We start from the raw sequence: 144179 nt of genomic DNA, 5'->3' as shown, positions 1-144179 counted from the left end.
TGGTATGTTGATTCATTTGGATCTAATCCATATCCAGATGAGTTTTATCCATTTGCCATAATAAGCTCGATGATGATACAATCACTTAAAAAGAACAAAAATTATTATCACCTTTGTATCCTCTTTCTCATCATTCTTCTTTCTTTTCTCCTTTCATCATCCCTTTCTTCTCTCTCTTTTTCATCATTTCTTTCATCATCTTCTTCATTCTTCTCATTGCAGCGAGATCAATCAAACGCTTTATGCAACTGATGCATGTCTTTGAATCTTCGATTGTTTTATCAAATCAATCAACTTGCTTCTTGCAATCTCCACGCCCTTGGATCAATCAATATTTGGATCACCTTATCTTGTGCTAACATCAATCCCTATTGGCTCAATCAGCTTAATCAACTTATCAACCTAAGTATATTGTTCATTTTGATTAATTGTTTAATTACACCTCATCAATTGTGCATTTCCATCAAATATACATCTCAACTTAATCATTGACACAATATTAATAATCCAATCTCCTTTTCACAATCTATTGAGAGATCAATCTTCTCATAGGTTCGATCAATCTCTTGAGGGGGCATATCATATCAATTATCATATTTTTCATGATATCTTTGGGGCATATATCAGTCGATCATTTTCTTTGAAACAATACGCTAGGTTACATTGTCTTAAAGAGTGGAAAAATGTAGACACATAATTTTTTTTTAAATGTTCCTTGCATTCAATCTTAAAGTTTTTAATCATTAGGTGGATCCATTCTTTAATAATCCTATTTTTCATTATAATATCCATATTATCCATTATTTTATAATATTCATAATATTATTATATTTCATCATTATTCATTAAATCCATATATTTGGTTATCCTCCATTAATTCATTTAATCCATTAATATATTCTATTACTAATTCATTTTCCAAATCTCCTACACATCAACTTCATCCTCTATTTATCATTTCCCACTCTTATCCATTTCATCAACCTACAAAATGTGGGATGAACACTTACACCTCCAAACTAATCTTTTATCCCACATTCATCTTGAAACCTTGATTCCACCCTGAGAACATCTATAAATACCTTGCTCCTCCTCATTTCTAAGCTTGGCAAAATCAATCTATCTCTTGCATCTTTGTTTTCTTTTGCATTCTCGTTAGTTTACTTTTGCATCCATCTCTCATATCTTTCAATCGTCTTGCACTCATCCTCAATCTTCGTTCTTTATGGCATCTTGTGTAATTCTGTTGACGTCATCCATTTTAAACACAAGATCTTGATAGATAGGAGTACAATGGAGGCAAATTCTTGTTAATGCATGTGTCTGTGTGTTTTGTTTATTTTAGCTTTGCATGTGTGTTTTCTTGAAGGTACTTCATTTTTTGATATTAAATCAATTTCAATCTTCTCTCATAAGATCTCAGATCAGATTTTCGCATCTATAGTGAGAGTTATAATTAATATTACAAAAATATAATTAAAAAAATATAATTTTAAATTAACAATAATTCAAAATTATAATAATTAAGAATTACAACAAATATTTTTATTACAATACTATAAAGGCAAGTACATGCCACTATGTGGCACTTGTTAATATTTAGATTTTGTTATATTTGAATTTTGCATTTAGTTTTTTATTCTAATTTTTAATTTAGATTTAAATTTGACACTTATCTTAATTATTTGTCTTTTTTATAACATTACAAATAATATTTTTTAAAGTTATTAGAATTGATTTAATTTATAATTATTTGAATTTATATTTAACTTATATAATATTATTAATATTTCTTCTAATAAATTAAAAAAATTACTTTTAACTTTTTTTAATATTTATTATTTTTTTTAGTATTTGAATTTTGATATATTTTAACTTTGCATTTAATTTAATTTAATTTATTTTAATTTTTAATTTATATTTACGTTTAATATTTTTAATTATTTAATATGTGTGTGTGTGTGAAGACCCACACATCAATCTCTCCCTCTCGCTCCAACTTTCTATATCTCTCTACTTCTCTACTATTATCTCTCTATTTCTCTTCCTCTCTCTCTCCCTCTATATATATTTATATATCTTCGTCCTCTCTCTCTCTCTCTCTCGCTCTCTCTCTCTCTCGCTCTCTCTCTCTCTCTCTCTCTCTCTCTCTCTCTCTCTCTCTCTCTCTCTCTCTCTCTCTCTCTCTCTCTCTTCTCTCTCTCTCTCTCTCTCTCTCCAAATCTCTTACTCTATATTCCTCTCTCTTTCTCTTCCTCTATTTATCATTTCCTATATCTTTACCTTTCTATCTCCCCATCTCCCTTCCAATTATCCCCCACTTTTAAATCTAATTATTAAAAAAATAATATTAAAAAATATAATAATTAATACAAAAAATGTTAAATTAATAAGTAATTCAAAAATAGATATATTTAAAACATATTATCTATATATGTATTTAAAAATAAATAATTTTAAATCGATAAATCAATTATGCACTCTCATCAAATGAATACAACATCAGAGACTAACCCTACCTAATCCCTACTCTAAACACATATCCTAACACTATTGGCAAGGACTTTACAGATTGTGTCTTTTGTTTGAATTTAGATCTTATTTCATTTTTTTCCTAGGAGGAAACATAAGAATACAAATATATGTCTACATAGACAATTTTTAAATCATTTAAAATTTCTATTAACATAAATAAAAAATTTAACAATTAACATAAGAGGAATCATAAGAAGAGAAATATATTTCTAAATCTATAATTTGTAGATCATTCTAAACAATAAAAATAGTTAAAAAATTATATTATCCATTTTTAAATTTATTAATAAAAAAATTATTTCTTTTAAATAAATATGTTTTTGATTAATAAAGTAGTGAGAACAAGGGCACTGACCCTTTACATAGAAAAACTATTAAACATCGTAGCATAGAAACAACAACTATCAGCAAAAAAGAACCAAGTCTTTAGAAATAAGAAACAATAACAGAAAACAAAAACAAACTACAGGGGTGCCTTGCGCACCCTAGTGGCATCCATAGCATTGTTCCATTTGTTTGACAGGAACTTGTAGAGGTCCCTAGTGTTGGCATTATGTGAACTAGTATGTGGACATAATGACATTGTATGTTGTCATTGATGTCAATATGTTGAAGAGGTATGAACCGACATATGTGAGAACCGGTATAACACTGTGAACCGGCATTTGTGCCAAAGTGAAGTGGTGTGCTTGTTCAAGATGAACTAGCATATGGTTATGGGAACCGGCACATGGAAGCGTTGTATGACTACCAATTGGTAGTCTCAACTTCAGGGTTTTCAGTTGAAGTGCTTCAAGCCTATATGGCTTAACCGGTGATCTTTGTGTAATGAGTAAGCAGTATAACAAAGAACAGATCATGTTGCCACGTCAGCCTTATGTGCGTGAAGGATCTTGCATGAAGAAGACTATCCCTATCTACCTTGGGAATGTGCGAAGTTTGTAAACAGTGAAAACGCGTGATGGATTATCAGCCGCCATGAAATCGGTGGATAATGAACGATGGAGAATGTATTGAGATTTATTCAAGATCTACTGCATTTAATATAGTATGATCAACAATCAGGATTGAACTGTTTGAATTCCTTAACCTAACAGGTCTAGGGTTTAGGGTTTATGCTATCGACCTATCTATTGTCCTATAAGGTTGATGTTGTGATTCTTTCAGAGGTTGTTGGCAAAAGCTATGTGTGAGTATCCAAGAGAAGGGATACGAGATCCTTGCTAGACCAGAGGAGAGAAGTGATACCTGTAGAGTGTAAGTGCAGAAGGTGAAGAGGAGATTAAGTGGATTTGCATTGGCATTGAGTGCTGTTACTAGATCATTGTAATATTTGTTGATCTCTAACCACCTCAACAGTTGGAAAATCCCCTAATAGGGTAGCCTTAACTAGCTTGTTGTAAATCCCTTAATAGGGTAACTCAAAGTTATTGAGATCTGGAAAGCTAGAGAGCTTTCGAAATCCTTTAGCTATTGAGTTCTTGAAATCCTCTAACAAGGTACCCTTAATAGGGTTTAACCCTTAACCGGGTGATCTCTAATAGGATCGGTTCCTAGCAGAACCTTTTGTAATGTCTTTAACCGGACAAGGCTTCTAACAGAGTGGACTTCCAAAGAGTTCAACAACAAGCTTATGGGTATTCATCCCCACCGTGGTTTTTCCCAGTTGGGTTTCCATGTGAAAAATATGTGTGTCATGTGTGATTCTTTTATCTTGTGATGCTTTGTTATTACCTATTAAGCATATGATGGTTCTGTATTTTATGCCTGTCAATAAAACATGTTAAACTAGCTGTTGTGAAGATATGATGATAGATTACCTGTTCATACATAAGGGTGAAATAGTAGTGTAGTTCTGAGTTGAGTGGAAAGCTCAGTGAGTAATTGGTTTATGATTGTTTTAGTTGCTCTGAGTTTTACCGGTTGCACTCTGTTTCAAACCAGTGTCACTGTTTGCTAGTCATTTGGAGTGATTGTTGTTGAACCAGTTTAGGTCTATATTTTGTCTATACTGATTCACCCCCCCCCTCTTAGTACTGGTTTGGTACTATTCATTCATCATTGAGTTATCACCTAGCCTCCTGCTTGTCCTCCTCAGTGTCCGCATAGCATTCCCTCAATAGAGAGAGGGTGAGCACAAAACTATATAAAACCTACACATGGAATTTGTTCAGGCCACCATTTGGGCTTCCCAAGCCTCCATCTTGTTCTTGAGTTGGTTGACATTCTCCTTGATAGTCTATAGATCAAGTGTAGGGCTGAGGTTTTTAATTCTTTGCATGAGTTCCAACACATCCATGCTCAACTTTTCCATTTGTTGGAGAGTAGGGACCTCCTGGGGATTCTCAGCAGCCAAGTCATCTGTAGTTTCTTTAGTCTCGTTGGGCACACCACCAGCAAGGGATTTATCACTATCATTAACTAGACCCATTAGAGGGATAGAATGCATCACCTATTCAGTCATTTTTAAATCTGAATCCGAATTACCAGATTCCAATGCTTTGCTACCAGAGATTTCCACTCCCATAAGACCCTCAGTGTCCGTGTTCATAGGGGTCGTATCCTTATCATCAATGAGATCCTGGGTTTTCATTTCAGAGATACTCATGTCAGTGGCACCAATAGTGGTCAGGACCATGGGGTCCGTAGTCACATTTACATCCACAACATCCCCATCAGGGCCCCCATAGTGGTATTAGGGCCCTCCTCCTTCTTGTCCCCAGTGGGGTCCTCCTCAGAGTCCAGATTCTCGATCACCGGGGTCTTCTTTCTGTGGCCTTTAGAATTTAAATAAATATGTTATTTAAATTGTACTTCATTTTATTATATTTCATTTTTTATTTTTCAATGAGTAGAGTAATATTAAATTTATTAATATTTTCATTATTTTGTTATTCTCATAAATTAACTAATTCATATTTTCAACAATTATTTTGAACATTATATAAGGTTCTAATATTTTCAAAAGAAAGGGGTCATGACATAAAATGACAAGGTTGCAAATTTATACCACCACCACTACCCACCTATTAATTCACTCTCCAATTAAATTTTACTAATTTAAATCCATTATTAAATTATTAATGTTAATCCATGCTAGTTTTATATCATTTACCATCATACATATTAATCATGATTATCAAGTTCAATTTAAAATTCGATTTATTAAATTCATTCACATCATATATATAGCCATATCGGTTCTTCATAATTTAATTATTATATTAAAAACTATAATTTCAATAGACTATATCAATAATTATCAAAACTCCACCTATCCTTTAAATTGTCACTTCATCGCCTACTTACTTTATTAACAATATAATCTATCATTAAAAGAAAAATCAAACAACTCTATAAGAGTTAAGATTAACTAGCATACATATATTTTATAAATAAAATTCATGTAGAGGATGCAGAGAGATACCAATTATAAAAAATATTTAACATTTATAAATATAAACAAATGACAAGATATGCTATTTAAAAAAATTAAAATAGATATAAGGACAATATTGCATTAATCAATTGATGAGACATTAGAATCTTATTTACAAGATAGATACACATGCAAGAAATTGAATTTAATAAAACTTATAGCTTAGTAATAGAATCTAATAAAAAATTGCTTTCAAATGAATAATTAATCAATCTTAAATAAATAAATCATTATACTTTATGCTCTTTCCTTATCACTATTCTAATTGTATTATATATTTGATCATGATATCAATCTTGATCCATGATTCAATCATATCAAATAGAAAGCTAAATATTCTATCATTTCATTTATAACATGATTATATTTTTTTGTACGTGGAGGGGGTAAGAACTTATATATGGATATGAGCGAGAAGTGGAGCGCAAGTGTGCAGTTGAGGATAAGGACAATCCTAAAGCTAATGGTCTCAATGATGGCATAATGTTTTGTGTTGTTTTTTCCTTTTTTCTTGGTTTGGGGTTTCTATGGTGTTGGGTTCCCTTTGCCGATTCTGGTTGTTTGATTCATCTTTTGGTTGCAGACGAGCTTGTTTTCTCTCTTGCTAGGCTTGGCATTGTTGGTGAAGTGGTGGGTCGGGGGGCCTTTCTTGTTGATTTGTGCACTATTTTTGCTTATGGTTTTGGTGGAGGTTTTATTTTGTTCATTGTCCTGGTATTGGGTATGTTCTCTCCTTCCTATTTGATTGTGTTTTTTTTTTATCATTGCTTCTATGGGGCTTGTGTTTTCTAAGGAGGGTTAGCTTTTGGTAGGGGTTTTTTCTACTCTTTCTATTCATGTTGTGCCTCTTTTTCTCTCTGTTAAGGTTTTGGTTGGTGGGGGAGCTAGAATAGATGCTGAGGGGAAGTTTTTTGGCTTCAAATTAGAGGATGTTCTACTTTCATTTTGTTGGGGGATGTTGTTGAGTTTGGCTATGCCTGCATTCTTGTTGGTGGTTTTTCTATGTTTTGTGTGTGGAAGGATTTCCTATCCTTGGTTCTCACTAGCCGATTTTCTCCTTAGGGTGGCTTGGGTGTTGGAGGGTTTTTGCGATGGTGGGTTTGTCCCTCTTTTCTTCAGTGATGCCCTCATCATGGTTTTTGGTCCTTTGTTGTTGTTGGGTGGATGCTTTGCTTTGCTACTGTAGAGCTGGTGTTTGGGAGATATTTGAGTTTCTCCTTCTATTTTTCTCGATTGTCCCAAAGTTTGTAGGGCTGTTTCTGTTGTTCTTTGGAGTTTTTCCCTAAGGGCTTCCTCCTTTGTCTGGGGGATGAAGTTTTTTCTTGCATGTTTTGAGCAGGCCTTGTTTATGAATGCTCTTTTGGTGAGGCCCTTTGTTTCTTTCCTCTTGGATTCCTATCATGTGTCTCTTATCAAGGAGTGATCTCCTATAATTTTATAATGGGGAGGCTCTTTCTTAGTTCTTCTTTGTACTTTTTTCTTCCCTTGTTGACCCTATAAAGGTAGGTTCATCTTCTTTTGGGGTGGAGAATGGCAATTTGGAAGCTATTGTTGTGGATGCAGGTGTGGCTCATTTTTAGCCCTTTGTTTTGTTCATTTCTTCTATTACTGACCCTATTGAGGTGGGGACATCTTCTATTGAGGTGGAGATGGGATTTTTTGGTGTGGTGGGGATTGGATTTTTGGGGGCTATTGTTGATCCTTCTCTGTTGGCTAAGGGAGCCACTCTAAAATCCATTTTATTGGTTGGGGGAGCCTATCAAAACCTTCATATGATGTTATTCAAAAGGTTTTGGGAGCCTTTTTAAAAGCCAGTTACCCAAGTTTCTCTTTCATATTTTGTCTCTTATTTCTGGGTCTTTGGCTATGGGAGCTTTGTCATAGGTTATGGGAGCCTTGCAAAACCCATGTTTTAGGTTGTGAGAGCCTATATAAAACCTTTGTCTTTGTACCTCTAAGGTCTCTTGTTTGATGGCTTTGGCCTTGTGGGTGTTTGAACTAGAACTTTGATGCTTAACTTTTTATGTTTGGTAGGTGGTTAGCTGTTGTTAGTCTTTGTTGTATTTTTTGCAGCATTCTATTTTTGGGGTTCTGGATTCTTGCTAATTCCAAAGGGTTTCAGATCCCTTCAAAACCCAATATAAGGGTTTTTGGGTCCCCTTAAAACCTTTTTTACCCTTAATAAAAAATATGATGATATTTTTTATTTAATATTTTATTACTTGAACCTAACAATCTCTAAAAAATTATCAAACATGGGAATAGATTTTGGAAAGCCAAATACTCTAAACCTCAGAGTAGATAAGCTTGATGATGATGGCTTTCAAATTTAGCGTTATAGTTTAATTTAATGTTCAATTAGGTTCAAGGTCAATGTTTAATTTTTTTTAAGGTTTTATAAGTGTAAGAGTACAATTTAGATTTGGGTTAATAGTTAGGCTTCAATTTGGTTTAGTATTAGGGTTCAATTTTGTTTGGTGTTAGGGTTAAGGTTTAATTTAGTTTAACATTTCTGATAGATTAGATTCTATTAGTTTAAAAATATTTAATGAAGACATATTAATAAAAAATGAGACCACTTGATAAGACACTAATAGGGATGTCATTTAATTAAAAAATCATTAAATAGGGTTAGTATAAGGCTCAATTCAAGGTTTAGGTTTAAGGTTTAATTTGGTTGAGTGTTAAGGTTAGGATTTAATTTTGTTTAATATGTAATTTGGTTTAGGGTTAAGGTTAGGGTTCAATCTAGTTTGATGTTAAATTTGGTTTTCAAGGTTGATCATTTCTATATCTTCCATATTATTCTCTATGACCTAAAGATTTGGATTCAAATCAAGATTTAGGATTTAGGCTCAATTTGGTATCAATTAAGTTTGAATTTGATTTTAGATAGAATCTAGCTTAAGGTTCCATTTGGTTTAGTGCTAGGGTTCAATTTGGTATAGGATTAAGGTTCAAAGTGCTTTTGTGTTAGGGTTCAATTTGGTTTAGTGTTTTTGATTAAGGTAAAAACAGGTTTTGAAGGGACCCGAAACCCTTTAACAATAAAGAAGAGAGTAGTCCAGACTTAACAAGGCATTAAGCCAAAAAGAGACCACAAAAGACCATGCTACCCCATAATATATATAATAGGCCTCAAAACAAAGAGGGGGAAAACAAAAAGATAGATGAAAACAACAGAAACTAGAACATAGCAGAGAAAACTAGACAACAAAAACACCAGCATCAACAAACCCAACGAAGAGGCAATAAAGAACCAACACTAGTCCAACAGATTCATTGATTGTGCCATCTCCTTTTAAATCTCAATCATTGTATTGGTGTAGTGCCCCTCCCTGATTCATTTTGTTTTTTTATACATCAAATGAATATATTGATCTAGTTTAGTCTACTTTATGATGATTTGATGGATCTATATTTGATCATTATTCATGATGGATCATATTGCTTATGGGATTTTGATGATGTTATGATTATTCTAACCCTACTCTATGATTATGATGAATGAGTTGATGCTATGATGTTTGTGATTGTCTTCGTGATTAGAGATGATGTCATACTACTCAATGCAAGCACAATATGATGTTGTGATTCTCTATCACTTTCCTCATCATTTATGATGTATATGTGTTGTATATATGTTGTATCATGTTTAGTGGTGGATGCAGGATTGCAGGTACTAGACATCAACTCCACCCGGTCTTACAGGTATGAGCATGTCTTTATCCCAATGGCAAGTTGTTGGAGATGGCATGTGTTTCCCTCTCATACTCTAGGCTTAAGTTGATACCCTTGTCAATTAGTGTCTTAGCTTGAGTCATTGGTCTGTGTCATGTGGTATGTTGTTCAACCTTATGTCGGGTTGCCTTGTGAGCTTGCAATTATTTATTAATTAATAATTAATTGGTTTATATAGTTTATAAATATTAAATTAAATCAATAGATGACATTAATATTTAATATTAATATGCGATTATTATTATTGGAGAATTATTATGCATTAATGTTTATTTTATGGAATTATATTTTATTGGTTATTTGGAATTGTGGAAATTAATTAATCAATTACTACATATAGCCCATTGGCGTAAATTATTAAATAATGGTTAGTACGAATACAATATATGTATACATATTTATTTACTGGGAGTTTATAATTAATTAATCATTAATTGGTGGAATTATATTAGTTGAGTATTTATGCTTATCAGTACATCCATTTATTTATTTATTATTTATTTGATTATTTTATATGTATGTGGGGGATATATAGTATTGAGTTTAAATTATATTGGCTAGAGCATTTATGTATCTATACATTTAATTATTTGTTTATTTATGTTTGGCTCATCTATTTATTGGTTATTTATTATTTATTTATATTGGTTTTGATTTATAAATTGAGCTTTTGATTTATTGGATTATTATTTATTTATTTATTGTTTAATTACTGGATGGGTATTTGTGTTTGTCCATACATTTATTTATTTATCTTCTTTATTGATTATTTATTTATTGTTGGATTATCTATTGCTAATCTAATTATTTATTTATTTAATTGCATTGTTGTTTTATGTAATGCCCCGCCCGGAACCCCAAAGAAATAACCACAACTAAGCATGAAACACTTTTTTTTTAAAGTATAAACATATAAAGTGCATTAATTACAACTTCAACACAATAATAACACAACCGGAAGACTTACACCATAATTCCTTAAGGGTTACCAATGAAGAATAAAACCAAAAGTTAAATTTCACAATTAAGATTAATCCAATAATCCATCAAAACTCATAGAACATATTAAGCCATATGCAATAACAAATTATACCATTGAAAGATTGAAAGGATACAATATAATTTCTTCTTCAATAAGTTGTTGGCATTCTACACTCTTATGAGAAGAGTTGATGTTGTCATTGATGGCAACTAACTAGCAATCATCTGGAAACCAACCAGCAGATACTGGCACCGGCAATAGACTTCTACATACACCGACAGACACTTCACCGACATCGGCAATAATGCATATCGACACTCAGGCCGACATGGAATAAAATTTTATTTATTATTTTGAATTGTAATTATCTTTTGTACAAGCCGACATGGTACATTGTAATAAACTCATATATGTATGAGATCTTTTAGGTCATTTTTATGAGGTGACAGATGTGAAGTATAAGGCAATTTTGTATAAGGTGATATAGTTAACAACGAAGGTTTTGGTTATTGACTAAGCTTAAATCGGTACTGAACTTGGCATGAGAGATGTTGTTTTGAAGCACTACATTGTATTGGATTTTGATAATCCATTTTGTAGTCAGTGTGACTCTTTATTGACAAGTGTGCTCTATGCTGTTGGCCTCCCTGCATGTGTAGGCCCCTCATTGTAAGTAGTATTTATTCATTGGCCAGTGAGTAAATATTGTGGGTCACAAATCCCACCGAGGTTTTTCCCACACTAGGTTTCCTTGTTAAATATCTTGTGTTATGGTGTGCTCCCTATGTTGTCTCTATTGTTCTTATTTGTTGCATTAATTCTTATTTACCAGTACACTATTTTAGGATGCAAAGTTTTAAATAAGTATAAATATTCTGTTAATCGGTTAGACATTGATTCACCCCCCCTCTTAGTGTCTTTGGGACTGTCATTGATTCTAACAACTGGTATTAGAGCATGGTCCTCTATTTTCACTTAACCGGCAAGCATTTAATGATGTTTTGAAGAACTTTTTTGGCTATAAAGCACCAGGAAAACCCTCATTTCAAACTCACCGAGAATTCAAACTTTCTGTGAGTGCAAAATTGAGCAAAGGCATTCAAGGCGAATCTGGTAAGTGTTTTTCAAGCATTCAACAATCATCTGGATAAGAGGTATTTTTCATAATGGTTGCTTCATCTTCTGTTCCTAAATTTATTCTGAACCCTACCATTGTGGAGAATGTGAAATGCCCTAGGCCAATTTTTAAGATAATTCTCGAGATTACGAAGCAAGACGACTCTATAGGAGCTTTTTCAAAAATACCTAAGGGAGTAGCATTTGCAAAAGACCCTAGGATTTATATACATTGCAATATAGAAGATCTAGGATTTGAGGAGTTAATGAAAATGTTTAATAAGGTCATTTGTGATGAACATGGAATTGTTAAACCTGAACACAAGATTGTGGAGACTTTAGGTTTTGTGGAGATACTGAATATCCCTCAATTTATAGAGGAAGTGGTAAGGATTGTATTAAGTAGAGCACATGGAGAATTCTTATGGTTAGATTTTGTTTGTAAGATAACCTGACAAGTAATTAGGGCAGTTACTAGTTTACCCTCAACTGGTAGTAGACCTAATAAGACAAAGAAGATTCCCAACAAAATGGTGACAAGCCTAACCAGAGAAACATCTAACAATAGATCACTTAGAGTAAATGACATTAAGGACATCAATGTGAAATATGTAAGTATGGTTCTTGGATACAAAGCCACACATGCTAACATACTCAATTCTGTTTCCAGTCTTTGTATTTACAGTGCACATGAAATGATAAACAACAATGCTAAGATAGATGTGTGTGAATGGTTAAAAGATGAGCTTATCGACAACCTGAAAAATAGTAAGGGAGACAAGAAGGGTAATTTCCTCTTTGGAAACCTTCTGGTATGTTTAATGCTATATTTCACCAAAGAGATCCTCAGTATAGGACCAAAAGACTTTGGTTATGATATACTAGTAGGAAAAAAACTACAGGAAGATTTTACCATAATGGGAATTGCTAGAGACAACAACATAACTGATTACTTTAAATCTTTCCAATCTAAGATGAGAGCTAGGGTAAGGAGTCCTCAAAGCATAGTTGAGAAATATGACAAGGAAATTTGCTTTGTCATTAAAAGAGATGAAACCTAGATGGAAGCAGTAAGCCCTAGAACTATTTGGGTTACTAAAATGGGTTATGAGGTTGATCTACATGTTCTGGAAACATATACAAAAGCATTGCTTGATGCACCAAGAGAGTCATCTGAAGAATTCTTTGGAAATGCAGAAACCATAGAGAATAAAGTATCTATGCAAAAAAGGACTAAGAGAAGAGAAAAATACATTAGGGATGCATCCAAGAAAGTAAAGGAAATCAAAGAAAATGTCATGAACCTTAGTGGCATATCAGCTAGTGAGCTTGAAGGACTTCAATCGAAGGCAAATATTTCACTGGTTGACACATCTTCTGACAGTGATAGTAGTAAGGTAGTTGAGTTCAAAAGAGTGGAAAGGAAGAGAAAACCTCACCGGTTGCCTCTCCTTCTCTGAAGAAAACAAGAACATTAAGGAAGAAACCACAGACGGTTAGGGAACCCAAGAAGAAGCTTACTCCAAAGAGAAAACAGACACCAGCAAACCCCACATTGAATGACTTACTGAATGAAATAACAGAGGAAGGCAATTTGTCTAATGTGAACAAATGGTATACTTCTTCAAATGATACTAATAGAAACACTATTGAAGAAATCATTATTCTTCATTTAGACATTTATAAGAAAGTTTTGATTGAAGTTGTTGAGGAGCTACCAAATGATCTCTACATGAGATTAGAAGCTAAAAGGCTATCAATGATGGAATTAGACAAGAAATTGAAGGTTGAAGAACTCTTGGTAGTTCACCCGGTTAACTCCAAAGAAGAAATTGATGAACTTATTTCTAAGGCTAACCGATTAGTATTTGCTAGTGGACACTAGTAGGTAAGCCTAATTGCTGGAAGAGTGAAGGAAATTACAGATGAGACTATAAATAAATGGGACATATTCTTTGTGGAGAAAGAAAAACAAGAGGAAATGAATAGAACTAAAAAGACATTCAAAGTGTATCAGAAAGACAAGGACAAGGGAAAAGGAAAAATTGGTGGAGTTCCAAACATTAATATTAGTGACAATCTTCCATCACCACCTTTGGATACTACACTGGTACACTCAGAAGATCCACCAGTTATTAACACTGAAAGTATTACACATGATACTAATCCTGAATCAGAGATACTTCTTACAATGAATGTGGATACTCAAGAGGTAAACATTGTTGTGGATAAAGATAATTCAGAGGTTAAAGTAGACATTGTTGATAATGAAAAGATTTCAAAGGAACCGACACAAACAGTTGACTCTCAAGAAGCTGAGATCCCAACCCAAATAGAGCAACTGTCAGAGACTGAAAAACCTGCTGAAGATAAAGGTACTTGCATAGGGCCACCGGAGATAGAGATACTGACAGTTGAACTTTCAGAGAAACAAACTGAGGCAGAGGTACACACAGAAATAGAGAAACTGGTAATCACCATAACATTGAAACAATCTGAGAAACCTTTGTAGGTTGAGATGCAAACCTAGACTGATCCACTAGAGGAAAATTCAAGCAAAATGGATACACCTGATGGAAGCAAAGAGGTAATAAAGATAATTGGTTAGACATCTAACACATCTACAAGTGAATTCAGACCTACCAATGTTACAGAGGTACTTTTGGATTTAATCAAGAAGATAACAGATTGCAATGCATTGGCCTACAAGGGAATTGACAACACTTTACCTATTCTTAAGTTGATTGCACCAAATTGTAACATAGATCATATTAAGGTTTATTTAGGTAAATTGGACACATTGTCCAAATTTATTGTTGATAATGTAATAACTATTGACAAGGTGAATGAGGACACAATTAAGGAGAGAGTTGAAAAAGAGAAAAACAAATTCTTTGAAGACACTATAAATAAGTGTATAGAACACTTGAATACATTATTACCAGTACTTAACTCTACAATTTTGGAATACAAGGAGCTATATAGGGAAACATGCAAACCTCACCTTTTGACAAAGGACATAGATAAGGAGATCAGTAAAACACATAAAGAAATTGATGACATAGCTGATAATATAATTGGTTCATCTAGACATATATCAGTTATTGAGCAGGAAATGGTAGGTTTTGAGGAGAAATTAGAGAAAACTAAGAAAGAGAAGGCAAGGATAAGGTCAAATGCCTGGGAACTTAAAGATAAACTTGGTCCTAAGTTGGACAATCTTATCTCTCAGAGAAATGAAATCTCTATGGCATTAGTTCTGGAGAGCGATCACCAGAAAAACACATGCATTATCTCACCGATACGATCCAACAGACTGAGGCAACTTTGAATGATAGCAAAAGGTTTATGCATAGTCTAAATTTAGTTTTGGCAAATATATTTCAAATTGTAACCAACCGGTTACAGACTTTGAGGTGAAATTTTTGCACTCGTTTGATTATTTTTGACAAACCTTTGTCATTGATGTTAAAGGGGGAGTAGTGGAGGAGAAAAATGCTTATACAGAGGAGATCACTTGCTCAGGGGGAGCACATCTTTTTGGAATCTTTTTCAACTTCAATTTTTGGAAACAATTTTTGGATTTTTCTCATGAGTGTTGCCATCAATGCCAAAGGGGGAGATTGTTGGCATTCTACACTCTTATGAGAATATTTGATATTGTCATTGATGGCAACTAATTGGCAATCATCTAGAAACCAACCGACAGATACTGACATCAGCAATAGACTTCTACATACACCAACAGACACTTCACCGGCATCGGCAATAATGCATACCGACACTCAGGCCAACATGGAATAAACTTTTATTTATTGTTTTGAATTGTAATTATCTTTTGTACAAGCTGACATGGTACATTCTAATAGACTCATATACAACAAAACACAAGTTAATCGACATCACAAAACACAAGTGAGTCGACATTCACAAAACACAAGTGAATCGACATCACAAAACATAAGTGACCCTAAAGAGAGAGTGTCATCACATAGCTTATGATGGTTACCATGGTTAGCCTCCATAGGTCCTGGCACCCATCTTGGGTTTATCCTGGTAACCTTTCCCAAACCTCTGGCTCCAACTAAGTCTCATGTGGACACTTCCAACCTTTCGCGAAGACAAGGTGGTTGGTTTGCCATTCCAAGCCTTCTCACTACATTATGAGCCCTGTACAAGCACTCACCTATGTGCAAGGTAAAATATCTTATTTAATGTTATGACCTACCCACCTAATCAATTAATTAGATTATCACTTATTATCTAACTTTTGATGGGTTATCCTACCATCCACTTTGGGCACGGCCCCCACTCGAAAGCCACTCTCTCAAAGGACACTAAACAAACATGGTCTCTCCATGAGGACCCTATGGCGAAGCAGACAACCATAACACCACTATCCAAAAACAAGTGGTTAAAACAAGGACATACTAACTCTTGGTTAACCATAAGGCAAAGACACTACATGGTTAAGTCAACGAGGTCATCATATATCACTTGGTCAAAGGTACCAAATACGCCACAACAGGACGACTGAACCAAATATGAGAAATAACACAATTATAACTCTTTGCAAGGAAAGCTAATTTCACCAAGTCCGCACTCATACAATCTTTAAGAAAATCAACATCATAACACTTACAATTTCATGGATTGAAAATTAAATAAAACACCCTTTCATTCATAAACTTCATTCATCTCTATACAATTTTCAATTTAATATTCCCAACAGGAATAAAATCCACATTAAATATTCAACCAAATAAAATATGAATTACTAAAAGACATTTAATCCATTCCCAGAATTCATCCCAATTTACCAATTTGAATTCATAATTCATGCCTTGATTTCAATAATTAAATTTATTAAATCTACATAATAAAAATCGATTTACAAGTTACCATTGATTTTTAACATTAAAAAACAACTTTAAAATATTTCATTTTATAAAAATTAAATTAACGACACATAAAAAAGTTGTACTGCGAAGGGTACAAGGTCACGCGGGACCAAAGCCTACTGCGATAGTGCTGCTGACAAAACAACATGCACTACCTGTTGGTAGACCTGCTACCACCAGTAGCAGGTCTACCGACCAGTAGTGTTGGTAGCAGCCGCTACCAACCGGTAGCAGTCCTACCAACCGGTAGTGCTGCTACTACGTAGCAATATTGCTAACCGGTAGTGATGCTATGTGTAGCAGTACTACCAACCGGTAGTACTGCTACCTACAGGTAGCAGACACTATTGACCTACATGGTGGGGCTAGCCCACCACGGGGTAAGGTAAGGTCAAATCTAATAAAAAAAAATCATACTTTCATAGCATTTAAAATCAATATGATACAAAATCGATTCATCCCCTGTTCATTTCACGGGCACACACACACACAATGCCACACTCCAGAATACAAAGGGATATTTACCAATAAGGTAAATGATAAATTAAAATCACACAAGAGCCCAATAAATAAAGATTTAGGTAACCAAAGAAGAATTAATCAAATAGGAGAAGGATTAAGATCAATTTCCTCACTTCCACAACACAGGAAGAATTCCTTACATCTATCAAGAGGTAAACCACCAATTTTTGCCAACATAAACCCCAAATCTTGGGCAATTAGATACTAGAAAGCACACAATAAGCTAAAGCTAATTATTTCTATTCCAAATAGAAGAGGTAATTCAAGAATTTGATTTTTCATGAACAAATAACAAACAGAAAATAGAGAAATGAACCATTTCTTTCCATTATGCAAACATTTGATATGAGTTCCACAAAATCAACAATAAGAGGCACTCTTTCTTTCATTCCAACCATTCAACAAGGATTTACAAGAGATTTGCATTTTTCCAACACATAGGAAGAAACTAAAATATTCAAAATTAAATTTCAAACAAGAAGAGATTATCCAACCTTCAAGCAAACTAGCAAGCAAAATGATGGAAGAATCCCAGTCCTTGCAACCCAAATCCAATTCCAGCTCCTCTTTCAGAATGGTTTTCCAAATTTTTCTTTCAAAAATTATGCCTCCTCATTCCCGTGAATTTCCAGGAAAATATGGGAAAAATAATTTCAACCTAAACTTCTAGGTTAAATTTTTTTCCATCCAATCAGATTAAATTATTTAAATAGTAAAAAGCAATCAGATTTACCCTTTTTCCAAAAACAATTATGTTCCAAAAAACAAAATATAAAAGTCAATGGAAAGGTAAAAAGGAAAAGCTTTTATTTTTATTTCATTTCCTTTTTCACAATACTTTCCTTCAACATAATCATTTAACACTTAAATGGCTGGGCAATTATTTGTTTCTTTCCACAATATATATTAATGCAAATTTACACAATAAAATAAGTCATTTAACCATTTAATCTAGCAAATCATTAATTTAATTAAATCAATAATCTCAAGAGCATAATAATTAACTAATTATGCTAACCTTAAGATAGCATCATCCACTCAATTAAATAACCATTAAAATACGTGAAAGCACACAAAATGAAGAATGATCAAATGATGACTCACAAATGACCAAGCCAAAGCACCATGACTCGCATACCGGCTAGACGGGAAAGACAACCGTTTGACAACACTGACATGAGTGTAACTGCGGGTCAAGTTAGGGTCCAACCACTATCTCCTCCACTCCCATTGGACATATAAGGCATGCTCAGACCTGTGAAACTAGGTGGAGTCAATACCCCGTACCTACCCGGTAGTAGTACATGCAATGTCCTACACCAAAGAACCACATGTGCATATATACAATAATATATATAAACAGACATGACACGCACACCGATGAAGGAGAATCATGACATTCCTTGTCTCACCAAAGTGAGTGAAGGAAAATCATCCCCTTGCATCTCATACACATACAAACACACAACATATGAATAACGCATCGCACATATAAGGTAAAAGTGTCAGGTCATGATAATGATCCATAAAATAACATTAATCATAAGCACTGAAATACAGCATAAAAGCAGACACCATAAATCCAGATAAATAATGAAATAACATCACATAGAATCTAAATCAAAATACAATAATGTTCCACTGAACAGTCAACTGAAGTGAAACATAGATACAAAAAAAAAGAGATTGATCAAGGAGGGGTACTACATTGTCCCCCCCAAGCCTAGGCTTACTCTTGGAAGCTTAAAACAGATAAGAATAAAGCTCTCTCATCTTCGTTGCATCTTCCCATGTCACTGAGGTCTCATCACTTGGGTCCCATAGGACCCTTACCTAGTCGATGGTACAACCCCTGAGGGTCCAATCCCGATATTGAAGAATGTGCATGGGCTCCATGGAAAGCTGCCCATCCTTGACTTGCAGAGTGTTCCAATCAAGAACATGAGTCACATCAAGATGATAAGGTCAAAGAACTGAAACATGAAAGACATTGTGGATGCAGGATAGACTCAGTGGCAAGGCAAGACGGTAGGCAACAGGTCCTCTCCTCTCAAGGATCTCAAAAGGGCCTGCAAAATGAGGCACCAACTTAGAACCCTTTCCATAATAGATCAGAATCTTTCGCGGATGCACTCTCAAGAACACACGGTCGCCAATAGAAAATGACGATCTACTCTATGGGCATCGACATACTTTTTTGCCTATCCTGAGCAGCAACCAAAAGGCCATGAATCTGCTCAACCTACTACTCCATCTCATGAAGCAAATCTGGTCCTAAATGTACCCTATCCTCCAACCGATCCCAACTCAAAGGAGTATGGAAAGGATGACCATACAAATCCTGGAAGGGAGACATGCCTATAGATCTATGATATCCATTGTTATAAGCAAACTCCACAAGGAAAATATATTCCTCCTAGCACGACTGCTGGTCCATAACATACATGCGAAGCATGCCTCCAAATCCTGATTCACATGCTCAGTCTGACCATTGGTCTCTAGGTGATAAGCTGAACTGAAGTTCAACTAGGTTCCGAAAGCATGCTGAAGTGAGGTCCATAAGGCTGAAGTAAAGATAGGGTCTCTATCAAAAATGATCCCCCTTGGGATCCGATGCAACCTCACCACATCTTCCAAGAAGACTTGTGCCACCACTGTTGCTGTATAAGAAGATAGAATAGGAACAAAATGAGAAACTTTGGTCAATCTATCAACAATTACCATGATGGCATCATGGTGATGCGAAGAAACTGGCAACCCTACAATGAAATCCATGGAAATGATACCCCATTTCCAATCTGGTATCAAATTAGGCTGTAAAAGCTTTGCAGGGTGTTGATGCTCCACCTTCACCCGCTGACATTCTAAGCACTTTGACACAAAATCAGAAATGTCATGTTTCATACCAGCCTAATGATATATCTGTCTAAGATCTGTGTGCATCTTCTTGACACCAAGGTGTGCCGAATAAGGTGCACGATGGGACTCAGTCATGATCAAAACGCGAAGACCCTCCCAAGGAGGTACATAGATCCAACCAAGATGTCAAAGAAGAACATTTGACTCAAGAGTATACCTAGAATATCTACCCTCCAATGGTCTTCTGGACTCCACCATGGCTCTAACATCCTGATACCAGGTGTCCTGAGGAAGAACTCCAAGAATTCTCTCACTCAAGTCCATACCAAGGGACAATGCTACAACTTCATGACGCCTACGACTCAAAGCATCTGCCACTATGTTCTCTTTCCCCTGAATATAACAAACCTCAAAATCATACTCGGAGAGTAATTCCATCCATCTTCGTTGTCGAGCATTCAAGTTCAGCTGTGTGAAAATATACTGCAAACTATGGTGATCACTATGCAACTCAAACGGACTCCCAAATAGGAAATGTCGCCATCTAACCAATGCATGCACTACAACTGACAACTCCAAGTCATGAACCAAATATTTCAACTCATGGTCCTTGAGTTTGCAAGACTCATAGGCAACCACATGTCCATCCTGCATAAGCACCACACCTATACCATCTAGAAAGGCATTTGTGCATACCATGAAATCTCTGGATGGATTAGGAACTGCCAAAATTGGAGCACTAACAAGGAGTTCCTTCAAGGTACGAAAAGATAACTCACACTACTCTAACCAAACAAACTTATTCCCTTTCCTCTGAAGAGAAGTAATCGGGTGGCCTATCCAAGAAAAACTCTGAACAAAGCGACGGTAATATCTGACCAAACCCATGAAACTTTAAACATCATAAACATTGGTCGGTGCTAGCCAATCAATGATGGCTTGGATCTTAGAAGGATCCATGGATACACCTTCTCCCAAAACTATATGACCAAGATAGCTCACCTCAAACTGGAAAAAATCACACTTTGCCAAATTTACAAAAATTTGATTCTCCCTCAAGCACTACAATACCTATCGCAAGTGACCCTAATGCTCTTCCATTGATCTAGAATAAATCAATATGTCATCCAAGAACACAAGGACAAAATGGTCAAGGTTGGTGAGAAAAACCCTGTTCATGGGACTCATGAACATTGAAGGTGCATTCGTCAACCCAAACGGCACCATTGTGAACTCATAGTGACCATAACGAGTATGAAACGCCATCCTATGAATGTCTGCATCATGAATGTGCAACTGATGATACCCAGACTTCAGATCAATCTTAGAGAACACATTGGCTCCCTTTACTTGATAAAAAAGATCATCTATCTGAGGCAATGGATATCAATTCCGGATGGTTACCTTATTCAACTGTCAGTAATCAATGCATAACCGAAGAGAACCATCCTTCTTCTTAACAAAGATAACCGACGCACCCCAAGGAGAAACACTAGGATGAATGAACCCCTTGGCCAACAATTCCTCTACCTACAACTTCAACTCACTCAACTCCTCAGTAGTCATCCGATATGGTTCTCTCAAAATAGGTTCCGCACCAGGAACCAAGTCAATACGAAAATCTATGTCTCGCTTTGAAGGCATATAGGGAATATCCAAAGGAAACACATTAGCATACTCTCGAAGAATAGGGTGACCATCAAGAGAAATTTATCGACTCTCTTCCTCATCCACATCCTCAAGAGAAACTGCAAAAAGCTGACACCCTTGACACATGTACCGCCTAAGTTGCATAGCAGAAATCATATGTAAGGATATCGATCGCTAAAATCCAACGATCCCCACTTTCCTGCCATGGTCATCTAAACACTTTACTGTCTTCAGATGACAGTCTACACGAGCATTGTGAGATGATAACCAATCCATCCCCAACACAACTCCATAGGATCTTAAAGGAATGACTCGAAGGTCAAAAAAAGTGACAAAGGGTCCTAGGTCCAACTCACAACTAGGGATGAAGGCATCTACAAACACATGCACACCGGTAGCCAACTCTACTTGCCACCTATCTACCTACTTAGTAGATGTGATCCTGCACTACTCCATAATGGATGATGAAATAAAAGAATATGAAGCACCGGAATCAAAAAGTAAAGAGATAGGGATACCACACAACATACCTGAAGTCTCAATCACTATACTTTGATGCTCAGCCTGGTGGTCATCAACTACTGCAAATACTCTGTGGGATCTACCTGCATCCCCCACTATCGGCTCTAAAGCAGCTGGCCTCTAACTACCTATCTGGTGAGGATGTTGAGGGCACTAAGTGGATTTGTGGCCATACTAATCACAGGAGAAGCAAACTCCTCTACTAGGTCCTCTACTCCCAGACGGACCACTGGACTGCTGAAAGCTTCCCCCGATAGGGGCCTGAGAAGCATCCTAAGAGGACTGCCCTGGAAAAGTCTGCCTACCCCTCTACCAATTCCTGCTCTTCCAAAACTGAGAGTTGCCACCCTGCTGGCCCTGATACTGCTTTGGTCTCGGTGGCTGCTATTGCTGACCACCCTTAGTGGGTGCCTGAGGACCCCTAAAAGGTGTAGCAGTCTGGGACTAATTCCCTCTCCCTCTAGACCCATTGAAAGGACCACTCCCAATTTCAACTCCAAACTAGACACCATGAGCACGGCTAAGGTTTTGCTCCACTAGTCTGGCTTTCGCCACAACTACCTCTACTAAAGAAGGCTCAAAAACTCTCACTCCTCCACTGATGTGGTTGTTAAGACCCATCAAGAAGTGCTGAACAAGCATATCCTCATCATTGCTGATCCCAACATACTATTTGAGCTCATAGAACCTATGCTCAAACTGGCGCAAAGCATAGAACTCGTCTGCTCGCGACTGCCTCCATTGGGGTGAGAGAAATAGTGCCCTAAATCTCTCTAGAAAGATTTCCCATGACATAGTGTTAATGCTCACACCGATCCTCTCCTCCTCCAACCGCCACTGGATAGATGCGAAACTCTTGAGATGCATGATAGCACATCTCGCCTTGGTGTTTCTACCATATGGATACTGTTAGGTCCCAAAGATAACTAAGAGGGGGGTTGAATCAGTTGTCTAATAAATTCAAACCAAAAACAACTTAACCAACCTTTGTGCTTAATATTAGAAAAACCAAACTTTATGTCGATAGACAGTTTATCAATTAATTACAGTACCGATAAAGATTAATGCATGAAATAGAAAGACAATAACATCCACAACACATAACACCAATAGTTGTACGTGGAAATCCTGTAAGGGGAAAAACCACGGTGGGAAACCTTACCCACAATCAAATGATAGTACTACAGATAGTATGTGTATACAAATGGGGTCTGCACATGCAGAAAGACCAAGCACCTAGAGCTCACTGCTCAAACACAAATAGGAGTCACACTGACTACAATTGGATGGTTAAATCCAATAAGAATGTACTGCTCAAAATAGCATCTTTCTATGCTGGATTTAGTACCGGTGTAGTTTTGATTGTCTTTACGAATACCTTGCTTCACCTTCAAATGATGTCTACGTGTATAGCTCTACTTATTCTTGTATATGCCTTCTTATAATTCCTTATCCTTATCACATGTCGATCTTACAAATAAGATCTTACATATATACCATAACCTAAGACCAACTTTAGTAGGTCAACTCTAAAAGATATTACAATAAAATAATTACAAGTAAATCAATAGCCAATGCAATATCAGATTCAACATGTCGGCTTAATGCATTTACAATAACAACAAAATCATTTCCAAAGCATGTCATGCTGATCTGGAGTAGATAAGCCTACTGGTGCATAACGTGGACCTATTTGCCGGTAACAACAAATATGCAAACACGAATATACCAATGAACAAATCTCCAAAATAAAGTGTCCAAACAATGTCTTCAACATAACCAAGTGTTTTCCATATCATTCCAAGTGTCGGTGAATATTATATCCTGCCGGTGTACAAGATATCGGTGACTGTGCATAAGTCACTTGCTTACCGGTGAACATTGCCGATTCTTCAAAGTGCTAGAGTTGATAAGTGTTAGTAGGTGTTGACATCAATGACAAAACCATACCAAAATACAAACAATCTCCCCATTTGACATTGATGGCAACACAAGATGGAAAAACCATCAAAGTGCCAAAACAGAAATGCCAAATACCAAAAACCAACATCTCCAAAAAGAGATCATGACCAGAAATCAAAATTCAGATACAGAGAGTAATCAATCATCTCAAATTAACAATTTCTCCCCCAATGAATAATCTCTCCCCAAAAGATAATGTGTTTTTCCATAGATATCTCTCCCCCTTTGACATCAAATGCCAAAGTCAATACAAAACCAGATGTACATAAAAAATACCAACCGATTCAGTATGCCAATTACTCCCCCTAAGAAGTAGCTCTCCTCATCAAAGCCGGAGTAAAAGATCTCTGTTAATTTCACCAGTTGATGACAAACATCAACTGTCTAAGTCTCTACCGGTGGGGGTATGAACCCAAGCTGATCTCTAAGATATTCAAAGGTCTCTTTAGGTAGAGGTTTAGTGAAAATATCTACAATCTTCTCTTTAGTATTCACATAAACCAGTTTTACTTCTTTTGCTTCAACATTCTCTTTCATAAAATTTAGTTTGATAGAAACATGTTTGGTTTTAGAATGTAATACTGGATTCTTAGATATATCAATTACTACAGTGCTATCACAATAGATAGTTATAGGTTCCTTGCATTTTACCTTTATGTCCTTCAACATTTGCTTAAGCTGTAATACCTGTGTACAGTTAGTTGTTGCTGCAACATATTCTGATTCTGTTATTGATAAAGATGTGCAACTTTGTTTCTTACTCAACCAAGAAATTAATCTGCTTCCAAGAAAAAATGCTCTATCGGTGGTGTTTTTTTTTCATCCACATCTCCTACCCAATTTGCATATGTGTATGCACATAATTCAAAGTTTTCATCTCTAGGATACCATAAGCCAAGATTTGTATTACCTTGTAAGTACTGGAAAATCCTTTTTACTGCTGATTGATGATTTTCTCTAGGATTACTCTGAAATCTTGAAACAATACATACTGCATTCATAATATCAGGTCTTGTTTGTGTCAAATATAGTAGGCCTCCTATCATATATTTGTACCTAGTCGGATTAACAGGTGTAGATTCACCCCTTAGTGATAATTTGTCATTTGTAGTCATAGGTGTGATTACTGGTTTAGAGTTATCAATCCCAAATTTCTTTAGTAACTCTTTCAAGTATTTGGATTGACTCAAGAATATACCTTTATTAGTTAGCGAAATCTGCAATCCTAAAAAGAATTTTATCTCTCCAATCGTAGACATTTCAAATTCATGTTGCATTTCAATAAAAAAGACTTTACATAATTCATCTTCTCCTCCAAATATTATATCATCAACAAAAACTTCTATAACCAAGATGTCATCATTAGTCACTTTGTAGTATAAGTTGTTGTCAGCATTACCTTTAGAAAATCCAATCTTCAAAAGATACTTATCCAATCTAGCATACCAAGCTCTTGGAGCTTGCTTCAACCCATACAAAGCTTTTCTTAACCTACAAACCCTATCTTTATTATCTGTCAAAGAAAATCCATCAGGTTGCTCAATGTAAACTTCTTCTTCAAGATCTCCATTCAAAAATGCACATTTAATATCCATTTGATATACTTTGTAGTTCTTGTGTGCTGCAAAAGCCAAGAATAATCTGACTACCTCAATTCTAGCTACTAGTGCAAAGGTTTCATTATAATCAATTCCTTCTTTCTAAGAGTATCTCTTACACACTAGTCTTTCTTTATTTCTGATTACCTTACCATCTTCATTGAGTTTGTTTCTGAATACCCATTTTGTTTCAATCACATTTTTGTGTTTAGGTTGGGGAACTAATGTCCATGTGTTATTCTTCTCAATTTGTTCTAGTTCTTCTTCCATAGCTTTAATCCAGTGTTCATCTTCACATGCATCATTAATTGATGATGGTTCAATTTGAGAAATAAGACATACCTCTTCATTTGTCAGTCTTCCTCTTGTCACAACTCCTTGATATTTGTTTCCAATTATCTGATTTTTAGAGTGATTTAGTCTTACATACCGGGGTGTCTTTGTTTGTTGCTATTCCTCAGTCACCGTGGAATTTTTAGATGATACCGGTGTAACTGGATCTTCATTCTTTACCGGTGGATTCAGTGTAGGTTCATTTGTCAGTATCTCTGTTGCCGGTTCAGAGTCTATATACCTTGAAGTTCCTCTAAATTGTTCATCAATCTTCACATTTGTACTCTCAACAATTTTCTGCAATAGCTTGTTAGAACATCTATATGCATTGTTTTTAGATGAATAACCAAGAAATATTCCTTCATCACTTCTAGGATCAAATTTGCCAATATACTCATCTCTTCTAATATAGCATTTACTTCCAAATATTTTGAAATATTTAAGAGTGGGAGTAATACCAAACCATAGTTCATGAGGGGTCTTACCGGTTTCTCCTTTGATGTGAACTTTGTTGAATGTGTAGACCATTGTGCTTACTTCCTCTCTCCAATATACATGTGTTAGATTTGATTCAGATAACATACTTCTGGTTGCATCCAAGATTGTTATGTTTTTCCTTTCTACAACTCCATTTTGCTGTGGTGTCCGGGGTGCTGATAACTGTCTTTTGATTCCATTCACTTCACTGAATGCATTAAATTCCTTAGATGTAAATTCTCCTCCTTGATTTGATCTCAAACATTTGATTTTCTTACTGGTTTCATTCTCTACCATTTCTTTGAATAGTTTGAACTTTCCAAGTGCTTCTGATTTTTCTTTGAGAAAAGTAACCCAACACATTCTAGAATAGTCATCAATGATTAGCATGAAATATCTATCACCTTGTAAGCTTTTAGTTCTAGTTGGACCACATAAATCAGTGTGAAATAAGTCAAGAGCATTATTTGATTTTTCTGGGATACTTTTAAAAGATGCTCTAACTTGTTTTCCAAATTGACATTCTTTACATGCTAGATTGTGAGGTTTGACAATCTTAGGTAAATCTCCAACTACCTTAGTAGTACTGATTTTTACCATGCAATCAAAATTTACATGATAGAGTCTCTTATGCCATAGCCATCTTTCATCAATATGTGCAATCAAGCATGTCTTTTCACTGTTATTCAAATGAAAGGTGTTCCCTCTAGTTTGATTACCGGTTGCAATTTCCAAACCAGTTATGTTCATAATTTTGCATCTACCATTCTTGAATTGTAATTGGAACCCTTTTTCAACTAATTGACCAACACTCAAAAGATTATGCTTTAAACCTTCTACATAGTAAACATTTTTAGTATTATGCTTTCCATCAAGAGATATTGTACCTTTTTCTTTGATTAAACAAGCTTTGTCATCTCCAAATCTTACCATACCTCCATTATATTCCTAAAAGTTCAAGAATTTAACTTTATTACCAGTCATGTGATGTGAACATCCTGAATCAATGATCCATTCATCCTTAACTTCAACTTTAGCTGCCAGGGCCTGCTCTACCGGTTGAATAGTAGGTCAGTTGATCTTCTGTTATAGAAACAAAAACCCATCCATTGTCTGTTGGATCTTCATCAGAATCATCAGTGACTCCTTCATCAATGAGATAACAAGATTTATCTTTATTCTTCTTAAATCTATATCTTTGATATTCAAGGTTAGGCTTGTATGTTATTCTAGTTTCTTCTCTTAGTCTAACATGTCTATCAGGACATCTAGAAGCCATATGACCAATCTTATTATAGTTAAAGCATTTAAAGGGTGCTTTACCTTCATACTTACTTCCAACTGGACCTTTAGGCATTTTCCTTGCAAATAGTGCTTCAAGTTCTTCAAGTTCTTCATTTTCTCTCCTACTTTCCTCAAGTTCTCTTGCATAAAAGGCTTTCCAATCAGACTTGTCAAATGATGGTGCAGATGATGTTGATGCCTTAAAAGCTAAATCAGTCTTTATAGTACCAACAAGACCAAATTCCTCAATTTCAAAAGCTGAAAGTTTTCCAATCAATGTATCCCTAGTTACTGATGTATTAGGCATTGTTCTCAACTCATTTATAGCAATAACTTTCATTTTATATTCTGGTGGAAATCCTCTTAAAACTTTTGAAACAATTTCATCTTCACTTAAGGTTCCTCCACAACATTTAATACCCAAAACAATTTCATTTACTCTTTCCATAAAATCAGAAATTCTTTCATCTTCTTCCATTTTCATATTTTCATACCTGACCCGGAAGCTTTCAAGTTTTGCAATTTTGACTATGGAATCTCCTTCATTCAATGTTTCTAAATGATCCCAAATAGCTTTAGCAATAGACCTATTTGATAATCCCATGATTTGTTGATCTGTTAATGCACTCAAAAGTGCTTCTCTTACTTTGCAATCATTTTCCTCATCTTTAGCCAAGTTTGGTGGATTAGGCTGACTAGTTGTAGGAGTTGTATAGCCATTCTTTGTAACATCCCAGATGTCCTTTCCAATGCAATTTAGATGTGTCTCCATTCTAATCTTTCATATTCCATAGTTGGTTCCATCAAGTTTAGGACTATCCTTCTTGAAATAGTTAGAAGACATTGGATCTCCTCAAGCTGTTAAACTTTTGCAAGAAGAGGACTCAACTCTGATACCAATTGTTAGTTCTCAGAGACAGCTGAGAGGGGGGGGGGAGTGAATCAATTGTCTAATAAATTCAAACCAAAAACAACTTAACCAACCTTTGTGCTTAATACTAGTAAACCAAACTTTATGTTGGTAGACAGTTTATCAGTTAATTACAATACCAACAAAGATTAATGCATGAAACAGAAAGACAATAACATCCATAACACATAACACCAATATTTGTACGTGGAAACCCTATAAGGGGAAAAACTATGGTGGGAAACCTTACCCACAGTCAGATGATACTACTGCATATAGTATGTGTATACAAATGGGGTCTGCACATGCAGAAAGGCCAAGCACCTAGAGCTCACTGCTCAAACACAAATAGGAGTCACACTAACTACAATTGGATGGTTAAATCCAATAAGAATGTACTGCTCAAAATAGCATCTTTCTATGCTAGATTTAGTACCGGTGTAGTTTTGATTGTCTTTACAAATACCTTGCTTCACCTTCAAATGATGTCTACGTGTATAGCTTTGCTTATTCTCGCATATACCTTCTTATAATTCCTTATCCTTATCACATATCGATCTTATAAATAAATTAATGGCACATTAAAAAGTTGTACCGTGAAGGGTATAAGGTCACGTGGGGCCAAAGCCTACCATGATAGTGTTGTTGTCGGAATAGCAGGCACTACCTACCAACCGGTAGTGCCAGTAGCAGCCGTTACCAATCGATAGTATTGCAACCACTCGTAGCAGTCCTATCAACCAGTAGTGCTATTACCATGTAGCAATATTGCCGATTGGTAGTGCTACTACGCGTAGTACTACTGCCAACTGGTAGTACTTCTACCTATGGGTAGCAAACACTACTGATCCATGTGGTGGGGCTAGTCCGCCATGGGGTAAGGTAAGGTCAAATCTAATTAAAAAAAATCATACTTTCATAGCATTTAAAATCAATATGATACAAAATCGATTTATCCCCTGTTCATTTCATAGGCACACGCACACACATAGTGCCAAACTCCAGAATATAAAGAGATATTTACCAATAAGGTAAATGGTGAATTAAAATCACACAAGAGCCCAATAAATAAAGATTTAGGTAACCAAAGAAGAATTAATCAAATAGGAGAAGGATTAAGATATGTTTCCCCACTTCCATCACACAGGAAGAATTCCTTACATCTATCAAGAGGTAAACCACCAATTTTTGCCAACATAAACCCTAAATCTTGGGAAATTAGATACTAGAAAGCACACAACAAGCTAAATCTAATTATTTCTATTTCAAATAGAAGAGGTAATTCAAGAATTTGATTTTGCATGAACAAATAATAAACAACAAATAGAGAAATGAACCATTTCTTTCCAATATGCAAACATTTGATATGAGTTCCACAAAATTAACAATAACATGCACTCTTTCCTTTTTTCCAACCATTCAACAAGGATTTACAAGAGATTTGCATTTTTCCAACACACAGGAAGAATCTAAAATATTCAAAATTAAATTTAAAACAAGAAGAGATTATCCAACCTTCAAGCAAACTAGCAAGCAAAATGATGGAAGAATCCCAATCCTTGGAACCCAAATCCAAATACAGCTCCTCTTTCAGAATGGATTTCCAAATTTCTCTTTGAAAAATTCTGCCTCCTCATTCTCATGAATTTCTAGGAATATATGGGAAAAATAATTTCAACCTAAACTTCTAGGTTAAAAGTTTTTCCATCTAATCAGATTAAATTATTTAAAAAGTAAAAAGCAATCAGATTTACCCTTTTTCCAAAAACAATTCTTTTCCAACAAACAAAATACAAAAGTCAATGGAAAGGTAAAAAGGAAAATCTTTTATTTTTATTTCTTTTTCTTTTTCACAATACTTTCCTTCAACATAATCATTTAACACTTAAATGGCTGGGCAATTATTTGTTTGTTTCCACAATATATATTAATGCAACTTTACACAATAAAATAACCCATTTAACCATTTAATCTAGCAAATCATTAATTTGATTAAATCAATAATCTCAAGAGCATAATAATTAACTAATTACGCTAACCTAAAGATAGCGTCATCCACTGAATTAAATAACCATTCAAATTCACGAAAGCACACAAAATGAAGAATGACTCACAAATGACCAAACCAAAGCACTATGACTTGCATACTGGCCAGACGGGAAAGACAACTGACTGACAACACTCACATGAGTGTAACTACGGGTCAAGTTAGGGTCCAACCACTATCTCCTCCACTCCCATCGAACATATAAGGTACGCTCAGACTGGCGAAACCAGGTGGAGTCAATACCCCATACCTACTCGGCACTAGTACTTGCAATGTCCTGCACTAAAGAACCACACGTGCATATATACAATTATATATATATATATATATATATATATATATATATACGACACACACACACCGATGAAAGAGAATCGTGACGTTCCCTGTCTCACCCGAGTGAGTGAAGGAAAATCATCCCCTCACATCCCATACACATGCAGACACACAACATATGAATAACACATCACACATATAAGGTAAAAGTGTCAGTCCATGATAATGATCCATAAAATAACATTAATCATAAGCACTGAAATATTGCATAAAAGCATACACCATAAATCCAGATAAAGCATGAAATAACATCACATAGAATCTGGATCAAAATACAATAATGTTCCACTGAACAGTCAACTGAAGTCAAACATAGATACAAAAAAAAGGAGACTGATTGAGGAGGGGTACTACATTTTATTTATTTGTTATTATTCATGTACCTACCCTTTGTTATGATTAGCCCTCTTGGGAGTTGTGACTGTGAGGATAATATTATTTAATTGTTTATTTATTTATTTTTATTATTTGTGGTTTAATATTTAATTGGAGCATTTATTTATATTGCCTTTGGTTTATTTTATTGGGATTTGATTTATTATTGTTGTTTATTATATTATTATTATTACATTCTCTTGTTGCTAATTGAGTAATTAAATATTATGTTTATACCTACCCTATTATTTTATTGGTTGAGATTTGAGGGTAAGTAAATAATATTATTTTATATTCTTACCTTGATTTTTGGATGGGGGGTTGGTATAGAATATATTTTATTTGTATCTTTTGATTGGCAGATATTCTTCTATCGTTTTGAATGAGATTCTATTTATTAGCCTTGTAAACATTTTTATGGGGGTGCTTCTGGATATCTTTCTGCGACTTTTGGATTTTAGAATTGTATGGAGCGAGAATTGTTTGGTTGAGTTGGATTTTGGAAAGATTTTTGGTTTGGATGTTTTCTCTTGTATGATTGCATTACCATCACTCTACTGCCAGGTTGGAGATATTTTTCCATTCTTGCATTTTGATTTGTGAAAAGAGATGTTTTCTTCGTGACTGCTAAAAGATTGTTTGGGGATATTTGGGAATGAATTGTTATTCTATTATCAATAATTGGGAGTAATATTTTGGGAAAATGATTGATATATGATTTTATGAATCTATGTGTTGTATTGTTGGGAAAGGGCATTTTTGTATGCTGATATGTTGATGCATTATGGTAACGGTTGGTTTTGTGAGGTTTATTTGTTGTTGCATACCTTGTCTTGTGTCCATTTGGTTTGATTAGATCTGGAGTGGCTATGTCTCTAATATTTTATGTGCAAGTTATTGCTGGTATATGTTGGAATTCTTGGATGCGTTGTATTGTTGGCCTTAACAATGATTTGTTTTGGTTTCTTATTGGCTTTTAGTGACTTATGGGTCCTATTTATGCCATTGTATCTTTGTATCCCATTGTTTGTGAGTTGGTCCCCTATTACAATAGTGCTAAAACAAAGAACAATAGTGCTACTCTGGGCTACAATAGCACCAAAGTAGTGTCAACAGATTTCTAGGTTGGTTTTTGAGTCCCTCAGTTTTTCTCTACTTGGTCTTTATTCCAGAGGCTTGTTTTGTTATGTTTGATGGTTTTGGGGCACTATGCCATTCAATTGTGATGTGTGTGAATCCATTTGGGCTCCGACAAGTGCTTGTTTGTTGAGGTTTTGATATGTTGCTCTAACAAGTTGAGTGATTCCTTGTTATTGAGGATGGTTAATTGTAGCTCCAGTGAGAGGTTATGTTGTGCCTCACCGTGGAGGATCATTCTATGTTATTGGATTCATGTATTTCCCCTATTTATATGTATTTTAAATTCTTGAGGCTCTCTTTATTGTTACATTTTGGCATTATGAGCTTATGGCTTGATCCTTGTTAAGTGGCTCTTGGTTGTATGTTGATGGCTATCTTTGTGATTCAATTGTATCAGTTTTGTAATGAATTTTGGATTTTTTTCATGTTGAGGTTCATGTTGTTATTATTTTATATTTTATTGTGTTTTACCCTATGGTTATGGTCCATGGTTGGGAGAGTGGGATCTTGCATGTGTGGACTAGGGTCTTGAGAATTAGGCCTCTAGGAGGGGGTCTAGACATGTTGGAACCACATGAAGAGTTTTCTTGTAATTATAAGTGATAATATTAATAATTGATTAGTGGGTATGGGTATCTAGTAATTAACTAAACAAGATATTAACTAGTTTTGTGGCCCCACCTCATAGCCCTAGAAGTGTGCATGCTCAGGACGAGCTTGGGAAGACTGTTGGAGAGGTAAAACAATCTCCCTTGAATGAATCCAAGGTTGAGATGGTTCCACATGTCTATCAGGGTGAGGCTTGGCCCCTTCTTTTGTGAGGATAGCATGTGATGACACTCTTTCCCTACATGTGTCCATTATCCATATGCCTTGATTTGTTGATTATGCCTCTGGAAGTTCGATTGCTTTGATTTAGCCATGTGATATGATTTGGTGGTTGTATTCTTATATTGGAGGCTTGTGATGTCATGTTGTATCCTATGGTTGTTAGGTGTCAACTTAGGTCTTGAGTGTGGGTTGGAACCTTATGTCATCTCCTAGCACAATGGGTGGTTCCTATTTGGTTCCACATGGTTGGGTGGTTTGATGCCTTCTTCCATTGGGATATTGTTCTTCTTGGATGTTAGCATGTGTGGATTAGATTATTGGATTCTTCATTATGTGGATATTCTTTGGAACCGATTTCTATGTACTTGGAATAGACAACATTGTATCATGATGATTTGTATTTGTAGAAGAGATTGTGTTCCCCTAAGTTATGTAACTTCATGTATTTGTTGATGTAATTGAAAAGGGAATATGATGTAGTAGTTTAGGATGAGTTCTCATTGTACATTCATTTATGTATTGGGTATTCATTATGTAATGTTAGATTATGAGTTCTATGTGGAAAAGGTAGAATTAATATTTATACATTTGTATTGTATTGAAATTCTAAGATGGAATTGTATGTATAATCTTATGGAAACTAAGATGGAAGAATAGTGGTTGCTATTATAATTCTTGTTTAAGGAATAGAAATTATCTAGATGAAATGGATTATGTTGCTTAGGTAAATGAGGTAGTTATATTATAGATATGTAATAAAACTTAAAGGATAATCTAGTCATATTGAAGAGAATGGTTATGTAGTCTTTGGTGCTTTTATGATGAATGAAAGAATGGATATTAGGAGTATTTGATTTGGTAGTTTCTAAAAGAATCTAAAGAGTATGTTATGTGACTAAGTTATGCATATGTGTTAAGGATTTATCATAGTTGTATGAAAAGTAAATGAATAGATGGAAAATAGAATATGATGTTCTAAGAAGAATATGTGATGTATTAGGATTTTGTCAAGTAGTGACGTTGAGATACCCTAGGGATTGGATTTGCATTGTATGAGTTTATATAGAGTTATGTTAATGGTTAAATGGTTATTCCGCTTGCATAATATGATATTATGGTTATGTTCTTGTTGATTTATGTATTCATGTATATAATTAATAATACATTGATGAATAATGGTAGTAACGTTGCATTAATAAATACTAGTAATAGCGTAGTTGTAATGGTTATCTTAAAAGAGAAAAAAAATTCTTTTTTTTGTTAGTAGATTTTGGTTTATTTCTCTAGGGTATTTTGGCGGGCATTACAATTGGTGATCTTCTTTAACTTTTGGAAATTAGGAGGAGGTCCCATTGCCTTTCTCTTCAAGGTGCCTCTTGTTCTTTTGTTGGGGCCCGAGGAGGCGTCCTGATCATTGTTGGTGTCCACGTCCATAATATCTTTCAACTGGAACTGTTCTTAAAGACTACTAATCATATTCTTAAGGCTATCAACTATGGCACCAATCACACCATGACTAGTTTTGACAACAACTTTGTTAGAACCCTTTATTTAACCAATCTATTCTTTCTGGATTGCCATCCTAGCTTCATATTATTTTTTGAAATTTTTAAAGGCCTCCATAGTATTCTTTAGGCAATTGATAACAAAAGCCTTCTCTTTCTCAGACCAGTGACTGTTCTCATAAAAAACATGCACATTATCCATATTCTTAACTTTTTCTTTAATTACCTCCAAATTACTGCTATCAACTCTTTGTTTTAGTTTAATATCTTTTATCTCATGGAAGATCCACTTGAAGATTTTAAAAGTTCTCACCACCCCATCTTTGGCTAAGGCAAGGACATCAGATACAAACTCTTTCTTAGCATTGAGCAAAGGCAAAGTAGGGTCAAGGGTATTCAGAAAATTTGGTCAGTAAGAGATGAAATGGAAATTGAAGGAGAGGGATGCTTGCCCTAGCCTAGGGGAGTATCAACTAAAACACTAGTAGTCTTAGAGCCCATGTGAAGTTTCCAAACGAGGGGAGGGGAGATGGAACCACAAGGTTTTTTGGATTTGGGGTTTTTCACAACAAGGGCTATACCCTTGGTCTTAGTGGGGAAGCTCTGGGGGATAAATCGTCATCATCAGTATCAGTATGGTAGTCATCCCTCAAAGACTAAGTATCATCCAAATCAAGATCAACCTCAGGGGGAAGGAAGACACAGGTTGTAATGACTTAACATGTTCAAAAATGAGAAGAACTAAACCCTCATGCAGAAGAATATTTTTAACTAGATCTTTCTTGTGTTCAATAATGCTGGCATTCAATGAGGACACAAGGAAGAAGGGGAAATAGATTCTAACCTTATGCCGAAAGTGATTGAGGAGCGCAAAATGGTAATTGAAAGCTCCTGTGAACCACCCATCAAGGGTGATGTACTCCATGAGCACTTTCAAGACATCACCCCAAATAGTCTTTATCTTTGGTGTGTTGTAGCTTTTAGTCCCATCTCTTACTAAATATTTCTTCTCCTTCTCCTCTTTTAGGAAGAGCTTGATCACCTTTTCAGAGAATTTTTTATCTTTATAAAACTTCACCCCATTAATGGAAAGACCAATAACTTTTGCAAGAAGGTCTTCATTAACAACAATTTCCCTTCCAAAAAGGGTAACCGACCCCTTCTTGTAATTTTTGACAAATTGTTTCATCACCTTGGCTTTGACACCATGCAATTTTTCAATATAGATGGTAAAACCACCCTTCTTCAAAATGCACCAAATGGTTTTGTTGTTTTTCAACTTAGTGCAATCCATTGACTCTACACATTTCAAATCCCTACCCATTTTGTGACAATTAGTATGCTTAGAGAGAGGGAAAAATCTCTAATTGACATAAACTCTAGAATTTGTCGAACCTAAAACAACCCCAAACTGGAAGAGAGCACAAAGGAACTCCAAGTGCACCCAAAATACATGTGAAGAGAAGCCTCTAGAATAAAAATAAATGTGGGGTTCCCGTGACGTGTTCATAACACAACAAGCTCAAAAAACACTCATGGCAAATTAACTTCCCTACTAGTTAGGCTATCTAGCCTTAATAAACCCCTCACTTCATCATCCAAATGGTCCCCTTTTTGTCATATAATTTTATCATAAGCTTGATCTCTAAAGTTTGCAAAGTAGTTTGCAACTTTATTACTTTCCCTATATGTGTGGGAGATGTGACAACTTTCGAGAGAGTCAATTATTTTATAGGATAAGACAATCTAGCTAGCAATATTCCATCAAGGATTAACTTCTTTTTTGAGACACTGAATAATGTTTTTAGAATCCCCTTCAATCCATACCTTAGTAAAGTTTGTTTATTTAGCAATCAAGAGAGCCTAGTAGGTGCCAATGGCTTCGACAGCGTGGTTTATATGGCTACCCAAGGGGAGCATCACTGCCAAAATATAAGTGCCATTATAATCCCTAATCACTCCCCCACACCCAGCTGGACCTGAATTTCCCTTCACCGCCCCATCAGAATTAATTTCAACGCAACCCGAAGGAGGCACATGCTAGCAAGTTTCATCATGGGTTTTTTCTGATAGGCTTGAAGACTCTAGAAATGTCCAACTGATTTTTTTTTATATTAAGTATAAGGAGTAAACCGAGAGTACATAGAGATCACTACATCAAAAAATCATAGTGTCTTGTGGCTTCCAACTACTGAGGCTGCTATAAACTTCTATACATCTGCCTATATATATAACTGGTGTTGTTTACATAGCTAGGACTGTAAGTGCATATAACATCCATGCTAATACAAAATTTACAGAAAAGGGAATTAATTCATAGATGGGATTGCTAGGATTAGTCCATCTACGCAACCCATCCATGTGGGCCTTCCATCAAAATGAGTCTTTGATCATCCCTCTACCTTTCTATGTGAATCATCTGCTGGCATACCACATCTTTGTTACCCCTGATCTCATCCAAGAGAGCATCCAGAGCATTAAGAAAAGGAGTTCTTTTCATGTTTAGTACTCCCCAAGTGTACCCGTTAGAAATCTCATAGATGAATACCCTAGTATGGCCATCCTGAAGAAACCTTTGGAAATTCCCCTTATTCAGCCACATCACTATGGCTACCTGCAAGGAAATGAAATAATGGGTGAGTCTACCAAAAGAATCAATAATAACCCTCTCCTTCCCTTGAAATAAATCTTCATTTATGATTTACCAAATATACCAAAGAATCTCACAGGACAAAATATTCCAAAATATATTTCAATCCTTTTTTATGCCATGAATATTACCAATAATGATATCGAAAGTGTTAATATGCAAAGGGATAGAAATGCCAAACATAAGCCAGATTTATTTGGCAATGAGACAATCAAAGAAGATATGCCTAGAATTTTCACTCACTTTACAAACATTGCATGTAACATCAGTATTATGATCAGGCCTTATCGACAACTTGTCAAGCATTAAGAGCCATTTGAATGCCCTTTTCTTGGGGGCCATGGGGCTGCTCCATAACTTCTTAAACAATTTACTCCACTGAGGGAGGGTAAGATTAGAGTACCAATAAGAGTTAATGTGTAGAAATATGTAATAATTATGCATCAAAGAATTGTAGACATATTTTACTTTCATATTACATAGTAGAGTACCATCAGACCAAGTGAAGGAGACAAACCTACCATTAATAGTAACACATCTTGTAGGGAGCTGCAAAGCAACATGTGCACCACATATAATATTGCAATTCCTTTGATTAGAGGCAGGAAGATCAAAATTTACTAGAAAGAGCATCCCAAGAAATGAGATTGTTGTTAGGAAATATATCCTTGAAGCAACAAATGTTGGCAATTTGGAGGAATTGATTATGTGTTGCATTGATGTTTGTCATTGATGTCAACACTAGTTGTTTTGTTGTCTACCGGGTTCCGCTAGAGTGGTTGGATTATGATGTTGATTTGGAGATCTTCTACAGTATGTTCCAGCTTTTGTAATTTGTTTGGACTGGTTATTCATGTGTTCCTTATGCGTATCACATTCAGTTGGTTCAGGATTTGATGATATGGATGCTATCATTTGTTCTAGGAAGCCTTTTGGTTACTGGTAAGGGATTTACTGGCATAGCTTTGTTGAAGATATTTTGATGAATCCAACAAGTGGTATCAGAGCATGGTCACAGGTTCGAATCACGTAGGCCACTGTGAGTGACACTGGGAGGGGGATTGTTGGAAATGGGCCAACGTCCCTCACGAGGATTCGCGACATGGTTTAATAGCCTCTTGTGGATTATATAAGTCTAGTGGTTGTATCAGGCATCTTGAGGAAGATCCTATGGAAACTAATAGTTCATCTGTATCTATTTTCTAGAGAGAAACCCCTAAGCTTGATTCAAAAAATTATAAGTATGGAAGATTCAGATGGAGACTCATTTGAGATGTATTGGAAAAAATATTTGGGAGATCACTAAGAAGGGGTATACTCCTTATAATCTGGCATCTGGCAATCCTCCTTTGGAAAACTTGGATAAGAACATTGAAAATGATGGTAGAGATAGAGAATCCCTCTTGAGTGCACTTTCTGATCAATAAATAATGGGATTAACTGACCAATCATCTGCAAAGGGTATATGGGATAAGTTGGAGACTTTGAATGAAGGTGACCCAACTGTTAAAATTGCTAAACTTGATGGTTGTCAAGTGAGGTATGAGAACTTGCAAATGGAAGAAGATGAAAGGATTACAACTTTTATGGAAAGATTTAATGAAATTGTTACGGGAATTTAGTATTGTGGTGGATCTTTGAGTGAAGATGAGATTGTTTATAAAGTATTGAGAGCTTTGCCACCGACTTAAAAGATGAAGGCTACTACAATTAATGAGTTGAGAACAATGTCTAACACCTCTGTCAACATGAATACTTTGGTTGGAAAGTTATCTACTTTTGAGCTTGAAGAATTTGGTCCTCAAGGAGTTGCAAGGAATGAATCTTCTTTACATACATCTACACCATCAATAAACAAGAGTGATTGGAAAGCTTTATATGGAAAGGAACTAGAGGAAATGAAGAAAGAAGATGAAGAGTTTGAGAAACTTGAAGTCCTATTTTCTGTAAGAGTACCTAAAGGTCTGGCAAGAAGTAAGTTTGAAGGAAAATCAACTTTTAAATGTTTTTCATGTAATAAGATAAGTCATTTTGCATCTAGATGTCCAGAGAAGAATTCAAGATTTGAGGAGAAAGATAGAAGATATTTTAGGCCTAACCATGATTATCAGAACAAGCATAAGTATAGGAGAAAAAAAGACAAATCATGTTACTATGTAGATGGGGAAGGTGTGATTGATTCTGATGATGAATCGACACAAGATTCAGCTAGTGGATCCGGCAGTGGAAATGAATGGGTGTTTTTGGCTATCAAGGAAGATACTCTGAAACTTGTCATTCAAAATGAAGAAAAGGCCCTTGCAGCTCAAATTGAAGATAAGGATGAATGGGTGATATATGTTGGCATATGCACACTCCAATGAGACATTGTAGGTGATTGAAGGTTTTGTCATTGATGGCAACCTTGCAATCCTATGGCTCCGGCAAAGCATTATATCGGAAAGGCATTACACAGACAAGATAGTGCACTGGCATCAGCAGATCACACTCTACACCGGCACTCAGGACACCAACACTGGCACAAAGAAAGGAAGTATACTGGCACAAAGGCCGATAGGATTTTGTTATGTTATATTTTGTTTATTGTTGTAAAAACTTTGTAAGCCGACTTGGCATGTTGTAAAATGACTCTTATATATAAAAGAGATCATTGTAGACATTTTGAAATAATGTAAGCAAGGAAGTAAGTGAACAAAGTGATGTATGCGAAATATTAAGGCAGACCTATTATGCGAAATATAGGTTGAAGGGTTTATGTAAGAAGCAGAGCAGCAACCGGTACTGGATCAGGCATTATAGATGCTATTGTAAAGCAGTACAAGATATTGGATTTGTATAATCCACATTGTAATTCAGTGAGACTTCCCATTGAGCAGTGAGCTCTAGGCAATTGGCCTTCCTGCATGTGTAGGCCCCTATTGTAAGTAATATTCTCTTATTGGCTAGTGAGTGAATATTGTTGGTCACAAATCCCACTGAGGTTTTTCCCACATTGGGTTTCCTCATTAAATCCTTGTGTTATGGTGTTCTTTTCATGTGGATGTTCTTAATTCTATTTATTACATTATTCCTTGCATACCGGTACACTGTTATAATATGTTCTGCATGTTTTAAGTTAAGAAATTCTTATTACCAAATAGATACTGATTCACCCCCCCTCTCAGTATCTGTGGGACTCCTAACAATTAGTATCAGAGCCTGGTCCTCTATTTTCAGAAGCCTAATAGCTTGAGGAAGATCTTGACACCGGTAAAGATGGAAAATCTGATGAAGCAACTTGAAGGAGCTCTTTCAGACTATGATGCAGAGAAATTGAAAAATATCAAACTAGAAGATGATTTAAGGGCAGCTCAGGATATCATTCAGACACTTCAAGAGAATCTTACTATTGCAAGAAATAAGAGAAGAGAACTTTGTGAAAAGTTGCAGAATGAGAATGATGAAAAGGAATAACTTAATGATAAGATAAGCAAGCTGAAACAAGAGAACATGACAACAAAGAATGAGATACAGGATATGACTATGAGATTTTGCAAAGAGATTGAGGATAGGAAGAAGAATGAAGAAGAATTGAGCAGAAGACTAAGTGATGCAGCAAATGAAAACACAAGACTTAGCTATGAAAATGACATGTTGAAGACAGATCTGATGCATACTTAGAATGACTACAATGAACTGATGAGACAGAAAGAAGTCTTAGAAAGAGAACTAGAAATTACAAATCAACATCAAGAAAAATTCAAGAAAACCCTAGAGGAACTTGGCACCTTTATGAAGAATCAAAAACCTAAAGGTGACACTTTTGGAATTGGCTTTGAAATTGGTGAAAGCTCCGATACTGCAAATACTCAGGATCATAGCAAACTGGTAAGACAACCTAATGCTTATAAATTCAATGGAAAATGCTTTAACTGTAATAAGTATGGTCATAGAGCAAATGAATGTAGATCTAGAAATTATCAGAATATCAACACACCCACTGGTCAATGTTCAAAATGCAACAAAGTTGGTCACAACTTTGAAAACTGCAGAATGAATGTAAGATGTTATGTTTGTAGAAGATTTGGACATTTATCTAATCAATGTAGAGCACAAACCGACATAGGTTATGGGAAAGCTATTCAGAAGAATAATGTGACTTGTTATGCATGTAACAAGATTGGGCATATTGCAAAATTCTGTAGAAGTAAAGGATCATCGGTAGACAACAAAAGTTCTAGCTTGAAAGGTAAAGAAAAAGTTGAAGACGTTAAGAAAGAATTCTCAAAACAATGGATTAGAAAAGCTGATCTAAATATTGGGAATACTCCTCCACCGGTAGAACCAATCAATGCTTCACTAGCAGGACAAAGCAATGCTCCACTGGCAGGAAGTTCTTCATCAAATTGAAGAAAGTTTCCTTGAGGGTTTGGCAATCTAATGACACGTGCTATTATTCCCTCGGTCAGAGATAAGAAGTTGGAAATTACTTGTTACCGACAGACAATGTTAAGTGAATACTTAACCAACATGCATTTAATGTGGTAGATGGTGAAAAGATACTATAAATTTGAGGTTTTGGCTCCATTCCATTTCACCAAGATTTCAAACCTATGAAGAGTCTGAAGATTCTGAGCTAAGGCATTTTTGAGCAAGAGGCAAGAACACCTCAAGCAATCATCCATCCTAAAGGTAGTAAAAGGTATTTTATCATGGCATCCACCTCTACAATTGAATATATAGCAAACCCTACTATTGTCGAAGTGATAAAAAGACCTAGGCCCATATTTCAATTAGTTCTCGAGGTAGAAAAGAAAGATGATACCTTAGGTTCTTTTTCTCAAATTCCTAAGGGAGTTGTTTATGTTGAAGACCCCAGAATTTACATTCACTGTAACATTGAGGAACTAGGAGATGAAGAGATTAAAACCATGTTTAAAACTATGATATGTGATGAATCTAGCAATGTAAAAGATGAACACAAGATCATTGAAACCCTAGGATTTATAGAGATCCTTAGCATTCCTGAATTCCCCAAGCAATCCACAAAATCACTAAGGAAACTATGAAAGCTGTCATAGGGTTACCGACCACCGGTAAAAGACCAGACAAAACTAAGAAGGTATCCAATGACCTAGTTACAAACCTAACTGGTGCCACATCAGATAAAAGGTCCTTAAGAGTAAATGATGTAACAGACATTAATGTGAGATTTATCAGCATGATATTAGGGTATAAAGCTACTCATGCAAATAGACTTAATTCAGTTTCAAGTTTATGCGTTAAGAGTGCTTATGATATGGTCATAGATAATGCAAAGATTGATGTATGTGAGTGGTTAAAGGATGAATTAATTGACAACTTAGGCAAGATTAAGAAGGACAAGAAAGGAACTTTCAGGTTTGGAAATCTACTAGTATGTCTGATGCTACATATAACCAAGCAGGTTCTCAGTATAGGCTACAAAGAACTTGGATATGATATACCGGTAGGCAAATAGTTAATAGAACTATTCAATAACATGGGAAAAGACAAGGAAAACAATATCCATGATTTATTTCAAGCACTAAAGGCCAAAATGAAGAAAAGAATTAGGTTATCACAAATGATTGTTGACAAATATAAAGATGAAATATGCTTTGTAATCAAGAAGGATGAGATCTGGATGGAAGCAGTCATAGTTTGGGTAACATAGATGGGTTATGAAATAGATGATCATATAATTGAAACATATGCTAAAGCACTTCTGGAAGCCCCTAAAGAACCTAAGGAAGAAGTATTTGGTAGTGCAGAAACTATTGAAAGCCAAATACAATCTAAGAAAAGAGTGAAAAAGGTTGAGACAGTTGTAAGAAAAGGTTCTAGACAGGCAAAGGCCATCAAAGAAGATTTGTTAAAGCAAACCGGTATAACAGAGGATGAGTTAGCAGCTCCACAACCTGAAACTCACCTATCACTGGTAGGTACTTCTTCAGAGAGTGACATGCCTACAACTTTCAAGAGAGTTGTAAGGAAAAGAGATCCCTCACTAGCAACCACACCCTCACCTAGGAGGACAAGACAAAAACAACAAGCAGTAAGATCTCTGGTAAGAAAGGCTACACCAAAGAAAAAGAAACTGACACCCAAAAAGAAGAAGAGGATAAACAAGGACTTGGCTCCTCTTGATATACTGTTGAATGAAATTACAGAGGAAGGCAAATTGAAGAATATAGAGAAAATATATGACACTCTAACAACTGATGAAAAAGAACAAGTAGAAAATAGTGTTATATTACATATGGATATGTATAAGAAATTTTTGATGGAAGTAGTAAATGAAATTTGAGATGAACTATTTAAGAGACTGGAAGCAAGAAGACAAGTAGTAATAGAACTGGACAAGAAAATAAATATTGAAAAGCTACTTGTTGTATATCCGGTGAATTCACCCAAATAAATTGATGACCTAATTGCTCAAGCCAACTAGTAAGTATTTTCTACTGCACACTGACACATTGCTTTAATGGTTGGAAGAGTTAATGAGGTGACTAAGGAGACAGAAAATGGATGGGATATATTCCTAGTTGAAAAAGAAAAATAGGAAGAATATAGGAACCCCAAACCTATAAAGGTATATCAGAAAGAAAGAGACAAGGGTAAAGGTAAAGTTGGTGGACCACCTAGTATCAAGGTTAAAGACAACTTACCCCCACCTCCTTTGATTACTCCACCGGTAAAAACAACAGCTACAAAAGATCAACCGGTAGTTGAAAGTATGGATGTAGAGGATGGTAATCCTAATCCTAAAGTCTTATAAACTATGGATGTTGATACTAAAAAAATCAACATTGTGGTAGACAAAGATACAGCTGATAAGACTGAAATGGCTAGTGAGCCTCCGGTAGCTGAGCAAACTGATAACACACAAGAGAAACCGACAAATGACAAAGAGAAAAAGGTAGAAACTTAGACTTGGAATGAGACAATGCAACAAACAGAGAAACAAACAGAGCAAAAGGCTCCTGAACAGGAACATGAATAGGAACAGAAGGAAACAGTGCCATCGACATCTGGAGAAGTAGAAAAACCATTGCTTAAAGAAATACAGACACAAACAAACCTACCAGAGGTCAATACAAGCTTGGTTACTTCCACTGGTGATACTTAGAATGTTGGTTTATCATCAGGCTACAAATCAACTAATGTGACTGAGGTACTATTAGATTCAATTAAAAAGATAACAGACTGCAACTCACAAGCTTATAAAGCAATAGATGATACCATACCAATTTTGAAGGTAATTTCTCCTAATTGTAATATAGACAATAAAAATTCTTTAGGACAACTTGATACCTTGTGTAAATATATCATAGAAAACATTGAGAAAATAAAGGAAGAGACACTGAAGGATAAAGTAGAAATTGAAAAGCAGAAATTCTTTGATGAACAAATAAAGAAGTGTAACAGAGATTTTGACACACTTCTACCAGAACTGTGTAATTTATTGAAAGAGTACAAAACTCTATACAAAGACACCTGTAAGACAAACCTTTTGACTATAGATATAGACAAGAAGATGAGCAAGGTACAGGATGAAATCAATAAACTTACAGATAATTTTGTCAACTCACCTGATACACTATCAGTTTTTGAACAGAAGATAACAAATTTTGAGGATGATTTACTTGAATTGGAAAGAGAAAGAGAAAGAACAGTGAATAAGACAAAGCATCTGAGATTAAAACTAAGTCCAAGATTGGACTATCTAGCATCATTGTGGAAGGAAGTATCTGAGGCACTAATACAAGGACAGACAACACTGGCAGAGCATTTGCAGCATCTCACCGGTACAGTTAAGAGAACAGAGACAACAATAAGAGATAGTAAAAATTTCATGGAGAGTATAAACTTGATTTTGGCGGATCTATTTCAAATTGACAAGTTTGAAACTACAAACTCCACTGACATCTTGACAACCTTTGTCATTGATGCCAAAGGGGGAGTAGTGGGATGAGAAAATTCAACATCACCAGAATCATATGCTCAAAGGGAGCACACACATTTTTTTTGTAACATTTTTGGACTTCACATTTTTTGATAATCTTTAGATACACTTTTGAAATTTCTCATGAGTGTTGCCATCAATGCCAAAGGGGGAGATTGTTGGCATATGCATACTCCAATGAGACATTGTAGGTGATTGAAGGTTTTGTCATTGATGGAAACCTTGCAATCCTATGGCTCTGGCAAAGCATTATACCGACAAGGCATTACACAGACAAGATAGTGCACCAGCATCAGCAGATCACACTCTACACTGGCACTCAGGACACCGGCATCGGCACAAAGAAAGGAAGTATACCGGCACAGAGGCCGATAGGATTTTGTTATATTATATTTTGTTTATTATTGTAAAAACTTTGTAAGCCGACTTGTCATGTTGTAAACTGATTCTTATATATAAAAGGGGTCATTGTAGACATTTTGAAATAATGTAAGGAAGGAAGTAAGTGAATAAAGTGATGTATGTGAAATATTAAGGCAGACCAATTATGTGAAATATAGGTTGAAGGGTTTATGTAAGAAGCAGAGCAGCAACTATTATTGGATTAGGAATTATAGATGCTATTGTAAAGCAGTACAAGATATTGGATTTGTATAATCCACATTGTAAGTCAGTGAGACTTCCCATTGAGCAGTGAGCTCTAGGCAATTGGCCTTCCTACATGGGCATGCCCCTATTGTAAGTAATATTCTCTTATTGGCTAGTGAGTGAATATTGTGGGTCACAAATCCCACCAAGGTTTTTCCCACACTGGGTTTCCTCATTAAATCCTTGTGTTATGGTGTGCTTTTCATGTGGATGTTCTTAATTCTATTTATTACATTATTCCTTGCATACCGGTACACTGTTATAATATGTTCTGCATGTTTTAAGTTAAGAAATTCTAATTACCAGATAGATACTGATTCACCCTCCCTCTCAGTATCTGTGGGACTCCTAACAATATACAGTGGATGTTCACATCATATAACTAGAGATAAAAGGAAGCTTCTATCTTTGCAAGAATTTGATGGTGGTCTAGTTAGATTTGGAGATGACAAAGCATGTATGATCAAAGGAAGAGGAACTATATCATTGGATGGTAAGCATAATAATGATAATGTTTATTATATTGAAGGTTTAAGGAATAATCTTTTGAGTGTAGGATAGTTGGTGGATAAGGAATTTCAATTACAGTTCAAGGATGGAAAATGCAAAATCATCAACATATTTGGATTGGAGATTGCAACCGGTACTCAGATTGAAGGTAACATCTTTCATTTGAACTTCGGTGAGAAGACATGTTTGATTGCATGAATTGATGAGAGTTGGCTATGACATAAGAGGTTGTGTCATGTGAATTTTGATTGCATTATAAAGATCAGTTCAACTAAGGCTTTTAGAGATATACCTAAGATTTTGAAGCCCAATAATCCGGTATGTAGGGAATGTCAAATGGGAAAGCAAGTCAGAACTTCTTTTAAGACTATAAAAGATAAATCTAATGATGTTCTTGATCTTATTTATACTAATTTGTGTGGTCCTGGTTGAATAAAAAGTTTTCAAGGTGATAGATATTTCATACTAATCATTGATGACTATTCTAGAATGTTGTGGGTTACTTTTCTAAGCGAGAAATATGAAACCTTTGAAAAGTTCAAGATATTTAAAGATAAAGTAGAGATAGAGATAGGGTTGAAGATTAAATTCTTAAGGTCAGATTAGGATGGTGAACTTACATCGGGTGAATTTAACAGTTATTGTGAGAAGCATGGGATAAGGAGATAGTTGTCTGCACCCCAAACACCTCAGCAGAATGATGTTGTGGAAAGAAAGAACAAAACTGTCTTGGATGCAGCTATAACTATGATGATGGAAGCTACCCTGCCTCATATCTATTGGAGAGAAGCTATGAGCACCACGGTTTATACATTCAATAGAGTTGATATCAAAGGAGACACCAGTAAGACACCTTATGAGTTATGGTTTGGTCATACACCTCTAGTTAAGTATTTCAGAATCTTTGGTAGTAAATGCTATATTAAAAGAGATGATTCCATTGGAATTTTTTATCCTAGATGTGATGAAGGGATATTTCATGGTTATTCCAATGAAAGCAAAGAATATAGATATTATAAAAAAAGATTATAGAGAATTGTGGAGAGTGCTAATGTCAAGGTGGATGAGCAGTACAAACGTCAAATCAAAACTTATGAGAGAGAACCAAAAGTGGAGATGATCATAATTGAACCAATAGAATCTGTACCAGAATAGAATGTTGAACCAGTTACCCCAAGAATATTAGAAAATTAAACAATAATTGAAGATTAGAGCAGAGAAACTGAAAGTCAGAAGACTCCTAGGTATGTAAGGTTAAATCATTCAGAAGATCAAAGTAGAGAAACTGAAAGTCAGAAGACTCCTAGGTATGTAAGGTTAAATCATTCAGAAGATTGGATCATTGGAGACAAAAACAAAGGAGTAATGACAAGAAGAAGGTTGACAACTAATGAGGTATGTTTTCAAGTTGAACCGACATCATTTATTGAATCTTGTAAAGATGTATGTTGGATTAGAGCTATGGAAGAGGAATTAGATCAGATAGAAAAGAACAACACATGGACTTTAGTTCCCCAGCCTAAAAATAAGAATGTTATTGGAATTAAATGGGTCTTTAGAAATAAATTGAATGAGGATGGACAAGTTGTGAGGAATAAAGCTAGATTGGTATGTAAAGGATATTCTCAGAAGGAAATAATTGATTATGATGAGACCTTTGCTCCGGTAGCTAGGATTGAAGCTATGAGACTATTTCTTGCTTATGATGCCCATAAGAAATACAAGGTTTATCAGATGGATGTTAAGCGTGCATTTTTGAATGGAGATCTTGAAGAGGAAGTTTACATTGATAAACCTGATGGATTTTCACTTTCAGATGACAAAAACATGGTTTCCAAGTTAAGGAAAGCTTTATATGGATTGAAACAAGCCCCTAGAGCTTGGTATGCTAGATTGGACAAATATCTTTTGAAGCTTGGCTTCACTAAAGGTAATGTTGACAGTAACTTATATTATAAGATCATTGATGATGACATATTGATTGTTGAAGTCTTTGTTGATGATTACATTTTTTTAGGTGAGGATAAGTTATGTATGGAATTCTCTGATAATATGAAGAATGAATTTGAGATATCTATGATTGGGTAGATGAAATTTTTCTTAGGTTTTCAAATTACTCAGATTGATAAAGGTATTTTCATTTGTCAAACTAAGTATACTAGAGAGTTATTGAAGAAATCCGGTATGGAAAATTATAAACCGGTTGGTACTCCTATGGTTATGAGTGAGAAATTGACAAAGAAAGATGTATCAGCTCCGATAAATCCTACAAGGTATAAATCTATGATCGGAGGTTTGTTATATCTAACTCAGAATAGACCAGATATAATGAATGTAGTTTGTATTGTATAAATATATCAGAGTGATCCTAGAGAGAATCATGAGAGTGTGGTGAAAAGGATTTTCAGGTATTTACAAGGAACAACTGAGTATGGTTTATGGTATCCTAAAAATGATGACTTTACACTATGTGCATATACAGATGTAGACTGGGTTGGAGATGTTGATGACTGGAAAAGCACATCTGGTGGAGCTTTCTTTCTTGGAAAGAAAATTGTTTCATGGGTCATCAAGAAATAGTCATGTACTTTTTTATCTACTATTGAAGCTGAGTATGTTGTTGCTGCTACTAATTGTACACAAGTTCTATGGATGAAGCAAATGTTGAAATATGTAAGGGTAGATTGCAATGAACCGATAGTTATTCATTGTGATAACTATGCTACTATTGACATATCAAATAATCCGGTATTTCATTCTAACACAACACACATTTATATCAAGTATAATTTTCTAAAGGAGAAGGTGGAAGAAAATGAAGTCAGACTGGTTTATGTGGACACTAAAGAGCAAATTGTAGATATCTTCACTAAACCTTTGCCTAAGGAATCATTTGAGTAATTCAGAGATAGATTGGGGGTTTTTTTCCCACTGGTAGAGACTTGAGTGATGTTGATTGGCATCAGTCCGACATGCATTATAAGAACTATCATTCATTCCAGATTCATGAGTTGGTGATACTACTTAGGGGGAGTAGTCAGCTATATGGTTCAAAGGATTTATGATTTTTCTTTGATGTTTATGTCATATTTCTGGCATTGATGTCAAAGGGAGAGAGATATTTATGTGAAAAATAGAGCTTAACAGGGATATCATTCACAGGGGGAGTTTGGTCAATTGGTTCAGAACTTCATTGTCATATCATTTTGGACATATTGTTGGATGTCTTCCTTTGGAGGAGACTTGTTTGGCATTTCTTAGCACTTGGATGTTTTTCACATCTAGTGTTGCCATCAATGCCAAAGGGGGAGATTGTTGGAAATTTGGAGGAATTGATTATGTGTTGCATTGATGTCAACTCTAGTTGTTTTGTTGTCTACCCAGTTCTGGTAGAGTTGTTGGATTATGATGTTGATCTAGAGACCTTCTCCACTATGTTCCAGCTTGTGGAATTGGTTTGCACTAGTTATTCATATGTTCCTAATGTGTATCACATTAAGTTGGTTTGGGATTTGATGATCCAGATGCTATCATTTGTTCTAGTACACCATTTGGTTACCAGTAAGGGTTTTATTGGTAGAGCTTTGTTCAAGATCTTTTGATGAATCCGACAAGTGGTATCAGAGCTTGGTCATAGGTTCGAATCATGCAAGCTGTGGTGAGTGACACTAGGAGGGGGATTTTTGGCAGTGGGCCAACATCCCTCGCAAAAATTCATGACATGGTTTAAAAACCTCTTATGGATTCTATAAGTCTAGTGGTTGTATCGGGCATTGACAGGTCGATCTTTTGGTGCAACAAAAACCCTAGCTTGTAACAACAAATACCCTTGCTGGCCCACCTTTTGGTTGAGCAGCCTTGGGTGAGCACTAGGGGTTTATTATTGTGGTAGAGGTTTCACCAAATAGACCTTTCTCCGCAAATGAGATCATTTATGTCAGTCCATCTGTTAGTAATTCTATGCCTAATAAGTTCCCAAGCTCTCAAATTGATTTGAACACATGCGAGCCCGCAGGAGAGACTAGAAAGCTACCGACAAGAAGCTCACATAATGGAAGATATTTCTAGGACTTTGCTACCTTAGGCACCCCCAAAGTGATGTTATTTCTATTAACACCTTCCATGGCTCATTACCCACCAAGGCATGAAAAATCCATTTTGCAGCAAGTGCTATCCCTTGGGCCTTAAGGTTTTCAAGCCCCAGACCTCCAATGAGTTTATCCATGCAGCACCACTCCCATTTAAACAAGTGAATCTTACTTCACCTCTTTCCATTTGACCAAAGGAAATTCCTGATGACTTTTTGAATTTCATTAATCTAGTATTTACTAAATATCCAAATAGATTCATAATAGATGTTGTAGGAAGATAATATATTCTAACAAACTTGAATTCTTCCTACAAGAGAGAGATAATGGTTGTTCCATTTGTGGAGCTTGCCTTCAATTTTACTTTTGATACAAAGCCACATGTCTTTAAGGCATGGAGAGAAGGAGAAGGGAATCCTAAGGTACCTGAAAATTTTATTGGATCCTCCCCATTGATACCCATATGGGGCAAGCCAATCCGGGGGATGATCATCCTAACTCAGTAGTGTGGATTTGGCTTGAGAGACTCTAACCCCAGATGCATCACAAAGAACCTTTAGCTTGGTTATCAAAGAGTCCATGTTACTTTTAAATAGTTCAAGGAATAAAGCGGTGTCATCAGCAAAGTGTATATTAAGAAGATTAGTTTTATCTGGGAGGGAAATCCCACTAACTTTGGGAGATAAATTATTCTCTCTTAATAGGTAAAATAGGCATTTGAGGTAATCACAAATAGAGCAGGGGAAAGAGGACAACCTTTCCTGATAGATCTGCCAAGATAGAAGGCCTGAGAAATGGATCCATTGATTTCAATTTGGGCATAGGAATCCTTGAGGAAGACCTGATAAAACTAACATAAAATTTTAGGGAACCCAAAGGCTTCAAGCATCATGATGATGAATTTCCATTCAACTCTATCATAGGATTTATCAAAGTCTATGAGAAACATGGCTACTTTTTGTTCTGAGAGCTTGGCCCACTCCATAGCCTCCTAGATAGTCACGAGGTTCTCTAAAATGTATCTGCCTTTAATGAACCCTGTTTGAGTAGCATAGATAAAATTAGGGAGAATGTTCTTGGTGCAGGGCACCTAGCACTCCAAGAATGAAAGCTTTGTTTTCTTTTAAGTTTGTGTGTTATATTTGTGATGTAATAATGGACCAGCCATTGAGGACTCAGTAGAGCCATGGTTGAGTTGTCCAAATTTTGGTTTGAGTCAATTGTGCTCAGGATGTTGTTAGCTTGAGAAGTGAGATGCTTAGGTAGTTCACAGGCAAAATACTCCATATGAATGTATTCAATAAGGTTCATACCTTGGAGGTCCCATTAGCATAACCCCTGCCAAGTTCCATAGGAAGGACTTGAGTAGTTGAAGGGTTGAGCAGGTCAAGTCACTCAAGAAGGTGTAACAAAGAAATCTCCAAGACTCTCTGCATCAGAGTGGTATCAGAGGTATTCTTTGAAAGATTTGGTTTATGTCAGATTGTGAAGAATCAGAAGCAAGTTCAATGCCTCTAAAGGCAATGAGTCTAGAAGCCATCCGACAGATGGTGGCAGAGATGATAGAAGGATTGAATGATGTAGAAGGAGTAGAGGAACCAAAGAGGTTAAGAAGGAGAAGGGGAAGGTTAAGACAGAATGGGGCAATGAGACTGATGAAGAAGTGGAAGATGGAGAGGAACCAACAGTAGTAGCTATGCCTCAAGACCAAAAGTTATTTCTAGATGTAGTCAAATCCATTTCTAAAGAAAACTTGGATGGATTACCCACATATGGAGGAAACCTCAATGGAGAAGAGTTGCTAGTTTGGGTAGAAGCTCTCAATAATGACTTTGATTACAAAGAGTAGCAGAAGAGGAAAGAGTCAATGTGGCCAAATCAAGAATGAGAGGATCCACATTGGTTTGGTGGAATATGATGCAAGAAGAAAGGATACAAGAAGGAAAAAAGAAGATAAATTCATGGGAGGGTATGAAGATAAGACTTAAGGCACAATTCCTTCCAAGAGATTATGAAGTTCAAATCCATAAGAGACTACAATATCTTAAAAAAATGGAGTTAGATGTCAATGCATACATTGAAGAGTTCCATAAGCTTAGTTTGAGGGCTAGGAAGCATGAGAATGAGGTGGAGAAGTTGGCCAAGTACCTGAATGGCCTTAGATAGAATATACAAGATGAGATAAGTATCCTCACACCAGACACTATCCATAAGTGTTTTCAGTTGGCCCTAAGGGCAGAAGAGAAGATCAAAAGGAGGAGTGGACAAAATCAAAAACATAGGGGAGGTAATAATTTCAGAGGTAGAGGAAACTTTGGTAGAGGGCAGAAATCACCAAGAAGTGAAGAGCAGCAAGGCCAAGAAGGCAGTGGAGACTCTCAAAGAGGAGCATTTAGAGGATCCTATAGAGGAAGGAGCAATTTTAGGGGCAGCTTTGGAAACTCAGGAAGAGGAAATATAGTCTTCACCAATAGGTGTTATCATTACAATCAAGTTGGGCATACCATGAGTAAGTGCCCAGGGAAAGCCTCAAGCTCCACAACCTCATACATGGGGGAAAGAAGATCTCAATTATTGCAAGAGGAGGACACTAAGAGTGTAACTTCTTCAATCAGCAAGGCAGGGCCAGTGACAGATGGAGAAAACTTGATGATGAGGAGAACAATGCTCAAGATACCCCAAGCTCAAGAGCCACCACAAAGGAAAAGCTTGTTTACAACCACTTGTATGTCATATGGGAAGATTTGTAAAGTGATTGTAGATTCAGGTTCCACTAAGAATATTGTCTCAGTTGAAATGGTGGATAAACTCAAATTGAAAAGATTGCCTCACCTCACTCCCCACAAAGTATCATGGCTCAACCGGGATCAAAATGTATTGGTTGATGAACAAGCATGGGTGGATTTTGAAATTGGTGAGTACAAGGATAGATTATTATGTGACATATTTCCTATGGATGCTTGTCATTTGTTGTTGGGCCTTCCATGGCAATATGATGTGAGAGATACTCATGATGGGGAGAAGAACATATATCTTATCACCAAGAATGGGAAGAAGTATCAAATGGATCCACTACCTGAACCAAAGGAATAAAAGAAAATATGCTCAAGTGTGATGTTGATGAGAGGAAAAGAGTTTCTCAAAGTGTTGAAACAAGAACAACATCAAGGCCATGCGATAGTGTTGAAACCTAGAAAAGAAGCTAAGGTAGATCCAATGAGTGAAGTGCCTCAAGAGGTGCAAGGTCTACTCAAACAATATGCAGAAGTGATAGGGGATGACATACTTGATTCTTTTCCTCCAATGAGAGATGTAAATCATCAAATAGACTTAATACCAGGGGCCAATCTGCCAAACAAAGCTGCTTACAAAATGACAACTAGTCAAAATGAGGAGATCACCAAACAAGTGCAAGAACTCTTAGACAAAGGCTTTATCAAGAAGAGTTTGAATCCATGTGTTGTTCCTACTATGTTAGTGCCTAAAAAGGGAGGAAAATAGAGAATGTGCATGGACTCTAGAGCAATCAACAAGATTACTATAAGGTACCGGTTTCTCATGCCAAGGATTGAAGACCTATTAGACAATCTAGGAGGTGCAAGCTACTTCACAAAGGTGGACTTAAATTATGGTTACCATCATATCAGAATCAGACTTGGAGATGAATGTAAGACAACCTTTAGAACCAATGCAGGCCTATATGAGTGGTTGGTGATGCCATTTGGCCTCACCAATGCACCTAGTACCTTCCAAAGGCTCATGAATGAAGTCTTAGTGGAGTTTATTGGTAGATTTGTAATTGTATACCTTGATGACATTTTGATCTACAACAAGTTCAAGGAGGAACACCTCAAGCTTTTTTAGATGGTTTTGAAGAATTTGAAGGAGGCTCAACTCAAGATTAACCTTGAAAAATGTGAGTTTTTGAAAACAAAGCTTGTATACCTTGGTTTTGTTATTTCTCATCAATGTTTAAAAATGGATCCAAGTAAGGTAGAAGCAATACTTAATTGGCCTATCCCTAGGGGCATAAGTGAAGCTAGAAGCTTTCATGGAATGACATCTTTTTATAGAAAATTTGTGAGAAACTTTAGCCATGTTTGTGTTCCTATTCTCAATACTATTAAAGGAGGGATTAAATGTCACTTTAAGTGGACAGAGGAAGCTAATAAGGGGTTTGAAATGTTGAAAACTAAGATAGCAGAGCTGCCAAACCTTAGATTGCCTGATTTCAATCAGTTGTTTCTAGTAGAATGTGATGCAAGCAAAAGGGCAATAGGGGAAGTTTTAAGCCAAGAGGGACATCCTATAGCTTTCTTCTCAGAAAAGTTAAATGAATCTAAGCAAAGTCAGTCCACATATGACTTGGAGTTGTATGCAATGGTTCAAGCATTGAAAAAATGGCGTCACTACCTACTGCCCAAAGAATTTGTAGTCTTCACTGACAACCATGCCCTTAGTTTTCTCAATGGGCAAGAGAAGTTGAACCAAAGACACCTAAAGTGGGTTGAGTACCTACAATCTTATAAATTCACTATCAAACACAAGAAAGGGACAACCAACAAAGTGGCTAATGTACTAAGTATGAGAATCATGGCCATGTAGGAGATTCAATTGCAAAGTGTGGGTTTGAGTGAGTTAAAAGACCTCTACAAGGATGATAAGGATTTTGCAAAGATATATAATGTTTGTACTCATTTTTCTAACACCTCACATGTCTCTTATTCAGAATACATGATACAAGAGGGTTTTTTGTTCAAAGGTCATCTTCTTTGCATACCTCAATGTTCTATGAGGCAAAATATTATTCAAGAGAAGCATCAAGGAGGTCTAGGAGGTCATTTTGGCATTGATAAGACTTTGGAGTAGGTTGGTAGGTTTTATTATTGGCCCAAGTTGTAATCAGAAGTGAGAAGGTTTGTAGAGAAATGTACCATCTACCAAAGAGAAAAAGGAACCTCAAGTAATGCAGGTCAATATCAACCCTTGGTCATACTTCAGAGGCCTTGGGAATGTTTGAGCATGGATTTTGTGTTAGGCTTACCTAGGATACCAAGAGGATTTGATAGTGTGTATGTGGTAGTAGATAGGTTCAGAAAAATGGCACATTTCATACCTTGCAAGAGTACCAATGATGCCACCTACATTGCAAGCCTCTTCTTCAAGGAGATAGTAAGAATTCATGGTCTTCCAATCAGCATTGTTAGTAATAAAGATATGAAGTTTTTGAGACACTTTTGGAGGACACTTTGGAGGAAGTTGGGCACCAAGTTATCTTTCTCATCTACCTATCATCCTCAATCAGATGGTCAAACAGAGGTAGTCAATAGGTCATTGGGTAACTTGCTAAGATGTCTTACCAAACAACATGAGCAAACTTGGGATCTAGTACTTGGATAGGCAGAATATGCATATAATGACTCAATGATCTGTAGCATAGGTAAAAGTCCTTTTGAGATAATGTATGGATTCCATCCTAGGGGCATATTAGAGCTCAGAGATCTCAGTTCAATGGCACCCAAGAGTGTACAAGGGGAGAACTTTGTGGAAGGTATTAAAGAGGTGCATGGTAAGGTAAGGTAGACCTTACAACAAAAATCTGAGCAGTATAAGGTTCAAGATGATAAAACAAGGATGAAGGTACACTTTCAAGTAGGAGATTGAGTGCTGGCATACCTTAGGAAGGAGAGGCTTCTAAAAGGGCAGCCTATCAAGCTCATGATGAAGAAAATTAGACCTCTCAAGGTGGTGCACAAGTATGGGCAGAATGTATATGAGGTCAAACTTCCTCCTACCTTTTGTTAGGATTAATGACAGTCCCAAAGACACTAAGAGGGGGGGGGGGTGAATCAGTGTCTAACCGGGTAGCCAAATATTTAAAATTATTAAGAATTTTGCATCCACAAATAGTGTACCGGTAAATAAGAATTAATGCAGCAAATAAGAATAACAGAGACAACATAGAGAACACACCATAACACAAGATATTTAATGAGGAAACTCGGTGTGGGAAAAACCTCAGTGGGATTTGTAACCCACATTATTCACTCACTGTCCAATGAATAAATATTACTTACAATGAGGGGCTTGCACATGTAGGAAAGCCAACTGCCTAGAGCTCACTGCTCAATAAGAGTCACACTGACTACAAAAATGGATTATGAAATCCAATACAATGTACTGCTTCAAATCAGCATCAACTATGCCAGGTTCAGTACCGGTTTAAGCTCAGTCTATAACCAAAAACCTTCGCTGTACACTGACTACAAAAAAGGAATATAAAATCCAATACAATGTACTGCTTCAAATCAACATCAACTATGCTAGGTTCAGTACCAGTTTAAGCTCAGTCTATAACCAAAAACCTTCACTATCAACTATATCAAAATATCATCTATCCTTTTATTTTCTCCACTATCTCTCATACCATCATACTCAAAATGACCTATAAGATCTCATACATATATATGAGTCTTTTACAATATGCCATGTCAGATTTTACAAAAGTAATTACAATATAAAACTATAAACAAAAGTTTATTCCCCATTGGCTAGAGTATCGGTATGCATTGTTGCTGCTATCGGTGAAGTGCCTGTCGGTGTATGTAGAAGTCTATTGCCAGTGCTGGTAACTACCGGTGGCTTACCAAATGAATTCCAGTTGGTTGGCAGATGGTTGCCATCAATGAAAACATCAACTATTCTCATAATAATGTAGAATGCCAATAATCTCCCCCTTTGGCATTGATGGCAACACTCATGAGAAAAATCCAAAAACTGTTCCAAAAATTGAAGTCCAAAAAGATCTGCCTCCCCTGAGCAAATGATCTTCTCTCTAAATAAGTATTTTTCTCTCCACTACTCCCCCTTTGACATCAATGACAAAGGTTGTCAAAAATAGTCAAATGAGTGCAAAAATTTCACCTCAAAGTTTGTAACCGGTTGGTTACAATCTGAAAGATGTTTGCCAAAACCAAATTTAGAATTTGCATGAATCTTTTGTTGTTGGTCAAGGTAGGCTCAATCTATTGGATCATGCTAGTGAGATAGTGCATGTGTTCTTCTGGTGATCGCTCTCCTTAAAGTAATGCCTTAGAGATTTTATTTCTCAGAGAGATAAGATTGTCCAACTTAGGACCAAGTTTATATTTAAGTTCTCTTGCATTAGACCTAATCCTTGCCTTCTCTTTCTCAAGTTTCTCTAATTTTTCCTCAAAACCTGCTATTTCCTACTCAATAATTGATATAGGTTTGGATGAACCAATTATGTTATCAGCTATGTCATCTATTTCTTTTTGTACTCTGCTGATCTTGTTTTCTAAGTCCTCTGTCAAAAGATGGAGTTTGCATGTTTCCCTGTAAATCTTCTTGTATTCCAAAATTGTAGAGTTCAGTGCTGGTAATAGTGTATTCAGGTGTTCTTTGCACTTCTTTATTGTGTCTTCAAATAATTTATCCTTCTCCTTTTCAACTTTCTCCCTGAAGGTGTCCTTATTCACCTTGTCAATGGTTATTACATTATCATTAATAAATTTTGATAGTGTGTCCAATTTTCCTATAGAATCCTTGATGTGATCAGTGTTATAATTTGGTGCAATCAACATTAGAACTAGTAAAGTGTTATCAATTACCTTGTAGGCCAATGCATTGTAGTCTGTTATCTTCTTGATTGAGTCTAAAAGTACTTCAGTAACATTTGTAGGTCTGAATTCACTTGTTGAAGTGTCGGATGTCTGACCAATTACCTTTATTACCTTGGTACTTCCAACATTAGTAACTATTTTGTTTGTGTTTACCTCCAGTGGATTAGTCTGAGTTTGCATTTCAACCTGTAAAGGTTTGTATGATTGTTTAGGTGTCTCGGTGATTGTCGTTTTCTCTGCCTTAGTATGTACCTCTGCCTCTGTAGGTTTTTTAGTAAGTTCAATTCTCGATATCTCTATCTCTGGTGGCCTTGTGCCAACATCTTTTTCTTTAGTAGGTTTTCCTGTATCTGATGGTTGCTTTGTTTGGGTTGGGATCTCAACCTCAATAGTCTCTACTGGTTTCTCAGCTATGTTGCCACTATCAACATTATCATTCTTAACCTCTATACTATCCTTATCCACAACAATATTTACTTCCTGAGTATCCACATTCATGGTAAAAAGTATCTCAGATTCAGGATTTGTATCATCATGTGTGATACCTTCAGTGTCAATAACTGGTGTATCATCTGTGTGTACTGGTGTAGTATCCAAAGGGGGTGGCAGTATATTATCAATAGTCTTGATGTTCAGAATTCCACCAATCTTTCCTTTTCCCTTATCCTTATCCTTCAGATACACTTTGAATGTCTTCTTTGGTCGGTTCCTTTCCTCTTGTTTTTCTTTTTCCACAAAAAATATATCCCAGTTATCAGCAGTGTCTTCCCTGCCATTAAACTTACTTGTTGGTGCCCATTGGCAAAAATGGATCTATTAGCCTCACAAATAAATTCATCAATTTCCTCTTTTGAATTTACAAGATGAATAGCTAGAAGTTTTTCAACTTTTAGTTTCTTATCTAATTCCATCACTGCTATCCTTTTTGCATCCAATCTTCTATACAGTTCATTTGGTAAATCATCCACAACTTCAATTAAGACTTTCTTATATATGTCCAAGTGTAAAATAATACTATTCTCAATGCTTTCCTTGTTAGAATCATTAAATGAATTATACAGTTTACTCACATTAGCCAAATTTTCATTATCAGTTATTTCACTCAACAAATCATCCAATGCAGGAGTGACTGGTTTCTGTTTCTTCTTAGGAGTTAGTTTCTTGGCCGGTTCCCTTACTGCCTATTGTTTCTTCCTCAAGGTCCTTGTTCTCTTGGGTGAAGGAGAGGGTACTGGTGAAGGTTTTCTCTTCCTCCTTTCTACTCTTTTAAACTCTGCTGCCTTGTCAATGTCAGTTCCAGAAGATGTGCCAACCGATGAAATGTGTGCCTCCGGTTGCAGTCCTTCAAGCTCACTAGCCAATATGCCACTGATGTTCATTACATTTTCCTTTATTTCTTTTAATTTCTTAGAAGCATCTCTAATAAATTTTTGTTTTTTCTTCCTTTGCTTAAATGTTTTTACATCACTTTCAATATTTTCTGCACTACCAAAAACTTGTTCTGATGGTTCTCTTGGTACATCTAGTAATGCTTTAGCATATATCTCAAGAATATTAATATCTACCTCATATCCCATTTCAGTCACCCATACAGTCCTAGGGAGTACAAATTCCATCCATGTCTCATCTTTCTTGATAAAAAAATAGATTTCTTTGTCATACTTGTCTACTACACTCTGTGGTATCCTTTCTATAGTTTTCATTTTAGCCTGGAAGGTTTTAAAGTATTCAGCTATGTTGTTGTCCTTTGTAGTTCCCATGCCAGTGAAAGCTTCTTGTATTTGTTTTCCTACCAGTATATCATAACCAAAGTCTTTGGGTCCTGTACCAAGAATCTCCTTAGTGAAATACAACATTAAACATACCAAAAGGTTTCCAAAATGGAATGTGCCTTTCTTGTCACCTTTGATCTTTTTTAGGTTGTCAATAAGTTCATCTTTCAACCATTCACATACATCAATCATTTCATTATTGTTAACCATCTCATAAGAACTGTGTATACAGAGACTAGAAACTGAATTTAACCTATTAGCATTGGTAGTCTTGTATCCTAGCACCATACTCACAAATCTCACATTGATGTCCTTAATATCATTCACTCTTAGCGATCTACTGTTAGATGTTACTATGGTTAGGTTTATTACCATGTTGTTGGGAATCTTCTGCAAATGTTGCACCTTTAGGAATCTTAGAGAATGCCCCTATAGATTCATCTTTCTTCACAATTTCGGGAATTATCTTAAACACAGGCCTAGGGCATTTCACATTTTCCACAATAGTAGGGTTCTGAACAAATTTGGGAGTAGAAGAAGAAGCCATTGAAAAATACCTTTAGCTGCCTAAAAATATTTTGAATGCTTGGAGAAATCACTTCGCACCTTGCCTTGAATGCCTTCGCTTAGTTTTTGCGCTCTCTACTAATTCGAATGTTCGGTGTGTCGAAAAAAAGGGAAATTGGCTGATTTATAATGAAATTTCTCTCAACAACTGTATTAAATGCTCGCTGGTTAAGTGAAAACTTACCACATCTTCTGGTAAGGAAGAAATTTATCTTCTCACCATCGACCGAGGGTACTCTGCATGATTTTTAACTTTCAGCAATACCCCCAGAACAAGTTACTTCTCAGTTGGATGAAGAATCTCCTGTCGGTGGAGTATTACTCTGTTCTACCAGTGTAGAGATAGTTTCATCAACTTTTAGATCTCTCTTTCTAATCCATTGTTTTGAAAATTCTTGCTTTACCTCATCTACCTTTTCTTTACCTTTCAAACTAAATCCTTTATTGTTTACCAGTGCAGTCTTGCTTGTACATAATTTTGCAATATGTCCAATCTTGTTACAAGCATAACAAGTCACATTATTCTTTTGAATAGCCTATCCATATCCTACGTCAGTTTGTGTTCTGCATTGATTAGATAAGTGCCCAAATCTTTCACAAACATAGCATCTCACATTCATTATGTAGTCATCTGAATTATGACCAACTTTGTTGCATTTGGAACATTGACCGGTGGGTGCATTAATGTTCTGATTGTTTCTAAATCTAAATTGATTTTCTCTATGACCATACTTTTACAGTTAAAGCATTTCACATTAAATTTATAAGCACTAGGTTGTCTTACCGGTTTACTGTGATCATGATTGTTTCCAGTACCGAAACTTTCTCCAACTGCAAATCCAAGTCCATTAGTATCTCCATTAGGTTTCTGATTTTTCAGCATATCATCAAGTTCCTCTGAACTTTTCTTGAATTTCTCTTTATGTTTATTTGCAGTATCTAGCTCATTTTCTAGAATTCCCTTTTGTCTCATAAGCTTAGTTGTATCATGTTGAATCTGAATTAGATCTATCTTCAGCATATCATTTTCATGACTGAGTCTTACATTTTCATTTCCAACATCATTGAGTCTCCTAGTCAAGTCTTCTTCATTCTTCTTCTTGTCTTCAATGTCTTTATATAACCTCAGTCATATCTTGCATTTCATTTTTCATATTATTCTTTTCTATTCTCAACTTGTTCATGAGCTCATTAAGAGTTTCCTTTTCATCATCATCTTTCTGCATCTTCTCATGAATTTCTTTTATTTTATTTTGAGCTATAGTAAGATTCTCCTGAAGTCCTTGAATGAATTCTTGTGCAGTCCTCAGATCATCTTCAAGTTTGATATTCTTCAATTTCTCTGCATCATACTCTACAAGAGCTCCTTCCAATTGTTTTCTTAAGTTCTCCATCTATACCGGTGTTAGAATTTTCCTCAATTTGTTAGGCTTTTGAAAATAGAGGTCCAAGCTCTGATACCAATTGTTAGGATTAATGACAGTCCCAAAGACATTGAGAGGGGGGGGTGAATCAGTGTCTAACCGGTTAGCAGAATATTTAAACTTATTAAGAATTTTGCATCCCAAACAATGTACTAGTAAATAAGAATTAATGCAGCAAATAAGAATAACATAGAAAACATAGAGAACAGACCATAACACAAGATATTTAATGAGGAAACCCGGTGTGGGAAAAACCTCGGTGGGATTTGTGACCCACAATATTCACTCACTGGCCAATGAATAAATATTACTTACAATGAAGGGCCTGCACATGCAGGAAGGCCAACTGCCTAGAGCTCACTTCTCAATAAGAGTCACACTGACTACAAAAATGGATTATGAAATCCAATACAATGTACTGCTTCAAATCAGCATCAACTATGCCAAGTTTAGTACTGGTTTAAGCTCAGTCTATAACCAAAAACCTTCACTGTCAACTATATCAAAATATCATCTATCCTTTTATTTTCTCCACTATCTATCATACCATCATACTCAAAATGACCTATAAGATCTCATACATATATATGAGTCTTTTACAATATGCCATGTCAGCTTTTACAAAAGATAATTACAATATAAAATAATAAACAAAAGTTTATTCCCTGACAGCTGGAGTGTCAGTATGCATTGTTGCCACTATTGGTGAAGTGTCTGCCAGTGTATGTAGAAGTGTATTGTTAGTGTCGGTAACCGCTGATGGCTTACCAGATGAATGCCAGTTGGTTGGTAGATGGTTACCATCAATGACAACATCAACTATTCTGATAAGAGTGTAGAATGCCAACACCTTGGGGATATCTCCTATTTTTAATGTATGTGATCTCTATCCATACAAGGGAGAGACACCAACAAATCAGATAGACATGCCATCACCAGTTCATGAAGATTGGGTAAAGGATTTTCCACCTAGTCAACTGGTTGAGTTAGAGAGTATCCTGGATACCAAGATAGTAAAAAAAACAAGGAAAGGAGTCTACAAGAACTATCTTGTCAAGTGGAAAGGGTTACCTGATTCAAATGCCATGTGGATGTCAGAGATAGATATACTTCAGCATGGAGTGGAGATTTCAGACCTTATAGCTCAAGGGACTTGAGTTCTTTGACCCAGGGGAGTATGGTGCAGGGCACCTAGCACTCCAAGAATGAAAGCTTTTTTTTCTTTTAAGTTTGTGTGTTAAATTTTTGATGTAATAATGGACCAACCATTGAGGACTCAGTAGAGCCATGGTTGACTTGTCTAAATTTTGGTTTGAGTCAATTGTGCTCAGGATGTTGTTAGCCTGAGAAGTGAGATGCTTAGGTAGTTCATAGGAAAAATACTCTAGATGAATGTATTCATGTATTATGAGTCAATTTAGTTGTGTTTAGGTCTTCTAGGGTGTTTTAGGACCTTCAAGAGTCTTAGAATGCATTAGAATTCAAAATTGCATCCTAGAGAAAAAAGTTGTTTAGCAAGTTTTTGCAATTTCTTGCAAAAGTTTCATTTTTGGTTATAGGCGTTAGGAAGTTGGTTGAACTAACTGAAACAAGTGGATATAAGACAAATTTCACTTCATTGTACGGGTAGGAGGATTGGAAATACAAGAGCAAGTTTTTGGTTTTTGAAGCAACCTTGTTTCCACCGGTTGTTGACAATTTTTTTCTTGTTTTCCTTGTTTGTACGATCCAGTATGAACTAGATGGTGTAAAATCATTTCCATATTTTAATGTTAACTGTAATTTCTTTCATTAAGGCTGATTTTCAAGTTTAATTGTTTCAGGTTGTAGAGATTTCTTCCATTCTTTGCAACTAGGAGCAAAACCCTTGCAAGTAGGGTTTAAGAGCAAGAAATGGCTCTAACCTAGGCATTCTTTGATGGAACCTATTGAAATCACTAAGAATGATAGGTTAGGGTCTTTAAATATCTTAGGAATAGGGTGTGTGGTGTTGTAGGTCTAGGAGGAGGAGAAACAATGAAGTCGGCTCACTGATGGGAGTAGGTGAGTTAGGACAACAAGAAAAGTGTGATTTGTGAGCACATGGAGATTGGTGCAGGTCCAAGTGGCACATGAATGGAAATCCCTCTGATTTCCCTTGAACGTTCCCAAATTTTTTGGAGCAGGAGATTTGACTAGTGAAGAGTTTTAGACTCATTTTGCCAAGTCATCGGCTAGGCCTAAAACCTTTCAAAATAGTGCAACATTGGAAACTCCACTTGTACAGATAACCTAGATGCACTTTTTTAGTATTGTCTGTAACTTCTAAAAGGGTACTCAAATAAATGATTTATTTCTAGGCTTGTTTGAGACTTTTGAAAATTAAACCCCTAAAACCGCCTAGGGAGGGTTAATGCAATTAGGCCTATTTAGGTGTTGGTAGAGACCTAGAAGGGTTAAGGAGACAATGCAATGGATTTGGTGAGTCTTAAACCTAAAAAAAAATTAAAGACACCTTGTAGATGCATTGGGAAACCATAGGAAGAGATTGTGTGTCAAGATCCTTGCAGGAGTGGTTGGAGCCCAGGAGAGGAGTGTGTGAGTAATTGAGGTGGCAACCTCAAGTGGTGGAGTTGATTGACCAAAAAACATTGGCTATACCTAGGAGGCAATTCAATAAGGTTCATACCTTGGAGGTCCCATTAGCATAACCCCTACCAAGTGCCATAGGAAGGACTTGACTAGTTAAAGGGTTGAGTAAGTCAAGTCACTCAAGAAGGTGTAACAAACAAAGCTCCAAGACTCTCTACATCAACTCTTTAGTTTGATGGCTAGGATTTTAGCCAAAATCTTATAGAAGACATTAAGGAGGGTACTGGGGTGCCAATTTTTAATAAGGGCTATGTCCTTGTCTTTGGGAAGCAACTTGATAAGACCTCTATTGATGTCTGCCCCAAGGGATGCTTGGTCAAAGGCTTCTCTATATATATCAAGTAAATAATCATCAATCTAATTAATGTTGGCCTTATAGAACTCAACTAGAGCCCATAAAGGTCAGGGACCTTGCCATTATTGAGCAAGTTGATGACCTTCTTGATCTCATCCATAGTTATAGGCCTGCTGAGAATCTATCGTTCCTCAAACAAGATCAGATTGGGGATGAGAGCATGACAACACTCCCTAGCATGGTGGGAGATAGGGGTGTCCTCAAAGGAAAAAAGATTTTGGCAGAAAGACATGAGTTCACTCATAATTGATAGTTCTGATACTTAATGTAAGTACAGATCCAATAGCCAACAAGATGAGAGGGGGGGGTGAATCATACAAACTTAATCATCCATAAAAACATGAGATTCAACCTTGGTAACATATACTTCAGTAATAAAACCAAAATTGTTAAACATGCAAACTTAGAAGCATATAAACATCATAAACCTCATAACACCAGATTTAACGTGGAAACCCAAATAGGGAAAAACCACTGTGGGATTTTGGACCCACTAAGAAATAAACTCTTCTAGAGTATGCTCAGTTAAAAGAAAATCCTATTAAAGATTACAAACACATTGCTAGATGTGACCCGGTTAAGGGATTTCCCTCAGATCTATTAGGATCTTCACCTTGTTAGAAGTGACCTTGTTAAAGAATTTCAAACACTCAATCAGAATGTCACCTTGCTAGAGGGTTTTACAAATAAGATTGTTAAGTCCACTCGGTTAAGAGATTTTTTGTCACTTTCACAAAATAATAGTAATAAAAATCTATCTGCAACTTCACATCTAAAATGCTAAAGTAGATTCCTATTTTTTCAATACAATCTAGACATGGAACTAATATTGTCTATCTGTTGGGCTTCTATACTCTGTTATTCAAACAGCTCTTCAAGCTTATGTGCTCGATAATCACTATGTTGCATCCCTATGCATACACTTGCCCACATGCATTGTTTATCAACAGTTTCCTATTTATAAACAATTAGGTAACTGCTTAATCTCCTTGATCACATTTCCCATGATCAATCATAGCCATTAGATCTTCAATCTTGTCTAGGTTCAATGCATCTTTCAATCTGAAAATGTTTTACGCTGCCTTGGAACTTATCCCAGGGTATTGCGGTTCAATCTGAGCTATAGATATTCACGCCGACTTTCCTTTTCCTTAGATTCATTAACAAACTCCATGCACAACTCACCAATCATTTAAATAGTTCTAGCTCATCAGCTTCCTTCATTAAATATCACATGTAAACATTTAATGCATTCTGTTATAGCTCGGTTACAACTCAGTGAATACTAAACTTCACTCGGTAGACATTCCGCCTTCATTAACCGATAGCAATAACCTTAGGGTTTACCAACTAGGTTCTTTGCTTGATAACATAGTATAGCATTAACCTTTACAATTTACAACATATGTATGATGTTAAAACAATCTAAACATCATGATCTCATCATTGTCTGACTCGGTAATAGTTGCCCATTGAATACCTTATTCATCATATTCTTTCTTGTGTCTTTTACCGACATCTTTATACTCTTTAAATCATACTTCTCAATATATGGCAACATCATACTGAATTAGAAAATCAATTTCTTGACATCAATGAAAAAATAATAATATCAAGACAATAAACATCTTTAATCAGTTATATCCATAACCATCAACAACCTTCTCAATATCCTTATTGAGATGCCAACAATCTTTCATTGTCTATTATAATGCTATATTGCCAACAATCTTCCCCTTTGGCATTAATGGCAAAACCAATTGATTTATCATTGAAAGATTCAGATTGTTGTGATTCTAAAATGCTGAAATGCTCTCCTCCATACATTAGACTTCTCTTGTTTTCTTCAGTCTTCTTTCCAATTTGTAGTCTTCTCAGTTTTCTTTTAGTCTTCTCCCCCTTTGACAACAATGCCAAAAAGTAAAGAACTAAAACACAACTACTTTCTGTATGAAGTGATTTCCTACTATTGTGTATCAACTAAGTCTTGGTTAGAGAATTTTGTCTTTAATTCCTGTTCCCTATATAATTTCCTGTAATAATTCCTGTACACTTTTAGAAAACATCCTAAAGTGTATAAATCAGCATCAACTTCTAAAAGATATTCGATAAAGTCATTGGATTGATGTTTTCACCGAAATCAGTCTGTGAGTAGAAGATAGGGGTAGGACCCCTAACTTACTTCTGAGATATTCAAAAGTGTCCCTTAGTAGTGGTTTGGTGAAGATATCTGCTATTTGTTCCTTTGTGCTAACATACTCCAACACCACTTTCTTCTCTTGAGCTTCTTCTCTAAGCTAATGATATTTGATAGAGATGTGCTTTGTCTTAGAGTGCATAATAGGATTTTTTGAAATATTAATGGCACTAGTATTGTCACAGAATATAGTTACTGGCTCGGTAACTTTCTCATTTATACCTTCCAATAGTTGTTTGATCCATGCAATGTTGGTACAATTCAGTGTTGCAGCAACATATTCAGCTTCTGTTGTTGACTGTGAAACACATCCTTGTTTCTTGCTAAGCCAACTCACTAGTCTTTCTCCTAAAAAGAAAGCTCCTCCACTTGTGCTTTTTCTGTCATCAATGTTGCCTGCCCAATTAGCATCAGTATAAACTTTTAAATCAAAATCATTTCCTTTCTGATATACTAAGCCATAATCCTCAGTGCCTTTCAAGTATCTAAAAATTCTTTTGATTGTTGTCATGTGTGTTTCCTTAGGATCTGCAGATAATCTTGCAACTATACCTACTGCATGTGCTATGTTTGGTTTGCTATGAACAACATATTGTAGCTTTCAATCATAGATTGGTAAAGTGTCTCATCAACAGATGCAGATTCATCATTCTTTGATAATTTACAGTTGGTAGTCATAGGAGTACTTACTGGTTTTGAATCCTCCATTCCAAATTTCTTCAAGATTTCCTTTATGTACTTGGATTGAGTAATGAAAATCTCATTTTTCATTTACAGTATATGTAAACCTATAAAATACTTTATCTCACCGATTAATGACATCTCAAATTCTTTGCTCATTTCATTTCCAAAGTTTTTTCATAGAGAGTCATTTCCACAAAATATAATATCATCAACAAATATGGCTGAGATCAGTATTCCATTTTCATCATTCTTCATGTACATGTTGTTGTTCTCACTTGTCCTTATAAAACAAATCTTAATCAAATAAGAGTGCAATCTTTCATACCATGCTCTTGGTGCTTGTTTCAAACCATATAAAGCTTTGTTCAATTTACATACCTAATCTTTATTATTGTCTTCAACAAATCCTTCAGGTTGTTCAATAAAAACTTCTTCTTTTAATATTCCATTCAGAAATGCAGATTTGACATCCATTTGATATATCTTGAAGTTTTTGAAAGCAGCATAGGCCAATAATGTTCTTACTCTTTCAAGTCTAGCCACAGGTGCAAAAGTTTCACCATAATCAATTCCTTCTTCTTGAGCATAACCTTTGCAAACTAGTCTTGCTTTGTTTCGAATGACCTCACCCTTTTCATTTAGCTTGTTTCTGAAAATCCACTTTGTACCGATTACATTTTTGTCCTTTGGTCTTGGGATTAGTGTCCATGTGTCATTCTTCTTGATTTGATCAATCTCTTTTGTCATAGCAATTATCCAATCTTCACTATTAAATGCCTCTTTCACTATTCTCGGTTCAAATTCAGATATCAAACATGTGTTCTATCTCAGTTTGTTCCTTGTCATCACTGGATCATCCTTATCTCCTATAATCTGACTTGGTGCATGATGTCTTTTGACATACTTGGCTAATACAGGCTCGATAGGCTTTGTATGATCTTATTCATCATTCGGTAACTGGATATTCTCTTCATTTTCTTCAACAGTCTTCTCGGTAAGACTTCTCAGTTGAACATAGACAAATTCATCATAGTCTTTTGGTTCCTTGGAATTTCCTTCATCATTTCTTTCTACAAATTCATCAATTTTCACATTTGCACTTTCTACTATTTTGTTAGATGATTTGATCGGACATTTAAATGCTTTGCTTCTAGAAGAATAACCTAGAAATGTTCCTTCTTCAATTTTCTGATCAAACTTGCCATTTCTATCATCTTTATGAACATAGCAGCTACTTCCAAAGATTCTAAAATAACTAACATTAGGTTTCTTATCATACCAGATTTCATATGGTGTCTTCAAAGTACCTTTCTTCAATTGAACTCGGTTCAAGGTGTAAACTGGTGTGCTTATTGATTCTCTCCAAAATGTTTGTGCCACCTTCTTTTCAATCATCAGTGTTATGGCACAATCCACAATAGATCTGTTTCTTCTCTTAGCTTTTCCATTCTGTTGTGGAGTTCTCGGTGCAGAGACTTGTCTTTTAATACAATGATCATTGTAGAATAAGTTGAACTCATCAGATGTGAACTCTCCTCCTCTATCTGATTTAAGACATTTCAGTTGTCTTCCTGTTTCATTTTCAATTCTTGCCTTGTACCATTTAAACATTTGAAAAGCTTCTAATTTTTCTTTTAGAAACATTAATGACATCATCCTTGAATAGTCATCCACAAATAATATGAAATATTTATTGCCATAATAACTTTGAACTTTCATAGGACCACAAAGATCAGTGTGCACTAGATCTAAAATTCCCTTAGAAGTGTAAGACTTATAAAGCTTGATCTTGTCATCTTACCCATCTGGCATCCTCGGTACATAGCATTCTCAGGTTTTTCAAGACTCGGTAGACCTCTTACTCAGTGCTTCTTACATATTTTGATCAGATTATCAAAATTTACATGACAAAACCTTTTATGTCATAACCAGGTATCATCTAACTTTGCATACAAACACTTATTATGAGTTGAGTCAAGGTGAAATGTGTTACCTTTTGTTTGTGTCCCAGTAGCAGCTAACTTTCCTTTCTTGTCATGAACTTTGACAATTCCCTTCTGAAATTCTATTCGGTAACCTATGTTGTTTAGTTGTGCTACACTTAACAAATTATATTTCAAACCTTCAACCCAATAAACATCATTGCATCTTGCATTATCAAGAAGTGTTATAGATCCTTTACCTCTTACCGGACATGGTGCATCATTACCAAATCTAACATAGCCTCCATCATAATCTTCTAATATAACAAACTTGTGTTTATCTCCTGTCATATGATGTGAGCATCCACTATCTATGATCCAAGAATCATTAGTGTTTATGTGAGATATTAGGGCTTTTTTTTCATACCTTTCTTCATCTGATCCATCTTTGATAGCCACATAAACTACTTCCTCTATATCAGTTTCATCTGATTTATCATCATTGGATTCCTCATCAGCTATTAAGCATGTCTTTCTATCTCTTCTTCTGAAGTCTCGGTGTCCTCTGTAATGATTATCTTTCTATCTGTCATCTCGGTAATCTCTCTTTTCAATAAAATCTTTGTCAGGACAGTTAGAAGCCATATGTCCTATCTTATCACAATTGAAACATTTCAAAGGTAGTTTTCCTTTATACTTACCTTTTGGCTAGTAGTGCTTCAAACTCTTCTTGCTTTCTGATTTCCTCATATAGTTTGTGTACTTCTTCCATGTTCTTAGGAAATCTTTCACTTGCTCCACTGTGATCTCATTCAGAGTACTTATACTTTCTTTCATTGTAATCATTAGATTCATCAAGATGAAAAGAACTAAATGCAAATTCAACTTTATTTACCGAAGATCCACTGTTATCAAAATTACTTAACTCAAATGCATGTAGCTTACCAATAGTAGCATCTAAAGAAACTAGCATATTAGGTACAAACCTCAGTTCATTGATTGTAGAGACTCAAATTGCATAAGCTGGTAGAAGGGTTCTCAACAACTTACTTGTTATATCCTTTTCTTCAATAGTTCCACCTGCTCCTTTGATTTGATTGACAATCTCCTTTAGTCTTGTATTGTACTAAGTTATGTTCTCACCATCATTCATTCTCATAGATTCAAGTTGTCCTCTTAGACTATCTACTTTTTCTCTTTGAACATGTTCATCTCCTCCATATACTGATATGAGCTTATCCCACATTGCCTTTGCATCATTACAGCCTTCTAGATCATTAAACTCTGAGTCAGCCAATGCAGATGTTATTTCAATCATTGCTTGAATATATTCTTTCTTTGCCTTTATCTCTTCCATAGTCAATGGATAGGTGCTCAATGTAACAAAATCATTCTCCAGATAGTATATTCTCCAACTTCTGATAGATGTAGCTTCATTCTTTTCTCCCATGTAGAGAAACTTGACTTACTCAGCTTTGGTGCATCCCTCTTATACATCTTTGAATCTTTAACTCAAGTGCCTTTAAACTTTTCTTCTGGAGTCCACAGCTCTGATACCAATTGATAGTTCTGATACTTAATGTAAGTATAGATCCAATAGCCAACAAGATGAGGGGGGGTGAATCATACAAACTTAACCATCCATAAAAACATTAGATTCAACCTTGGTAACATATACTTTAGTAATAAAACCAAAACTGTTACACATGGAAACTCAGAAGCATATAAACATCATAAACCTCATAACACTAGATTTAACATGGAAACCCAAATAGGGAAAAACCACTATGGGAATTCGGACCCACTAAGAAATATACTCTTCTAGAGTATGCTCGGTTAAAAGAAAATCCTGTTAAAGATTACAAACACATTGCTAGATGTGACCCGGTTAAGGGATTTCCCTTAGATCTGTTAGGATCTTCACCTTGTTAGAAGTGACCTTGTTAAAGGATTTCAAACACTCAATCAGAATGTCACCTTGCTAGAGGGTTTTACAAATAAGACTGTTAAGTCCACTCAGTTAAGAGATTTTCTGTCACTTTCACAAAATAACAATAATTAAAATCTATCTGCAACTTCACATCTAAAATGCTAACACAGATTCCTATTTGTTCAATACAATCTAGACATAGAACTAATCTTGTCTATCTATTGGGCTTCTATACTCTGTTATTCAAACAGGTCTTCAAGCTTCTGTGCTCGGTAATCACTATGTTTCATCCCTGTGCATACACTTGCCCGCATGCATTGTTTATCAACAGTTTCCTATTTATAAACAATTAGGTAACCGCTTAATCTCCTTGATTACATTTCCCATGATCAATCATAGCCATCAGATATTCAATCTTGTCTAGGTTCAATGCATCTTTCTATCTAAAAATGTTTTACCCCACCTTGGAACTTGTGCCAGGGTATTGCAGTTCAATCTGAGCTGTAGATCTTCATGCCGACTTTCCTTTGCCTTAGATTCATTAACAAACTGCATGCACGGCTCACCAATCATTTAAACAGGTCTAGCTCATCAGCTTCCTTCATTAAATATCACATGTAAACATTTAATGCATTCTGTTATAGCTCGGTTACAACTTGGTGAATACTAAACTTCACTTGGTAGACATTTTGCCTTCATGAACTGATAGCGATAACCTTAGGGTTTACCGACTAGGTTCTTTGCTTGATAACATAGTATAGTATTAACCTTTACAATTTACAACATATGTATGATGTTAAAACAATCTAAACATCATGATCTCATCATTGTCTGAATCGGTAATAGTTTCCCATTGAATACCTTATTCATCATATTCTTTCCTATGTCTTTAATCGACATCTTTATACTCTTTAAATAATAGTTCTCAAGATATGGAAACATCATACTGATTAGAAAATCAATTTCTTGACATCAATGACAAAATAATAATATCAAGACAATATACATCTTTAATCATTTATATCCGTAATCATCAACAACCTTCTCAATATCCTTATTGAAATGCCAACAATCTTTCATTGTCTGTTATAATGCTATATTGCCAACAATAATAACTTCACCAAGAGAAACCTGTATGTCTTCCACCCATAGTCTGTCAATTTTATCTCTAGTTTGTTTCTTCTTCAACACATTAAATAATAATTTCGATCCTTTGTCTCCTAGTTGTAACCACTGGACCCTGGCTCTAGTCATATCCCCCAATGCCTTCCTATCCTAGATATTTCTTAGCTTATCTCTAGCAACAACCACCGAGAGAGAGAGAGAGAGAGAGAGAGAGAGAGAGAGAGAGAGAGAGAGAGAGAGAGAGAAAGAAAGAGAGAGAGAGAGAGAGAGAGAGAGAGAGAGAGAGAGAGAGAGAGAGAGATTGATATTGCTAGGATTGCCTTGAATCAATTCCTCAGCCTTGTACAAATTAGTGATGAGCATATTCTCTATAAGCCTCATGTCTTTAGATTTTTTATTACCAATTGTCTTAAGGACTTCTTTCCAACTGCCCACTGATGTGCTCCACCTCTTAATGCAAAAGTTGGAATGAGTGTTCCATTTTTTGAAAAGCCAAATAATGTGGATAGCAACAAGGACATTTGGGTCCTCTAGTAGATTGGTATTAAGAAAGAACTTCCCATTCCTAACAACCTTCTCAGGCAAACAATCTCTAACACAGACCTGAGAAATGATGGGGTGGTAGACCAAGAGTGAAGAGGGTCAGACCACCATTGAGCAACCTTCCTGGTCAGGTAAAAAGGAAAAGAAATCTTTGTTGGCATAGAACCTGTCAAGCCTAGAGTAGATCTTGTTATGACCTTTCTGGTAGTTTGACCATGTAAAACAAATCCCCTTGTCAAAAAATCTCATACCTTCTAAGGGGTCAAACAATCTCTTTAAGTTATCAATATGTCCCAGTGAATCTTTTCACCACCTTTCCAATCTAAATTCATGCCTCCCATTTTATCATCTTGATGTTCTACCATATTCAAATCTCCTCCCAATAACCAGGGAATGTCTGAAAGGGAGGAAAACCATTGCCATAGATCAAATCTCTCTCTATAGTCATTGGGAGCATACACTATGCACAAACCAAAAGTAGAATCACCCTCTTTCAAGGAAACCCAAGCAACTCTATTGCAAGGGGAGATCCCAAAGTAGAGAATGGATTATTTATACTTGGGATTGATGAGGATCATAACTCCACCCTTGCCTCTTTCATGCTTTGTGTAGATCCTTAATCCATCCCTCCACATAAAATTGAGGTTGACATCAAGGGTGAAGTTGGTATCCTTAACCTCTTTAAGCATGACAAAACCCAGGTCTTTGTGTTGGCTGAAATGTCTCCTAACAATGTGCTTCATATTGAGGGATTCCAACCCCCGAATGTTCCATGAGATGCACTTCATTAGAAACCACTATCTTATTTAGACTCCTTGTCATCCTTAATCTCAGCTTCCACTCCATCTGAAGCCTCCTCATCCAATGATTCACCATCTCCATCTCCATCTCCACTAGTGACCGAGAAATTGGAGGTTAAATCAACCTCTACTTTGGATTCATGGATGCCCACTAAGGTATCAACCTCAAGGGGATTGGCACTAGAGATGCCAAGACTGGAGAGAATTGGAAGATTATTAGGGTTAGATTTGCCCACTGCTAGTTTAGTAGAGATGATCTCAAAGAAGGCATTGTCATAATCAACAACATTGTTAGTCTCAAAGGGGGTAGGAATCATGAGATCAATGGGTTGGGAGGGGGGGTATATCCCTTCCACATAGGAATCCAAGGATTCAATATAATTAATTGAATTCTCAGCCAACTGGATTATCTACAAGTATGTGAAATTGATTGGAATCCAAATTCGAAGAAGGATTACCAAGGGGAGGGGTAGAAATCTCCACTCTTCCCAGCTCGTTGGTGTCACATTCGAGGCGTTCAAAATTTCTAATAATAGATTTAACCAAAGATTTTTTATTGTTATTATTAGTAAATTTCATCTTAGTCAGAGCATCAAGAGAATCATCTTCCATGGGAATCATGGTAGAGCATGTTATCTCTTGTCCTAGCACTCTAATTTTCTCCAGCGCTAATTATTGCACGTTCTTTTTCTTAGACCTCTTGTTTTTCTAAGACACCACCTAGAAGCCATCGTTATTCATCTCCTCAAGTTGTGAGATAGCTTCTAAGATGACAGAATGAGGGGGGGATTCAGCATTAAAGGCCCCAAATGCAACATAATTATCAAGCACAGGGAGTTATTTCAAAATAACCTTAGGGAAGTCAAAGACTGCCTTGTTAATGGCCTCTCTTAAAGAATCAAGTTTATTCAACAATGAGGGATGATCAATAAGGTCGGGAGCCGACAAAGGGAGGGTTTTTTTGACCTTTCCAGACTTTAGTTCTTGGTTGGAGGGGTTATTTGAGACTCCTTTCTTGGTGGTGAGAATAGGGAAATTCCTCCTAATGTTCCCTTCTCTCCTACACAGGAAGCACACATTAATACCACCTAGGGTTTCAATTAAATAGGAAATAAATTCTTCCCCAATTTTAATTTCAATGAATCTTAGAATATCTCTACCAAGATTGATGGAGACTAAAACTCTGGCATCCAGGTGGGGAATCATATTTGAGGAGTGGTCCATTATGATAACTCGGTCGATAGGTTCCAACATTTGTGGAATAAAACTCCACAAAATGGGTGGCAAATTATTAACTTGAATCCACCACAGGCATGATAGAGCCACAATTTCCTCATTAACTACATCAAAGGACCATTTGAGAGCCCTAAAGGTGGATTTCCCAATAGCCTAGAAATGTTTCTTGACCACTTTCGTTGACGATTTATTATCTTTAAAGAAAATAATAAAAGCCCTTTTTAAATAATTTGACAGAAAGAAAAATTAAACCCCATTTTTTTAATCCAAACATTTTTAAACCAATCATCCATGAATTTCCTAGCAGTGCATCTATCTACATCCACTGCCACAAAGAAAATAGAAATGTCTTATAATATGGATTTTTCAATATCAATGGCCTTAGCCATCGAATCATTGGGCGAAATAGATATTGTTGGCAAAGGAAAGGAAGGGCTCTTACCTCTTCTTGCTCCTCTGCCATCACTCTCATACTCGGACGCACTTACCAGAACGAACTTGGCTTCTTCTGGAACCTGGAAGGTTGAGCCTATAATGGCATCTTTGAAGGATTTGGTGATAAAACCCTCGGCCTCAGCCTGTGAGGCATTTGGTTGGGCCGAGTTTATGTTTGACCCAATCAAAACATCTCCCATAGATGGGCATATATGGCCACATGCTCAACCTGCCCAACATAGCAAAGAAACAAGACGGGCAAAAAATACAGAAAAAAGGAAATGCAAGGTAGGGCGAAGGCCTTTACCAGTGTGGAGGAGGCCTTACAACCTCCTCCACTCATAGAGGGTGACCCCGAAGTTGAACCCTCGCACGTTGTACATGTCAAATGCATAGCCTTCGGTTTAGAGCCTCTAATGTCGAACTAAATTTGCCAAGCCTTTGCAATCCTATGATCATAGTCAGTGCAACTTTCAACCTCATTTCTCAACTGGAAACTATTAAGACAATTCAATTTTTTCTTCACAGCTTTGTAGATTTTTTGGAAAAAAATCTCAGTAGATAACACAAAGTCTCTAAAGATCCTATTGTTCCTTTCTTTCCATATGCCCCAGATAAGATGAGGAAGGGTCTAGAGTTTTTTGGTTACTTGATTTTGACTAGGAGCTCTCCATTGAAGGAACAAATCCGACATAGAGGAAGGAAAAACCCAACAAAGATTCCATAGTTGAAGCATTATCCCCCAAATTTCCTGAGCAAAGGGGCACCCAATAAAAAGATTGGAAACAGACTTTGTATTGGCCATATAGAGAAGACAAATGTTGGGAAGAAAAAAACCCCTTTGGCGTAAATTATCAATGGTAAGGATCTTGTTTTGGAGAAGAATCCAGGTGAAGATATTAAATTTTGGGATAAGATTTTTAATCCATGCCTTGGCCCAACAATTTGGTTTAGTGTTAGGTTTATGGTACATTTTGGTTTATGGTTAGGGTTAAAGTTTCATTAGGTTTAATATTTAATTAAGATTAGGGTTATAGTTCAATTGAGAATTAAGGTTATAATTAAATTTGTTTTAGGTTTAGGGTTTATTTAGGTTTAGTGTTAGAGTTAAGTATAGATTTAGTTTAGGATTTAGGTTCAATTTGGTTTAGGGTAATATTTCAAGGGACCTCTTGGTCTATTTTTCTTTCTATTTTATAAATTAGTGTATGATTGAAAACATTAATTCAAAAAATTATCATCTGATAAAATTTGGAAGAATTTTCTAATAATTACATGGTAGTTTTTGAATTAATATTTCTAGACTTTTCATTATCTATTTTTTTAATGATAGACTATATTATGTATATGTGAAGATCAATAAATTTCACCATTTTTCATCGCATGCCAAGCCTTAGTATTGAATTATATTTATTGTTCATAGATATAGATATGTTTGACCACTTTCTTTGCTAATAATATTGGTTCACTTTCTCATAAGACATTATATATAGTAGGAAGAAATAAATATTTTATAGATTTTTTCAAAATAATAATTTTATTACTATATTCATATTTACAGATATAGAAAAATAATTTTAATATATTCTTAAATTATTTTTGGTAATTAAATTTTAGAAACATCATGGAATTGAAAGCTAAGGTTTATATTATTAAACTATTAGAAGTAGAGGTAAATTTGGTTTAGGTTTAAGGTTTAATTTGGTTTAATCAAATAATTAATTTGAAGTAATTAAATTATAGAATTGAGAACTGAATGTAAAGGCAACAAATAAATATTTTTAAAAAATACTAACTTTGTTACTATATTGATATTTATAAATATGAAAAGATGCTATTGACATAATTTTAAATTTTTTTAAGTAATTAAATTTTAAAAATATCATAGAATTGAAAATATAAAAACATCTTTATTCTCATTCATTAATTTTATTATTATTTCATATTTATAAATATAAAAAGAAAATTTTGATATAATCTTAATTTATTTTAAAAAATTAAACTATAAAAAATATCATGGAATTGAGAATTGAATGTAAAAGAAACAAATAGATATCTTACAAATAGAAATTTTGATACTATATTGATATTTATAAATATGGAAAAAAATGCTTTTGATATAATTTTAATTTCTTTTAAGTAATTAAATTTTATAAACATCATGAAATTGAGAATTGAAAACCCTTAATTAGTTTTTAGAATTGGTATGATGATAGTAACTTCCCAATTAAACCAATTTAAATTTTTGTTTAAAAGAATGAACAAATTTTTTTAGTAGGAGCATTACTATTCAATTGAATGAATATTTTAGCATAATTTTACCAAAAATAAATTATATTTTTTTTATGTTTTACTTCTACAAAAAATTGTATTCCTTGTTGTCTAGATATTGGTAGGTTTCTTGATTGAAGATTTCAAAAGTGATCATTATCAATTGCATTTACAAAATTGACATTATCATCAATTATATCTACAAAATTAAGATTATTACCAATTACGTCCACGAAATCAGAATTATCATAAATATTTTAAATATGAATTTAGAAACTTACTTTAATTAAGTCAATTTTTAGGAAGGATATCCTTATCATGACAATTTATTATTAATATTTTTAAAAAATGTATTTTTGCATCATTCATATAGCTAATAACAATAAAGAAAATTAGAAGATAACCACACAACATAACAGTTAGTTGTGAGCCTCTTACATGGGAGGTCTTGGGTTCGAGTCTACTTGAGGCCCATGTGTCCCACACACAGGTAATGGAGAGATAAGGTGATGCTTAGGCATGGAAGACATGATGACACAAGGAGATATAAGGGTGTTATTGTTGAACAAACATGAGGATGAGGCCCCTCAAAAATGTGGTCTCATTGATTCATAGCTCCAATCAAAAGCGAATACCACTTCGACTATTATTGATAAAAATAAAAAATAAGAAAAATTAGAAAAAAAATATATTATGGTTTAAAAACAAAAAAAAAACTTTACATTTGAAACTTATAAAATTGACAGTAATAAAAGAAATATCTTTTTTTTAAACAAAAAAATTTAAATTTAAAAATTATAAAATCTAATAATAATAAAAGATGTGAATTGCTTTTATTTAATTGACAAATTTGTTGACATCCAAATGCACCTCAACTTAAATGACTTTTGTTTTTATTGACAGAGGTTTTTACATCCGTCTATGAGTGTAATACGCCTCTCAACATAATAACATCATTATAAACATAATACACTAGAGAAATTCATGATAATAAAGATCTATACAAAGTTACTTATATGAATAGATTCACTTGTCTAGTGTTCATCCTACATCAAGGTTAGTATTGTAATCTCTATAAAACCAACATTACTTCATTCGACTTTCTAGACATCTTAAATCTATTTAGGTCGAGACAAAACCAAAGAATTCATTCTTATGGGAGGTAACTAAATAGGTACAACCCATCAAAGTTAGAAGATCACACTAATAGTACTTATTCTTATTTGAAGCACAAAAATTAAATTCCTTTTATTAATTAAATTAAAATCAATTTATCCGCATTAATGTAATAGTGAAAAAGAAACTAGTTAACTTCATCTACTAAGTTAGATAAACACCTATTATAATCCAATATAAAATCATTAATGTAATATCCGCAAATTCATCATCAAGAGAAGATATACAATTTCTCTAAAGTAGCCAAAATTATCAATCATTAAGTCCATATAGTGTGACCAAAGCCATAAAATGGTTGCTCTCACTTTCTTCAAGTACAAGTTCATATTTTTTTGTTTTATAAGAATATTATTATTATAATGGTTCAATAGTCTTGTTTAAGGTAGGGGTAGTAAATGAGTAGAGAATATACTACCAAACAATCTACTTGTGTGTTCTTATATGTATAGAAAAAAATTATTTAAAATGCATAAAAATATTCAATGTTCCACCCCACACCTTATTTTAGTAATGTTGGCAATATGCTATATTTTGTAAAGTGTTGTCATTGATGTCAACACTGCATCCCGGTTGGATATGGTTCTACTATTCTGGTTGGACTTGATGTTTATCTTAGTTTTGGCTATGATTCTGATCCGATATGATCAGATCCCAGGTTTCGGTTTTGGATGATTATTCAGGATGGTTATATGCTTGTCATATTCAATTGCTTCATGATTTGGTGCTCTGGAAGCTATCGCTTATGTTCCCAGTTGGTATTTCCCAGTACCGGTTAGCTTTACCGATTAGCAATATTTGATGATATGGTTTGGTGATTTTGGTCTAGCTTATGGAAATAGTTTCTAACATGTTGAAGGTGTTTCTTTATCATGTCCCAATTGTTTGGTGGCTTTGCATTGGCTAGTGTGCTAATATGGTGGTCCTATTTGGATCTGGTTAGATATTCTATGTTATTGGACCGAGGGTTTCCACGCGTTGGTGAAACATGTTGGACATTGGTCTTAGCGTGATTTCTGATAGATATAATTTTTTTAGAATTTATTTTAGGTCCATTCTATGTAATGTAAATCATAATATTGGTCTGGTGATATCATGTAATATAATTTTTGTAATTATGGGTTTATGGGCTTAGGGTTTAGCCGACCTTATCATAAGGTTGATGATATGTATTTATAGGTGACTTATTAATGTAATATGTCATGTTTGGGATCGATGGTTATGTCTGCATTATCAAAGGAAGGTTTATGTATGAACAAGTGATATATCATTCGACAGAAGGTTTTTGATGTTGCAGGGTAGACATCTGTGCTTAATTGGAACTGTATCAAACATTAGGAGATGATACTTTCACAATTCATTCTTTCTAGATTATAGTTTTATGCTTTTGTGAGTTAGTGAGACTTCTCTTTTGTGATGAGCAGTGGGCTCTAGGATGTTGGCCTGATTGCAAGTGCAATCCCCATTGTAATCATTTCACATACTATTGCAAAAGTATTATCAGATTGCGGGTAGGGTTTCCTACTGTGGTATTTCCCTTTACTGAGTTTTCCACATCAAAAATATTGGTTTTGTGTGTGTTGTTCTTTCATATTTTATCTTTCATTGTGTTGGTTTCCTTGTGCTCTGGTATAAAGGTTTTAATTTGCAATAGTTCTAATTTTTTATAGTAAACTGATTCACCCCCCCTCTCAGTTTACTCTCGATATCAGATCTATCTAACAATTGGTATCAAAGCTTGGTCCTCACTGCAGAAGCTTAACCGCTTGAGGAGATCTGTTGGCAACTAAATCTAGTTATGCATTCAATCCCTACCGGAAGGAGACTTCTAGATTTGATGGTACAAATTACCAAATATGGAAGGAGCGAATGAAGATTCATTTGAGATGTCTTGGAGCTAAAGTTTGAGAGATAGTGGAGAAAGGGTATATACCTCATGATCCTAATTCAGGAACATAGGCACCTACTGATGAACAAAAGAGAGCTGAAAATGATGTTAGAGTGAAGGAAGCATTGCTAAGTGCCCTATCTGATGAAAAGTTATTGAATGTCATAGAGTTGGAAAATGCAAAGCAAATATGGACTAAGATTGAAACTATTTATGAAGGTGACCAAGTAGTAAAGATTGCAAAACTTGAAGGTTTCCAAGTGAGATATGAAACTTTGAAGATGGAAGAAGATGAGAAGATAAGTTCTTTCATGGATAGAGTGAATGAGATTGTCATGGGAATCAAATGATGCGATGGATCAGTTAGTGAGGATGAGGTTGTGTCAAAGATTCTATGAGTTCTGCCTTTGGCTTACAAGATGAAGGCTACTGTGATTAATGAACTCTGGACAATGTCAAGTACCCATGTTGCCAGAGATGCATTACTTGGGAAATTGATTGCTTTTGAGCTTGACGAACTTGGAGATCAGAGTGCTACTAAAACAAAGATTTTATTTAAAGCATTTGCCTCCAGTAAGAAGAAGGTATATTGGAAGGAGTTATATTTTAAATATTTGGAATACATTGAGAGAGAAGATAGAGAACTTCAAGATTTGGAAGCCCTAATTGCTAGAATAATCCCTAAAGGACCAGCTAGAAGTAAGTATGAAGGAAAAGTACCTTTTAAATGTTTCTCATGTAATAAGATTGGTCATTTTGCTTCTAGATGTCCTGAGAGATCTGCTAGGAATCAAGATAGATGTATGAGGAATTATAAGCCTAATCCGAAATATCAGAACAGACCTAGTTTTATAAGGAATAAGGATAAATCATGTTATTATGCTACTGATGATGATTTTGGTATTATTGATGATGATGATGATGATGATGATGATGATGATGATGATGATGATGATGATGATGATGATGATGATGATGATGATGATGATGATGATGAACCTATAAGTGGATTTGGTAATGGAACCTCCGATAACGATTGGGTGTTTATTGCTATCAAGGATGATTCTCCAGAACCTGTCATTAAAGCAACTCATACTGAGGAGAAGGATTTAGCTGCTAAAATTGAAGAAACGGATGAATGGGTTATAGATAGTGGATGCTCACATCATATGATCGGTGACAAGAGGAAGTTATTGACCCTACAATAATTTGATGGTAGACTAATCATATTTGGAGACAACAAGGCATGTAGGATCAAAGGCAAATGAGCAATATCCTTGGATGGTAAAACTAATACTGACAATTTTTATTATTGTGAGATTTTGCCAAGATCAAGAGCTCAATGAAAAGTACAATAGAGAGACAAAATAGATGATAGGAATAAACAGTATTCTATCAAAGATGAAATATTGATCAACTGGATCATCAATAGTTACATACAATAAATATGAGCCTACTTATATAGGCAAGACTATATGGATATGTGAGCACACAAACATGACATGTGGCTCAATAAGAAACAAGGGTAGGTAGGAAATAGGTGTGGTAGGTAGGAGAAACAATATAATATTCCACATGAGGTGGATCACCCACCGAAGGTGGAAGGTAACAACAAGACAAGACCACAAAAGGTAGAAATTCTCCTACACGCACTATCCCAATGTGGCACAAACACCCAAGTGGCTCATACCCAAACTACTATGATATGAATATACCTAAGTAAACTTAAGTAAGGTGTAATAATATCCAACATGAATAATTAATTACACCAACACCCCCCCTTAAGTGTGACTTAGGGAAATGCACTTAAGTCTACAATGCAACTAAGCAATGCAAGATGGGTCTCAGCTATATGGCCATGTTAGGTACCCATGTACAAATGCAAATGCAAATGCATGCAAACCAATGAAATGAAATCTCTCATAAAGTGGGGAAAGAGAAAAACCCATTGGGAAAAAACCCTCCCCCGAAAGAGAGATGAAAAATAGATACAAAGAACTCTCATAGAAGCATGTGAAGGACAAAACCCCATGTGAGCAAAAATTCCCCCCCATATGAGAGAAGAAGAAGAGAGAAAGGGTAGCCCCCCCTCAATATAGAATCTGCACCAATGATAGAAGCTCGAAGATGTATGAAGAAACTGCTCCATGAACGTTGAACACCATTCCTCCCCTTAGGAAGAAACAAAATCAAAGGTGTATCCATGAAGTCTCCCCAATCATGAATGGAAGATTTAGGAAAAATACTCATGATGAATGAAGTCTCTAAAAACTGCTCAAGTGTCCCCATGTCGATGCTGAAAGTTACCCCCTCCAAAGGTGGTAATTGCTCCACACTGCTGAAAAAGGCACTCCAAGATCTAGTGGAGAAGAAAGTAGAACAATATCCAAAGACTCACATGTTTCCTCAAAGAATAAAGGGACCGTATCCAATTGTTATACAAAAGTATCCAGAATCATATAACCTCGAAAGAATGATCATGTAGAGAATGCACAGAGGGTCAAAGTGTTCCCTTGCAACAATCGAACAAGGATCATCTTCATCAAAGAGAAGATGAATACCATTAATGATGTTTCCCCAATCTGCAATGTCTGTCAAGTAGGCATCCCAATCAACTGAAGCTGGAAGACATGAAATATCTTGTTGCACTGAATCACAAGAAGGCAAAACTATCAAACTAGCTGCATCATCAGGTGCAATAGGTGATGTGATATCAATAGGAGGAGATGAAATGGAAGGCTCAAGAATGGAGTCACATGTGAGAATCCTCAAGTTCAAGTACCCAAAGTTCTCCTCAAAATTTGAATCATCAACATAGGAAGAATCAACCTCATCAATAGGACCAAAATGTGAAAAAGAGTACAACCACCCTAGTCGCAATGATATCTCTACTCTCCAAGTCTCTAATGATAACTGAATTAGGTGTGAACTCCATAGTTTTCCTAGTTGCCCCATGTGTGATTTGATAGATGGAAAGAAGATTGTTTGTCAAGTGGGTACACACAACACATCATTGAAGGAGTTATCCCCAATGACAATAGATCCTTTCCCAATCACATCCATGTATGTATGATTGCCCATCAAAATTTGTGGCATGTGGCAAGGCTCAAATGAAGAGAACATATATTGTGAAGATGCCATATGATGAGAAGCCCCTGAATCTAGAAGCCATCTCCATGAATCATGATTTGTAGTAGCACAAAGAACTTGTCCCTTTTCTTTATCTATCCCAAAAGAGTGATCCTTTCCTTTATCCTTTTCCTTGGAAGAAGAAGTTGACATAGACATTCTAGAAGGTAGGTTGATTTTGTACTTCTCAAGAAGATTCTTCAACTCATCAATATCCTTCTTGTAACAATGATGTTCATCATGTCCTGACTTCTTGCAATAGGCACAAAAAAGATTGTCCTTATATGATTTCCTCTTAGGTGAGAATAGTGAATCACCTTGTTGTGGAGAGGATGAGCTCCATCTTGTTGTAGTTTTGACTTAGGTTGCTTTTGATTGCCTTTATTATCCACCAAAGCTTGTGACTTTGAAGATTTGAGAATCCCCATCCTAGTCATCTTAGATTGCTCAAGTATCAACATCTTCATGAATGAATCAAATGAGGGATAAGTGTAAGAGGAACCTTGAGCTAACCTATGGGTTTAAAAGCTAGATACAAAGGCTACATACTCTGAAGGAATCTTGTCCAACAAGTTATAAACCAATTGAGCATCCTTTTTGTTAATTCCACAATCCTTTAGCTTTGATCTTAGCTCAATTGCTTTCATGACATAATCTTGGATTGTATCAAAATCCTTGGGATCCAAAGTTGTGAGTTCACTATCAAGCTTGTAGGCCTTAATCTCAGCAACTTGTCCATACAATTTCTCAAAAATATCCCAAGCCTCTTTAATTGTAGTACACTTATAAATGTGAAAAATGAGGTCATCTAATACATACTTTCTAAGAGTTTCAAGTGCCATAGCATTCTTAGTGAGCCATTCAATTTGAGCATTAGGATCAGCCTTAGGATCAGGTGGTGCTATAATTGTTCCATTTATATAATGAATGAGTCCTTTTTCCATTAGTTTACTCCATGCCTTAATCTTCCATGAAGCATAATTATGAGGAGCTAAAAGTGAAAATTTAGGAGAACCCATAGCACCAAAATGAAAAAACACAAGATAGAGAGAGGCACAATCATACAAGACACCCCCCCAAATTACTCAATCAAGAAACCCCCCCCGCAAAAATTTTTTTTTGGTGATTTGGCACTTTATACTTAGTGCGTATACAATGGGCCACTTGCAAAACAAGGCAAGGTGGACTTCTGATTTCAATTTTACAACTAATTCAAATAGGCTATAAGAGACTCCAACAAATACTGGTAGTAATCTAAACTAAGATCCAAGCAAAATGCAAGTACCAAAGAGGACAAAAATGACCAAATATTAAAACTACAATATCCACTCAAAATCAGTGCAAAATAATGGCAGATTATGAAATTAGATGAAAAATTATACACTTTAAAAAAAAATGGCACCTGAAAAGGAGGTCGTATGACCCCAAACGAAGCCTGTGAAGTTGCAAAATCAGGGATTAAATAGGTACAGTCATGAAGATCTGAAAATTCTAAAAATATGTCAATCAAAATCAGAAAATACCCCACCACTGCGAAGAGAATGAAATTCTAGCCCATTTCAAAAAAAATTGCACCAAAAAAGGAGCAAAAATAAGCAAGATATGGCCTTCCAAAGTTGAACTGCAAAACTGAAAAGCTCAATGAGAGGGGGATAATTTTTTTTCAAAATACTACTAATGTAGGCCGACGTTAGCAATTCACAAGCTTAAAATTTATGGTCGTATGACCGTCAACATGACCATCGCACCCCTGCCAAGCTATATGGACAATTCCATGTGACAGTCTGCAAATGAATCAGTACTGTATGGAAATGTCGAGGTGGCATCCACGTGGCTGCTCACGTAGTGGCCAATTGGGTAGGTGAGGTGTCTATGTGGACCAGTGGTGGCGTGGCGGGGCCCAGATAGGTAGGAGCGGAGGCCGAAGGTACAAACGTCGGTGAGAGGATTGTCGGTCAGAGCAGTAGGAGCAGGAGCTGGAGCTAGAGCCAAAGCTAGAGCTGGAGAATGGTTTTAGTGACAGGTGATTAGATGACTACGCAGTGCTACCAGAATGGGAGCTTACAGTGGCGATCACTGGCGGCTAACTATGTAGTGTCGGTGAGGTGGGTTGGGTGCTATCGGAATGAACGGTAATCACCGACGGGAGGACCACTACAAGGAGCAGGCGCCCAATGGGGAGGTACATGCCAAAAGGAGAAACCACGGGTGACAGGGGTCGGGCTGCAGAGTACGAACTCTGCGAAAAGCACAGAGTATGGTGTACGGGGGGGTTGGTCAAGAGACCCCCCCTCAATACATTTTATTTGTTTTTTTTTTGTTTTTGTTTTTTTTTCAAATGAAATTTTAACAAATAAATCAAATTTGTGAATATTTAAGAAATATGGAAATAATAAAATAAATTCGCAGAAATATATTTTTTTTAATAGTTTTTTTTTGAATTTCGTATCGTATAGGCTAAATTTTTCCTCCAAAATCGACTTTCTCCAAAAGAGGTTGAGTTTATACTCAAAATTTATGGAAATGGCCTCTTGGATGCAACCGTGATGTACAAATCTCTATATGACGCCCCCAAAAATAGCACCTCCCCAGATCAGAAAATTGAAGCCTCAAAAATGACTAATCAAAGATGCTCTAATGGCTCTGATACCATGTGATATTTTGCCAAGATCAAGAGCTCAATGAAAAGTACAATAGAAAGACAAAATAGATGATAGGAATAAATTGTATTCTATCAAAGATGAAATATTGATCAACTGGATCATCAATCGTTACACAATGAATATGAGCTTGCTTATATACGTAAGACTATATGGATATGTAAGCACACAAACATGACATGTGGCTCAATAAGAAACAAGGGTAGGTAGGAAATAGGTGTGGTAGGTAGCAGAAACAATATAATATTCCACATGAGGTGGATCACCCACCGAAGGTGGAATGTAACAACAAGATAAGACCACAAAAGGTGGAAATTCTCCTACACACACTATCCCAATGTGGCACAAGCACCCAAGTGTCTCATACCCAAACTACTATGATATGCATGTACCTAAGTAAACTTAAGTAAGGTGTAATAATATCCAACATGAATAATTAATTACATCAACAATTATGTTGAAGGATTAAAGCATAATCTTTTGAGTGTAGTTTAGATGGTGGATAGAGGATTTCATTTGCAATTTAAGGATGGTAAATTCAAGACTATCAATAGATATGGATTGGAGATTGCATCCAAATCTTAGATCAAAGGAAACATATTTTATCTGAACTCAGGTGAGAAAGTTTTCTTGATTGCTCAGGTTGATGAAAGTTGGTTATGACATAAGACAATGTGTCATGTAAACTTTTATTGCATAGTCAAGATCAGTTCAACACAAGCTATCAGAGATTTTTCCAAGATTGTTAAACCTCATAATCTGGTATGTAGAGAATGTCAAATGGGTAAGAAAATTAGAGCATCTTTCAAAAGCATACATGATAGATCTAATGAAATTATTGATCTTATTCATACTGATCTGTGTGGACCGGCAAGGACTAAAATTTTTCAAGGTGATAGATATTTTATGTTGCTTATTGATGACTATTCTAGAATGATGTGGGTTGCATTTTTGAAAGAAAAATCTAAATCTCTTGAGAAATTCAAAATTTTCAAAGCTATGGTTGAGACAAAAATAGGATTGAAGATAAAATGTTTAAGATCAAATCAAGGTGGTGAGTTTACATCTAGTGAGCTCAACAACTTTTGTGGGAAGCATGGAATCAGAAGACAATTTTCTGCACCTAGAACCCCACAACAAAATGGAATAGTGGAAAGGAAGAACAAAACTATCTTAGATGTTGCAAGGACAATGATGATGGAAGACAAATTGCCTAATATCTTGGAGAGAAGCTGTCAACATTGTTGTATACACTTTCAACAGAGTGCACATAAAAGGTGATACCGGTAAGACTCCTTATGAATTATGGTTTGGTCATACTCCTACTGTCAGATATTTCAGAATTTTTGGAAGTAAATACTATATTAGAAGAGATGATGCATTAGGAAAATTTGATCCTAGAAGTGATGAAGGTATATTTTTTGGGTTATTCCACTAAGAGCAAAGCATATAGATGCTATAACAAAATATTGAATAGGATAATGGAAAGCATAAATGTCAAGGTGGCTGAGCAGGATAATAATCAGATCAGATCATATGACTATGGACTGGAAGATGAATTTGTTAGATCAAAACTGACAGTGCAAGAATCAATTTAGAGCATAGATCCTATTGCTCTAGTAACATCATAAAATTCCATAGTGACTGATGAAGGGTAGAAAGAATCAGAAAGTCAAGAAATTCAGAAAACACCCAGGTATGTGAAGTTAAATCATTCTAAAGATCAGATCATTGGAGATAAAAGGAAAGGTGTGATGACGAGAAGAAGGTTAGTTGCTAAAGAGGTATGTTTAATTTCTCAAACTCAACCAAAATCTTTTATTGAAGCAAGTAAGGTTGAGAATCGGATGAAAGAAATGGAAGAGGAATTAGATCAGATAGAGAAGAATAAGATTTGGGAATTGGTTCTTAGACCTAAAGATAAGAATATTATTGAAACTAAATGGTTTTTCACGAATAAGTTAAATGAGGAAGTTAAAGTTGTGATAAATAAATCTAGATTGGTTTGCAAAGGTTATTCACAAGAAGGAGTTGATTATGATGAAATGTATGCTCCGGTTGCAAGAATTGAAGCGGTAAGACTATTTCTTGCCTATGCTGCACACAAGAACTGCAAGGTATATAAGATGGATGTCAAATGTACATTTCTGAATGGAGATCTTGAAGAGGAAGTCTATATTGAGCATCCTAATGGATTTTCTTTATCAAAGGAAAAGGACATGGTTTGCAGATTGAAGATTCCTTTATATGGTTTGAAACAAGCCCCTAGAGCATGGTATGCTAGATTAGATAAATATCTTTCTAAGATTGGTTTTAGTAAAGGTAATGATGATAGTAACATATTATAAGATTGAGCATGATGATATACTAATCATTGAAGTCTTTGTGGATGATATCAGTTTTAGAGGAGAAGAAAGTTTATGCATGAAATTTGTTGATGATATGAAGAGTGAAGTTGAAATGTCCATGATTGGTGAGATGAAAATTTTCTTAGGTTTGTAGATTACTCAGACTGATAAAGGTATTTTCATTTGTCAAACTAAGTATGTGAAGGGGTTTCTTAAGAAGTTTGGACTTAAGAATTCCAAACCTATCAATACTCCTATGATAACCGGTTGCAAATTGTCAAAGGATGATGAATTTCCTAGAATAAATCCAAGTATATACAAATCAATGATTGGTGGATTGTTGTATTTAACTCAGACTAGACCTAACATAATGAATGTTTTTTGTATTGCCTCTAGATTTCAGTCAGATCCTAGAGAAAGTCATGATATTGTTGTCAAAAGAATATTCAAATATTTAGCAGGTACAACGGACTATGGGTTATGGTATCCAAAAGATGATGATTTCAGACTATGTGCATATAAAGACTCTAATTTGGTAGGAGATGTGGATGATCAGAAGAGAAATATAGGTGGTGCATTCTTTCTTGGAAAGAAATTGGTTTGGTGGCTTAGCAAGAAACAATCATCTACTTCAATATCTACTACTGAAGTTGAATATGTAGCTACTGCAACTAACTGTACTCAGATTTTATGGATGAAATAGATGTTGAACGATATAAGGGTAAGTTATGATGAGCCTATTGCTATTCACTGTGATAATACTTCTGCTATTGATATGTCAAATAATCCAGTATTTCATTCCAAATCAAAACACATTTCTATAAGGTATAATTTGTTGAAGGAAAAGGTTGAAGCAAAGGAAGTCGGATTGGTTTATGTGCCTACTAAAGAATAGATTCCAAATATTATAACAAAACCACTACCTAAAGATACTTTTGAATATCTAAGAGATCAGTTGGGGGTCACCACCCCTCCGGAAGAGACTTGGAGATGCAGGAATGCATCAATCTGATGAGCTTATCAAACATACTTTTTGATCTGAGTTGATGAGATACTACTGCTGCTTAGGGGGAGTAGTTAGCCATTTGGTTTGTTTTCTTTTTGTCTTGGTATCCATATTTTTTTATTTATGTCAAAGGGGGAGATGGTGTTCATGTGAAAAATAGTTAATCTTTGGAGGAGATGGTATTCATGTTAATCTTAGGGGGGGATATATTTCAAATTAGTCTTTGGGAGATTGTTGGCATTCCTTGGCACTTGGATGTTTTTCACATTCAATGTTGCCATCATTGCCAAATGGGGAGATTGTTGGCAATATGTTGGATTTGGTTAAGTGTTGTCACTGATGTTAACATTGTATCTTGATTGGATATGGTTCTGCTATCCCAGTTGTACCTATCCTAGTTGGACTTTATGTTTATCTTGGTTTTGGCTATGATTTTGATCTTGTATGATCAGATCCCTGGTTTCGGTTTTGGATGATTATTCAGGATGGTTATATGCTTTTCATATTTAGTTGGTTCATGATTTGGTTCTTTGGAAGCTATTGCTTATGTTCTTGGTTGGTATTTCCTAGTACCGGTTAGCAATATTTGATGATATGGTTTGGTGATTTTGGTCTGACTTATGGAAATGGTTTCTAACATGCTGAAGGTGTTTCTTGATCGTGTCCCAATTGTTTGGTGGCTTCACATTAGCTGGCATGCTGATATGGTGGTCCTATTTGGATCCAGTTAGATATTCTGTGTTATTGGATTGAGGGTTTCTATCGGTTGGTGAAACATGTTGGGGATTGGTCTTAGCATAATTTCTGATAGATATAATTGTTTGAGAATTTTTTTTAGGTCCATGCTATGTAATGTAAATCATAATATTGGTCCGGTGATATCATGTAATGTAATTTTTGTAATTATGGGTTTATGGGATTAGGGTTTAGTGGACCTTATCATAAGGTTGATGATCTGTATTTATAGGTGACTTGTTCATGTAATATGTCATGTCTGGGATCGATGGTTATGTTTGTATTATTAGAGAAAGGTTTATTTGTGAACAAGTGATATATCATTTGACAAAAGGTGTTTGGTGTTGTAGGGCAGACATCTGTTCTTAACCAGAACTGTATCAAGCATTAGGAGATGCTACTTTCATAGATCATTCTTTCTGGATTGTAGTCCGATGCTTTTGTAAGTCAGTGAGACTTCTCTTTTGTGATGAGCAGTGAGCTCTAGGATGTTGGCCTAATTGCAAGTGCAATTCCCATTGTAGTTATTTCACATACTATTGCAAAAGTATTATATGATTGTGGGTAGGGTTTCCCACCATGGTTTTTCCTTTTATCGGGTTTTCCACGTCAAAAATATTGGTGTTGTGTGTGTTGTGCTTTCATGTTTTATCTATAATTGTGTTGGTTTCCTTGTGCTCTGGTATAAAGGTTTTAATATGCAATAGTTTTGATTTCTGATAGTAAACTGATTCACCCCCCCTCTCAGTTTACTCCTGGTATCATATCTATCTAACAAGTAATGCCTTAATTTATTATTATTTAATTTGAATGACCTCCTATTTTCTTAAAAACTAGTTCATCACCCATTACTTTAATTTGTTAATACCTATTTCCCTATAACTCTCAACCAGAGCAATAGAGCTTCATATTTTATTGTGGTGTTTGTGTTCACAAACTCAAGCTTAAATTTATACAAGTAAATAATTCATACTCTTGGAGAGATCAAAATGATTTAAAGTCTTAAATCAGGTAAAGAGAAATTATCATAGAAATCTAAGGTTGAAAATCTAATATGATAATTCTCTTAAATAATTTTTTTAATATGATGATAACATTTTAAAATTTTAACAGGCAGTGCCATGACCCATCTCCTTGTATAAAATTTACATATGCATATCATTTTAATTTTAATATAGATTTGATTTTGGTATTGGTATTTAGATGGAGCTTCCTTCCTTTGATTAGAATGACATCATAAGACTAGTCTAATTGGATTTTTGCACCTAGGTCTTTGTAAAAGCTCCTAGTCAAACAAAATTATAAAAATTGTTGGGATATCTACCACTAAAATGATTAGATTCACTATTTTTGTAGATGAGAAGCTAGAACTAGCTAGGCATCCTTTATTTGACCTAGTAAATAGATTAACTTGGATTATGTATAATAACATATTCCCAAAGGATTGGTGGAATTGATAGCTAAGACATATACAACCTAAGTAGGAATTATATTATTAAATGAATTAGAATTTAAAATGTAATTTTTGAGAAAAAATCTATCAATATATAAGGACAATAAAAATATTAGGCTTATCTTTCACGATGATAGAAGCTACAATGTTATCACTTAATTCTCTTGTAAAAGAGTTATGATAAGTTAATGATAAATTGGTAGTTTTTATGTGTTGATTGAAAACTTTCTTTTCTAATTTAAGTTACATTAATTTATTTAGGTGCTCAAGATTAATTGTAGATAAGCTTTTTGTGATAGTTGAATCTATATCTTATCTAAGTGCTTAATAACATCAAAAAACCCAAAGGAAAACTTGTTATCACTAGCAAGGTTGTCAAATGACACATAATAACACTCTTTCCACTAATTTGAAATGGAATAGAGAAAATTGAGAAAATGAAGCTACTATTTTTGTCAAGATATGTTTCTACACATTTGTCTCCGTTTTTCTTTGATTTCTCTTTTTTGAAACATGTGTTCTTTGCTTTGATTTCTCTTTTTGTCAAGATATGTTTCTACACAATGGAAGAAGAGCATAAGTGATAACAAATAAGTGTTTGTTTGAGTCAACATGGAAGAGTCCAAAAAGAGATCTCAATACTTTTCATCATTCCCAAGTACACAACACAAGGCACAACAAATGGAAGAATAGATATACAAATAGAATAATGTCACAACGGATTCGACCTCTTTATTACCTTGCACCAACAAAGTAACAAGGGTCATCCAAAGAGAATGTAACATAACACAAAAACATGTCAAGCAACATTTAATACCCCTCCAAAAAACATTCTTATGATAGTTATGTTAGATGCTAAAGAACCTCATGTGTGCTTTTGACTTCCTTATTGATGACTAAATTCCTCTTGAATGAGATAATTTATTATGTTTGATTTGATATGTGTTGGTTATGCATTATATCTTTATGGATTATTAGATGATAGATTTTATTCTTATGCACTGATCATGGATTGACATACTTGCTTTATGTGTTTGATTTCATGTTATGCGATGGTTCTATATGGGGTGCAAGGGGATGATATTCTGGCACTTACTTCGGAGAGACATGGAATGTCACAACTCTCCCTCATCGGTGTGCCTGTAATTGTTGGATATATATGTATGTATGTTTTCTTAGTGATGCAAGGTTGCAGGTGCAAGGCATTGACTCCACCTAGTTCTTAGGTCTGAACGTGCCTACATTATCCTGATGGAAGTTGTGGGAGATAGTCATAAGGCCCATTATTGTTACCCTTAGCCTTACTCAGTTTTAGAGTATTGTATGTTGTCTTATGTCAACCTAATCAGAACACCACTTAGGCAATTATCTGATGTCTTTGGTATGTGGTATGTGTTTGTTTATGTGTTAAGTTTGGATTTATTGTTTTATGTGTTGGTGGAATTTTATTATTAATTTATTATTAAGCTTTGATTATATTTGAGATTTATTTAATTAATTATTTTTACTACATGAGTAATAAATAATTGATGTATATGTATTATGTATAAAGGTATTTATGAAATAATAATGCTTTGTCATTTAATTAATAAATTAATATTAAGGTTTCAAATAAACTAATTAATATTAGTATTAAATTAAATCTTTATTTATTAATTAAATGAGTTGTATTTTAATGATGGAATAAATTAAATTAGCTATTAAATTTATTAGAATTTTAAAATAAATTTAATTAAATTATTAAAAAGGAATGTTTTTATAATCTTCTGGGGATGCATGTGTGTTTGGGGAAATTTTCATTCCTCGTAAAGATTTTTGGGAAAACCCTTTATATTCTGGAAAATTTCCAGCATAAGGGTTTTTGTTGTTTCTCTTCTCAGTTTTGGAAAAAAAATCTTGGAAAGAAGATGAAAAAAATTGCAGAGGATGGGGTTTGGGAGGGAGAATTGAAGTTTGGGTTTTTTTTTTTAATTGGCTGGGCATACTAGATTGAGAAGCTACGAATCTTGGGGACTCAAAGTTTTCCTATGCACTTGTCTCCCAGGATTGTGATTAGAGGTAGGGATTTTAAATCCCTCTTTGTCTATGCAACCTCCTTATAATTTCTATAAAGAAGAAAAAAATTAGATTTTGATTTTTGTGAAATTGTCTGTTAGAAGTCTTCTAGATGGATTCTTGTTTGGATGTTTTCTTTTAGGAATTTTTTTTGACTCTGTGTTTATACTACTATCTGGAAGTTTCTTTTGAGAGATTAAAATGAAATCTTTATTTTATTTGAGGCGTTGCCTGGAGTTGATTCGACTTTGAAATCTTCATTTTGTGAACGAGGGTATAAATTTATAAAATTCATTATATTTGATTGAGTTAAAAATTACCCTGTAGATTTCAATTCAAATGGTAATCATATGTTATAATTTTTATTATATATATTTGTGGTTGTCTGGGTCTAGTTAATTGTGGTTCAAGATTTCTCATTTATGTAATTATGTTTGAGATATTAATTTTATCATGATTAATTTATTCTGGAAGTATTATTTTTTGGGTTGTTAAATCCGTTTGGTTTGTTCTTTTAAAAAAATATATATTTAAAATAATTTATTTATTTATTTTTTTGTGGGTTTTTACCCACAACCGTGGGCGGCCCACAGTGTGAGGGGGGGGATTCACCCACAACCCCCTCCATGGTGTGGGGGGATCTCCCTTCAGCTATGCCTCACCCCCCACACGACACATATAGTCTACAAAAATTTAATTTAATAAAAGTTTTGTAATTACTATTATTTCTTGTTTTTTTATGTGGGTTTATATATATATAATAATAATTTGTTAAATATAAATGTATTTAGATAATTACACATTTGTAAGTGTATTTTGTAGAAATGTGTATTTAATTCTTTAAAGAACTGATTTGTGGTAATTTGCAAGTGAAAGTGTTAATGGATATTTTCTCAAATTATATGTTTGAAGGATTATTTTGGAATAATGTGTTTTAAATTGGAATGTGTGTGTTGTATGTATTTTAAATGTGTTTATTAAAATAAGTTATGGCTTTAATGAAAATAAACTAGTATTAATTTTTATGTTATGATGATTTTTTTTATGTCAGCACTTGTCATTTCCCATTCATGGTTCTATATGCATGAGATGTCTTGTATTTGTCATCTTGGTTTCTTTTTGTTTGATATACCCAAGTAGAGGATGAATGTAGCGAGTGTAATGGGGGTTTTTGTATTGAAGCTTTTTGATAAGTTAATTGGCCAAAGCTACTTTATGCCTTGATTTTAATATTTTTGACTTTGGTATTGTTTAGATGTTTAATTAAACCAAACCCTTGACCTTTAATGTTATAGTAACCTAAACGAATAGGTGTCAGGTTTTTGTGCATTTTTTATATAGGTTCTCCAAAGTAGTTCAAACCGGCATTTGGATTTGATTCTGGTGAGATATTGATCCCAGTATTATTCTTGTATTGGTATGTTCTTACCAGTTGGTCTTGCAGTGTGTGGAGCGGAGATGAATCGGGTTGCGGGTGGTTTCCATAACTTGTGGATCATTGAGCGATGTTATTTTGGGCCTTGACCAATGTTTTTGGAGGACTGTGTGAATTTTTATGCATTTAAAGATGTTCTTGGTGATTTGGGCCGACATGTTATCGTTTACACATTTCATCATGAACCTATTGGATCTTTGGCCAACTTGATCGAGTTGTTATTGCTTGTGGATGGTATAAAGGGAAGTTTTGAGAATCATTTTAGGAGATAGAGGTCGGAGGAAGAAGAAGTCGAGCGAAGATGTAGTTTCTGAAGAGATTCTAGTCCAAGGGGACTGAGGTCTAGATTAGTGTAGAATAGTGTAGACTATTACTGGAAGCCTATTTGTCGAGCAAAAGATCTACAGATCTCAGATTTGTGTTGTAAGGATTGTTTTGTAATCCTGGGTTGTGGTCCAGCATGTGTATCCATTGAAGGAATATGTAATTTATTAAAGGGTTGTAATGATTGATTTATCTAGTTACTGGTTATATCATGTGTTACTTCTACCGGTTAGGGTTGCTCTTTATCTGTTTATCGGTTATATCTGGCGTTGTGTTACCGGTTGCCAATATCTTGCATGGTGTTTTGTGTTATAGGTTGCAAGGCGAGGATGTCCTTCATTGGATCTCCCTTCCTTGACTGTGCCAATTTTATGTTGTTTTAGCCCATGCGTTTTTGAGGCTCCAGAGGTTGGTCTTCAAGATTTATCGTTCTTGTCAGTGATATTATGTTCTTATCTCGTTGTGGGATTTAATTTTGGATGGCTATGGTGGCTTATCAATCTCTTGGTATTTAACACTACTTTCTTTATGTGATTGATCCATATTGTGCTCTTTGTTGGAAGATTTTGTATTTGATGTTTATGTGGTTGAGATGCGATGTAATTCCGGACTTGATTGGAACTCATTACATGGTTTACGGTGCTTCTAATATTTTTATGAGACTTACGAGATTATTTTATGATGATTAGATTAATGATGGTTGGTTTTGGGTAGGCTTAGTGTCATAAGGGGGAGTGGCTTCCAAGTGGGTGTTGGGGCCCAAAAGTGGCTGCCAGGATAACCCATTGGAAGTTGAGCTTAATAAGTGATAACCTAGTTAATAAATTAGGGGGTTGGATATTTAAACACATTAAACAAGATTGAGTGTGCCCCACTCATGGCTTGAGTGCTTGTTTAGGCTCAAGATGAAGTGGGAAGGCCTGGAATGACATGATCAACTACCTTGTCCTCTTGAAAGGTATGTTGGTTTTGCATGAGACTTGAATGGGGGTCAAGGGTCAGGAGAGGCTGCCAAGATAACCTAGGATGAGGGTTGGGGCCTATGGAGACCTGCTAGGATAACCCATATCAAGCTATGCAATGACACGCTCCCCTTGTGAACACTAGTGTCCTATCAGGTGTTTGTAGCCTCTAGAGTATTTATGACTGGAGTTGTATCTATGTTTATCTTGTTTATGTCTTTACTCAGTGGAAGTGTATTTAGACCATGTGTCGTATTTCCTTGTTTGTATGCTTGAGGGCCTTATGTTATATCCTAGCACAGGGGGTGGACTTTTTGGATCCACATGGTCAGGTGGTAGTTGCCATCTTCCATTAGGGATTTTGTATTAGTTTTGCATGGATTGGCTTCGTACTTGTTCCATATTTCTCTCTTGGATGTGGTTAGCTCAATGAGTCAAATGGAGATTCTATGTATTAATCTTGTTGTACATATGTTATCAAAGTAAACATGTATGAACATGCCTACATGGCGAATGATGTAATTATTATGTGACTATGATGTATTGATGATGTAATCTCATGTAAGTGAAATGAGACTTAGACGGTAGAGTTTACATCAGTTAATGGAAATGTTGATCTTAATGTGTTATGTTCATTATCCATAACCTTGTATGGTGATTATACTATTGTGAATGAATAATCATTGAGGTATCTTTAGGAATAATTTATATGGTGCAATGTAATTGTATGGTTTGGTAAATTGCCTAAATGGATTACTTTAGTTGTTATTTTGGAATATACATTTAAATGTATCAAATGTTACCTTTTCCTAGTTTTATTTTCCTTAAATGTTTTATGTTTGGTAATAACATTGAGAAACCTTAGGGGGAAAAGTTAGTAGTTGTCTTCCGCTTGTGCAAATCAACTTAATCTCATCTTTTTAATGTTTAAAGTGTTCATTTAATGTTTAAAAAAAATATTTCACTCTTTTTCTAGAATGTTAGTTGTCTTCCCTAGGGTTTCTTGGCAGAGCATTACACTTGGTATCAGAGCCCATGTTACAAACATTGGGATCTCTAGTTAAGGTTATGCCCTTAGTCTGGTATGGATTATATAGTTTTTCTATCGAGTTATTGTCCATTTGGATTTATGCTTGAGATTGATGTATAGGACCTTGAAAATCTTAGATGTTTCATGCTATCTCATTTGCTTATTCTTTTTGAAGATCATAATTGAGTATATCATGTGTATTCACTTCTTTCAATACCCTTTTTTATGTTAGTACTGGTTATATGATGATATGTGCCTTTGGTTTCCTTTGAAATTTCTAGTATTTACTCAGACCCTTGAGATGCTTTAGATCTATGATTGCTCTTATTTAGAGGAAATTTTGTATGCCTCCCTATCCAATGTTGTATTCTCGCGATTAGTTTATTACATTGGATAATGCATTTCCTTAAGCCTAAAAGTATGGTGATGTGCTTGTGTTTTACATGTAATTGATTTAGTACAGAATACAAAAACTTTCTTGGAAGATATTAAGTGCATTTACTTGGTGAATTGAAGGCATTTCTCTCCGTTTCTCCCTGTCTCTAGAAATTAAAACTATCTACATCATGTGTAATTATTTCTTGTGAATGTTTTCTGGTTGCGAGTGAATGTTTGTGATTTTATTACACCCTTGGGTGTGCCTTGAAGATTATAGTGTTTACTTGAATGTTGAAGGAGGTTTTGGGTGTATGAAATGATCATGGGGTAGATAAGGAGGGAATTTTATGTGTTTCCTTTAAGGATTTCACCATGTGCCTCTGTATGACTAGCGTAAAATGTCTTTCTTATGAACAGTACGATCATATGCTTACATTTGATATATTGAAGTGACTTTGTATAAAATAGGATGTGTAAGTGAAGAAAATATTTTATGTGTATATATGTTTATATATTAGTTAATTGATAGTTCTCTCTCCCCTCTTCTTCTCGTATCTTGATATTCAATGAAAGATGATAGATAATGATGTATTTGTGTGAGTATAAATCTCATCTTGGAAATTAGGACCATCAGTTGAATCTCTAGTTTTATGAAAAGTCATGCTAGGCCAATTTGTATGCTTCTAAGTAGGTAGTGAAATGAAGTATAGTATAATAAAGGCGATATGCATAGGGAAAATTTAATCATCCTTGTATGACCTTGTTGGTTTGCATGCTCATGTATGAATTGTTTGACTATCAATTTTCTTCTTCCTCTCTCTATCTAGATATAAAAATTCATAGAGAAGCTACTAAATGGTGTATTTTTTTATTAAATAGAAGTATTTAATGTGTATTGAGGAATAATATGTGGCTTGCATCAAGGAATGTTTGATTAATTTCTGCATTAAAGACCTCAAATGTTGTATTGCATTTAGGATTTCATGTAAAGTGAGTAAGTATGTAAAGTACCTTTTTTGCATGTATATACTATAGCTAGTTCATATGATTTAGTCATTTGGCAAATTACGATAGAGAATAAGTATTGAATAAGATAAAGTTGTGGACTGCATGTAGAATGTGTATAGAGGATATGAAGTTATTTTTTTGTGGTCTTGTTTTATGTTGAAAGATAGAAGTCGTTAGCTTTGTAAAAAAATTGCATGGTTATAAAGAAGTATATGAATGTTGTGTTTGATTAGTGAAAGATTTAGAAATGATGCTATTTTCCTAACCTTATTCGAGTTGCAAAGAATGTGTTGTTTCATGAAAATTCTAGTAGAATGGCTAAATGATGATAGGAATAGTGCATCCATATGTTATTAGTTTTAATTGTAGTAGTTGAAATCGTTAAGTGGCTAGAAGTTAATTGTACTATTAGGAATGCAATTACTTGTAATTGTGATATCATGAAGAATGTTAGTTATGTATTGAGTGTATTGCCTATATGTGTGAAATGTCGTATCTTTCCCTTTCTTGCATATGTTTTCTTACATAAAGGATAATTATATGAACTTTCATGTGTACAAAATATTGCATTGTATTAAGAGATATGTAGTTAATCTACTAGCCTAAGGTGTCTATGATTCATTCTCTAACAGACTCAAGACATGTGATCTTGGGTGTTGGGTAGCGATTACTCCCTAAGGTGTGGCTGAAATTAGTCACCTCGTTTTGAGATTTTGTTGTGACAATGTTTGTTTTGATTTACTTATGAATTGTGATTTGTGATATTGGGGCTAGCATTGTTCTTTTGAAAGGAATGACCACTAAATTCTCTTTTCTTTTCATTTTATTTAGGACACTTATCATGTTTTTGGTGTTGTTGGTTGTCGAAATTGCCGACATTTTTCTTTATTTAATGTTGAACTTGATAATTATACTTCTTGGATTATTTTCTTTTGAAGATTTTGGTGGTCATTTTGAATGTTTCATTTAGATGGCCCTAGTTATGTTTTTAGTGTTGTTTCTATCATGTTCACTTGAACCTCTGATAGTGTATTAAGGGAGAACACCACAAAGAGTGGATCTAGGCATGTTGGGTAATCAAATAGTATTGATCTTAGTTTAAGGAAATAAAAGTGTATTTTCTATGATGAAATTCATTTGTAACAATTTGGATTATAAGATATTTTAGAAGAAGTGTGAATTGGATTAAGTGGATTGTGTGATATGCATTAAATAAATATTAATGGTCTGCAAACTTATTATTTTGATGAGTGTTTGGGAATGCTTATATGGATATTATTGAGTTAAGTTGGCATTAGGTGGTTGTGGTATGTAATTTTGTTCACTTCCTTTCTTAGAATGAGATTGTATTGTGCTTTATGATTGGTGTTTTTGTGTTAATGTTGATATGATTTATATACAATGAATATTTCTTCACCCAATGTGTATGGATTATGGATCTTAGATGATGTATGATACATTAGTTATGACTAAATTCAAGGACTTAATATGGGAGTATGTTGTGATTTCCCTAGTAATATAAGAAGGAGTGTGCCTATAGAATGTTGTATTAGATGTATATCACTCCTCTTATGGTGTATATAAATGTTAAGGAAGTGTTTTCATGCCTGGAAAGTGCAAGTTATGATGTATGTACATTATGATATGTCTACTTTTGGATAAGGGATTCAATAGAGAATTTATGTCCTACAAAATACTTGTTGGAATGATGGTTTCTAGAAGGGGAATGAGATAATTAGTAAGCTTAACCTAGGTAGTGAAAGATGATGTATCTGGTTGTAACTCTTATGTAGTGCATTGATCTCAAGTAACTAAGGATTTTGAAGGGAAAATTTGTTGAATACTATTTTGTATGAGATAGAAAAAAAAAAGGAAATAATTATGTTAAGATACTTTAATTGGATGGGGATTTCTATTCATTAGTAGATTGTTTATGTGGATTGCATTTTCTTAAAGAAAACTCAAGATTTAGTATTATTTAATATGTGTTATGATTAACGTGTTCTTGTTTTCCCATCTTAGCCTTGCGACTTCCAAGAGTAAGTCTAGCCCTAGGGGTGAGGATGTAATGCCCCTCCAGAAAACATTCTTATGATAGTTATGTTAGATGCTAATGAACCTCATGTGTGCTTTTGACTTCCTTATTGATGACTAAATTCCTCTTGAATGAGATATTTTATGATGTTTGATTTGATATAAGTTGGTTATGCATTATATCTTTATGGATGATTATTATATCTTTATGGATGATTAGATGATATATTTTATTCTTATGCATTGATTATGGATTCACATACTTGATTTATGAATGAGATATATCATGTGTTCAATTTCATGTTATGTGTTGGTTCTGTATGGGGTGTGAGGGGATGATCTTTCGTCACTCACTTCAAAGAGACATGGAATGTCATGACTCTCCTTCACTGGTGTGCCTCTAATTGTTGGATATATGTATGTATGTTTACTTCATGATGCAGGGTTGCAGGTACAAGGCATCGACTCCACTTGGTTCTTAGGTCTGAGCGTGCCTACATTATCCCGATGGAAGTTGTGGGAGATGGTCATAAGGCCTGTCATTGTTACCCTTAGCCTTGCTAAATTTTAGAGCATTGTCTGTTGTCTTATGTCGACCTAATTAGAACACCACTTAGGCAATTATCCGATGCCTTTGGTATGTGGTATGTGTCCGTTTACATGTTAAGTTTGGATTTATTGTTTTATGTGAATTGGTGGAATTTAATTATCAATTTATTATTGAGCTTTGATTATATTTGAGATTTATTTAATTAATTATTTTTACTATGAGTAATAAATAATTGATGTATATGTATTTATGTATAAAGGTATTTATGAAATAATAACACCTTTTCATTTAATTAATAAATTAATATTCAGATTTCAAATAAACTAATTAATATTAGTATTAAATAAAAGCTTTATTTATTAATTAAATGAGTTGTATTTTAATGATGGAATAAATTAAAATAGTTGTTAGATTTATTGGAATTTTAAAATAAATTTAATTAAACTATTAAAAAGGAATGCTTTTATAATCTTTTGGGGATGTGTGTGTGTGTTTGGAGAAATTTCCATTTCCCGTAAATATTTTTGGTAAAACCCTTTATATTCTAGAAAATTTCCAGAATAAGGGTTTTTGTTGTTTCTCTTCTTAGTTTTGGAAAAAATGTCTTGGAAAGAAGATGAGAAAAAATTGCATAGGATAGGGTTTGAGAGGGAGAATTGAAGTTTGGGTTTGTTTTTTTATTGGTTGGGCATACTAGATTGATAAACTGTGGATCTTGGGGACTCAAAGTTTGCCTCTGCACTTGTCTCCCAAGATTGTGATTAGAGGTAGGGATTTTAAATCCCTTTTGTTTGTGCAACCTCTGAATTTTTATAAAGAAAAAAAAAAGATTTTGATTTTTGTGAAATTGTGTGTTAAAAGTTTTATGGATGGATTATTGTTTGGAGGTTTTCTTTTAGGTTTTAAATTGGAATGTGTGTTGTATGTATTTTAAACATGTTTATTAAAATAAGTTATGTCTTTAATGAAAATAAACTTGTATTAATTTTTATGTTATGATGTTTGTTTTTATGTCAACACTTGTCATTTCTTGTCAGTGGTTTCGTATGCATGAGATGTCTTGTATTTGTCATCTTGGTTTCCTTTTGTTTGATATACTTGAGTAGAGAATGAATGTGGCTAGTGTAATGGGGGTTTTGTATTGAATCTTTTTGAGAAGTTAATTGGCCAAAGATACTTTATGCCTTGATGTTAATATTTTTGACTTTAGTATTGTTTAGATGTTTAATTAAACCAAATCCTTGACCTTTAATGTTATAGTAACCTAAACCAACAGGTGTCAAGATTTTGTGCATTTTATGTTGTTTTGGCCCGTATGTTTTTTAGGCTCTAGAGGTTGGTCTTTGAGCTTTGTCATTCTTGTTAGTGATATTATGTTCTTATCTTTGTGTGGGATTTACTTCTAGATGGCTATGGTAGCTTATCAGTCTCTTGGTATTTAACACTACTTTCCTTATGGGATTGAGCCATATTGTGCTCTTTGTTGGAAGCTTTTGTATTTGATGTTTATGTGGTTGAGATGTGATGTAATTCAAGACTTGGTTGGAACTCATTATATGATGTATGGTGCTTCTGATCTTTTTATGAGATTATTATATGATGATTCAATTGACGATGGTTGGTTTTGGATAGGCTTAGTGTCATAAGGGGGAGTGGCTTCCAAGTGGGGGTCGGGGCCCAAATTGGCTACTAGGATAACCCATTGGAAGTTTATCTTAATAAGTGATAACCTAATTAATAAATTAGGGGGTTTGTAGTTAAACACATTAAACAAGATTAAGTGTGCCCCACTCATGGCTTGAGTGCTCGTTTAGGCTCAAGATGAGGTGGGAGGGCATGGAATGGCATGATTGACTACCTTGTCCTCTTGAAAGGTATGTTTTTTTTGCATGAGACTTGAATGGGGGTCGAGGGTCGGGAGTCAGGAGAGGCTACTAGGATAACCCAAGATGGGGGACCCAAGATGGGGGTTGAGGCCTATGGAGACCTGCCAAGATAACCCATATCAAGCTATGTGATGACACTCTCCCCTTGTGAACACTAGTGTCCTACTAGGTGTTTGTAGCCTCTAGAGTATTTTTTATTGGAGTTGTATCTATGTTTATCTCATTTATGTCTTTACCCGATGGAAGTGTATTTAGACCATGTGTCGTATTTCCTTGTTTGTATGCTTGAGGGCCTTATGTTATATCTTGTCATGGGGGTGGACCTTTTGGATCCACATGGTTGGGTGGTAGTTGCCTTCTTCCATCAATGATTTTGTATTGGTTTTGCATGGACTAGCTTTGTACTTGTTCTAGATTGCTCTCTTGGATGTGGTCAACTCAGTGAGTCAGATGGAGTTTCTATGTATTAATATTGTTGTACTTATGTTATATGAAGTAAACATGTATGAACGTGCCTACATGGAAAAAAATGTAATTATAATGTGACTATGATGTATTGATGATGTAATCTCATGTAAGTGAAATGAGACTTAGGTGGTAGGGTTTACATCAGTTAATGTAAATGTTGATCTTAATGTGTTATGTTCATTATATGTAACCTTGTATGTTGATTATACTATTGTGAATGAATAATCATTGAGGTAGATTTAGGAATAATTTATATGATGCAATGTAATTGTATGGTTTCGTAAATTGCCTAAATGGATTACTTTAGTTGTTATTTTGGAATATAAATTTAAATGTATCAAATGTTACCTTTTCCTAGTTTTATTTTCCTTAAATATTTTATGTTTGGATTAGTAATAACGTTGATAAACCTTAGGGGGAAAAGTTAGTAGTTGTCTTCCACTTGTGCAAATTAACTTAATCTCATTCTTTTAATGTTTAAAGTGTTCATTTAATTTTTATTTTTTTTAATATTTCACTCTTTTTCTAGAATGTTAGTTGTTTTCCCTAGGGTTTCTTGGTGGGGAGTTACACAACACATCATGGGGGAAGCACATTACGAACAAGAAAACACACAAAATAGAATCTATAACAGGAATGAAGCTATTCAATGAAATCATCTGCCTCCCAATCTTGTTGAACATCATTTAGGGATGGTGGAAAATATGCAAGAGGAGCCACTTTGAGTACAACTGATGGAGCTATTGCAAGTTCCAAACAAAAACCATTCTCTAATGACGAGTCACTTTGATCTTCACTAGGAGCTAGGGTAATGCTTTTGAAAAATGTGAGGATAATTCATGATTAATCTCAACAAGCTCATACATATTATCAAAATCATTAGAATCAATATTGTTAGCATGAACAACATTATCATTATCCACATCATCATCTAGATTAATAAAAATAGGATCTCTAACATGAAAAGAAGTTGAACCATCATTTTTATTAATCATTGTTAATTTAGGTGATTTGATTTGAACTTCCTCCCTAGGGTTATGCGGAGGTTGGACAAATGGGGACCAATTAAACATTTGGTGTCTTTGGGGAGGAAATAGTTTGGAAAGCAATCTCACAAACCTTAGCATGATGTCTTCATCAATGTTTTCTCATATAATGATTCCTTTTATTTTTAGTGGAGACTTGTGAAGGTTTAGGATCAATGGACATAGGATTATTTTCTTTCCTTATAGGAGTAGGAACAAAAGAAACCCTAATAGGTTGAGAGAGAATTGATGTCAAGTGCTTTCCTTTGTAGGAAGAATGAGGCATGATTGTGGCATATATAGGAGGAATAGGAGTAGGAAGACTACTAGGTCCATTATGAGGAGGAGGAATATCTATGGGTGTAGGGTCTCTAGATTTACTCAAGGACATGATTATCTCATTTTTCCATTTCTAATAAGATAATTAAAGGATGTAATTTTGCGGGTTAAGAGGTTCAGTTTGTTTAGGCCAAAAGCAATCTAGAGTGGAATTTATATGCTTCGTAGTGGTTTGGTAAAGGCTATGATTAATTGTTATGATAGTTCCATTGTGAGGGAATTTCAAACATTTATGGATTATAGAAGGGATAGCTTTCATGGAAGAGAGACAAGGATGTCCCAACTTCACACAAAATTGATCTGATATAGGAATAATAGAAAAGGTGGCATCTAAGCACTTAGTAGAAACTTCAATGGGAAGAGTAATAGAACCAATAGTAGGGAAAGAGAAATCATCATAAACCTTAACCATTACATCATATTTATCATGTTACTTGATGAAATTGTGAAATATAAATATGTTCTTTGGTAATCACATTTACCATACACAATGGATCAATTACTACCCCTTGTGAGAGTTTGTCTTTGATCTTTGCAGTGATATATAATTGGACATCATGTGCAACAATAATATCACTAGAATCAAAAATAATGCATGTCTTTTGGAGGTGTAGGTTTGTCAACAAGGTTCACAACATTATTAGATTCTATGCCAAGGTCATTAGGAGAAAAATAAAGAGACTCATACTCAACAACATTGGCAAAATAAGAAGGCAACAAATTGGTAAATATTTATTCCCTTTGTCATTGACACCAGCCACATACATAGTATTATTATCAATTAATTCTTGGATCTTATTTCTTAAGTTGTAACACTTCCTAGGATCATGGCCAGGTTGACAGTAATATTGACAAAAAGCTTTGGGATCATGGTAAGGGGGCAATGGTTTAGAAGTGTAAATTGGTTTGATGGGAGGAAGTTACAACACATTAGCATTCGTTAACCTCAACATTATACTATGCAAAGACTAGAAAGAGGAGTTAAATATTTTCTAAAGTATTTGGATAAAGGGGCCACACCTAATGTCATGGTTGTCACTTGAGTGTTGATGTTATCATTTATCTTGATGAAACCTTTGTTGGGTTTGAAATTCATGAATGATTTTTGAGCACTCGCATTCTTATTAACTAGATCCATTGAAGAGGGTGATTCAAATTGACTCACTTGAAGCTAATAATTATAAAGAACTGCACACAATTGCGTAAAATAAGAAAACTTGGGAAATAGAAGCTTATCTCTAATGTCTTTTTTATAAATTAGCAACTAAAATTATTTGAACATCATGATCAAGCACTTGATAAGAAATCTGAGAATGCAAATGTTTATATCTACCAATAAAATTAGTGACTTTTTCTTTAACTTGTTGCTTACATTGAATCAAATCAGTCAATGTAATCTTAGGACCAATTTTATTTTGAAATTGTTAAATGAAAGCATTAGCCAATTGTTTGATGAAGTAATAGAATAAGGATACAAAGAACAATACCATTTCAATTCTTTATCTCCAAAGGTTTTAGTGAATAATTTAGCCATAAGTCTTTGGTCATGAGAAAAACCACTACACAAAGTTTGAATTGTCTTCACATGAGTCAAGGGGTTACCTTTTCCATTACACAACTCCAATCCAGGAACTTCCATATGCTTAGGGGGAACCATATAGGCAATGTAATAGGATATTGGGCTCACTACACTAAATGTGGGAACATTGAACTAGGATTGAGTTATGGAAGCCAATTGGTGTTGTAAGGATGTAATGGTATGATATGCTGGTATCAGAGATGGTCATGAAATAAATGGAACACTCATGGAAGGAGGTATGCAAGAATACTGATTAATAGGATTTCCCCCATGACTAACATGTATAGGATTAATATTTTGTGTGGAATTAGTCATGATAGAAGATTTAAATGTAGGAACACTAGGCAAGGATGTAGGCATAGGAATAGAATGGTTAACTTGACTAGTGGGTTGAGAGTAACCAAGGAATTTGGCACAACTTTTGATTTGCATAGTATTTGTGTCAATATTATGAGAAATGCCACACAAAAAATCCACACCTATCTTATCACTTTGCACCATTATTTTTAATCCTTCAATCAAGGCGATTGCCTCACTTTTTGGGTATTGTTGACTCATCCATTGTTGAAGATTCTCAAATTCATTGTATATCTTCTCTAGTTGGTTAATAGTAACCCTAGTTACTAATTTATCCACATCATGAGAAGTATGAGGAGAATGAGGATAAGTAATGTCATTTGTTGGATTAGAGGAAACACTAACATTCTCATGGAACAAGTTATCCAATTGAGGCTCCATATCAGTGTTTAAACCATGGGAATCCTTAAGTGTAGTGCCCTCCCATGGTACTCTCTTTTATGATGCCTCTGGTAGATACTTATGGACTTTAGACTCTTTATATTGTGATACTCTCTAATGAGTTTTGATACATTATGTTACTATGTTGGATGATGTTATACTCAAGACTTATGATGATATTAGAGTTTACATTTGGTTACTTGTTTTTATTCATTATGATGTGATGCGGTTTACATTTACTAATTATGATGTCTTGCCATGTGCTAACCTTATTTCATGATTTCATTAGATATGATGCCAATGCCATTGATAAATGTAATGCTTTTGTCATTATGTCTTAATATTGTGGACGTGAAAGGGACAATGTCACATCACTCATTTATGAGCAGGGTGTGATGTTGTGATTCTCTTTCATAGATTTGTTTATCTTATGGATATGTATATATCATGTATAGAGGTTTGGTGTTATGTAGGATGCAGGTACTAGGCATCAACTCCACCTGGTCTCACAAGTATGAGCATTCCTCTAATCCCAATGGTAGTTTATTGGAGGTGACATTACGGCCCTATCACATTCTAATCCTAGTCAAAATCTTGTTTGTTTCTATGTTTTGGTTAGAATTTATGTGGTTTTAGGTATGATGTATTTTATTTAATTTTATTGTTGGATTGGTATTATATGGTTGAGAAGTAATAAATATATTATAATGTATAGACCTATGTGTGAGTAATTATTTATGTGGGGCATATTGTGAGTCTTATATTATAATATTAATATTATTTTTGTGAATTATGTTATTTAAGCATTTATGTTAATATATAGATATAATTACTTATTTTCATTTATGTTTATTTGGGAGTTGTAATTAGTCATTGATTCTAATTACTTTTTATTTTAATTGTTCATTGGGAGTGATCAAGTGTTCAAAGAAGGGGTTGTTAAATGGGTCCCCAGTGTGAGAGGAAAGAGTGGTATTGGTTTTCAAATGCATTGGGACATTTTTGCGAGGGTGTTTTTTGGTTTTGGGGGAAGAGAGGTTTTATTAATGGGATTGGTGTTGTAGATGGTTTTCAAAAATCAAAATGTTGAAGGGAGTTTGAGGATCTACATTTTATATTCGAAGGTTGAATCTTGATCTTTGGTTTGAGGGAGATTTCTTGTGCATGTTTGAGAGTGGATTTGGAGTGCTTCTATGATTTCATTGTTGTTGTGTGTACAATGAAGAAGGTTGTATTTTCTATGGTTGATTTGTGTGTCAAAAATTGGTCAAGGGGGATCTTCTTCCTTCTCAACTCTTTTGTCTTATTCATCTTTCTCCCAGGTTGGTGTTTCTTGTGTTTTTCTCTCATGTACGTAATTTGATTTTGGAAAAGAGAAAAGATTATTTTCTTGGTATTTTTATGATGTCTTTAAAGTTATGGAAAGTTTCTAGGTCTTTGTTTTGTATTTGTTGGATAAATGAGTAGGGTGTTCTCGTTTTGCTTCTTTAAAAACTTGTTTTTGATGCTTGAATTATTGTGAAATTAATTTTGGTCTTTAGGTTTGATAAATTATGTTTCTAGGTAGGAAAATCATCCTTCTCAAATGGGTATGAGTTTATTTTTTGGTTTTGTTTCACTCGGGAGTCCATTGGTGGGCTCGAAGTTGACCTAGTGTTGTGATATTGCATTTGTTGTCAATGTGCCAGAACATAAGGAAAAAGTGATAAAATAATTGTAAAATGGGCTAAAATAATTAACAAAAGCACTAGAAGATGTTTCATAAATGCTAATTCATGAGACAAAAGCACTACTTCACTCTTGGCTTGGGTTTTGAAGCTCATGTCAGTATAGGTCAGACTAGAGGCTTGTTTAGGGGTTTGTAACTTTATGTTGTGGTTTTCTAGAGACTGAATGATTGATTCTAAGGTATTTATGTCTTATATTTTCTTTCATATTTTAGAAATATATGTTTGGTTGTCATTGATGTCAAACTCGGTGATCTGGATTGGTCTGGATATAGCAAGTCAGTTGCAGAGAAGTATGTATAAGTGTTGTAGAGTAGTGTTACGTATGTATGTTGCATAATAGTAGAATATAAGTATGTATGATCCAAAATAGTGGAAGATAAATATATGATCTAGAATAGTGGAAGATAGGCATGTATGGATAATCATTGACATGCCAAGTTTTAGATGCGTTGCGGTCAATGTAGATATTGCAGATGTATTTTTTTGGAAGGAAGTTGCTCCTGAAATATGTGGTGTGAGTATATAAATGTGTTTCTCATATTGTCTATGTTTTGGTGTTAGTTGTAGTAATTTTTGTAGCCTTTTCCTATACATTTTGTGACCATTATCCTTTGATTTGTCCTTTCTTGGGGGCATCTCATTGTGGCAATGTGCTTGTCTTTGGATGCACGCTACCTTAAATCAATTTCTCTTGATAAGCAATATGCAATCACTTTAACGTGGGGGAATACACTTTGCTCAATATTAAAAAATTTGCACACACCATAACATGTTTCTATACTCAAGTTACTTTGCAAACTGAGCCATTTTTTCTTTGTAATTTGGTATTTATATTTTTCATGACTCATAGTAAGCAAATCTTACTAGGCTAGTATAGTCATGCTCTCTCTCTCTCTCTCTCTTCCTTCCATGTGTTGTCCCTTTTATCTTGATATTTGAGGATTAAGATTATAAAGTCCTTAGGGGCTTGGTGTGTCTTTATTCATTGATATCTTGGTGAAAAAATTTCAATGTGACTTTGTACTTTTTCGTGAGTATGCTTGGTCTCATACTCTCACTAAAGTGGGGGATAAATGCAACATACTAAATTGTATTTGCATACAATTTCATCCTCACCTAGACCTCACCTTGATTATTTGGCTTTCGATGCTTGATATATGTTCTGGTTCTACTCACACCATCCACAATCCTGTATTTTCATCTCCTTATCTACATTTTATCCAAGCCTAAGTCCCCATTACAATCATCTCAAATGAGAAGGAAATTTGATCCCGTGTTGGCCTACTCTAGAAAATTAATTAATTTTAGGTAGTCAAGTATAAAAGGAGGTCTAACCCTCTAATTTAAAACCTAACCTCAATCAAGATCTTAATTACACTCTATAAAAATCAAGAAAGAAAGCAATCAGTCATTCATCAAGCATTAAAGCATAAGTAAAGTCAAGTTTATGCATTCAAAATGGCATCCATGATCAACCTTCTTTGAAGATATTCTACATGAAACCCTAAAACCCATGCATAAGGATCAAACAAAAATTCATCAAGGTATATTTAAATTAGAAGCACTTTTACTTCAAATTTGACCTTTCCCTAAAAAAGGAAAGCATTTGGTAGTAATTTCCATTTCAATTGCTATTTCAATTTCAAGGTTAGTTCCTAAAATGGGGTTTGACCTAAGGAAAAACCTTATCCCCAACATCTTTCCCTTTCTTTTTATGTGCAAGAAATAGGTTCAAGGGTCATACTTTTGGATTCTAACACAGTTGACAGTGACAAACAGGTTCAACTTTCAACGGAGTGAAATTCGAAGAACCAAGGAAAATTTGTTCTAGCTAGTCCTAAAAAATCAAATCGAACTTTTGGGAATAGGTTCTAAACATATTCTTTTACCCATATCTCAATTTGTGGCTCTATGGGATATCTGTAGCAAACTGTTTTTGACAATTTGCTTCAATTACTCATGACTTTACCCTAATTTTATAATTACCTTCCAAGTTCAACTAAGAAAGAGGATAACTATTGACAATTAGTGAACCTAATTATAATATCAACCCTTCCCATATTTGGATTGTGGCTAGATCTATTAGGTTTTCCCCTCTTTCAATATTTTGGTAAATTTGGCTTGTTACTAGTCTGATTATCTTAATTGAAACCCTAATTCCAAATTTCATCCAATACAAAAGATTATAAAGAAAAGAATTAGTTTGTAAAGTAATCTTAAAAAATATGATCAAATACAAAATGGGTGTTGCAATGTGTACCAAACATGTTGTGTGTGATCAAAGTGTGCAAATAAAACCTTAATGGTGTGTGCACAAAGTATAACATAGAGTGAAGTGTATGCCCCCACGTTAAAGTAATTGTGTATGCCTTATCGGGAGAAATTTCTTTAAGGTACAATAAATGCTTCCAAAAGACAAGCATGTTGCAAAAATGAGATGCCCCAAGCATATGAAAATCAAAGGCGGTGGTCATAAAACACAAATAAAGAGCACATAAGGGATCCACTATATGGGGCTAGTATGCACATCAGATAAATCATGTATATCAAGCATGATTGTAATGAATTGACCTCGTCCCCCAAAGGCAGTGGAACTACAGCACAATGGAAGAAGAACACATAAGATTAACAACACAAGTATTTTTTCGCTCAACATGGAAGAGACCAAAAAGATGGATCTCCATGCTTTGTAGTCCCCAAGTAGACAACACAAAAATACATTTACAACAATAGAACATTTATGACATAACATGAATGAAACATATAGAAGAATGCAATACAAATAGAATAATGTCACAACAGGTTCAGTCCCTTCATTTCCTTGTGCGAACAAAGTGACAAGCACCATCCAAAGAGAGGTTAACATAACACAAAGACACATCATAGGAGAAACACATCACATGTAAACAAACACAGAAAGAGTCCACTGCAAAAGTTACGATAGTCTATCAAATCATCCCCCTTCTAATATTTCTTAACATCATTTAGTGATGGTGGACAATATGCAAGAGAAGACACAACAAGCATGGTAGATGGATCTATTTCAACTTCCAAATAAGGACCATTATCTAATGATAAATCACTTTATTTGTCACTAGGAGCCAATATTAAAGCTTTTGAAAATATTGAAGATATCTCATGATGAATCTCAATAACCTCATGTATAGCATCAGACTCATTAGTATCCACATCATCAATATCAATATCATCATCCAAATTAATCACAATAGGATCTCTAATGTATGGATGAGATAATTAAGAATAATCATTTTTGTATAGATAATTTAAATTTTTGACATGGTTAATTAAGGTAAAGCTCCTCCCTAGGGTTAGGCAAAGGTTAGAAAAATGGGACCAAGTCAATGTTCGATGGCTTAGAGGAAACACTTTGAGAAGAAAGCCCATGAGCCTCGGCACGACATCTTTTTTGGCATTCTATCACACTATGATTTCTCTTGTTATGACTTGAAGCTTGTGAAGATTGGGGATCAATCAACATAGACTTTTTTCTTCCTTCATAGAAGGAGGAATTGAAGAAGCCTCACTAGGTTGAGAGATATAGGATGTTGGATTCTTTTATCTTTGGCCTTTATAATATGTAGGAGGTGGGACCACAACATATAGGAGGAATAAGAGGGATGAGAAGAAATCCATGTCCAAGATGTGGAGGAGGAATTCCCATATCCATAGGTGAAGAATCATTAGGATTACTCGAGGCCTATATACTTTCATGTTTGAATTTTTATAAGATAATAAAAGGACATCTTTACAAGGTTGCAAAGGTTTAGGTTTTTGAGGCCAAAAGAAATCAAGGGTGACGTTTCAATGTCTTTATTAGGGGTAATAAAGGCTATGATTGATTGTTATAATACACCCATTGTGAGGGAACTTCAAATTTTATTAGATGGTAGAAGGTATAGCCTTAATAGAATTAAGCCAAGGGTGTCCCAACTTCACATAAAATTGGTCTGAGGTAGGGATTATGGCAAAGGTAATATCTAAGAACTTAGTACCAACCTCTACAAGAAGGGTGATGGAACCTATTGTGGGACAGGTGAAACCATCATGCACCTTAATCATAACATCAAATTTATCATATGTATCTTGATATAATTGTTATGTATAAATATGTTCTTCAATGATAACAATCACCATACATATCAGAATAGTGAGCACTCCTTGTGAGAGCTTTCCTTTAATATTTACAATAATGTAAAATGGTCCATTAAGTGCATTAATAATATTTATTGATTCAAATTTGATGTGAGAATCATACTTAGGCTTAGGTTGTTCAATAAAGTTCACAACATAGTTGTTGATTTCATCACATATATCACTAGGATTCATATAGTCTAATTTATTAGGCTCAACAACATTGGTAGAATGAGAAGACAAAGGATTGGTAAAGATATATAAATTTTGATTAAGAGGTGCAACAAATTTATTTCCTTTATCATTCACACCCTCCATGATTATAGTATCATAATCAATAAGATCTTGAATTGCATGCTTCAATTTATTGCACTTTTCAATAGCATGGCCAACTTGACCATGGTACTGGAAAAAGATTTTACGATCAAAGGAACATGTAAAAGTCTTATAGGTATCTATGAGTTTCATGAGAGGAAGCTTCATCATATTAAAATCAATCAATTTAAGTATGATACTATACAATGATTTAAAAATAGGAGTGAAGTTATGACATGTAAAGTTTGATGATAGAGGAGATAAAACTGGTATTACAACTACCACTTCAGAATCAATATGATTGGAATATTTTTTTATTTATCTTGATGAAATTAAGTCTTTGCCATTGAAAATTTTGAAAATTTTGTTGAGCATATTCATTCTTATCAATCGAAGAAAATGATGAAGAGGATTCAAATTGACTCACTTGAAACTAATAATTATGAAACATTGTGCATAATTGTGTGAAAGATGCATAATAAGAAAACAAAATCTTATATCTAATATCCTTTTGCAAGTTATTAATTTTGATGTGGAGAAATAGGGTTCACTAGCTTGTATGGGCAAACTAGGAAGTTTAAAGCCTATTTTTTCTTTAATCACTATGAGAGGGAGAATGATCCACATGACCCAAGATGTTCTTAGGCATAAGATGAATTCAGTGGTCCCACGTGGGGGTACTTGAAAAATGACTCTATAATTTAGGAATAAAGATATTAAATAAGGTGACAGGATGACCTTTTTGTGTGGAAAGGGAGACAGTGACCTAGCAGACTGATTCTAGTAGAAGATCCAACAAAGCAAACTGTAACTAACTTGCAATATAAATTTTAGGTAGAAGTAGAAGCAACAAGGAAATATTCTTAGCATTCACTTAGGACTATGGGAATATGTTCATCCTGCTCTCAGTAGTTTCTACTTCAATGAATTGTAACCTGTAGATCTTTGTATGCTTGTTTTATACCTATTTTGTGGGTCTATTACCTTTTCCAGCACATAGAAAAGAGAGAAAATGTTGGGTAGAATGGGGTTTTCCGAAGTCAAGCCCTAGTTTTGGAATTAACCATGAAATTGAATTGAATTGAACTTTAAAGGAAAGTGTGTTGATATATAGTAGAGGATAGATCTATGAATGAAAATGTCTTATAACTTGATGATGCAAATACTTCTTTGAATGTCATCATAATTGTTGATGCAATAGCATGACTCCACAAAAGACCTAAGAGACTATCATGAAAGACATGCTTGCATGAAAGTTGTTAAAGGTTTCTACAATGAAGAATATGGCAAGAGAAAATGCCTTGAATGCTTGAATTGAATTGCCCTCCTGTTCTTAGTTTGTGATTAGCCAAAATGAGGGAGGTTACCTTGCTTATATATCTCTACCAATCATATTGGGGTGCAAAACTCACAGCAAGCTGACATGGGAAATGATTTTCCACTTAACCATGTTGATTTTCATGTGGTTTGAATTTGGGATGAACAATGGGGAGAAAGGTGTCCTGATTAGCTTGCTCTCTTGAATGGGTTGCCCTAGGCACCATGCTCCCTCCAATGTGGCTTCAAATTGGGACTTGAGCTCCAAAATGACATGCAAAATTGAGCTAGGATGAATGGGACAAGATGCGGGAGGTCGTACATGCTAAAAAGGGCCTAGCTGAGAAAAAAAAAGGAAAAGGGATGAAGTTTATGATACTACATTTAGCCTCTACTTTAGCAGGAGTATGAGCCTATACACATACTCATGGTAAAGTAGAAGAAAGGGAAAGAGAAAGAGGCATGGGCCAGCCTACAAAGAGATGAGAAATCACTAATTTAAAGGGAACAAGCTCCCAAACCGAGGATCTTAACTCATACAACCACATGCAAGGACACACAAATAAAAACAAAGACATAAGAAAAGACACCTAAAAGGGATTAGTACTAAAAACAAAGGCTCCATGTCAACTAGTTGAAGAGACCTTGATGATCAAAATGTCTCACCCACAAATATTTGTTTGCAACAACAATGAAGGAAAATTGAGGTGGGGGGGAGGGCGGTGGGGGGAGGGCGGTGAATCAGTTTTCACTGGATTAAACAATGTATTCACAATATCATATCTAATCAACAACAATAAGAACAAAAATGAACACAATAACAACAACACGCATAACACCAAGATTTTGAAGTGGAAAACCCGGTTAAGGGAAAAACCACAGTGGGAACCTACCAACAATAAGATGATACTCTGTAATAGTATGTGTAAATATTACAATGGGGAATGCACATGCATTCAGGCACACTTCCTAGAGCTCACTGCCCAAAATATAATAACATAGAAAGCTACAAACCTCTAGGAAGGTCCACTACCTTACAACAATATTCAGACTACAATCCAGTTAAGATGAACTGAAAGAATAACATCTCCCAATGCTTGATGATAGTTTCGGTTAAGCTCATTTGTCTACTCAACACACCATACCAAAAGATGAATTTTATTATTTGCACATACACCACTCTTTGATAATATAGACACAACCACGAAACCCTAATTACATGAATATGACACCCATTTATACAAATCATCAACCTTGACTACAAGGTCGGCCAAACCCTCAACGCCTAATTACAAAATTACATCACACGATACATAAATAAACCACCAAACCAATACAATGTCATAAACAACATAGCGTGGACCCAAATAAAATCCTCAAACATGCAAGACCACCAAAAATATCACCAAGATCAACCACAACACGCTACACCACCGAAAATACCGCACAACATGAAGAATATCATTGGACCCAAAAGATCTTCAGTATTGTGCATAATGATCAATACGGACCACCCAAACAAATAGGACATGATTAGGAAACACCAACAAGTAGGTTAGAACCATCCACAATAGGTGCACCAACACCACTTAATCGAATCTTCATTGATCAACGCGCTAACACTCAAGAACACTTAACAACATTAATTCAGACTAGAAAGATAACTTGCAGAGCACCAAATCATGAACCATCTGAAATGAAGATACACATGAACATCCCAAACACTCTCCCAAATACGAAACCAATTATATGATCATACCGGAGCACAATAGATCAAATACCAGACTATGCCAACCATTGAACAGAAAAACCAAACCTCAATCCAAATCAAATGATATGATCAAGTAAACTAGTGGATCACTGAAACCAATAAATAATGAAGTATCTCTCGTTGATTCAACATCCCAAATAGATAAACCAACCAAATCAAATCTCTATAATCACTAGAGCACCAAATCACAGGAATATGTTGACATCAATGACAATAACATATCCTAGCAGCAACAATATCCAAAAATCTCCCCCTTTGTCATTGATGGAAACATATGAATGTGAAAAAAAAATCAATGCAAAGGAATAAATCAACACCAGCAATCACCAACAAACTCCCCCTAAGATCATGCACACAAAGCTTCAAAGATAAGGCGGTTTTTCACATGCTTCACTCCCCCTTTGACAGCAATGCCAAAGACAGAATACAAATCATTATTCTCTTCCCCTTACCATATAATATCTTTCCCTTAGAATAAACTCACAAATCTGAACATCTAAACAAGTGTATGGTTCAAACACTGACTACTTTGGCTGAGTAGTAGCACCAACTCATCAATCTGGATAAGAAGATAAGACCATGCAGTCCACCTAATTGATGCAACTCAATGCATCTAATTCTCATCGGGAGGGGTAGAGACCCCTAATTTGTCTCTTAAATATACAAATGTATTTGCAGGAAAAGGCTTAGTCAAAATATCTATAATTTGATCCTTTGTAGATACATACTCCAATTTGACTTCTTCATCACTGACTTTCTCCCTCAAGAAATGATAATTGATATATACTTTATTTTAGAATTTAGTACCGGATTCTTGGAAATATTGATAGCACTTGAATTAGCATAGTATATAACAGTAGGCTCATCATAAGCAATTCTAATATCCTTCAACATCTGTGAACACCCTTTACAGACCAATCTTGCTTTGTTTCTAACCACTTCACCAGCTTCATTTAGTTTCTTCTAGAACACCCATTTAGTTCCAATCACATTCTTGTCTTTAGGTCTCAGAATAAGCTCCCTTGTGATTCTTCTAAATCCGATTCAACTCTTCTTCCATAGCTTTTATCCAATTCTCATCTTTACATGCTTCTGCAACATCTTTAGGTTCAATATTTGAAATCAAACATATCTCTTCAGCAACAATCCTTCTCCTAGTCATCACACCTTTATTTTTATCACCAATAATCTGATTTTCTAAATGATTCAATCTTACATACCTCAAAGTATTTCGATTGTTCTAATTTTTAGGCTCTTGAACTTCTTCACCGAAAACAACAATATCCAAATTAATTGTCTCTACTGGATCACTCTACTTCATGTTCTTGGTTTGAATTTGCTTTGAAATAACATCTTGATCATCAAACTCATATCTGCATGCTCTAATTTTCTTTCCATGACATGCATCAACCTTCACATTTTCACTCTCCACTATCTTTCTTAGTCTCTTTTTGTAACACTAATAGAACTTTCTCTTAGTAGAGTAACCCAAGAAGATTCCTTCATCACATCTTTCATCAAACTTTCTTATATCCTCATCTCTTTTGATATAATGTTTGCTTCCGAAAATTCTGAAATATCTAATAGTAGGAACATGACCAAACCATAGCTCATAAGGAGTCTTACCGGAATCACCTTTTATATGCACCTAGTTGAATGTGTAAACAGAAGTGCTTACTTCTCTCCAAAAGGTTTATGATACATTTCCTTCAATCAACATAGTCTTGGTAACATCCAAAATGGTTATGTTCTTCCTTTCAACAACTCCATTATGGTGAGGGGTTCTAGGAGCATATAACTGTCTTCTAATTCCATTCCTCTCACAAAATGAATCAAACTCATGACATGTAAATTCTCCTCCTCTATTTGATCTTAGGCACTTTAGCTTCAACCTTATTTTGATCTCCACCTTATCTTTGAATATCTTGAATTTCTCCAGTGCTTCTAATTTCTCCCTTAGAAAAGTAACCCACATCATTATAGAATAATCATCAATCAACAACATGAAATATATGTCACCTTGCATGATTCTCACTCTTGTAGGACCACACAAGTTAGTATGCACAAGATCCAATAAACCATTAGATGAATACAACTTACTCTTAAATGAAGTTCTTCTTTGCTTTCCCAACTGACATTCTTTACATATCGGATTAGAAGGCTTCACAATCTTAGGTAAATATCTAACAGCTTGAGTAGAGTTTATCACTATCATGTAGTCAAAATTAACATGACACATCCTTCTATGCCACAACCAATTTTCATCAATCTAAGCAATCAAACAACTTTTCTCACCAGCATTCAAATGAAAGATATTACCTTTAGTCTTAGTCCCTGATGAAATCTATATACTGGAGGCATTTAGAATCTTTCATTAACCATTCTTTAATTTTAAATCATATCCCTTGTCTACCATCTATCCAACACTCAAAATATTATGGTTCAAACCTTCAACATACAAGACATCATCAGTATTATTCTTACCATCAAAATAGATAGAACCTCTACCACAAATCACACAAGCTTTGTCATCACCAAATCTCACTATACCACCATCATACTTCTCCATATTCACAAATTTTCTTTTATCACATGTCATATGATATGACCAACCATTGTTAATTACTCATTTATTTGTCTCTTCAATCTTAGCAGCCAAAGTTTTCTCCTCAGTAATGTAGCTTGTAGAATTTACTAGTACTGGATCATCTTCCTTGATATAAATAAATACAAATTCATCTTCTGAACTGCCATTCTCAAACTCTTCATCTTTCACACCTTCATCAACAACATAATAACATTTCTTTTAATATTTGAACTTTTGGTTAGCTACTAGGGCTTATCATACTTATCAGATCTATCATGTTTATCATACCTTGACATTCTTTCAGTTGACCTAGAAGCAAAATGTCCTATCTTATTACAAGAGAAAAATTTCAAAGGCAACTTTCCATCATACTTACCAGCTCCCTAAGGCAATGTTCTAGCAATAAGGGCTTCAAGCTCTTCCAATTATCTTTCTTTCTCTTCCATCTCTCTTTTTTCTCTTTCATATTTGGAAATACAACATGAACTCTCTCCTAGATCATACTTTTGCTTCCCAGATATAGAGGCTTTGAATGCAGTCTCATATTTTCCATGTGATTCTCCAAACTCACTCAACTCAAAAGCAGCAAGCTTACCAACTAGCATGTCCCTTGTCACAGTAGTCACATTTCGGATCTCATCAATAGTAGCTAGTTTGGGCTTGTAAGTAGGAGGCAAATATCTCAACACTTTAACAACAATCTCATCTTCTTCAAGAGTTCCATCGACAAATCTGATAGCTAGGACAAGTTCATTCACCTTAGCCATAAAGGTAGATATGTTCTATTCTTCTCCCATCTTCAACATCTCATACTTTCCTTTCAAACTTTATAGCTTAGAAACTTTGAAATGTTTATCTCCTTCATACAAGGTCTCTAACTTCTCTCAGATCTCATGTACAGTCTGCAAACCCATCACATTAGTCATCTTTGAATCGGTTAGGGCACTCATCAATGCTTCCTTATCTCTTATGTTATGTTCAGCATCCTCAATCTTAGCAGCAGTAACCAAACCATTCTGAGGAACATTATAGGTATTCTTTGTAATCTTCCAATAATCATCTCCAAGACATTTCAAGTGAACTTCCATTTGGTCCTTCCATACAATGTAATTATTCTCATCAAATCTTAGACTCTCTTTCTTGAACACATAGGTTTCCATCTTGGATCTCTTCACGTGGTCAAGCTTCTTTTGAAGGATCTAGCTCTGATACCAATTGTTGGCAACAAAAATGAAGGAAACCTAAGGAGGGGCGTGAATAATTTTTTACTGGATTAAACAATGTAAGCACAATTTCAGATCTAATCAGCAGCAATAAGAATGGAAATGAACACAATAACATCAACACACATAACACCAAGATTTTGATGTGGAAAACCCAGTTAAAGGAAAAACCATGGTGGGAACCTACCTACAATAATATGATACTCTGTAATAGTATGTGTAAATATTACAATGGGGAATGCACATGCATTCAAACACACTACCTAGAGCTCACTGCTCAAAATATAATAACCTAGAAGGATAGAACCCTTAGGGAAGGTCCACTACCTTATAATAATATTCAGACTACAATCTGGTTAATATGAACTGAAAGAATAGCATCTCCCAATGCCTGATGACAGTTCTGATTAAGCTCATTTGTTTTCCCTACAACACTCTCTACTCAACACACCATACCCAAAGATGAATTCATTTATTCACAAAATACACCACTCTCTGATAATGCAGACACAACCATGACACCCGAATCACATGAATATGACACCCATTTATACAGATCATCAACCTTGACTACAAGATCGACCAAACCATCAACACTTAATTACAAAATTAAATCACATAATACATAAATAAACCACCAGACCAATAAAATTCCATAAACAACATAGCATGGATCCAAATCAAATCCTCAAACATGCAACACCACTAGAAATCTCACCAAGATCAACCGCAACATGCTACACCATCGAAAATACCGCATAACATGAAGAATATCACTGGACCCAAAAGATCTTCAATACCATGCACAATGATCAATGCAGGCCACCAAAATATTTATGACATGATTAGGAAATACCAACAAGCATGTTAGAACCATCCGCAATAGCTGCACCAACACCACTTAATCGAATCTTCATCATCAACACACTAACACTTAACAACAACAATTAAGCAATTCGAGCTAGAAAGATAACTTGTGGAGCACCAAATCACAAACCATCTGAAATGAAGATACACATGAACATCCCAAATACTCTCCCAAGTCCACAACCAAATATATGATCATATCGGAGAACAACGGATCAAATACCGAACTCTTCCAACCACTAAATAGAAAAAGAAAACCTCAATCTGAATCAAATGATATGATCAATTAAACTTCTGGATCACTAAAACTAATAAAGAATGAAGTATCTCTAGTTGATTCATCATCCCAAATAGATAAACCAACCATATCAACTCTCTATAATCACTAAAGCATGGGAATATGTTGACATCAATAACAACAACATATCCTAGCAGCAACAATATCCAACAATATCACCCTAAAAATGCTATTGCAAGAGCACAAGTGGTCACTTGGAAAGACAAAGACCGCACATCAAAGATTAGACAAGACTCCATGGTCCAATCAACTAGAAAAGGTATGCTATGAGACCATAGAGGAGAGAGAAAAAGAGCATGGATTCCATGGGCTAGAAAGATGAATTATGCTAGGTGATCCATGAAAGAGGAAGGAAGAGTTGAAAATAGTCTAGCAAGTTGTGTTGTGCTAGTTTCACTCATCCCAAGAGAGCTTGGTGAAAAGAGAAAGTTATATAGTCTAGCAAGCTGTGTTATACTAGTCAACCCATCCCAAGGATAACCAAAGAAAGCATTGTCTCCAAGTAAATCTACCAAAATGGTGTAAAAGGATAACCAAACAAAGCATTATCTTTAAGAAAATTTTCCAAAATGATACAAAAGGGTAACCAAGGAAATTTGCTAAAAATAGTGCTACAGGATAACCAAGAAAAGCATCATTTCCAAGGAAAACTACAATAAACTATGCAAAAAGATAACCAATAAAAGAATTGTCTCCAAGGAAATCTATCAAAAATGGTGCAAAAGGATAACCAAAGAAAAAATTGTCTCAAAGAAAATTCACTAAAATGGTGCAAAAGGATAACTAAGGAAAGCTTCATCTCCAAGGAAATTCGCTATATAATACACAAGAAGTCCACATATATTCCCCCCTCCTTAAGATGGAAACATAGAGCTATGGTGGCATCTTAAGGAAAAGAATAACAAGGATACACACCTTCAATCACCAAGGAGATATCCATAAACAAGAATATACACACAACCCTAGCCAAAGTTGCATAACTCTTAAGAGCCAAGGAAGAGATAATTGTAAGATATCTTGCAACAAGTGTAAAGGGGTTCTTTTGAGGGATAAGAAGGAGGAAGGGATATTTTCCTAAATATATCTACCCTAAGAGGAGATATTGAACAAAAATAACATCATTGACCAAAAGAAAGGAAGGAGAATGAGAATTCACACTTTTATCCTATTACTAAGTAAGGGGATTATTGATGAAGGACAACACACTTTTTGGCTCCAAGTGAGGGATTTGTTTGAAATAAACATACATTATCAAGCAAGGAAGATGTTGTACCCCAAGGATACACACCTCATTCTTAAGAGAATTCTTTAGCAAACAAACAATTCCACTTAAGAAATGGCATTGTATCATAAGTAAATACCACCCAAGGGAAAAGTGGATCCTTAGAGAGAATAACAGATGGAATTCTAGCCCCCCAAGCATGAAGGTTGAGGAAAATGGAGCTATTATGTTGCTCACAAGGTAAGATTGAAAATGAAAGAATAACACCATGCAAAAACAAAGTGTCCCCTAAAAGGTAAACTACTAGAATTACATAGTGTGGAGACACATAATAGGTAAGAGGGGTGCTAAGGCACAACCTTTTCACTAAGAAAAAGCATAAGATCAATTGTGATATGTTCCTTTTCACTAAGAAAAAGCATAAGATCAATTGTGATATAGTAATCTAAGCTTTATCATATTGGTCTTTAATAAATTCTTTAAAATCTTTATAATTTCCAAGAGAATGAGAATAACTTTGACGAAAGAGACAATACACATCGCCATCTTTGTTCTTATAATTATTGACATATCTTATGAAAGGAAAAGTAACATTGTTGTCATATTTTAACCTCCAAAAGATTCTTGTAGCTAAATATTATTGATTCTCAACATGGATAGGTCTTGTCTCTTGATATATCGGGCAAGATACACTAGTGGAAGAAGAAGGGTTTTTTTCTTGTGGTAAAAGGATAGGTAAGGAAGGAGGAGGATTGTTTGATGAAGAAATGTGTTTAGATGGATGATAGTTTATATGTCTTGCAAAGTACTCCTTAAGCATTTGAACCTTGCAGAGATCATTCATAGCTATTGATGAATTGGGATATCCTAAACAATTTGTAGTACATTGTAAGGGAAGAACTATAGGAATCTTACTTCCTTTTTCTTTCTTTCCTAGTCCTTGTCCTCTATGGCCTTTTTGAATTGATATCATAGCCAACCTCACAGAATGTTTTTAATCATGAAGGAGATAGACTTTAATCATGAATTTCATTAGAATTTGTTGTACAAGGATAAGTTGAAGACTTGTTGTATGCTTGAAATCATCAAAAATCAAGTCAATTAAATAAACAGGGGAATCACAAAATCCCTATTCTAATTAACCAATTCCAAACATGCATCAATGAAAGCACACATACAAATTGACTAGATAGCAAATAATAAATCAATTAAAACTCCCTTATCAATCTAATGTATGTCGCTTCATTGCTCTTCTCTTTCTTGTAGAATGTTGCCTCTCAGAGTCACGCTATGAACTTGCAATATGAAAATGATAATTTGAAGATCATGGTTCATTGAAAATGAAAGATTGGTGCCAAATTTATGGATTCTGGATAGTTTTATTGGACGGTTGATATTGATTCAACAGTAGAGTTGATCTATGGTTTAGAATGATTGAGATAGAATGTATTGAGAGAATAAATAAAATTGATTGATAGTCATGAGGATTGATTGGCTTGTTAACTAATTTGATTGATTAGTCAACTGATTTGATTGAGGAGATGACTGAATTGATTGATCAGATCGAAAAAGGTGATTGAGAGTTAGAAAAGGTGATTGGGGAGTTAACTAAATTAACTAACCAGATAATTGGATTGACTGATTAGTCCAAATAAAGTTGATTGGGACTTAGACTCAGTGTCAATGCCAGTTAGAATTTTGGCACATGTTGTAGGAATTTTACATGAAATTCAATTTAATTTGAATTTTGATTTTTGAAAAAGCTAAATGACATGCACATTTAATTAGAAATTAAATCAAATTCAAATTTGGGAAATTTGAATTTTTCAAAAATTTGAATTAATCGGGAAGAATAAATTAGATAATTAAATAGTTTAAAGAAATTATTTAATCATGGGGAATTATAAAGTAAACATAATTAAATAATAAATTTTATATAACTAAGGTTATTAAATCGTAATTAATTAAATAATTTATTTATTTAATTAATTTTACAAAAGGAAGGTTAAATGACTAAATGATTAGAATAGAAATTGAATAATTAGTTTGTGATGAAAAATAATATTATTAATTTAGAAGAATAAAATTAGATTAAGTAAATAATTAAAGAAATATTTAATTAATAAAGAAGAAGATTTAGCATTGTTAGTAATAGGACATTTTTCCCCTCTTTGAGACAATGTTGTTTCAAAGAAAAAGTGAAAAATTTATGCCTTGGCAATGCCTCAACGGTAGTAGGGTATAATTGTGCCCCCCTAGGAAATTGGTCGAAAAATTTATAAATTGAGACCAATTTAATGATAATGTGACCATGAGTGATAGTTTTCAATTTTGTGAAGTTTGAGCTCATTTGACTGACCTATAAGGTGTGCAAAGTTGAATGTGACCACGACCGTTTTGGTGGAAAAGCCCTAATTTTGGATATAAATAGAAATTTATAGGCTTCATTTTCCTCATTTCAATACTAGGAGATAGGAACTTCAAAGCGATTCTTTAGTAGATTGTGAGCATTTAGAGCATGGTGGTTGGCATTGGAGTGAGGTCATACCAACGTCTAGAGGGTATAGGCGGCATGGGGAGTACCCTTAACCAACTTGTCGAATTTTGCCTGATTTTTGTTGATTTTGAATTTTTGTCAAAATTATTAAATTTATCCTTTTTGCATTTGATTATCGAACATTTCACGTGTGTGTTTATATTTTCACAATCATGATTTTAATTTCGTATCCATTATCCCTTTTACATATGTTGATAAAGATTTCACATTTGTTGTAATGATTTTGCATACACATTAAATATTTCACATTGACGTTACTATTTCACAAAATATTTAAGTATTTTGCAAAGTGGCTATCTATTTTGCAATTGACTGGTATAAGGTTTTGCAATTTTGCATTTGTTCAATTGGCAAAATTTTACAATCTTTTTTCTAAGTTTGATCTGATAATCAAGCATATGATGATTTTGTATTGATTCATGTTTGATTTTTCTTGTAAGAAGGAGATGTTTCTAGTTATTGGCACATGTCATAATAGGCCTAAGGGATTGGCCTTGTGCGATGAGGATTGAGGTTTTTTTCGTCGAGTTGGTTTGCAACACATTTTGTCTCTATGGGCTTACAACCAACAAGGGTTTGATTACTCCCCTTGTGGAGAGATGGCATACAAAGATGTGTTCATTTCACTTGATAATAGGTGAGGTGTTAGTGACTCTAGACAATGTATGGAGGATTTTGCATATGAAAAATCAAGTCCACCACGAAGACATTCGTAAACCGCTCTACCATAATTCTTGGTAAATAGACCCAATTTTGGTTTTATAGTACATCCCAACAAAGGACAACCATATTTGTTTAATTTATCTCTTTCTACTTGAATACCATGTGGTGGGCCTTGAGAAGTTTTTGAATAAGTAGGAGGAATTCGTAAATATTTTAGGCGTAGAGCCCATAAGGCTTTTAGTCAAAATGCATTACCTACAATAGAAGTGAATAGGATAGTAATAGAACCTTCTTCAAAAAGATCTAAAGGGTAAGCTAAATAGGCAATAAATTGATTCTCCTCTCCAGGAATGATTTCAATATCATATCATTTCCTCTTGTAACAATCAAGACTGGTAAGTCCATCAGTCCAAACAGTCGTCCATGTACCAGTGGAAGATTCAGCTGCTACTACTGCTCTCGCTTCTTTGAGGAGTACTCCAGGTTGAGGAGTGACTTATAATGTTGCTAAGATATTAGTATCTTTGGTCTAATATTCTAGAGTATAATAAGTTAATTTGTAATCTTTAACACCACCTTTGAATTCGACACTTGCTTTAGTCTCTATTTTTGGTGACATAAATAAGTCCCTCCCTATGATTTTTTGGTTAATAGCCCTTACAAGAACGAACTCTACTCAACCTGGGTGTCAAACATAAAGAATCACTTTTGTATTACAAAAAAAATTGTAATACAAAATACTCATTTTGTAGCCTTTATTGTCAAAAAGGCTTTTCTTTCAAGTGATATTGTATCATTTTATGTATGTGTAATGCCCCTACCCTAGTCGGCCTTGTAAAACCCGTTTGACCTTGGTTGACTTCCTATGTGGCATTCTTGAATGGTTGATTTACTATTGTGTAATGTGGTAGAGTAGATAATGTAAATAATTGTGCATACCTATTATTGTGCTTTTGCATTGATGCTTGTGTAAATGTAATTGTTCTCTAATTCTTGTTACAAATCTCGAGCTAATGCCTTCATTGAATATGTATATATATGTATGCTTGTGTGACTCATGGTTGCAGGAGATTGCAAGTACTATACTGCCTAGGTGCGAGGTTCATCTCCGTCAGGATTTCGCAGGGTTGAGTATACCTCCTTCATCCTTAGAATTTGGATTAGGTGGTCATAAAACTCTCGTCATGCCTTAGTCATGATCAGGTGAGCGTTGTGTGTGGTCCATCAGGTTCCTTTTTCGTTTGGGTTGAGTGTCATGTGATTGGTGGGCTTTCTTGGTTTGCGTGCCTTGCGTGTGGTGAATGGAGTATTTTAACCTAAGTATTTAATTAAATTTAATGTGTTGATTTACGCATTAGTAATTGAGAAATTAAAATAGACAGGTTTCTCTTAGGTGAGTAATCATTAATTAAAAAGATCGCTTTATTTATGTTGTAGCGAATTTAATTTAATGGTTAATTTTAAATAATGAATTTAATTAGTTTATGCGTTTTTTTTTTAAAAGAAATATTTAAAGTTATTTGAAATATAATTAATTTAACCTCTTTTGCATTCTGGAAAAAGAAAGGTTAATTTTACTTATTTAAGAAAATCATATTTTAGAAAAACAAGTTTAATTTATAAGTAAATATGATATAATATGAAAGATTGTTTTTGGGAATTAATTTAATTAAATATTTACCCTTGACAATATTGCGAAAATATAAATGTTGGCTTAATTAATATTGAGAAATTAAAATTTAATAAGAGAAAAGCATTTTAATTAGAAAATCAAGTTAAATTAATTAAATAGTTGAAAAGAATTATTATTTCCTTTTTATTTAAAAAAATGCTTAAATTCGAAATTAGAAATTACATGAGGGAGAGAAAAGCATTTTTTTTTATTTAGTTAAAACAAAATAAAACAAAATGCTCTTTTATTAAATATTTAATTATTGGAAAATATTTTTGGGGAAAACCTAAAAAAGTTTAGGTTTCATATATATTTTTAAAAATTATTTTATTTGGGGAGTTCACGGGAAGGAGGCGACAGTCTATGGGAAGAAGAAATTTTCATGCATGTTGGGGAAATAAGGATCTAGAAGGAGGGTTTGGCGTGGATGTCTGGTTGCATGAGCTCTTCCTCAAGATTTTCCAGGAAAGCTTCCAAGGTTGGATAGCTTCTACCTATTTTAATTTTTATTTATATATTAGCTCAATAAAAAGTTCTTTCTTTCTCTGTAGTTATCTGTGTGCTTGAAAATGAATAAATGGAATATGGTTGGGTCTCCCTTTTCTGGCTAAGCTTTGTTTTAGTTATTTATTTAGGATATTATGTTTTTGGTTTTCCAGTTTGAGTCACAGGGGTTGTGCTGGCAAAATTTTGCCATGAATACCCTCCTGTGTTTTTCAGCCTATGTGTTTCATTCTGGGAGTTTCATTGTGGAAGAATGAGGAATAGAGTTAAATTTCTTCCTTTTCCCATTCTTTTGCTGCCAAAATTTATTTGAAAAGTTCAGCCAATTTGGCTTTGTGGAGGAAAATTGATTTGGTTTTGGTATTTTTTTTCCAATCTCTGCTAATTAATTTTGTGGGGTTATAGTTTTAAATGTTTTTAAAAAACAAATAGTGCTGTGATTTTATTTAACTCCGTTTTCTAGAGTGTTGGAGATGAGATTTTAATAATCTCTACTTTTGTTTAAGAGATTTCATTCATCTCTATATTCATTTTTATTTGTTTTTTAAAAAAAAAAAACAAATAATAAAAAGAAAAAAGAAATAAATGAATGAATAGAAAGTATTTGTTTTATTCATAAAGTTTTTAATGATTTATTAAACATTATTAATATATATTTATTAATGAGAATAAATATAGTAATATAGTAATTAATATTTAATTGGGTTATTATGCATCATTAATTATTAAACGTGTATATTTTTATTAACCGTGGGTTACTAAATATATATATGAATTAATATATTTATACTTTTGGACCTGTAACATTTGGGAAGCATCTTTTTGAAAAGATAGAATAACTTTCTTTTATTGGAGATTTTTAATATAAATCTAGATAGAAAGATTTTCTTTTATTAGAGATTTTTGAAATAAATCTAGATAGAATAACTTTCTTTATTGGGGATTTTGAAATAAACCATATTTATTATTCGACAATGTTTAAATTTATATATTTTCCAAGGATATAATATTTTTGGATTTAAATGATATGGGTCTTATGGGTAGTTTAGAAAGGGAATTCTAAAGTATAGGAGTAATTTGGAAAAGGGGATATTTAACATTGGGCATTCTAAAAACTCAAATGATATGCTATTGAATTATCCAAAAATTAATAATGCATCGATTTGAAAATTGACAAGTTAATGATATCCTCATTAGTAAAATAAATGGTTTAGTTATGCCCTTCTTCAGCTTTGTGGTATAGACAAAAGGAAATATGACAAGTTCAAATTTATGTAATTATTGGCCGATGTGGTCGTTGTACAATGGTTGTGTTCGCCTATAAGGCAGAGATGTAAAAGACATGAACCTTATGTAATCTTAACTTAAATAATTGCCAGAGGGGTCTTGCAGTTGAGCAAACCTGGAGATGTAGCCCTCTAGGGGTGAACTCCGAGATCATATTTGTGTTTTGCGATGCTTTTGTCTCTGATGTTTTATACTTAGTGCTAGCATGTATGGTTGCATTTTGTAAGTGTATAAAGGGGATTTAATGGAGTTATTTCTTGAATGCATGAATAAAGTCCTCTTGTTAAATGTAGTAATTAGGGTCATAAAAGATTGTTAATATGATTATGGAAAGTATTTTGTTAATGTTAATGAAAAGAAATAAGCATGGAAAGAAACTCACTAGGCTACAACTATTGGATTAACTTGTCATAAAGCTTGTAATTTGAATGTAATGAATGGATGACAAAAATTGGTTTAACTGTCATAATATCTAAAATGAAAATCTAATGGATGAACCTCATTTAGTTAATTACCTTTTTATCTTAATAAATGAACATCGTCATATTCAATTTATTTCACTAAATTGGATGAATTCATTTAGTTATTTACGTTTTATTCTAGATAAATAATCTTCACCAAATTAGCTTCATTTTAACTATAATTGGATGAACTCAATTGGTTACCCACATTATAACCTTAATAAATGAACTTCATCATATTAGCTATAATTGAACCAAAAAGGGGTGAACTCATTTAGTTATTTATATTTCAATCTTAATAAATGAACTGCATCATCTTAACTTTACCTTAGCTATAATGGGTGGACTCATCGAGTTAGTTATATTTTAACCCTAATAGATGATTTTCATTATGTATTTACATTATCACCTTAATGAATGAACTTCATCTCTTAGCATTATTTTAACTTCAATGGATGAACTCTTTTGGCTATTTACATTTTAACCATCTAAAAATGAACTTCAATATATTAGTTATATTGTATCTAAAATGGATGGTCTCACCAAGATAACCATATTTAAACCTTAATGGGAGAATTCTTAAGCTGCCTACGTTTAAAATACATTGAGTAAATATCCTCATGTTAGCCTCATCTCCAATAATAATAGATGAACGCTTCCTAAATTCTAAAATGTCAATTCATCGAACATATTATATCCATGTCTTAAGTAATAACTTATATTTAAGATATCTAGCTTAATTGGATCTAATGTCGAGAGTTGAGTTAGGTGTAAGGTTACGTAATCACGTTGTGAAACTCCTTAGGATTGTTGAGTCTTCCACTGTGTTATCAAACTCCTTAGGATTGTTGAGTTTTTTTTTATAATAATAATAAGTGTTAATAACTAGACACAACATTAAGATACATTGGAGTTATCTAAGCGTTAGATAACTCCAATGTATCTTAATGTTGTGTCTAATTATTAACACTTATTATTATTATAAAAAAAAAACATTTACACTCTGTTTGAGTGTTTTAGCTTTATCCCTTCAGGGTTTCCTGGCGGGGCATTACAGTATGTATGATGCAACCCAATTTCTTATTTTTATTGACTTGAGGACCTTTCCACAATTATAATTTTCTATAGAAGTAAATATAGATTTCTTCATTTTAGGCAAAAAAGAAAATGAGAAAAAAAATGTAATAGCAAACCTTATTGGCATAGGTGGAAATGTGCCTAGTTATTGGCTCAGCAAGTTCAAGACTTCTTTATGATCTTTATCCATTTTATTCCAATTTCATCGATTAATATCTCTTTATCTCAACAAAAGAGCATCAACAACCTCTAGTTGTGTTCTATCTCTTTGGAGATCCACATCAACCTTGATTACTTATCTATTGCCTTTAGCTCATGCACGATCAACTTTAGCTAGTCTAAAAATTTCCGAAGCCTCTTGAAGATCAATATCAATACCTCTTTCTACATTATTTACCAATAATGTGATTTCATTATTGTCTATCTTGGAAAAACAACCCATCAAAGCCATAGTGGACCACTAGGTATTGAGTCATATTTTAATGACTCCTATATCCAGAACTATTACAATTGCAGTTTGGTTGGGTAATACACCCATTTGACCACTATTGGTAGTTAGTATTTTTTCATGAACTTCTAAATCCCAAACAACTCAATTGGGAGTGATTACATGAAGATTTGGGTTCATTTTGTTTCTTTAAATTTCTTTTAAGTTCATAGCCTTTGCGGTAGCTCAATCAATGTTACCTACCAAATAGAAAGACTGTCGAGGTAGATGATCTAATTCTCTAAAAAGGATCATTTGAAAACCTCTAATTGTCTATATTAGACTAAAATATTTACTAGGGGAACCAATGAATACCTCCACTACAAAAAAGGGTTGTGACAAAAATAGTTCAATTTTTCTTGGTCTTGCCACAATTAAACGATTGTCTTCTGATAATTCGTCTAGTCCAAGAATAGCTATAATATTTTGAATTTCCTTATAACATTGCAAAGTTTGTTTAACTCCTTACAAAGTTTCATAATGTTCTTTTCTTACGATCAAAGTTTGGAGCATAGTTGAGGTGGAATCTAATGGATCTACCACCGAATAGATCCCCTTGGTAGCTAATCCTCTTGATAGAACAAAATGGGTCAATGAAATGAGTTTCAAACTTCACTTTTGATAAATGATTAGGTTTCTCATTTCTCCCACCCTAAAAAAGGAAGTATTAGAAATAAAGAGATCTACTTCAGATTATCCAGATACAAATCTTTTTAAGATGTGACTATTTATGTTCTATATAAAAAATTTGAAGAATACTTTCCTACTAGGAAAGTACTTCACGTATTTAGGATCTGATGCTACATCAGTGTTCAATAGCCTAGTAAATCAACTCTATTACATAATTTGTTTCCTTTTTTTCTCCCATGAGTAGATTTGATCGTATCGACCCAAAATTTTAATAATTGATCTTTATGGTGCTTTTTCCATCAATTGAACTAATTTTATTTTATCCATGGACCATCCAAGCTATATTTATTGATTCATATTTGGGCTCATTTGAAGGATATTCTTTTGATTACAACTAATAAAAAATCATTGTTTTGGATGGTGCATATGTAGAAAGCCTCTTTTTTTTCTTTTCCATAGTTCTAAATGAATTCATTCTATAGTACAGATAGATGTACCTAATGACATATCAAGGTTGTATTATTAAGAGCTTGTGGTAAAGATGGGTTTTGTTCTAATGCCTGGAAAAAATATTCCAAAGCCTTAGTATGTTCCCCATTACTCATGTGGATAAGACCTATATTATATAATATATAACATTGGTCATAGGGGTCAATTTCCATTCGCATGGCTTCATAATAATTTTGTAAAGCTTCTACATATTACCCTTCGGATTGAGCTTACATTTGTTATGGTCGTTCATTCGATTTAAATAATCTCCACTTCAAAACTGTACATGAGAATTTCACCTCATACTGCTCCTCCTTTTTTTATAGAATAAGGGAATTAATTCATTAAATAGACAAAAAAATATTTTCCTATAATATGAATTAACAAGAACTATTGTATTTTCGATGAATATGTAGCTATCCTTCTTGCAAATATTTTTTCTAAATACCAAGAATTTTATCTTACTATAAACATAACCTCTACCAATTTATTTTTCCTTAATTCTTAATTTAGAGATAGGTATGAAGAGCCTTATTTTTTTAGGGATAAATATTAAGGTTTTTGATATGAAGATTATGAACCTACTAGGGTGGGTATTGAATAGGCAAAGGTAATCTGACTGAAGGTAGGAGGAGGATGTTCCAGTGGGTTCAATTCATTTTGTGAGAATCATGGAATTAGAAGACAATTATACCCCTCAGCAGAATGGAGTTGTTGAAAGGAAGAACATAATTGTCTTGGATGCTACAAGGACTATGTTGATTGAAGGGAATGTTCTGAAGATCTACTGGAGAGAAGTTATAAGCACTCGTGTTTACACATTCAACATAGTTCATATTAAAGGTGATATCGGTAAGACCCCTTATGAGCTATGGTTTGGTCATGTTCCTACTGTGAGATATTTCAGAGTATTTGGTAGCCTTCATAAGAGGCTTGTTCAGCTATTAAATTTTTCTAGATTATATGGCTGGCTTCTCTTCAATAAGACATCAAAAATGATGTAGACTATTTGCCAAAAAATAAAAAGACATTTTGAATTGATATGGGAATGTTATATTTCAATGAATCCTATGTTTATTGTATCATGTATGGTTATTCTATGTAAATCACATTGAAGTTAATTTAAACAAATTGAATGGTTATTTTCAACATAACAGATTGATTTCATTTAAACATATTCAACGATAATTTTGAATAAATCAGATTGAGTTATTTTGAACACCTTAATCGAATGATATTGAATTATTAGATACATTAATTACGAATATACAACTGTATATAAAGGAATTACAAGATGATGTTCTAAAAAGAACAAACCATTAAACTAAATCTTAAAAAAGCTTAAAACGCTAAATAAAGCTAAAAAGCTTTAAATGCTAAATAAAGCTAAAAAGAAAACTACGTGTTCTTATAAAAGAAGCAATAGTTTCACTTAACGAACTAAAAAGCAAAAAGCAAAAGCTAAATAAGTCAACAACTAAGATGACCATTATAGAGTAGATATACTTAGTTGTTGGTGGTGCTTTATCGGGAACTACTGGTATTGGATCAACTGCATTTCGTGTCCTTACCCTAGCTGCTTCAGGTCCTGAGAATCAGGTGCGGCAAATCGAAAGAAAATGCCTCTAGAATCACGTTTGTTCTTTTAAGGTTATCCGATAAACTTCATAGATAGATAGAGATATAGATATAGATATAATGATCTCGATTCTGGTAACTAGAGAGAGAATAAAGAAAAGCATAATTACATATAGAATAAAGAATGACCAACGACACGATCCCCAGAGATGCCCAGATAGAGTTTTAACACTCTCTCGATGTAGGAGGTCGAAGGAGAATGATGTGTCTTGTATCAAGAATGACTGGAAGAACAAGGTGCATTTAGCTCTTTCCCTCATAGGGGAAGGAAATCAAGTCAAGAAAATAAATTCTTTTCGATCTGAGATTGCGTAATTACATAGATAATAAAGCATCATTTGATATAAAAAGAATTACCAATGGATACGGTGTTAGTCGAGGGGAAAGCGAACGGTCTGCCCAAATTATTCCTGCGGTGAATAGGTCATCGACCTTAGTATACTATTGGCTATGGTAACTTTCAACCTGAGACTCAAACCAAAAAGCGTGTTATTACATATATAAAGTGAGACAAATATAGATTCGTGTGTTACTACATATAGAAAGAATGACTGGAAGAAATGGACTTTTCAATAAGTGCTTTGGTTCAGTAAGTGCTTCGTGATTTCTTGATTGAGGGGAATATGGGGATTATTCATTTCAACAATATCTGATGGTTCTAGTGGTATCCGAAATACAAATGAGATGGATGTTTGTTGCCTCAATCATTCTAACTATCCCTTCATTAAAAAGGTTGTATGTATTCTAACGAAGATCCATGGGGAGCTGGTTACTTATAATCACAAGTCAGGGATCCCAGTGCTTTGCAATTTTTACGATTGTGAGCAGCATGATCTTGGGATTGAGGCACTATAGCAGATCAGCTAAGATCATTTGATGAGGGGGTATAATGACCTTACCATCATTATGTGCAATTTGATAGTAGGAGTATTTGTTGTAAATCAACGGAATCATGGATTCCCAGTGGGATGGGGAAAGGCTCTAGCTGGTATGATCTGAGAGGGTCGAGTGTATGATTAGGGCCCTTGTGTTCTTGTGATGTTGTACTATCAAAATAATTGTGTGTTTTACTTAGTTTATTTCTCTATCAGTTACGGGATCATGTTCCTTCAGGTTTGGGCATGGGAGCATATTGTTGTTTTCTAGCTAGTAATTCATGTTCAATTGCAGGTGGAGGATCCATACGCATACAAGTACATAGGTGCTATCCACTATAGAGGGATGGTTCATACCTTATATTGGCATCATTTTATTGATGTCTTGTGCATTTCATAAGGAGACCTCATTTGGATTGCCTTGGATGGGCTAATGATGCACAACATCTACCCTATTGCAGGCAGTAGAGATATCTAATTGGGAGGATAGTTACCTCACAATGGATTATTGATGTGCATATGTTAGAGTAGGTATTGAGATAGTTTGTTGAGGTGCAAATACTTCCACAGGTTACAACATATTTTTCTCGGTCGACTCAAGAGGTGTTGGATTAGGGGGCTTGCATCAGTTCTCATGTTGGGTATGTTGAGTTTGACAGTTTGCGACTAATATAGTTGATGTGGAGTACATGGGTTGTTGATCCAGGGATGATATTGTAGTATGATATATGGTGGATAGCACATTGACCCATTCCTTTGACAAATCCTATAGTTTTGATAGTTGGAGAGATGATACGTAGATATAGACAGTAGCAGGGTGGTGACAATGGTGATGGTGATGGAGGGGGTGGGTATAAGGGAGATGATGTTGGAGGTAGGGTTGTTGTGAGAGGGAGAGATGGGAGGAGAGGAGGTTTGAGAGGAGGGAGATTAGGTAGAGTTGGTGCCATGGTGGCGGTAGCAGTAGAGGAGGAGGGAGAGATGTAGGTGGATATTAAGGGGGAGAGTGATTTAGATGGGGATGGTGATGATTCCTCTTTGGAGTCATCTAGTTAAGATGGGGAGAGTGGAGATAATGATGATGATGATGATGATGATGATGATGATGATGATGACGATGATGATGATGATGATGATGATGATGATTGTGATGATGATGGGAAATGGGTGGGAGTAGGAGGAAAGGGCCATTAGGTGGAGTGATGGATAGTGGTGATGTGGGAAGTGGTTAGGGTGAGAATTATAAGGATGAGGATATGTTGGAGTTAGAGGATGTTCCTATCAGAGAGGATGTCACTTAGATACCTAATCCTTAGGCCATTAGGGGCTAGATTTAGGGTTATAGGATTAGCTCGAGTATGTATAGGCTTGCTTTGATAGTGGAGCATAGACATTGGGTAGAGGACAGGGTCAAATATGTAGTTGATGAGACCACTTGGGTGCAGGAACATGACATTTTGATAGCCGAGAGAGACAGGTTGCAGGCTAAGAGAGATGATGTTGTCAAGAGAACTCAAGTATATATAGATGCATATCAGTGGTATTTTTTCCTTGGGTATAGAAGGTTGATCTACTGTAGGTTGCCTTTTCGAGGTTATCATGGAGTTGTCATACTGGTGCTAGTATTTTGTGGCTATAGTACTAGCTAGGTAGAGAGTTTCAAGATATCAAACTTATAGGTCACTGAGCCAATCATAATCATAGAGCCGCAACATGAGTAGCGGGGGTGTTATGGGTCCAACTTGGCCACTGCACGTCATTCAGGTATAGGATCTAATGGGAAGGCTCCTAATAGAGGTAACATTAGTTGAAACTTTCATTAAGCCTTTGGGCCTTTTGTATTATTGTACCCTGATGAATTTTCAATATAAATCTATGAGATGTAGTTTTGACTATGCCCTATATGATGTGTTATTTATTTTCCTATATGCATGTTGATGTTATGGTGTGATGCAATGATTCATGATCTACTTCCTATATGCATTATGTAGTATATGATTTTTATAATGTGATGATGGTTTATGACCTATATGATGTCATAGCTTTACATGTAGTATTACTTTGTTTTTATATGATATGCAATCTAATGTATGAATTAGTTATGTGATTAATGACTCCACATGATAGTGATGGTAAAATGATGCTTTGTGTCTATTGTATGAATATAATGCAATGCATATGACTTTATATGCAAACTTAATGAGATGCAAATATTCTTATGCTCTAATAATGAATGCATGATGGATTATTGTTTTTGTGTACCAAAGTACTTTTTGTTTCATGACCCAATTCTTATAGGAATAATTTATAGTAAAAAGATATGTTAGTAATATGGAAAGAATTGAATGAAAATGATTTGATAGAAAAAGAAATGATATACTGCTTTGAATTCTCATGATTTTATTTTAGTGCAACATTCTCATCGTTGAGCCTTATTATATTTCAATGGAGCTTTGTACACTAGGGTATAAAGAACCAAGGCGTAGATGATATCCCATTACGGAAGAAAACACATTGTAGACAAGGAGTGAACCCCTCCATTTTGGGTGTAGCACTAAAGGTTGAGGTATGGACGATAGTCACAAACATACCTATTGTTGACTTTCATTTTTTCATAGGATACTTGTTGAATGAACGTACCAAGATAGACACCCAAAGTACCATTGTCGTAGAACTTCATCGGTTCACACCACAAATAATAAACACAGAAAGAGACCATGAACCATCCCGACTCCTCTATTCACTTGTGGACATCCTTGAGTAGCATAGGAACATGACTTGTCACAAATTCCTAAGAAACACGACTAACTAGGACCAAATCCAATAGCCAAATTGATCTGTGTCATTATTTTGATTGCTTGATGTGATGATTGATGTCTGATTTCATAGATCAAATACCTTGTGTAAGACCAATCTATCTGGTTTAGAGTGTACCCTTCCCTGGTTAAGACAAGATGTTGATTGATTGATAGGTTTGGACGATCCGATTGATAAAATAGTTGATCGGTTTGATTGCAAATCTTGATAGGATAGTTTTTTTTTTGTTAATCTTTGTGTGAAGCATTTACTGGATATTTGTTGAAGTGTTTGATCTTTGCGGGATAGTTTATTGCAAAGTTTTTGTTTGGGATTTTTTAATTTTTAGGGCTTTTTTCAAAACAAAAAAAAAAATTTAGGACATTATTTGATTTTTTTTAGGATTTTTTTCAAGACTTTTTATGATTTTTTGTATTTTTTCAGGACATTATTTGATTTTTTTAGATTTTTTCAAGGATTTCTATGATTTTTTGGGATTTTTTTAGGACTTTATATGACTTTTTGGGAATTTTTTCAAGACATTATATGATTTTTTGGGATTTTTTCAAGACTTTATATGATTTTTTTTGGATTTTTTCAGTATGCCCCTTGTTTGTATGATCGACAAGAGTGCATGCCTTATTTACAAATTGGATACCCTAAATTGATGACTACTGACCATGGAACTTGGCATGAATGCTCTTATTATGCAAATATAAGAAAATCCAAGATAACTTTCAATCTGAACACGGGCAATTGTGTGAGTTTATCACTTTGTAATGCACCAATGAGATTGAGGTTGCAAAACATTTCAGAGATAGGGAGTGAATCCACTCTCAGAACCTTTGGTCTTCTTAACTAAGCGCACCAGTTGATGAGGATTTACATCCAAAAGAGAAGAAGGATCTTCTATTGAACCCTGAAACTTTTATCTTTGATTACCTATGTGTGTGCAAGTGAGATTATTCCAACTCATATGACCATTATTGACCCTTAGAATCATGTGTGATTAGCTACATGAGTTACCCTAACTTCAGAAGCATTCTAGATAGAGCCTCGCCACTAGAAGACGTTAATAGCCCCGACAAGGTTATCATTGTAATCTCAAAAGTATTGCTATATTATTGGTCAAGAGTCCATAGCCTCGGTGGATTTACTCGTATATTCCCAATGCCAGGGATTTTGATATTCTATTTCATGCTTTTTTTATTTTATTTTCTTGATATTTATTTTCTTGCTCATTGTTCCCTTTTGATCTTTTGATATAGCTTTTATAATCATTTATATTTTGTGTGTTGGCTCATAAGCAATAAAGCTCTCATGGGTTTGAGAAATACAACAATGCAAAAGTAGGATTTTAGAGTTTTCACTAGCCACATTGTCAACAAGGTATCGACAATGACTTAGAGCAAATGATTAATGTGTAAAAGATATAGCAACTGAGAGATTTAGGTAACAAGACATAATAGGAAATCCTCTACCCTACTAGAGAGAAATCCTAATCATAAGATAACATTGGAACTGAGTAACCTTGGATTTCAATAATTTCATGAATGAGTATCTAGGAAATGGACTTAATCATAATCACACAGGTGCAGACATATGACCAAGCAACACAAGCACCCTTTATGCAAATGAAAACATCCTATTTGATGAAAATGCAATGCGACTATTTTCTAGAAACAATAAAATGCTAACGTAAAAGAAAATGAGAAAGAAACTAAACTAAACAGCTACTAAATCTAATATTTCTTTAAGTGCATGTTGTTAATTCCTTTGAGCAAGAGGTCACCTTCCATGGTTGCTAAGTTGTACGCTCTATTGCCAAGGACTCTTGTGACTACATAGGGACCCAACTAGTTTTGTTAAAACTTACCTAGTCGTTCTCTGTCTGCCAAATTTCTCTGATTTTCTTTGAGAAATAGGTCTCCTATCTCAAAGAATCATACTTTGACCCTCTTATTGTAGCTCCTTATTAGTCTATTATGATACCCTTGTAGATGATTCAGAGTGTTGTCTCTTTTAATCAAGCATTTCTAGTTCTTGTAATCTTTCCACTCTATAGTCTTCGTCTGAAATTATATACCACAGGGAGACACAAAGATCAAGGAGTATGGAGTAGTGCTTGTGGCTGTATGGGCACATGTTCTATAGGCCCAAAGAGCAGGATTCAACTATAGGTTCTAATCTCGTCCAACATCATTAACAACTTTCTTGAGAATTTTCAAGATTGTCTTATTTGTTGCTTCTACTTGGTAGTTGCTTTAGGGATGGTAACGAATAGCAAAGTGATGTTGAATGTATAATTGATCGCATAGCTTATGCACCTCCTTATTATTAAAGGGTCGATCATTGTCTATGATTATGCACACAAGGACTCTGTACTGGTAAATAATGTAATTAAGGAGAAAGCTTTCAATGTGTTTATCAGTTGTGTATATAAGAGGAATCAGCTCAACCTACTTACTAAAGTATTTAGTGGTTTCCAGAATAAACATATGTCCATTAGAATAGGTAGGGTTTATCTTCTTCACAAGGTCATGCCCCCATTGTGAAAAGGGTCATGGTGATGTGATAGCCTAGAGATCCTGTGAAGATGTGTGGATGAGATCCCCATGTATTTGACATTGTCTACACTTATACACATACTTGTAAGCATATTTTTCCATGGTTGGCCAATAGTATTTTGTGTGCAAGAGCTTCTTAGCTAGGTTGAAACCACTAGAATGAGCTCCACAGATTCCTTCATGTACTTCTTTTAAGTCCAATTATGCTCCTTCTATATCTAAGTATCAGATGAGTGTCCCATCTACGCTTTTTCAATGCAAAGTATCTAGAATGATGACATATCTTGATGCTTGCCTCATTAAAGTCTTTTGTTGATTATAGGAAATATCAAGAGGGATGTACTGATCATGGAGATATGAATATGTACTTGTACCATGGGGATTCAGGACCAACTATCATACACACACATTCTGATTGAGGGATCTCATATGCTAGTACCAGCTATTATTCTACTAGGAATTCAAAATGTGTTACATTATTTGGCATATCTACAAGGGACCCAATGGTCTCCATTGCATTGACTTCTTTGTTCTATATTTAGAAAACTTTATGAAAGAAAATATTATTTAAATACTATTTAAAATTATCCACCATCCACTTATATGGCATCAACTTATAATCTTTAGTGGTTTGTCATTACTGAATTGATTAATTATGGGCTATAAGTCACCATGCACATGTAAATATATGATTTTTCATCGTATTGTCATGTAGAGTCCTATGATGATGGCCTCATATTATGCTATGTTATTTGTACAAGGAAAGTTGATCCAGTATGACTTTGGAATTGAACCACCTTGGGGTGTCACAAAGAGGATGCCTACCCCTACTCTGTGATTAGTATAGGATCCATTAAAGTATAATTTCCATATGGTAGAAGCTGCCAAAGAGAATAGTGACTCATTAGGAAAGTTTGTTAGTAGTGGTTGATTGTCTTGAACAGGGGATTTTGCCAACTATTCTACTATAATTTGTCCCTTGATAGATTTTTGATCCACATATTCAATATCAAATTTACTGAGGATCATGACTCATTTTACCAATCTTCCTATCAGTACAACTTTGTCTAAGAGCTACTCAAGAGGGTTGATGCTAGAAATGAGTTTCACTTTGTGGTTGAGCATATAGTGTCGAAGTTTTTGAGATCCAAAGATCACTGCCAGACATGCTCTTTCAATAGGGGTATAGTTCAACTCATATCCCACCAATATTTTGTTGATATAATAAATGGCTTGTTCTTTCCCTTGGTCATCATATTGTGCCAAAAGTGCCCCAAGGGATGATTTTTTTACAAAGATGTATAATAACAAAGGCTTTCCTAGCATGTGAGGCACTATTACCGGTGGTGATAATAGGTAATTTTTCAAAGATTGAAAAGATTCTTGACACTGTTCTATCCATTTGAAGGTGACTCCTTTCTTCAATAAGTGTTGAAAGGATTGGCATTTATCTGTAAGTTGTGCTATGAACCTTCTAATATATTGTATCTTCCCTTGTAAACTCCTTAGTTTCTTTAAACTAGTAGGGGGAGGTATCTCAACAATATCTTTGACTTTATCTGGATCCACTTCAATACCCCTGTTGGAAACTATTAACCCAAGGAGTTTTCGTAATGTGACTCTAAATACACTTTTTTGGATTTAATCAAACCTTGTAATATTCAAGTCTATCAAATATTTTGGCAAGGAACTCAAGGTGACTATCTCTTGTTTTGGACTTAGCCAACAAATGATCTACACAGTCTTCCATGATTTCATCCATCATGTCATGGAATAAAGTTGTCATAACTCACTAATATGCGGCTCTTGCATTCTTAAGCCCAAATGGCATTACGTTCCAGCAATAGGTCCCCCATGGATAGGTGAATGTAGTATTATGTTGATTCTCAAGGGTTATCTAAATCTGGTTGTATCCTGAAAAGCCATCCATTAAGGATAACATTTCATGGCCAACTGTGAGATCTACTATTATGTCAATATTTGGAAAAGAAAAGTCATCTTTATGACACGCCTTATTTAGATCTCTAAAATATATACAAATACAGATACCTCTAGTGGGTTTTATCATTGGCACAAGATTAGATATCCATTTTGTATAGTCTATAGGTCTTGTCAAGCCTACATCCAACAATTTCTGCAATTCCACTTTAACCAAGAGGCATATCTGAGGGTGCATCTTTTTGAGTTTTTGTTTATAAGTGTTTTCTTTAGGGAGTAGTGGAAAATGATGTAAGAGAATTTTTGGGTCTAAAATAGGCATATCAGTGTATGACCAAGAAATTTTGATCTATCTTTCCTTAAAAACTAAATGAACATTTTTCTTTCTTCA

Source organism: Cryptomeria japonica, chromosome 9 (genome assembly GCF_030272615.1).
Source record: "Cryptomeria japonica chromosome 9, Sugi_1.0, whole genome shotgun sequence".
Lineage (NCBI taxonomy): Eukaryota > Viridiplantae > Streptophyta > Pinopsida > Cupressales > Cupressaceae > Cryptomeria > Cryptomeria japonica.
This window is presented reverse-complemented; position numbering follows the sequence as displayed.